This window comes from Oncorhynchus masou, chromosome 15 (genome assembly GCF_036934945.1).
Source record: "Oncorhynchus masou masou isolate Uvic2021 chromosome 15, UVic_Omas_1.1, whole genome shotgun sequence".
In the NCBI taxonomy this organism is placed as follows: Eukaryota; Metazoa; Chordata; class Actinopteri; order Salmoniformes; family Salmonidae; genus Oncorhynchus; species Oncorhynchus masou.
The window spans coordinates 30188760-30323441 of record NC_088226.1 but is presented as its reverse complement, the minus strand read 5'-3'; the positions used below and the strand labels follow the sequence as shown (position 1 = coordinate 30323441).

Sequence of the window (134682 nt, the reverse complement as noted above, 5' to 3'; positions counted from 1 at the left end):
GGTCAGCGCTCCATACTTGTCCTGAGGGTGCGTGTTGGTCGGCTGGTGAAGATGGTGCCAGCCTCACGCACCAGGCCTCCTGTGCACCTCCCCTAGCCTTGCGTCCTATGCCAGCACTGCTCTCAAGATCTTCAGTACGCCTTCGCGGTCTGTGCCATCCTGTCCACCTCCTCACCCAGCCTCCGGTGGCAGCTCCCCGCACCAGGCTTCCTGTGCGTGTCCTTGGCCCAGTACCACCAGTGCCAGCACCACGCATCAGGCCTACAGTCGCCTCGCCTCCCAGCGCTGCCGGGCTTTCCTCCTCTCCTGCACTGCTGAAACTGAAGCGCGAACCACTGCTTTCAATCAGGGCAAGGTGTCTGGTAACATGACTGAATACAAACAGTGCAGCTATTCCCTCCATAAGGCTATCAAACAAGCTAAGCGTCAGTACAGAGACAAAGTAGAATCTCAATTCAACATGGCTCAGACACAAGAGGCATGTGGCAGGGTCTACAGTCAATCACGGACTACAGGAATAAATCCAGCCCAGTCACGGACAGGATGTCTTGCTCCCAGGCAGACTAAATAACTTTTGCCCGCTTTGAGGACAATACAGTGCCACTGACCCGGCCTGCAACGGAAACATGCAGTCTCTCCTTCACTGCAGCCGGGGTGAGTAAAACATTTAAGCGTGTTAACCCTCATAAGGCTGCAGGCCCAGACGGCATCCCCAGCCGCGCCCTCCAGAGCATGCGCAGACCAGCTGGCTGGTGTGTTTACGGACATATTCAATCAATCCCTATACCAGTCTGCTGTTCCCACATGCTTCAGAGGGCCACCATTGTTCCTGTTCCCAAGAAAGCTAAGGTAACTGAGATAAATGACTACCGCCCGTAGCACTCACTTCCGTCATCATGAAGTGCTTTGAGAGACTAGTCAAGGACCATATCACCTCCACCCTACCCTACACCCTAGACCCACTCCAATTTGCTTACCGCCCAAATAGGTCCACAGACGATGCAATCTCAATCACACTGCACACTAACCCATCTGGACAAGAGGAATACCTATGTGAGAATGCTGTTCATCGACTACAGCTCGGCATTCAACACCATAGTACCCTCCAAGCTCGTCATCAAGCTCGAGACCCTGGGTCTCGACCCCGCCCTGTGCAACTGGGTACTGGACTTCCTGACGGGCCGCCCCCAGGTGGTGAGGGTAGGTAACAACATCTCCTCCCCGCTGATCCTCAACACTGGGGCCCCACAAGGGTGCGTTCTGAGCCCTCTCCTGTACTCCCTGTTCACCCACGACTGCGTGGCCACGCACGCCTCCAACTCAATCATCAAGTTTGCGGACGACACAACAGTGGTAGGCTTGATTACCAACAACGACGAGACGGCCTACAGGGAGGAGGTGAGGGCCCTCGGAGTGTGGTGTCAGGAAAATAACCTCACACTCAACGTCAACAAAACTAAGGAGATGATTGTGGACTTCAGGAAACAGCAGAGGGAACACCCCTATCCACATCGATGGAACAGTAGTGGAGAGAGTAGCAAGTTTTAAGTTCCTCGGCATACACATCACAGACAAACTGAATTGGTCCACTCACACAGACAGCATCGTGAAGAAGGCGCAGCAGCGCCTCTTCAACCTCAGGAGGCTGAAGAAATTCGGCTTGTCACCAAAAGCACTCACAAACTTCTACAGATGCACAATCGAGAGCATCCTGGCGGGCTGTATCACCGCCTGGTACGGCAACTGCTCCGCCCTCAGCCGTAAGGCTCTCCAGAGGGTAGTGAGGTCTGCACAACGCATCATCGGGGGCAAACTACCTGCCCTCCAGGACACCTACACCACCCGATGTTACAGGAAGGCCATAAAGATCATCAAGGACATCAACCACCCGAGCCACTGCCTGTTCACCCCGCTATCATCCAGAAGGCGAGGTCAGTACAGGTGCATCAAAGCTGGGACCGAGAGACTGAAAAACAGCTTCTATCTCAAGGCCATCAGACTGTTAAACAGCCACCACTAACATTGAGTGGCTGCTGCCAACACACTGACACTGACTCCAACTCCAGCCACTTTAATAATGGGAATTGATGGGAAATGATGTAAATATATCACTAGCCACTTTAAACAATGCTACCTTATATAATGTTACTTACCCTACATTATTCATCTCATATGCATACGTATATACTGTACTCTATATCATCGACTGCATCCTTATGTAATACATGTATCACTAGCCACTTTAACTATGCCACTTTGTTTACATACTCATCTCATATGTATATACTGTACTCGATACCATCTACTGTATCTTGCCTATGCTGCTCTGTACCATCACTCATTCATATATCCTTATGTACATATTCTTTATCCCCTTACACTGTGTATAAGACAGTAGTTTAGGAATTGTTAGTTAGATTACTTGTTGGTTATTACTGCATTGTCGGAACTAGAAGCACAAGCATTTCGCTACACTCGCATTAACATCTGCTAACCATGTGTATGTGACAAATAAAATTTGATTTGATTTGATTTGCCGGAGTCTCCCGCCTGTTCAGCGCTGCCCGAGCCTTCCTCCTCTCCTCCGCTGCCGGAGTCTCCCGCCTGTTCAGTGCTGCCAGAGCCTTCCTCCTCTCCCTGCGCTGCTGGAGTCTCCCATACTGTTTAGCGCAGCCAGAGATGCCAGCCTGCATGGAGCAGCCAGAGCTGTCAGTCTGCATGGAGCAGCCAGAGCTGTCAGTCTGCATGGAGCAGCCAGAGATGTCAGTCTGCATGGAGCAGCCAGAGATGTCAGTCTGCATGGAGCAGCCAGAGCTGTCAGTCTGCATGGAGCAGCCAGAGCTGTCAGTCTGCATGGAGCAGCCAGAGCTGTCAGTCTGCATGGAGCAGCCAGAGCTGCCAGTCTGCATGGAGCAGCCAGAGCTGTCATTCTGCATGGAGCAGCCAGAGCTGTCAGTCTGCATGGAGCAGCCAGAGCTGCCAGTCTGCAAGGAGCTGCCAGTCTGCAAGGAGCTGCCAGAGCTCCCTGTCTGCATGGAGCAGCCAGTCTGCAAGAAGCAGCCAGTCTGCAAGAAGCCGCCAGGGCCACCAGTCTGCAAGCCGCCAGAGCCGCCAGTCTGCAAGAAGCAGCCAGAGCCGCCAGTCAGCATGGAGCAGCCAGAGCCGCCAGTCAGCATGGAGCAGCCAGAGCCGCCAGTCAGCATGGAGCAGCCAGAGCCGCCAGTCAGCATGGAGCAGCCAGAGCCGCCAGTCAGCATGGAGCAGCCAGAGCCGCCAGTCAGCATGGAGCAGCCAGAGCCGCCAGTCAGCATGGAGCAGCCAGAGCCGCCAGTCAGCATGGAGCAGCCAGAGCCGCCAGTCAGCATGGAGCAGCCAGAGCCGCCAAGCAGCATGGAGCAGCCAGAGCCGCCAGTCAGCATGGAGCAGCCAGAACCGTCAGTCTGCCAGGATCCGCCAGTCAGCCAGGATCTGCCAGGAACCGCCAGCCAGCCAGGATCTGCCGGATCCAACTACCTGCCTGAGCTTCCTCTCAGTCCCGAGCTTCCCCTCAGTCCCGAGCTTCCCCTCAGTCCCGAGCTTCCCTCAGTCCCAAGCTTCCTCAGTCCAGTGGGGTTCTGGGTGAGGACTACTAGGCCATGGTCGGCGGCGAGGGTGGACTATCCAAGGACGCGAGGAGGAGGGACTAAGACATTGATAGAGTGGGGTCCACGTCCCACGCCAGAGCCGGCACCATGGACAGACGCCCCACCCAGACCTCCCCTATTGTTTTGATGGACGTCCGGGAGTCCGCACCTTAGGAGGGGGGTTCTGTCACGCCTGGTCGAGATATATTGTGTTTGTCTGTATTTATTTGGTCAGGCCAGGGTGTGACATTGGTTTATTGTGGTGTGTTTTGTCTTGGGGTTTTGTTAGGTATTGGGTGTGTGGCTTAGTGGGGGTATCTAGCATAGTCTATGGTTGTCTGAGGGTTCTCAATCAGAGGCAGGTGTTTATCGTTGTCTCTGATTCACCAAATGGTTAAAGTTATATGATTTACTGAGAATTTAGCATGTTTAGTGAATGGAATGTCATCACAGGCATGATCAAAAAGTGGTGAACTGTGGCGCAGCTATGCGGCAGAACGTCAACTGACAAGCAAATCCTGTTTTTCTCTACATTCTACAGCAGTGAGTGAACACCCTAACATGGGAATAGGGCTGCGCGAGAACCCTATAAAAAGTGTATCAATTTAACCTTTTTTATTATTTATCTGTTATGAAAGATAACTTCCTAAACCTTATACTTCCTAAACAGTACCGCAAGCGATACATACTCATGTTCAGACAAAGCTTCAGAGATCTTAAGGGCTTGTAAGTAAGCATTTCACAGTAAGGTCTACACTTGTTGTATTCGGCGCATGTGACAAAAACGTTTGACTTGATTTGGAATTTCTGGAGGCAGTAGAAATGCAATTTGAGCTAGCCCATCAAGACCAGCCCAACCTGGGTTGACTTCAAAGTGTCAATGGAAACAGGGCTTAAAAGGCCACTCCAAAACATAAAGTTTAGTCACAAAACACAATGACACAGCTGTCTCAAGTTTTGAGAGACCGTGCAATTGGCATGCTGACTGCAGGAATGTCCACCAGAACTGTTGCCAGAGAATTTTATGTTAATTTCTCTACCATAAGCCACCTCCGAAGTTGTTTGAGAATTTGGCAGTACGTCCAACTGGCCTTATAACCACAAACCATATGTAACCACGCCAGCCAAGGACCTTCACATCCAGCATTTTCACCTGTGTGAGGTTTGCTGATGCCAACCTTGTGAACAGAGTACCCCATGGTGGAGGTGGGGTTATGGTATGGGCAAGCCAAAGCTACGGACATAAACACAAATGCATTTTATCAATGGCAATTTAAATGCACAGAGATACCGTGGCGAGATCCTGAGGCCTATTGTTGTGCCATTCATCCGCCGTCATCACCTCATGTTTCAGCATGATAATGCACGGCCCCATGTCGCAAGTATCTGTACACAATTTCTGGAAGCTGAACATTTCTGCTTACTCACCAGACATGTCACCCATTGAGCATGGATGGGATGCTCTGTATCGATGTGTGCGACAGTGTGTTCCAGTTCCCCCAACATCCAGCAACTTCGCACAGCCATTAAAGAGGAGTGGGGCACATTCCACAGGCCACAATCAACAGCCTGATCAACTCTATGCGAAGTAGATGTGTCACGCTGCATGAGGCAAATGGTGGTCACACCAGATACTGACTGGTTTTCTGATCCATGCCCCTACCTTTTTTAAAGGTACACTATATATACAAAAGTATGTGGACACCCCTTCAAATTAGTGGATATAACTATTTCAACCACATCCATTGCTGACAGGTGTATACAATCAAGCACACAGCCATACAATCTCTATAGACAAACATTGGCAGTAGAATGGCCTTTTCTGAAGAGCTCAGTGACTTTCAACATGGTACCGTAATAGGATGCACCTTTCCAACAAGTCAGTTTGTCAAATGTCTGTCCTGCTAGAGCTGCCCCGATCAACAGTAAGTGCTGTTATTGTGAAGTGGAAACTTGTAGGAGGAACAACGGCTCGAAGTGGTAGGGCAACATAAGCTCACAGAATGAGGCAGCCGAGTGCTGAAGCGCGTAGCACATTAAAATCCTTGGTCTTTGGTTGCAACATTCACTACAGAGTTCCAAACTGCCTCTGGAAGCAATGTCAGCACAAGAACTGTTCGTCGGGAGCTTCATGAAATAGGTTTCCATGGCCGAGCATCTGCACACAATCATAAGATCACCAATGCCAAGTGTCAGCTGGAGTGGTGTAAAGCTCACCGCCATTGGACTCTGGAGCAGTGGAAATGTGTTTTCTGGAGTGATGAGACTTCACCACCTGTCAGTCCGACGGACGAATCTGGGTTCGGCGGATGCCAGGAGAACGCTACCTGCCCGCCCCAATGCATAGTGACAACTGTAAAGTTTGGTGGAGGAGGAATAATGGTCTGGGGCTGTTATTCATGGTTCAGGCTAGGCTCCTTAGTTCCAGTGAAGGGAAATCTTAATCCTACAGCATACAATGACATTCTAGAGAATTCTGTGCTTACAACTTTGTAGTAACAGTTTGGGGGAAGGCCCTTTCCTCTTTCAGCATAACAATGCACCTGTTAGCAGTTGATGTTATTCTTTAATAACACAAAGCCCAAAGCAAATCAGGGGGAGGAAAATAGGTTTATTCAAAGAGGATAAATCATAGAATGTTATGCTGAGAGGTAAATGGTCTTTCCTTCCCTGTCCTCAGTGATTCTCTCCACAGAACAAAGAACAGCATGTCCTTTATAACCCAGCCCTAGCCTGTGGTTGACCAATTACAATTCCTTGCAATAAAACTGGGCCAATGGCCTAAATAACAAGTATCCTATTTCAGGCTCACTGTATAGACAAATTCCTCCCATACCTCTAACCCATTGCTCATTAATCCCCTATTACAGAAAAAACAACATCTACATTGATAAATAGTACTCTTGACTTTGTCCTCTTGACCTCTCATTTTTTTATTTCCCCTTTATTTAACCAGGTAAGCTAGTTGAGAACAAGTTCTCATTTGCAACTGCGACCTGGCCAAGATAAAGCATAGCAGTTCGACACATACAACAACACAGAGTTACACATGGAATGAACAAAACATACAGTCAATAATACAGTAGAAAAAAGAAAACAAAGTCTATATACAGTGAGTGCAAATTAGGTCAAATAAGGGAGTTAAGCCAATAAATAGGCCATGGTGGCGAAGTAATTATAATATGGCAATTAAACACTGGAATGGTAGATGTGCAAAAGATGGATGTGCAATTAGAGATACTGTGGTGCAAAAGGAGAAAAATAAATAAATACAGTATGGGGATGAGGTAGATAGATGGGCTATATACAGATGGGCTATGAACAGGTGCAGTGATCTGTGAGCTACTCTGACAGCTGGTTCTTAAAGCTAGTGAGGGAGATGGGAATCTCCAGCTTCAGTGATTTTTGCAGTTTGTTCCAGTCAGTGGCAGCAGAGAACTGGAAGGAAAGGCAACCAAAGGAGGAATTGGCTTTGGGGGTGACCTGGAGCGCGTGCTACGAGTGGGTGCTGCTATGGTGACCAGCAAGCTGTGATAGGGCGGGGCTTTACCTAGCAGAGACTTGTAGTTAACCTGTAGCCAGTGGGTTTGGCGAGGAGTATGAAGCGAGGGCCAGCCAACGAGAGCGTATAGGTCGCAGTGGTGAGTAGTGTATGGGGCTTTGGTGGCAAAACGGATGGCACTGTGAAAGAATACATCCAGTTTGCTGAGTAGAGTGTTTGGAGGCTATTTTAAAGATGACGTCGCCGAAGTCAAGGATCGGTAGGATGGTCAGTTTTACGAGGGTATGTTTGGCAGCATGAGTGAAGGAAGCTTTGTTGCGAAATAGGAAGCCGATTCTAGATTTAATTTTTGATTGGATGCTTAATGTGAGTCTGGAAGGAGAGTTTACACTCTAGCCAGACACCTAGGTATTTGTAGTTATCCACGTATTCTAAGTCAGAGCCGTCCAGAGTACTGATGCTGGATGGGCGGGCAATGATCGGTTGAATAGCATGCATTTAGTTTTATTTGCTTTTAAGAGCAGTTGGAGGCCACGGAAGGAGAGTTGTATGGCATTGAAGCTCATCTGGAGGTTAGTTAACACAGTGTTCAAAGAAGGGCCAGAAGTATACAGAATGATGTCGTCTACGTAGAGGTGGATCAGAGAATCACCAGCAGCAAGTGCGACATCATTGATGTATACAGAGAAGAGAGTTCGCCCGAGAATTGAACCCTGTGGCACACCCATAGAGACTGCCAGAGGTCCGGACAACAGACCCTTCAAATTTGACACACACGCTCTATCAGAGAAGTAGCTGGTGAACCAGGCGAGGCAATCATTTGAGAAACCAAGGCTGTTGAGTCTGCCAATAAGAATGTGGTGATTGACAGAGTCGAAAGCCTTGGCCAGGTCGATGAATACAGCTGCACAGTAATGTCTCTTATCGATGGCGGTTATGAAATCGTTAAGGACCTTGAGCATGGCTGAGGTGCACCCATGACCAGCTCGGAAACCAGATTGCGTAGCGGAGAAGGTACGATGTGATTCAAAATGGTCAGTAATCTGTTTGTTAACTTGGCTTTCGAAGACCTTAGAGATGCAGGGTAGGATAGATATAGGTCTGTAGCAGTTTGGGTCTAGAGTGTCTCCCCCTTTGAAGAGGGGGATGACCGCGGCAGCTTTCCAATCTTTGGGAATCTCAGACGACACGAAAGAGAGGTTGAACAGGCTACTAATAGGGGTTGCAACAATTTTGGCAGATCATTTTAGAAAGAGAGGGTCCAGATTGTCTTGCCCGGCTGATTTGTAGGGGTCCAGATTTTGCAGCTCTTTCAGAACATTAGCTATCTGGATATGGGTAAAGAAGAAATGGTGGGTGCACAGGCGGTTTGCTGTGGGTGTCCCGGGCAGTTGACCGGGGTAGGGGTAGCCAGGTGGAAAGCATGGCCAGCCGTAGAGAAATGCTTATTCAAATTCTCAATTATAGTGGATTTGTCAGTTGTAACAGTGTTTCCTAGCCTCAGAGCAGTGGGTAGCTGGGAGGAGGTGCTCTTATTCTCCATGGATTTTACAGTGTGCCAGAACATTGAGTTTGTACTGCAGGATGCACATTTCTTTAAAAAAAGCTAGCCTTAGCTTTCCTAACTGCCTCATACTCTGCATTGAGTATTAATCTTCAAAATATTCTTACTCCCCCAAGACCAGATTAAAAATAAATACCTTAAGTATATTTTTAGAAAACATGAAAAAAGACAGTATAAAAAACATTTAGCAGTAAGCATAAAATCATTCACATTAAACACCTTGCATTTCTATAAAACACAAAGGGCAGATTTAAAAAAACGTTAGAGAAAATAAATATTAACAGGTGTGATAATGATGTCCCTTACAATTCCTACCAAATCCTGTATTAGAGGAAACTCACAAAAAAAATAATTGTCTACTAGACAATAATATTCAATCATCCTATTGGCAAGGTCATCATTCACCAAGTCCTTTAAAAGTGACCAGCTCTTCCACACTGGTATCAATCCCACATAGATAACTATTAGAAATTATGTTCTGACAGTCTGCCGGTAGTGAGGAATTTTTATTCCGTCCTTGGGTCAAGGGAAATTGCTTCAGCTTCAGACTGTAGATTCTCATAACCTGCAACGAAGAAAACAAAAAAGTGAAAGTAACATGTCCTGATTTCAAGAGAAATTGACATTTCAGAAATATTTCCCTAAGTAAGCATGTCCAGATTTTGTTAACCATCATGTTCACATATATTCCATCCAATTTCCTATGTACACCAGCTGAGATGGGACGTAAAGAGGAGTTCTATTACTTTCCCCTCCACAGCATCCAGCTGCTGAGCCGGAGAGAACATTCTGCATCAGCATTGTATCGTTGGGGCTGGTCTCCTGTTTCAATTTTCCCTTAGACAGACCCTGCTTCTCCTGGCCATTCCTCATACGAACACGTTTTCTCATCCAACATTCTCATTGCCATTGACCAGAAATCCCGCAATAATGACATTCACCAGGTTTCTCTTGTGCTGAACGAACAATGTTGTGTTTCACTCAGAACCTGCACAACTCTGATAACAGCCGGTTAATTATGTTGATTGATGTCTCTGTCCGGTCGTGACAACCTGTTGATGATGTCGCCGTAGTTTTGTCTCTCCCAGTCATTACTGGTGAAAACAAACGTTTTTCGCAAATGTAATGGATTGCATCAGCTGATGAGTGATTGCCACATTTTTGCAGGAATTGAGTGCATCTTCATCTTCCGTGTCACGTTACATTTGCCACATCACCTTACCTTCAGAAATGTTCAACGTAGAGTCCCCTGGGGCGGCAGGGTAGTCTAGTGGTTAGAGCGTTGGACTAGTAACCAGAAGGTTGCAAGGTCAAACCCCCGAGCCGACAAGGTACAAATCTATCGTTCTGCCCCTGAACAGGCAGTTAACCCACTGTTCCTAGGCCGTCATTGAAAATAAGAATTTGTTCTTAACTGACTTGCCTAGTTAAATAAAGGTAAAATAAATAAAAGGTAACACACCTCTGCTCTAAACCTTTCTTCAAATTCAACAAACAGTTATTTCGGTTTTTGAACACATTTGGTTCTCTCTCCCAGTTGGTGGTTGCATTGGTCAAAACCTTAAGGAAAACATGTATGGCTCTCCATTCATCAGCCACATCTTGCGATACATCACCCACAAAGCTCTATAAACCTTTTCTTCAAGTACACCATGTTCACGGTTATTCAAAACAAAGGCTATTAACTTTAACCCATCATAAGGATGAAGATTGTAGAGTTTCTTATAATGCTTCAAATGGTCCCATGTTATCATACTCACATCTCGCGGATATTTTACTGTTTTTGACTATTCATCCAACTGTTTTGGAGATGCCGATTTGTGAGTGATTACTGTCAGAAGAGGTTTATCTTCACTACCTGTGCTCTGGTTGGCCTCAGACATCGTTCGCCACCGCATTCAGTATCTGTTGACTCAAAGTCAGGCAATGCTGACCAGATGCTTGAAAGCTGATCTGCCTTGCGCAAATCAGTGTGAGGATAGATTGTTCCCTCAAAGGGTCTACTTGTTGGAGCCAAGTCTGTTTTTATGACCCTTGTCTGAAATTGTTGAATTTATTCTTTCAATGTTTTAATCTGTTCACCAAGAGCTTTCAAACTATCATTACCTCTCTGCAATGTCCTGTCATGATTCTTCAGCTAAAACAGTTAAAGATCATTGTGTCTTTGTCAAGGAATTAGACATTCTGTATTTTTCTCCAAGCTTTTTGTACAGTAAAGGAATAACGTATTTGATCCCCTGCTGATTTTGTACATTTTCCCACTGACAAAGAAATTATCAGTCTGTAATTTTAATGGTAGGTTTATTTGAACAGTGAGCGACAGAACAACAAAAATATCCAGAAAAACGCATGTCAAAAATGTTATAAATTGATTTGCATTTTAAAGAGGGAAATAAGTATTTGACCCCGTCAATCAGAAAGATTTCTGGCTCCCAGGTGTCTTTTATACAGGTAACAAGCTGAGATTAAGAGCAGACTCTTAAGGGGAGTGCTCCTAATCTCAGTTTGTTACCTGTATAAACGACACCTGTCCACAGAAGCAATCAATCAGATTTCAAACTCTCCACCATGGCCAAGACCAAAGAGCTCTCCAAGGATGTCAGGAACAAGATAGTAGACCTACACAAGGCTGGAATGGGCTACAAGACCATCACCAAGCAGCTTGGTGAGAAGGTGACAACAGTTGGTGCGATTATTCGCAAATGGAAGAAACACAAAATAACTGTCAATCGCCTTCTGCCTAGGTCTCCATGCAAGATCTCACCTCGTGGAGTTGCAATGATCATGAGAACGGTGAGGAATCAGCCCAGAACTACACGGGAGGATCTTGTCAATGATCTCAAGGCAAGCTGGGACCATAGTCACCAAGAAAACAATTGGTAACACACTACGTCGTGAAGGACTGAAATCCTGCAGCACCCGCAAGGTCCTCCTGCTCAAGAACGCACATATAAATGCCCGTCTGAAGTTTGCCAATGAACATATGAATGACTCAGAGGACAACTGGGTGAAAGTGTTGTGGTCAGATGAGACCAAAATGGAGCTCTTTGGCATCAACTCAACTCGCCGTGTTTGGAGGAGGAATGCTGCCTAAGAACACCATCCCCACCGTCAAACATGGAGGTGGAAACATTATGCTTTGGGCGTGTTTCTCTGCTAAGGGGACAGGACAACTTCACTACATCAAAGGGACGATGGACGGGGCCATGTACCGTCAAATCTTGGGTGAGAACCTCCTTCCCTCAGACAGGGCATTGAAAATGGGTCGTGGATGGGTATTCCAGCATGACAATGACCCAAAACACAAGGCCAAGGCAACAAATGAGTGGCTCAAGAAGGAGCACATTAAGGTCCCGGAGTGGCCTAGCCAGTCTCCAGACCTTAATCCCATAGAAAATCTGTGGAGGGAGCTGAAGGTTCAAGTTGCCAATCAGTGACCTCTGATTGCCAACAAGGGTTTTGCCACCAAGTACTAAATCAAGTTTTGCAGAGGGGTCAAATACTTATTTCCCTCATTAAAATGCTAATTAATTTAACATTTTTGGACATATGTTTTTTGTTATTGTTATTCTGTCTCTCACTGTTCGAATAAACCTACCGTTAAAATTATAGACGGATCATTTCTTTGTCAGTGGGCAAACGTACAAAATCAGCAGGGGATCAAATAGTTTTTCCCCCTCACTGTATATCAGACAGATTCCATCTTTGTCAACAATGACAGAATATTTATTTATTATCTCTTGCCTACACTTCTCTACTTAGAAATGGTTCTTCATATCACTAGACAATGAATTTAAAATATCTTTCAGGAGCTGTTCCACCCTTTTCCAGAGTGGTTCTCACTTAAAAGTTGTATAATAGCTCTGTTTATATACTTATTTAAACACAAAATATATCCCCCTTTGAGGACTCAAACCTCTTCTAGAACACAAATCATTTCTGTAGAGCCTGGCTACCCATAAAACATGTTGAAGGCTTACATTAACCACACGTGTTAAAATTGCTACTCAATTAGCATCTCACTTCTTTGCAACAAGATGGTTTCACAAAAAGAAAAACAGAGGCCTTAAACCTTTTAATAGAGGTCTTGAACCCCTATAATAGAGATTTAACAAATCTGTAACAGAGGACTCAAACCTCTAACCGAGCAAACAAAGGACTAAACTCGGTAACAGAACAAAGGACTTGAACCCTTATACATAGCAGATAGTATCACTCATTGCATGCACTAATCTTAACCTGATCTGGTCTTTTAAAATGATATTAGTCTAGACTCACCCAGCAATTATGCCATCAGTCAGGAGATTAAGAGTTGACTCTCCCAAAGTGGGTTGCACTCAGCCTTCTCTCTTTCTTCTGGATCAACACACAGTTGATACGTTTTTCTTGTTGTTCAGACCAATTCATCCGGGTCACAGCACCAAATTTTAGCAGTTGATGTTATTCTTTAATAACACAGACCCCAAAACAAATCAGGGGGAGAAAAATAGGTTAATTCAAAGAGGATAAACCGTGCGGGGAGGTAGATGTTAATCTATACAGAAATGGTTTGTGGAGATTGGTGTGGAAGAACTTGACTGGCCTGCACAGAGCCTTGACCTCAACCCCATCGAACACCTGTGGGAAGAATTGGATAGCCGACTGCGAGCCAGGCCTAATTGCCCAACATCAGTGCCCGACCTCACTAAAGCTCATGGCTGAATGGAAGCAAGACCTCACAGCAATGTTTCAACATCTAGCGAAAAGCCTTCCCAGAAGAGTGTTGGCTGTTATTGCAGCAAAGAGGGGACCAACTCCATATTAATGCCCATGATTTTGGAATGAGATGTTCGACTAGCAGGTGTCCACATACAGCCTGGATGACCAAAAGTATCACATCCGGCCGTGATTGGGAGTCCCATTGGGCAGCGCACAATTGGCCCAGCGTCATCCGGATTTGGCCAGGGTAGGCCGTCATTGTAAATAAGAATTTTTCTTAACCGACTTGCCTAGTTAAAAAAAAGGTTAAATAAGAAATGTAGTGTATGTGACCAACAGATGCATATTGTTATTCCCAGTCATGTGAAATCCATAAATTAGGGCCTAATGAATGTATTTCAATTGACTGAAATTGTTGCATGTTGCCTTTATATATTTTTTGTTCAGTGTAGCTCAGTCCCCGAACACCTTCGTGTAACGGAAGAAGGCCGCCACAAACGTGTTGTCACTGAAAAATACTGTCGGCTGCAACGGTTAAACCGTTTTAAACAGCGTATAGTAAGTGTGTATTTTGCATTTGCAAAATTATTTTGATGTGACATGAAAAAAGGGATTTGTTTCTAGAACTGTACCACAATTGAGAGTCGATTCATGTTTAGATGGAGTATTTGGCTTCCAGAGTCAATTTTGACTTTTAAACATAACATGTTAGGTCATTGGACAATAGGTTCCTTAAGTCCTATATTGGGCTAGGTCTTTCTCCACACACTCTTTCACCTTGTCCAACCAAGGTGGTGGTATTAAAGTTATGTAAACTCTTACATCGGAATTATACCACCATCTTTCACCCATTCCAAGGAGGTAAAAATCCTTGAAATGCAATATTCTTGATTTGCAAGAAACAGGTTTACGTTTGACTGGAAAAAAGACAGCTTTTGCAACATGCTAACGTTTGCTTAGGCCAAGATGTACTCTTAAAAAGGAGCCTACCGTTACTCTTTATTTGTATAAACAGACTGTTACCATGGTTACAACATGATAGCAGTCTGAAAGAAGTCACTGTAAAAAAAGACAAATAGTCTCTAGAAGCCAAAATGTTGAATACAGTGATATTTAAACATACTTTATTGGTTATCCATGCTGTTGGTCCTTTTGGCGGTAGGAAGTGGAGATAGGTAAACAACACTTTCTCGCAGTGAACCTGACTTTTTGCAGAGCTTTTAGGTTCTGTTGCTTGTATTTTCCATCTCCTGGCGCATTTCACGTGATGCACAAACAAAAGCCAAATGTAACATGACTTTGTCAACCAAAGCGCGTTCCCTCGCGATCAGCTGGAAGTACTTGTAAAATATGCCAGCTGAATGTGTGGGACAGCGTTTTTGATCTGTGCTTAGCATAAACTCAGACATTGTCGGCATATTTTGCATAAGTCTTAAATTCTGTCAGTGTTGAAAATACAAAACAACATACAGACCAGCGTACTGAAATTCAGGTTAATTGCACTACTCTGTGGACATTTTGTCACAGATTACCTCCTACATAAAGGACAACATCAGCAGACAGCAGGTAAAGTATGTTCACATTAAGTTAAGTTTATTCAACAATCTTACTTATGATGGGACTGTTCACAAAAAGTGACCCTACATGTTAGAGACGAGGAGTCATCCACACTCGTAGTGGCTAGGTTTGTAGAGGCTAGGATCTTGTTATTTTCAGAGGTAGAATGGCTCTGGCAGCCAACAGCCAAATACTCCTTCAAGACGTGAATTAATTCTCAATTTGCGATACGGTTCTAGAAATATAAGCCCTTTACTTTCATGCCACATACATTTGTGAATTATTTTTAAAACAACACACAGTACATTTGTTTTAAAACTGCTTTACCACAGTTTCAGCCAACAGTATTTTTCAGTGACAACACATTTGACAGCCTTCTTCCTTTTCAAATGAAATAAATCAACACTGCAGAGCCTTCTCTGCATTTCTCCCTGTCCTCTGCCGTGCCTTGATTGTATTACTGTCGATGATATCTGGAAATGTGCATGTACACCCATCTACTTGTTGCTAGCCCCAATTCTGACTTGTGCTCCGATATCAGTTTCACTGATTTCTGCTCTCGTAAAAGCCTGGGTTTTCTGCACATTAACACTAGAAGCTTATTACCTAAAATGGATCAATTTGAAGTGTGGGTTCACAGCTCCAATGCAGATGTGTTGGTCATTACTGAGACGTGGTTAAGAAAGAGTATTTTGAATATTATTTTGAATACCTTTCTGGATATAACCTTTTTCTTTAGGGAAAGGCAGATCTTCCAAAAGCGGGGGAGTGGCAATCTTTACCAAGGATCCCCTTCAGTGCTCGGTTGTCTCCACCGAATCTGTCCCCCCAAAATTTGATTTGCTGGTTTTAAACATTCAAATTGCTCTTTGTTGGGGGTACAGCACTAGCATGTACCCTACCTGCCCTAAGCCCTCTCCTGGCCCCTTACACTAAGTCTGAATTCGTCCTACAAGGTGACCTAAACTGGGACATGCTTGAACCACCTGACCAAGTTCTAAAGCAATGGGACTCCCTAAATCTTTCTCAGATGATTACCAATCCCACAAGATGACTCCAAACACATAGAAAAGGCTACTCTCCTCGACATTTCTCACAAATAATCCTGATAGGTAGCAGTCGTGTTTTCTGTAATGACCTTCGTGATCACTGTTTTACAGCCTGTGTTCCTAATGCCTGCTCAGTGAAACAACCAGTCCTGATTTGTCATAGACACTTGCTAAAAAAAACTTTAATGAGCAAGCATTCCTTCATGACCTGGCCTCTTTAAATTGGTATAGAATCAGCTTGAGCCCCTCTGTCGAAGACGCTTGGTCCCCATTTTTAAATTATCTTGCAGTTACTCCACCTCAAGAATGGCATTTGGCGAAAGGCTCAAACCACGCATACTCAGGCTGACTGGCTCTCATTAAGGCAAATGACAAATAAGTGCACTCGGGCTATCCGGAAGGCCAAAGTTAGTTACTTTAAGGAGCAATTCTTAAAAGTTGTGGTTATTACTGACAAGAAGCACATGGCTGAGCTTTTCAATTAAGTCAGGATTTGTATTTCACTCAGTCAACCCTCCTTGCCTGTCCAACATATCCTCATCTCCCACTCCTTCTAATGCGACTAGCACCAATGCTCCTCCCTCTTTTTTCTCTGCCCCGCCATGCAGGCGGTTACTGAGTCCGAAGTGCTAAAGGAGTTCCTTAAACATGACCCTCAAAAAACATCTGGGACAGATGGTTTAGACACGTTCTTTAATGTTGCTGTCCCACCTCTCTGGCGAGGTTCCCATTGCTTGGAAAGCAGCCACGGTTCTTTGTTTATTTAAAAGGGGGAGATCAAGCTGATCCTAACTGTTATAGGCCTATTTCTATTTTGCCCTGTTTATCAAAAGTGTTGGAAAAACTTGTCAATAATCAACTGACTGGCTTTCTTGACGTCTATAGTATTCTCTCTGGTATGCAATCTGGTTTCCGCTCAGGTTATGGATGTGTCCCTTTCAACTTTAAAGGGCCTCAATGATGTCACCATTGCCCTTGATTGTAAGCAATGTTGTGCTGCTATTTTTATTGACTTGGCCTAAGCTTGATACAGTAGCCCATTCCATTCTTGTGGGCCGGCTAAGGAGTATTGGTGTCTCTGAAGGGACTTTGGCCTGGTTTGCTAACTACCTCTCTCAAAGAGTGCAGTGTATAAAGTCAGAACATCTGCTGTCTCAGCCACTGCCTGTACCCCAAGGCTTGATCCTAGGCCCCACGCTCTTCTCAGCTTCCCATTACAGTTCAGGCTTTATCTGTACTACGACGGTGGATATTGCTCATCAGCCTGCCGCTGACTCTAGCAGACTTGTAACTGCGTATGCAGGTCGCACATGGCTTGTCGAACACCGAACTCTTCATTGAGACAATTCTGAAACATCAATCCATGGGCAAGTCAGTGAGTCAAGTGATCCTTGACTAGTCTCTCAAAGCACTTCATGATGACAAAAGTGAGTGCTAAGGGGCGATAGTCATTCCGTTCAGTTACCTTTGACTTATTGGGAACAGGAACAATGGTGGCCATCTTGAAGCAAGTGGAGATAGGGAGAGATTGAATATGTCTGTAAACACACCAGTCAGCTGATCTACGCATGCTCTGAGGACATGGCTAGGTATGCCGTCTAGGCCGGCAACACATTTAAATGTATTATTCACGTTGACCACGGAGAAGGAGAGGGAGGGCCCGCTGCATTGGTGGCACCGTTCAATCCTCTAAGCGGGCAAAGGTGTCATTTAGTTTGTCTGGAAGCAAGATGTCGGTGTCCGTGATATGACCGATTTGTCTGCAGAGCCTGTCACAATACAGTGGCTTGTAAAAGTATTCACCCCCTTGGCATTTGTCCTATTTTTTTGCCTTACAACCTGGAATTAAAATAGATTTTTTTGGGGGGGTTTGATTCACACAATATGCCTCCAACTTTGAAGATGCAAAATATTGTGAAACAAAGAAATAATTCAAAAATACAGAAAACTTGAGCTTGAATAACTATTCACCCCCCCCCCCCCCCCCCCCCAAAGTCAATACTTTGTTGAGCCACCTTTTGCAGCAATTACAGCTGCAAGTCTCTTGGGGTATGTCTCTATAAGTTTGGCATATCTAGCCACTATTCAAGGCAAAACTGCCCCAGCTCCTTCAAGGTGAATGGGTTCCACTGGTGTACAGCAATCTTTAAGTCATACCACAGATTCTCAATTGGATTGAGGTCTGGGCTTTGACTAGGCCAATCCAAGACATTTAAATGTTTCCCCTTAAACCACTCAAGTGTTGCTTTAGCAGTATGCTTAAGCTCATTGTCCTGTTTGGAAGGTCCTATTGGAAGGTGAACCTCCGTCCCAGTCTCAAATCTCTGGAAGACAAACAGGTTTTCCTCAAGAATTTCCCTGTATTTAGCAGCATCCATAATTCCTTCACTTCTGACCAGTTTCCCAGTCCCTGCCGATGAAAACATCCCCACAGCATGAGGCTGCCACCCCCATGCTTCACTGTGGGGATGGTGTTCTCGGGGTGACGTGAGGTGTTGGATTTGTGCCAGACATAGTATTTTCCTTGGATGGTCAAAAAGCTCAATTTTAGTCTCATCTGACTCTTCTTCCATATGTTTGGAGAGTCTTCCACGTGCCTTTTGGCGAACACCAAACGTGTTTGGCCAGAAAAAAGCAATTAAAAGTAAAAAATAAGCACTCTTCTGTAAAGCCCAGCTCGGTGGATTGTACAGCCTAAAGTGGCCCTATGGACAGATATTCCAATCTCAGCTGTGAAGCTTTGCAGCTCCTTCAGGGTTATCTGTTTAATGCCCTCCTTGCTTGGCCCTCTCTTGGCAGGTTTGTTGTGGTGCCATATTCTTTCCATTTTTTAAATAATGGATTTAATGGTGCTCCGTGGGATGTTCAAAGATTGATATTTTTTTAATAACCCAACCCTGATCTGTACTTCTCCACAACTTTGTCCCTGACCTGTTTGGAGAGCTCCTTGGTCTTCATAGTAATTGATTGAACCAGAGTATATTTAGGAACTTCATAGCAAAGGGGGTGAATACATATTCACGCACCACTGTTATTTTGTAGAATTTTCTTAGTCATTTTTAAAATTTCACTTCACCAATTTGGACTATTTTGTGCATGTCCATTACATGAAATCCAAATAAAAATCAATTTACATTACAGGTTGTAATATGACAAAATAGGCAAAACGGCAAGGAGGTGAATACTTTTGCAAGGCACTGTACATCACTGTACATCTCGTGTTGAATTGGATCCACTTTGTCCCTATACGGACATTTCATTAGTTTGATTCCATTGCGGAGGGAATAACTTCACCGTTTGTATTCCGCCATATGCCTGGTCATCTTTCCATGGTTAAACGCAGCGTCTTGTGTTTTGCATGAATTCCACCATCTATCCACAGTTTCTGATTAGGGTAGGTTTTAATAGTCACAGTGGGTACAACATCTCCTATGCACTTCCTTATAAACTCACACACAGAATCAGCGTATAAATCAATATTATTCTCTGAGGCTACCCGGAACATGCCAGTCAGCGTGATCAAAACTATTTTTAGAAGCGTGGATTTCGATTGGTCAGACCCGCAATGAACTGTCTGGTCCTTGTCATGGGTACATCCTGTGAGTTTCTGCCTATAGGAAAGGAGAAGAAAAATGAAGTAGTGGTCAGATTTGCCGAACAAAGGGCGGGGGAGGGCCTTGTATGCATCAGAAGTTAGAGTAGCAGTGATCCAGTGTTTTGCCAGCCTGGTTCCTACAATCAAACACTAGTCCTCTGGCACCAAATGACCAATCTGCACAAACCTGATATATGGCATCTATGGACCAAGGTCTGTAAACACACTATACTCCAGGCTAGGAAGAGCAAACAATACGGTGACCAATAGCCATTCATGTGACGTGGTCTGTCACAAATGCATATAAAAATCAGTCAAGGATATTCATATTGTAACCAAATTTGGTACTCATGTTGTAAACAGTCATCACTCAACATATGCAAGCAGTTTCATGTCGACCACACGGTGGCGCTAAAGCGCACTATTATATCTTGAGCCATTTGTCTCAGTTATTCAATTTGGCACACAGCTAACCTATAAAGTATGGTTGAGTTTGGCCACATTGTGCAAGCTCTGAAACAATATGGCCTCTGCTTGTCTTGGAAAAAATAACATTTGAAGGTGTGTGTATATAGATGCTATATATCAAATTTGGTGCTGATCGGTCCAGCAGTTCTGGAAGACGTTTTAAAGTATTGAAGATCAGTGAAATTGATCCAATATACATCAAAAGCATATTTTATAGCACAATCAGTTTGATTTCAGTTCTGATATTTCGCAAGCGTGGTAAACAGTACAGAAGTAATTTTTCCAGATGGTGGCACAGTGGGCCCATAGCTGAACCACAGCATTGCGGCTTGCAGCTATATTTGTATATGAATTTCTACAATTTATAGATGGTTTGAGGTTAAGGTCATTGAAATTTAGAGCTATTGGAATTTTTACATATTGCCCCATTTACATTTTGTAATTTGCCAATGGTCCCTATAGCACCATAGGGATATCCAAAACGAACCCAAATTTACCACAGGCATTACGATTGGGTCACGTGCAGCGGCATGAATGATTACTTGTGTGCGGCCAGGATTGAAACAAACCCAACCTTCATTTAGGTGGTGACACAGTCACGACCACAAGTATCACAAACTCAAGTTTTGAACAAGACTGACTTAGACCAAAATGATCCTATTTACACTGTAGTCAACTTTGACAGTAGAATCAAATGTTTGACTCGTATCAATGCCACACAGGCTGTTCTCTAAATGATAAGTTGTTTTTTGGGGGATAATTGCTTTAAGAAAAGACCATGCCTAACATGCGATCAGATTGAATAACAGCCTGAGTATCATGGAATCACCCATAGGCTCATGTCAGAGAAACAGTTTTGTTACACTTCAAGTAACTTTACAAACCACCCCATCACCGCCCATAAGTTGATCATAAAATATCCTCACATGGGACACTGTTTGCTAAAGCAGTTAACATTAACAGAGATATCCAGTCACCAATATGCTGAGTTGACAAAGGTCACAGTGCCAAGGTCACAAGTAGTAGTACTTTCTTTACAGAATAAAACACAAAAGAATAAGGCCTTCGCTCCAGACGGCTATCCTACAAATCAGGTTTGAGGAGTTAGCGGGGTAACTTGTCAACTCCTAATAACTAGTTAGAAGAATGTGGCTCACCTTTCAGTCAGGTACATTTCTATGGCAACAAATCCTTCAAAACTAACTTGCTCCAGGGCAGGCAAACTCCATTTATTCTGAATGAAGTGTCTGAGCAGCGAGTTTAGGACCAGTGAAATCAAATTCCCTCCCACGCGCAAAGATTGCATCATCCCCTTCATATGCAAAAGACTGATTAAATATTTTATTAATCCATTTTTGTTAAAAATAGTAACATGTTAAAATACCCAAATTATTTTGTATTTACAGAATGCATTTGAAACTATACACAGTAAAAGTTTAGTATGATAAATAAAATTGATACAATTATTTTAGCAATAGGAGTGGGAAGGGAAAAAGGTGCTTATGCATTGATAAGCACACCAAAGACAGAATTAACAATACAATTAAGCCGGCACTTATAAAAGCCTTTTTCACACCATTGGGATTGAGGCTATAGCTTGCTGAATTTGCAAGAATACATGTTGGCACGGACGAAACCATGAATTGATGTTTCAGTGTCTCAATGAAGAGTTCGGCATTCGACTAGTTAGAAGCCTGCTCGAGTTAGTGCCAGGCGGACAAGCAATATCCACCATCCTAATACAGAAAAAGCCAGACCTGGAATGTGAAGCTAACGCAAGGCTGGTTAGCTTTAGAAAACCCTGAGTAGATCTAGCTTGTGTCATAGGATACCCCTCTGTTCGGTGTGGCTGGGCATCTGGGTTGTTGCATCCTCCTGATGCAACAACAGAGTAATCTCTCAAACATGAATTAAAACCAATGTAGAGAAAATGAATGCCCGAGTCATACAAGCTACATCATGGTGTTTGTATGAATGTATTCAGGAGTCAACTTAGAAAGGAAACTGTGCCACCGTTTAGGATGAGACGCATACATTGGGAACTTCCATTAACATGAAATTTTGAGGACAGTTTTCACATCTAGAGAAATCCCAATTTAACCCCTCTGGGTATCTATTTGTAAGTATAACCCTGTATTACATCAATAAATTGCAATACAATATTTTAGGTTCTACCACAGCAGCTTAAATCAAGAACAATATCAAATAAAAACCAGAAAGTCTCTCTCAACGAAGATTAAACAGATTTAACTCTAGTACAGAGAAAGCTGTGAACATGATCTCTAATGGTACCTAGTGTGCTGGAATGAAATGGATGACAGTATAGATGGATTCATTCAACATGTTCTACAGCAGCGTTTCCCCAACTACACCCAGTCTGTGGACCAGCTCAAGTGCTTGGTGGTCCTCCAATGAGAACCATAGCTTGCCAGCGCCTAAAACAAAAAAAGGCATTACTTCTTCCTCAGTACACTATGTCAAGATATGCTGTTCAAAAACAATAAGGTATACAGTATTTGACAGAAGTAGAAAGAGCAGTGTTTATGAAGCCATTTTCAGTGGAGTAGCATGGCCAATTGTAACTAAATATCTCCCACTAACTCCTGAAAGATCAATGTAATGGTGCAATGTAATTTCTGATTGAGCCGACACGTAATATTTACCGAATGTGGAAACATTGAAATGTAAAAAAGGCAGTCTCCCTATAGTTCGGATCTTCCACATTGAAACTAAGCTCAACTGTCTCAACTGCTGTTTGATGCGAAGGAGTTTCACAAGAACAAAGAGCGGAATTCAATCCCTAGCGGGAAAGATCTACGTTATAGCTCGATTTACATTTCAAGACAATGTTCCCGCGTTCGCAGAGACTGCATTCACATAAATGCTGCATGTCAGCGCAATTGGAAATTACTTTTAATTTGTAAAATGTGGATCGTCCGTGATACAGATTGAATCTAGCCCAAGAGAGCGGAAGTAGTAACAAAACAGTACATTCAATTAAAAGCTAGCCTTTGATGAGTCTTCTTGTTCTTTACCGCACTAGTCAGGCAGAGATTACATGATATAAAACAAGAACCTTCAAATTTCACCCAATGTCCCATATAATCTTCCATTTACATTTCAAGAACTGAAGTTAGGAAACGGTATCAGCACATATAGGTCCGTCACTGGCATCTAAAACCTTATAGCAGCAGCTTTAGCTCCAGACCCAGGTCAGTCAGTCAACAATGGAAACTTTGTGGACGTCAACTCCTAAAGGAATTCAAAGTCTCAGGTCCCTCCCTCCCGTTAAAGATGATTTTTTTAAAACGGGGCATTTAAAAAATAAAAAATACAATTATTGCAGAATATGCACCGCTGGCCCTCCTCTGAAGGAGAGAAAAGACTGTCACCAGTCAAATGTCGTGTCTCTACGGCATTTCCTTCAGTTTCTCCTTGGCTCCAGTAGTTTTTAAAAAGTGTTAAATGGCCCTTGTGCAATAACAGTTGTTAACCCACGGTTCACTGGAAAGGCAGGTGTACTTTCTCAGCTGTGGTCAGTCAGTTTACAGTCACAGAGCTCTTTGTAAATCCTCTTGCGGACTTTGGGCATGTCGTCCTGTGTGAACTGCAGCGGTTCTTTTAAAGCCAGGCACTTGCAGTACTGTGAGGAGCAGAGAAAAAAAATATTTAAAAAAAATCAATAAAAAAGCTCACCATAGTGTGCGTGTGGGGAATTTGCAGTATGAATGAAATTCCTCACTCACCTCCAATACAAAGACTCCACAGTCACTGTCGTTCTTCTGTTGAGGAATACCCTGAGGGTGAGAACCAGAGACAGTAGTCAAAAGAGCCAATTGGAAAATGTGAGAGAACATTCACATGGTACCATCTGAAACAATACCTTGTTTATAATCATCTTCCAGCCATTCTGATAGGTAGCTTGTTTCTTCTCCTTCGCCTCGGCCAGGATGTATCTCATGATGTTCTGTCGGGCCGATAACAAGAGGAAAACAAGGGTTTAGTTCACAAAAAAAAAGTTGAGTTACACACGGACTCCTTCGAGGTTCCCAAAATGTGGATTAGGTAGACCAGGGATGAGCAACTGATGGGGGCCACAAAAAAAAGGGAACTCATGAGGCCGCAGTGGCTGATGGGTCTGTACCCACAGCAATACAGCCCCCCCCACCACCTTCTGACCAAAACAATTTAGCAGCCAAGAGAAAAATAAATATGTTTTGTTAATTTCCTACAATTTTACACATTTTGCCATGGGGCAGAGAGAAAATGTGTAGTTTTACAGCAAATATTATGCAATTTTACACAAATGCCATTTTTTATGAACTCAGCAAAAAAAGTCCTCACTCTCAACTGCATTTATTTTCAGCAAACTTAACGTGTAAATATTTGTATGAACAAAAGATTCAACAACAGACAAACTGAACAAGTTCCACAGACATGTGACTAACAAAATCAAACATAAGTCAGTATCTAGTGTGGCCACCAGCTGCATTAAATACTGCAGTGCATCTCCTCATGGACTGCACCAGATTTGTCAGTTCTTGCTGTGAGACATTACCCCACTCTTCCACTGAGGTACCTGCAAGTTCCTGGACATTTCTAGGAGAGAATGCCCTAGCAATCTGATCCAACAGGTCCCAGGCGTGCTCAATGGGATTGAGATCCGGGTTCTTCGCTGGCCATGGCAGAACACTGACATTCCTGTCTTGCAGGGAATCATGCACAGAACGAGCAGTATGGCTGGTGGCATTGCCATGCTGGAGGGTCATGTCAGGATGAACCTGCAGGAAGGGTACCACATGAGGGAGGAGGATGTCTTCCCTGTAAAGCATAGCATTGAGATAGTCTGCAATGACAACAAGCTCAGTCCAATGATGCTGTGACACACCGCCCCACACCATGACGGACCCTCCACCTCCAAATAAACGCAAATCCGACCATCAACCCTGGTGAGACAAAACTGCGACTCCTCAGTGAAGAGCACTTTTAGCCAGTCCTGTCTGGTCCAGCGACGGTGGGTTAGTGCCCATAGGCAATGTTGTTGCCAGTGATGTCTGGTGAGGACATGCCTTACAACAGGCCTACAAGCCCTCAGTCCAGCCGCTCTCGGGCTATTGCGGACAGTCTGAGCACTGGAGGGAAGGATTGTGCATTCCTGGTGTAATTCAGGCAGTGGTTGTTGTCATCCTGTACCTGTCCCACAGATGTGATGTTTGGATGTCTGCCACTGCGAGGACTATCAGCTGTCCATCCTGTCTTAGGCGTCTCACGGTATGGACATTGCAATTTATTGCCCTGGCCACATCTGCACTCCTCATGCCATCTTGCAGCATGCCTAAGGCACAATCACGCAGATGAGCAGGGATCTTGGATGTCTTTCTTTTGGTGTCAGCAGAAAGGCCTCTTTAGTGTCCTAAGTTTCCATAACTGTGACCTTAATTGCCTACTGTCTGTAAGTGGTTAGTGTCTTAACGACCGTTCCACAGTTTCGTTGAACAAGCATGAGAAAGTGTTTAAACCCTTTACAAAGAAGATCTGTGTAGTTAATTGGATTTTTACAAATTATCTTTGAAAGACAGGGTCCTGAAAAAGGGACTCTTTTTGCTGAGTTTGTGTTAACTGATGATCAATTGGCCCTACCCTGGTTGTAATTCAACCATGCGTACTACAAGTTTATGTCACTGGCCACTAGACTAACTTACCAATCCCCCCCAAAACAATTGGCTGTCATGGGCTAATTGATTGACATTGATGCACAACCAAATGCCTAAATTGTACTCAACAGTAAGTTGAGACCCCAACTGAGCCCCCCCCCAAAAAAAGCAATCAGCGTTCCTATGTAGACCAATGTTAATATTTTCCATGCTTATCAAATCAATGTTCCTCAAGTCTAGGATGAAATTCAGAGAAGCAAGAGTTTCATTGAGCAGCAGAGGACTACAAAGTGTGTGTGATTGTACCTCTATGGTGTATTTGAAGACAATGCCCTGTGAGTCATAGTAGTGGATGTGGTGGTTGGCCATGTCTACTGTGATCAGGGACCAGTGGATCTCCAGGTGGATAGGAATCAGCAGCAGACTCTTGGAAAACAGATCCACCTGCCAAACAGAGAGAGAGACCCGAGTGGTATACTACGAAGCAAGCAAGATCTATGCAGGTTTTCTAAAAGAAGGCCAGTTTCAGTCAGCGTCACATTCTAGTTCAGGCTTTGTCCATACTGGATGGATACCATGGATATTGCTCCTCCGCCTGCCGCCAATTCTAGCAGGCTTGTAACTGTGCGTGCATGTCGCGTGTGGCTAGTCAAACTCTTCATTGCAACAATGCTGAAACAAATTAAATGAGCAGTCAGTGCCACTTTCATTTGTGATGAAAACAAAATTAAAGAAAAGTTATTGCTAATTCAGCATACTTATGTGAAATAGGCTTTTAGAAGTGCCATTTTCATTTTATTTATCGGCATTTCAGTCTTTGGTGTGCTTATCTGATTCAGAGGGGTTGGGTTAAATGCAGAAGACATTTCAGTTGTACTGCGACCCTGGTTTATAGATTTTTTAGTTTTTGTCATTTCGTGGTATCCAATTGTTTGTAATTACTATCTTGTCTCATCGCTACAACTCCCGTACGGGAGAGACGAAGGTCGAAAGTCATGCGTCCTCCGAAACACAATTAAGCCGCACTGCTTCTTAACTCAGCGCGCAGCCAACCTGGAAGCCAGCTACACCAATGTGTCGGCGGCAACACCGAGACCTTAGTTAGCGTGCACTGCGCCCGGCCCACCACAGGAGTCGCTAGTCCGATGAGACAAGGATATCTTTACCGGCCAAACCCTCCCTAAGCCGGACGACGCTAGGCCAATTGTGTGTAGACCCACGGACCTCCCGGTTGCAGCAGAGCCTGGGCCCGAACCCAGAGTCTCTGGTGGCACAGCTAGCGCTGCGATGCAGTGTCCAAGACCACTGTGCCACCAGGGAGGCCCTACGACCCTGGTTTATAAACTACATGGCTCAGATCAAAACACAATCACTTGTCTAACTTTCAGAGTATTCAGAGCTTTAATGCTTTTTGAAGTCAGTTCAGCTTCAGATAGATGTATTTTTTTAATCATGGTTTTCAGTTTCCATAATTATTTAAAAATTAAATGCATTATGAAATAATTACATAAAAATAGAGCTTTTTAATGGAAATTCTAAAGCCAAAAATAGTAAACGTTCAATTGCCGAAACATTGAAAATATACTAGTCTCCGTTAGGTATCAATAAAAACATGGGAAATTACTTAAGCAATAATACGAGGGGCCATGCATTTTGACATTTTTTATCATGGCTTTTGACAGCCATTGCAGAAAGCACTTCAATACAAACGAACTGGGCAGTGATGTAGCTAGGGTTCTTCATTTCACTCCTTTTCTATGTCCTCTATAGCAGCGCTAACATTACTGATTTCTTCTTGTCTAACGTTAATGCTAGGCTCAGGTTGCTGGTCCACTTGCTCTTCTTGTTGGCACCATTCACTAAACTTTAGTGGATAAAACAAATCAAAAAGTAACTTTAAAAGTCATCCATGACGAGTTACAGGTGTTAAGACTAGTGGTTGTAAAAGTAGTAGTGCGTTGCTAGGTAAAAACAAACAATGCCACTTTATATGAACTCTAACAATGAGGCTCTAACAATGGGAATTCCAAACCGTTGTATAATATGAAATATACACAACTGACATGTGTATATCCGTTTATATTTGAGTAAATGATTTCTCATTCCGTAAAGTCATCATCTCTGCCCAGGCAGTAGCAGCCAGCCAATCCAACGTTCTGTGCTCCCCATACTGTACTGACTTTAGTCAATCTATTCAGCTAGTCTAGCCTGCCTAAGTATGCTGCAGAGCAGTCTTCTTCAAATGCATACATTCCTCACACAGTCTGTATCTACCCTAACGCAGCAAGTGCAAAAAAAAAGTGCATCTCTCCAGAGAGGAATCAAAAAGTTTCTCGCGGCAAAATCTGTCCAAAATAAGCCCAATGCGTTTCTATGGGCTTATTTTGGACCTAAGCTTGTCGCCTGCCTTCCCACCTTGGGGGCAATGGCTCCCTTTGTTAGGGTGGAGACATGAGCATCGCTTCATTGCATAGACGGGTTGGTTGTTTAGCAACAAAACTGGAGTGTGTGCAACTATGGGGCAAAACAGACTGGGTTGGCTTAGATGGTTGACAACATGTAAACTAGATTTAGTCACCAATTTGATTGACAGCAAACATTTGCACACTAGTCTCAAATAATCCGTAACAGATGTTGGTTAGCAAGCGAGCAAAGTGTCGCCATAGAAAACACCTCAAAACAAGACATGGTATCAAGAACAAGATAAAACTAGCTGAAACGAGCCACCTATGATTTCTCACATGGCAGCTTCTTGTCATTGTTGCTAGACATCTGGCCATCCAGAATCACAACACAGAAGCGTGTGCACCGTTTGTGACGTTGTCAGTTAATTACTCTACAATATTATCGATCTCTGTCCGAGCTAGAAACAGGCACCACGGATTATGGTCATTGTACAGTTGTGGCCAAAATCTTGAGAATGACACAAATATTAATTTTCAAAGTTTGCTGCCTCAGTTTGTATGATGGCAATTTGCATATACTCCAGAATGTTATGAAGAGTGATCAGATGAATTGAAACCTCAAAAAATGGTCCCAAAAAAGGACCAGCTGACATCATGTCAGTGATTCTCTCGTTAACACAGGTGCGAGTGTTGACGAGGCTGGAGATCACCGTCATGCTGATTGAGTTTGAATAACATACTGGAAGCGTCAAAGGGATGGTGGTGCTTGGAATCATTGTTCTTCCTCTGTCAGCCATGGTTACCTACAAGGAAACACGTGCAGTCATTGTTTTGCACAAAAAGGCAAGGATAATGCAGGTAAGGATATTGCTGCCAGTAAGCTTGCACCTGAATCAACCATTTATCGGATCATCAAGAACTTCAAGGAGAGTGGTTCAGTTATTGTGAAGGCTTCAGGGCGTCCAAGAAAGTCCAGCAAGCGCCAGGACTGTCTCCTAAAGTTGATTCAGCTGCAGGATCAGGGCACCACCAGTACAGAGCTTGCTCAGGAATGGCAGCAGGCAGGTGTGAGTGCATCTGTACGCACAGTGAGGCAAAGAGTTTGAGGATGACCTGGAGTCAAGAAGGGCAGCAAAGAAGCCACTTCTCTCCAGTAAAAACATCAGGGACAGACTGATATTCTGCAATACGTACAGGGATTGGACTGCTAAGGACTGGGGTAAAGTCATTTTCTCTGATGAATCCCCTTTCCGATTGCTTGGGGCATCCGGAAATAAGCTTGTCTGGAGAAGACAAGGTGAGCACTACCATCATTCCTGTGTCAAGCCAATAATAAAGCATGCTGAGACATTCATGTGTGGGGTTGCTTCTCAGCCAAGGGAGTAGGCTCACTCACAATTTTGCCCAAGAACACAGCCATGAATAAAGAATGGTACCAACACATCCTCAGAGAGCAACTTCTCCCAACCAGTCAGGAACAGTGTGGTGACGAACAATGCCTTTTCCAGCATGATGGAGCACCTTGCCATAAGGCAAAAGTGATAACTAAGTGGCTCGGGAACAAAAGATCGATATTTTGGGTCCATAGCCAGGAACCTCCCCAGACATTAAAGCCCATTGAGAACTTGTGGTCAATCCTCAAGAGGCAGGAGGACAAACAAAAACCCACAAATTCTGACAAACTCCAAGCATTGATTATGCAAGAATGGGCTGCCATCAGTCAGGATGTGGCCCAGAAGTTAATTGACAGCATGCCAGGGCAGATTGCAGAGGTCTTAGGTCTTGAAAAGAAGGGTCAAGGCAAATATTGACTCTGCATCAACTTCATGGATTGTCAATAAAAGCCTTTGACACTTATGAAATGCTTGTAATTATACTTCAGTATTCCATAGTAACATCTGACAAAAATTTCTAAAGACACTGAAGCAGCAAACTTTGTGGAAATTAATGTGTCACTCAAAACCTTTGGCCACGACAGTACACTGAACAAAAATGAACACAACATGCAAAGTGTTTGTCCCATGTTTCGTGAGCTGAACTAAAAGATGCTCCAAACGCACAAAAAGCTTATTTCTCTCCAATTATACACACATTTGTTTACATTCATGTTAGTGAACATTTCTCCTTTGTCAAGATAATCCATCCACCTGACAGGTGTGGCATATAAATAAGCCGATTAAACAGAATGATCATTACACAGGTGCACTTTGTGCTGGCCAAAAGGCCACTAACATGTGGAGTTGTCACAATGCCACATATGTCATAAGTCTTGTAGGGAGCATTGTGAACGGAGTGCCCCATGGTGGCGTTGGGGTTATGGTATGGGCAGGCATAAGCTACAAACAACGAACACAATTGCATTTTATCAATGGCAATTTGAATGCACAAAAATACTGTGACAAGATCCTGAGGCCCATTTATTATTATTTTTTTAAGGCATCCGTGACCAACAGATGCATATCTGTATTCCCAGTCACGTGAAATCCATAGATTAGAGTTTTTCAATTGACTGATTTTCTGTAACGCAGTAAAATATTTATATTTTTGTTAATTGCCACCTCTGCAATGAACAAGGTTGAATATTTGCTTAATAAAACTAAAAAACTTGCTTCAGCCCAGAGTCCATTAGTTCTTGACTTAATAATTACATTTCTAGAGAAATGGAGTATTGGGCTCACAATTATAAACTAAATGAAAGTCAAGTAATTGATCTGACATCAGTCAATTAGTTGTTTAATAACCACAAAAATAAAACATAATTTTGGTTAATCACTCAGCACTACAGAGCTTATGATCTGATCTACAATCAGCTTACCTTTTTGGTCCATCTCTTAACCCCTTCATAGCCTTTGGCCACCAGCTGCCTGTGAAAGAAGCTGTTAAAGAAATGAACCTGCAGGAGAAAACAGAAGAAAATTCAGTAACCTTGGAAATGTAACATTAGACCGCCATCTTAACAACTCCCCTTTACCAATAACCCTTTGTTGAACATTCTGATCAAGGATCCAAAATGAATGCACTTAGGAATGTACTCCCACCTTGTGCTCTGTAGCCTCCATGATCAATTCGCCATACATGTTTATCACCTAGGCACACAAGACAAAGAAATAGGAAACATTTACTTAATCCTCTTCATTCTTGGTGGAACATAAAGCCTCTGCACTAAAGTTTTTAAATTTCAGGTTAGATAAAACAGTGAATCAGATTTATAAGCAGCAAGCACCATTTTCTATGGGCCATAGCTACCTGGTCGTTGACCCAGTTTTGATCGTCCAGTGTGGACAGGTCCTCCAGGGTCAGAGTGTGCTTGTTGTAGTCCACTTTAAAGCAGTTCATAGGGATGGAGGCTAGACCCGCTTTGTACTTCAAAACTTCTAAATGGATGTTTAGCTTCCTGGTACAGAGGGATGAGACAGATCAAACCAAGGGTCAAATGGAATAACAAGTAGACAAAAGAACAGATGCAATCAGCATAACAATGGAAATCAGTGGTGAAAGTTAAACTGGTTGGTGGGGTGTCTCATGATTCATACTTGTCAATGAAGTCCGTGTTACACTTGTTCTTCAGGTGCTCCAAGACATCAGTCTCACTGAGGGGGATGAAACTCCCGTACGTCACATAGAAGAGCTCCAGAAACTCTGAGGGAGAGACAGACACCTTAACTAAAAAGGTCATATCCAGTCAAATTTGAAATCATAGTTACAATAAAAGTCTAGTACCATGGATGAGGTCTCTGATTCCTTCATGGATGCCCTCTTCTGGTTTGGGTTGTTGTGGTGATGGCTGGGACTGCTGTGCTAGGTCTGTGGCACTTCCCTGCTCAGGTCTTTGAGCCCACACTCCTATCTTGCAGTAATCTCGGTGGTCCCACAGAGCAAATGTGTGTAGGGTGCTGCACAGAATAATGCCTGGGGAAACACAGGCTATGGCTGATGGTTCCACCTCCATAGGGGCGCTACAGTCTGTTGGTTCCTCTTCGGGGACAGCTGATGTACCGTTGGAAAGGAAGACAGCTGGGTCACCAGCCTGGGGCGGGGGCTGCTTTATGACCTCCATCTTAGGGTCTATAACTGGCTGTTTGACTGAACCAGGGGCCTTTTCCCCCTCACACACAGCCCCTTCACAGGCTCTCTCCTGCTCTATTATTGAATCAGCAAAATGCTCAACCACTGATGTCGTTACCGGTTGAACCACAGACTTATTCACCAGTTTAACCATAGTGTACGTTAACTTCTGACCCATAGAGTTCAATAAGGTTTGACCAACAGAGTTGGTTACAGGTGAAGCCAAAGGGTTTGTTACCTGCTCCACAGCAGAGTCTTTCTCCAGCTCCTCTCGGATGGCTGTTACCTGCTCCTCTGTCATTGGGGTCTTCTTATAAGATGGGCGACCACCCTTTCTCTTAGGGGTCTCCCCCAGTGCCTGGCCCTTGCCCTTCCCCGGCTGGGCCCTGCGTTGTCGGGACTTGCCACCCGGATTCCTCCCATGTGGGGCCTTCCCATCATGGAGCATAGAGTTGGGCCCGCAGCAGTCACAGGCCTTCGGTGTCCTCTTCCTCTCAGAAGAGCGGCCATTGGTGCCCACCTGTGCTGGCGGCGTGTGGGGGGCTGAGCCGTCATGAACCATGGCTCTGTCCTCAGCCCCTACCCCATCTCGCCACGGCTGCCTCTGGCCCTCAGTGCTGGTCCCAGCCCTTCAGGGGCCCTGTACCATGGAGCTCCCCAGTGGATGGACTCTCGAGATGAGTCACACCAGTCTCTCAGATGGTGGAGAACGTAGATTCTCAGGGATGAGGCCTTGCTGCTCCTCCTATGCTTCCCTAAGCAGTACTCCGGATTGGCGGGTTTGTGAACATACACCGTACCAACATGCGTTCAGTTCCGTGGGTGGTCTTCTTACAACCTGCTCCAACAACTCTTCTTAGGAGCCAAGGAAGAAGCTGCATTCAAGTAAAGAGCCGTGTTAGGCTAAATGTGTAAAATTAACAATTAGTGTGTGAAATGAACATACTACTCTGTGCAATTTGATGACAACAGTACTGTGTAGATAGGCATATTAGAAGAAAGCGGTATGACCTGTGTTGTCAAATGTTGCTCCATCACAGATAACTAATAATTTCCCAACTCAAGAATGTACTCTTAAGGAGTGTAGGAGAGCCTACAGTTACTTCTGAAGGTCCAAGGATATGGGTTATCTTCAGAGGTAGACTGCGTCTGGCAGCCAAAAACGCCATCTAAAACATGAATTGATTCTCAATTGAAAAACAGTTAGAAGCATAAAGCCCTTTACTTTCATATCACATCAAAATAATTTCACAAAATGGAAAATACACTTTCTGTACACGGTTTTAACCGGCTTCAGCGCTGCAGCCGATAGTGTGTTGTGTAGCGGCCTTCTTCCGCTACACAAGTGTTGAGCATACTACGTAGCTAGTTAGCACAGGTGCCGCCTCAGTCTTCCGTAAACGGCCGTGTGGGAACAGTAACACTAAAAAGGTGTGTAGTAATTTAAAAAGATGCACTATGCAGAAATCGCTCCACCATTTCTTGGTTGCTAAAAATCTAATAGATTGTGTAATTTTAGTTTGTGATCAAACAAGCAAGTTTAGTGTTCAATTATTCTCTACCATGTGAAATCTTTTCCATAAACAAAAATTTTGTATTTTCAGCTAGTGTTCAACACCTAATGTAAGATGCAAAAAAAATAAACTTAATGGGAAGCATAGAAATAGCACACACAGAACAGATCTACCACTTCTTAGGGCTTGCTTTCAATGACAGATCTATACACACACACACACACACACTTAGTTCAATTTGGGTCGGGTCACCCAAAAGTCACATATATTACAGCTTTAATATTATGTTCTGAAAATTATTTATTGCTAATATGAATAGGAACATATGTTTCCAAACCGTACCGCAAGTGATGCGTGTTCACGTTCAGAATGAGCGTCGGGGAAATTCTAAACAAAAGTCCCCCAGGAAAAAAGATTCTTCAATAGGCACTAGATATATGCTGACCACACCGGACTCATTGCATGCATATTACACATACATGTTATTCAATAATTTCAAGCGAGCGTCTATATCCAGCCACTAAAATATAACTTGGGCTGTATTTTGTTCTATTTTAGACACTTGACGCGCTGCAAGTCCTGCCTCTCTCTCATTATTGGTTTTTAGGAGAATATACCCATGTGGGTAATTGAAAGGTGAGAGGTTCAGACTCCAGTCAGTTGCAGTAATGCACCTTAAAGTTGGTTGCCAACCAGTAGTGGAGGCTGGTGGGAAGAGCTATAGGAGGACGGGCTCATTGTAACGGCTGGAATGGAATATCTTTAACTAGGCAAGTCAGTTAAGAACTAATTCTTATTTACAATGACAGCCTACGAAAAGGCCTCCACATCACGACAAGAGACAACATAAAGAGAGACCTAAGACAACATAGCATGGTAGCAGCACAACACATGGTACAAACAGCACAAGTGGCAAGCTGCAGAGAAGTGAAAAGATGAGTGACCCAGGGATATCTGTGCTTTGGGGACATTTAACAGAATGTGACTGGCAGAACAGGTGTTGCATGTGGAGGATGAGGCCTAAGACGGTTTTATAAATAATCAATCAGTGGCTCTTGCGACAGGTGTACAGAGATGGCCAGAAGAGTATAGAAGTGCAGTGATGTGTCCTAGAAGGAGCATTGGTGCAAAATATGATGGCCGAACGGTAAAGAACATCTAGCCGCTAGAGAGCACCCTTAACTGCTGATCTATAAATTATGTCCCCATAACCTAGCATGGGTAAGATGGTCATCTGAATCAGGGTTAGTTTGGCAGGTGGGGTGAAAGAGGAACGATTACGATAGAAGAAACCAAGTATAGATTTAACTTTAGCCTGCAGCTTTGGCATGTGCTGAGAGAAGGACAGTGTACCGCGAAGGACAGCCATACTCCCAAGTACTTGTATGAGGTGACTCAAGAGGTAGCAATCACACCTGTGGGGAGAGGGGCATTCTTCTTAACAAACCACATGACCTTTGTTTTGGAGGAGTTGAAAACAAGGTTAAGGGGAGAGAAATCTTGGACACTAAGAAAGAAATGGTGTAGAGCGTTTAACACAAAATCCAAGGAGGGGCCAGCTGAGTATAAGACTATCATCTGCAAATAAATGGATGAGAGAGCTTCCTACTGCCGGAGCTATTATGTTGATGTAAATTGAGAAGAGCGTGGGGCCTAGGATCAACCCTTGGAGTACACCCTTGGTGACAGGCAGTGGCTGAGACAGCAGATGTTCTCTTTATGCACTGCACTCAGAGAGGTAGTTAGAAAACCAGAGCAAAGACCCCTCAGAGACACCAATACTCCTTAGCCGGCCCACAAGAATGGAATGGTCTACCGTATCAAAAGCTTTGGCCAAGTCAATAAAAATAGCAGCACGACATTGCTTAGAATCAAGGGAAATGGTGACATCATTGAGGCCCTTTAAGGTTGAAAGGGACATCCATAACCTGAGCCAAACCAGAGAGAATAATAGACATCAAGGAAGCCAGTCGATTATTGACAAGTTTTTCCAACACTTTTGATAAACAGGGCAAAATAGAAATAGGCCTATAACAGTTAGAATCCATTTTCCCAGAACTTTGAGTTAGACCCACAGTGTGAACTGCTCCTTAAAGGAACTTTGGCCTTCCGGATAGCCTAAGTGCACTTATTTCTCATTTGCCTGAACAAGAGCCAATCAGCTTGAGTATGCGTGTGCAGAGCCTTTTGCCAAATGCAATTATTGGAGGTGGAGTAACTCTGCAAGATAACGGTCGAACCAAGGGCTTAAACTGTTTTAAATGCTAATTTCTCTTTATGGGGCTGTGTTTGTTAACAATATCACTAAAATTATCCAAAAATAAAAGGACTAAGCATCTTCAGAGGGGATCAAGCTAATTCTATACCAATTTTAAAAAAGGCCAGGTCATGAAGGTTTGCTCATTAACATTTTTTAGCAAGTGTCTATGACAAATCAGGACACGTCGTTTCACTGAGCAGCCATTAGGAACACAGACTGTAAAACAGTGATCACTAAGGTCATTACAGAAAACGTCAGACTGATACCTATTGGGATTATTTGATGTAAGCATGTCCCAGTTTAGGTCACCTGGCAGGACAAATTCAGACTTAGTGTAAGGGACCAGGAGAGAACTTAGGGCAGGTAGGGTACAGGCTGGTGTTGATGGAGGATGATAACACCCAGCAACAGTCAAAGAGCTATTTGAAAGTTTAATGCTTAAAATAAGCAAATCAAATTGTTTGGGGACAGACTTGGTGGAAACTGAGCACAGAAGGTGATTCTTGGTAAAGATTGCCACTCCAACTTTGGAAGATCTGTCTGGCCAAAAAAGGTTATAACCAAAAAGGGTTAACATTAGTATTCAAAACACGTCTCAGTAATGATCAACACCTGGATTGGAGCTGTGAACCCACACTTTCAATTGACCGATTTTAGGTAATAAGCTTCTAGTGTTAATGTGCAGAATACCCAGGCTTTTAAAAGAGTAGAAATCAGTGAAACAGATATCAGAGCACAAGAATTGGGGCTAGCAACAGTAGATAGGGTGTACATGCACATTTCCAGATATCATCAACAGTAATAAAATCAAGGCACGGTAGAGGACAGGGAGAGCTCTGCAGTGTTGATTTATTACATTTGAATGTGCATCAGATGGCAACAAGATCATATTACACAGCAATTTCATCCGGTAACATGAATACAAAGCCGGCGAGAGGTGGTTAGAATAGGATGGGAGGCCAAGAGTCCATGTAACCAATAGAGAGTCAGAGTCCCATGTGTGGGAACAAACAGTCTGTCCCACGGTTGGGTAAACAAGAAAGTTCAGTGAACAAAGCATGAAGGAATCATGAGACAAAAAGCAAAAATGCACAAGCAAAAAAATAACGACTTGGGACTAGCCATTAGAAGGTCAGAGTCACTCGCCCCAACAGTGCCTGTGAGCTGGAGGTGAGCGAAAGCTCGGGGGGGGGGGGGTGGTACCTGTACCAGGGGAGACAACCAGGACAGACGGTAAACAGATCGCCAGGTGGAATCCAAGCAGCAGTGCAGCAGGCAATGGAAGTAGGTGTCACACCCACTTAGAAGAAGCGTTTTTCTGGAGGCAGATCTATTGTAGAAAATGCCAGTAGATGGTCTCTGAACAGCAGGAGGGGGCTTCAAGGCCTCTGGATTTGGGTGGGGTAGCCTGCCATTTGTTGGGCTCAAAGGCTTTGACACCTCACACGTCAGTGCTAATTGAAGTTTTATCTGGTCTGTCTCAGTTCCAGGTTGGATAGTAGCATTAATCCTTCCAGGTCCTTTAGTCCAAAATTAGGTTGTAAGTTTGGATTTTTGATCTGGAGTGAAGGTTATGCTGTGGAGGGTAGCATCCTGTATATGTCTCGAATTTCCTGTCTGCAGGGAAAGAAATATATACAAAACCGAAGCATGGAGGACGAGAAAAATTGAAATTGACTCCATGTTTCTCATTCTTGATCCATGACACACATGCGGTAGTTAACAATCTATGGTTTTGTTTTATGAAAGGAGAGACGGAATCAGGGAGAGAGATGGAGGTTGGAAGGTAGGGTGAGGATACAGGGCGAGTCAGGCAGCTACATTGTTCTCAGCTCCAGCAGTGAAATACATGGAACAGAATAAAAAAAATGTTGTTTCCATGTGTAATATCGTTCCATTAATTCCATTCCAACGAGCCTGTCCTATAGCCCCCCCACAAGACTGAACTAGGAGAGATTACTAGAAACTATATAGGTTTCCCCTTTATCTGTGGACCCCTTGTCAGAGTAGAGAGAACACAATTTCATGTGACTAAAAATTGGTCGATATTCTACAAAGATCCATCAAAAAAGAGACCGTGTACATTTCAAGTAAAATAACAAACCAATGTTAATATCCCAGGACAAGTTGCTAGCAACAGCAAGCTGGCTAGATAAATGTTTCAAGCTGTCCCCAAATGAATATAGTTGGTTCAGAGTTCGTTTTGATATTTCAACCTGCTTGTCCTGATCATGTCTGGTGGGATAGACAAACTCAACATGCACACGTGCGGAGCCATTTTGGTCGTATGTCAGGTCTGTGGTAATCTTTTCTTTGCTTCCACCACAACTAGGATACTGATGTAACATTTATATTTATGATTCTGACATTTACTGTCTATCATTACATAAATAAAGACAATATCCAAATGTAAATTATTAATATTATTGGCATACTATTTATTAGGCTAATGCATTGCTAAAATAACATGTATTACAGCTAATAATGGTTATGTCTAACAAATAAAACATCTCCCTGGCAAGTTCAGTTGCTGTTGGACTAGTTACCAACCATGTGAAATTAGCCACAATAAGGATTAGCCACAACTGAAATTTGCTGGTGGCTTTCAAAATATAAAGCCACACCATTTAAAAGTGATGTAAACAGCTACAAATAGTGGAATCATGCCATATTTGGACAAAGTAATGCTAAACAAGGTTGGAGAGTTGTATATAAATTCAACAAAAGACAACAGGTAATTAGACAACAAAAAAAACAATTTGAAATCGCACTGTGGGTGTACTACACTTCAGACTTGGATTGGGGGCATACTTATATGCACTGTCCAGCCTTACCTTGGGTCCGGGACATGGGGTATATAGAGAGCAATAATAATGGCGTCTTTTTGTAGGCACTAACTCCGTCATGGTTCGTTGGACAAAGCTTTTCATGGACAATATCGTATACGTTTTGATCTAAGAGCTAACGTCACTTTGAATTGTTAAGCATTTATGTAATAAAAAAGTACATAAAGCACATATGGCTTAATAATTCACGATTATGTTAACTGACTTCTCATAGAACAAAACGTATACGTTCTCCTAAACCTGTGTAAATTTAAACCTCAGACCTTATTTTCGGCGTTCATCCCAAAACCGTATTATTTCCCCATATGAATGACAACCAGAGGTACCTAATTTCCGGTTTTTAGGACGACAAACTATTTTGTTTCTAGTTTCACATAAGTCTTTTTTTTGCAGACGGTCTTATCCAGAGCGACTACATGAGCAACTGGGGTTAAGTGACTTGCTTAAGGAAAGATTAGGCACATAGTCGGCTTGGGAATTCGAACTGGCGACCTTTCGGTTACCCAACGTTCTTAACCGCAAGGCTACCTGCCGCCCCAGTTACCTAGCTAATATGTGAAGGGAAAGAGGTGGGATATCTAGTCAGCTGTACAACTGAATGCATTCAACTGAAATGTGCATTTCGTATTTAACCGAGGTGCCATAATCGACATCCACGTCTTCGGCGCTCAGCCATGTATACAATATAACTTGGAACCACTTTTGCGTGTTGCAATAGCTGGTTGGATAAGGCAAGGATATTTATCTGTTTGCTGTCATGTGTGTGAATGTTACATCAAAACGCAGAAGAGCCACGATAACGTAGGAGGGGTGAACAAGCTTGCTAGCATAGCAAGCTGACTAGCTACCAACACAAATGGTTATTCCTGTTATTTCCATGTCTGGAAAAAAAAGCTATCGGTCTGCACAGAAACTAATTTTTCCAGTAACGATAACTCGCCAATAGAAACACATAAAAGCACATACATTACCACATTTCTGCAATAGTGAAACAAGTTGCACGGCTACTACAATTATATCAAACGAATCACTTGTCAAACAATCGGTCTCATTAGTTTGCTGTCGTTTACTGATTGCGTCACATTTAAGCGCAAACACTATACCATAGAGAAATATAGAGGACTGGAGTGGCCAAAAGGTCGTCTTATCGTGGGAAGCACAATTGAGAGCGTCCATTTACTCTAGTGTCAAAAGTGACTACAAAGTGTAAATATAATAATTTTTGTCTGTCTCCTTTAAAACAGTTTGGAACTTCAGTGCTTCACAACAAGTGAAGTTTTGGTTTGGATTGAATTCTACAGACGAAGAACCATATATGTGACAATTTTTCCATTTTAAGATAATCAGTTATTTTTATATTATTAATTGTGTGTACCACATTAGGTGTTTTATGGTTGACAAATGATTTACCATACCCATATCTTCCAACAACTATTGATATTTGTTTTGTTATTTCAAAAACTGCTTTTTTTATTGCTATTTTAATTTTTAGAATGTGGAAGAACAGTATCTCTCCAGTGATGATTTCAGTTTGTGGAAGAACAGTATATGTGACATTTTGACTCTTGTCAGATGTCCTTTTTTAACACCTGATGTGTTTTAAGTACTTTCAAGTACAGATGCCCTTCATGTAAATAACTTGAATGCAATATGTAGTTAATTAATTTGTATGGAGGTTCATTTAAAGGTGGTCTATCAACTTTAGCACTGATAACTTTTCTTAAAAGTTGAGTCATGAAATCTTAGTCTCATTTAAAATTAAGCCCTCAATGTGAACATACCATAGAATAACTACAAAAATAGAATACTATTAAATTAATTCAATCAAAACCAGCACAACTTGTACATATCAAATATGGATCAATGTGATGTGCCAATATGCATATCCATTATGCAGGGCACTAAGGTCAATATTACAAAATGTTCAGAAAACCATTCTCTTTGCGTTTAACACTATGATCAGCAATTAAGTTTTGAATTGCGTTAAACCCATGTTAAAGGCAAGAAATGTCCTTCTGTACTGAGGTGACAGCAGTAAATAAGTATTAACTGCTTAGAGTTAATGCTAAATGTGGTGACAGAGAGACGCACTGTATATTGTAATTCTTTTTTTTTTAAAGGAATCAAGATCAAATGAATACTCATATACTGTTTGTGATGATTTATTTGTTTTTAATTCATTCAGATTAAAAAAGGTTCAAATGATCACACACAAAATAATTCTCAACAGAACACATTGTACATACATTTACATTTTCTACACTAGGAACATCTTAAAATTAAATTAATTCAATATATTGTGCTGGTTCAAATCATACACAAATTGATTCACATAGAAAACACCTACTATACATTTAATTTCCTAATAGGGGTGACATGTCTTCTGGTTCAGGGGATCATAAACTCACAGAAAAAAACAGTTAATTATGTAGATTGGTTTAACAACAAATTATTCACTCTGCAGTGATTTATAAAAAGAGCGTGCAGCAGCTGGAAAGTAGTTGAGCATGGTCATCAGATCTTGGTACTTGTTTTTTTGTTGATGGGCAGAGGACTCTCATATGTTCTAGGGTAGTGGCTTGCAAAATAGGGCGGTTGAGGTGTAGCTCCTTGTTGTGGTTTGGAGATCAGCCACGATTTCCATCCCTCAAATAGACTGTGGCTCTGTCTGGCGTACAGATTCCAAGGATCCTCAACTGAAATTAGAACAGTAACATTTTAAGCTCCTGACATCAATAAATAACTTTCACAGTCAAGCATTAGGATATTTTATTGTTGGAACAACATGTTGCATGTTGATGGGATGTTAGTAAACTATTCTCTGTGCAATACCTGTGACTTTTAACCACCTCACTGAGGTGATCTGTAGTCCAGCTGGTCGCTTGAGGACAGAATCTGGGAGGTGTCTGAAGTCTTCAAATTGCATCCTCATCACCTTGAATGGTTTTGCTGGTTGTGCTTCAAGTATCATCTTTGAAACATCATCAGGTGTATGAAGGACTGACAACTTGCGCCTCTTCTCGATGGTGGCAAAAGATCAATCACAAGGAAGAAAAGAATGACCAGAGAAAAAGCAGCTAGCTATGTTTCTTCTCTAATCTAGCAATAACATTTGTAACGATAATGTACAAGTTAGTAGCCAACAAACTTTAGCTAATAGGTTCTCTCTATAGTTACAAATTAGACAACCCAGAACATACATGTTAGTTACTGTACTCTATAGCTAGCTTGATTATTTGATATACGGTTCCTCCACATACCTATTTTGAACAGCTTTTCCCAGTTTTATCTTGACCCTTACGATTTGTATAGGGTTTTCCAGCATCCCGTAAGATCTTCCTCTGCCTGTCTTTCCATTCTATTAGATTTACGTTTCTTTCCCACATTTGGGTGATTTTCATCAGCAACAGAAAAGTTGTGTGCTTGTCCGTCCATTCTGAGTGGTGCACATTTTTCAATTTTTTATTTTAATTTTACCTTTATTTTACGTGACGTAAGAACAAATTCTTATTTTCAATGACGGCCTAGGAACAGTGGGTTAACTGACTGTTCAGGGTCAGAACAACAGATTTGTACCTTGTCAGCTCGGGGATTCGAACTTGCAACCTTTCGGTTACTAGTCCAACGCTCTAACCACTAGGCTGCCCTGCCGTCCCAAAAATGGTTATCCCACGAGAGTCTATCTTTAAATTTAAAATTATTGTTAAATAGCGTGTGAAAAGCTTGTGAAATCGGTTCACTATAGAAAAAGGGTGTCCAATAATGATTTTTCATGTATATCTCTTTTTTTTATGTCACATATATGGTTCTTTATCTGTAGGATTCAATTATGTAAACAACTCAAATTTTGCCTAGCTCCACGTGAAAATCGACCAACCTCCTACTTCGCTTCCCATCATAGAGGGGACTCGATGAATCTGGCATTTGTTTTGGAACCCCTCCTGCCTCCCGGGCGTAAACCAGGTGCCCTGTTCATAGTCAATGGCGAAATCGTTTTGTTTTTTAAAGCGACCTAATTAGAACTTGGAGTAATGAGCAGGATTCTGTGTTTCCTATGGAACACCGTTTGGTTCCTAAAGCACGTGGTCAAAACGCAATATTTAAGCAGGTGCAAGCACTAAATTAACATCTTCACTCGCTAAATGAACACCTACACTCATCAAAAAAGCGTGTGCAAATGTGCTAAATAAACGTCTGCAAGCGGTCCTGCACACGTCAAATTAACGCCTAATAGCTGCCTAATAAACACCTACACACGCTAACTTAACGTGTTCTTTAATATGCTAATTTTACTAGCCAATTTCCCTAGCTCCTCCTTCATTAAATCAGTTTGATGCAACAACACCACAATTGAAGATGGGGAGAAGGAACTTCCATATCCGCTGCAAACAGACCCTAAATAGCTGCACTTGGCTTCTGCTCTCCGATAATCCTGGACCACGTTAACAAAGTTGATTCTTTTTAAATACTATTATTACTTAATCATAAAGTTGATCTGCTAGCTAACACAGAGGACGGATCTGTGTATGGCTATGCAGTTATGTTGGAGGCTAAGAGACTGAGACAGCAGTGCAAGTAACTTAGGCCTATGTGTCACTAATATTGTTAGTCTGATTAGACCAAGGGAGTATTTTATATTTAGCTAGTATATGTAGAACATTTATATACACTGCTCAAAAAATAAAGGGAACACTTAAACAACACAATGTAACTCCAAGTCAATCACACTTCTGTGAAATCAAACTGTCCACTTAGGAAGCAACACTAATTGACAATGAATTTCACATGCTGTTGTGCAAATGGAATAGACAACAGGTGTAAATTATAGGCAATTAGCAAGACACCCCCAATAAAGGAGTGGTTCTGCAGGTGATAACCACAGACCACATCTCAGTTCCTATGCTTCCTGGCTGATGTTTTGGTCACTTTTGAATGCTGGCGGTGCTTTCACTCTAGTGGTAGCATGAGTTGGAGTCTACAACCCACACAAGTGGCTCAGGTAGTGCAGCTCATCCAGGATGGCACACCAATGCGAGCTGTGGCAAGAAGGTTTGCTGTGTCTGTCAGCGTAGTGTCCAGAGCATGGAGGCACTACCAGGAGACAGGCCAGTACATCAGGAGATGTGGAGGAGACCGTAGGAGGGCAACAACCCAGCAGCAGGACCGCTACCTCCGCCTTTGTGCAAGGAGGAGCAGGAGGAGCACTGCCAGAGCCCTGCAAAATGACCTCCAGCAGGCCACAAATGTGCATGTGTCTGCTCAAACGGTCAGAAACAGACTCCATGAGGGTGGTATGAGGGCCCGACGTCCACAGGTGGGGGTTGTGCTTACTACAGCCCAACACCGTGCAGGACGTTTGGCATTTGCCAGAGAACACCAAGATTGGCAAATTCGCCTCTGGCGCCCTGTGCTCTTCACAGATGAAAGCAGGTTCACACTGAGCACATGTGACAGTCTGGAGACGCCGTGGAGAACGTTCTGCTGCCTGCAACATCCTCCAGCATGACCGGTTTGGCAGTGGGTCAGTCATGGTGTGGGGTGGCATTTCTTTGGGGGGCCGCACAGCTTTCCATGTGCTCGCCAGAGGTAGCTTGACTGCCATTAGGTACCGAGATGAGATCCTCAGACCCCTTGTGAGACCATATGCTGGTGCGGTTGGCCCTGGGTTCCTCCTAATGCAAGACAATGCTAGACCTCATGTGGCTGGAGTGTGTCAGCAGTTCCTGCAAGAGGAAGGCATTGATGCTATGGACTGGCCCACTCGTTCCCCAGACCTGAATCCAATTGAGCACATCATGTCTCCATCCACCAACGCCACGTTGCACCACAGACTCTCCAGGAGTTGGCGGATGCTTTAGTCCAGGTCTGGGAGAAGATCCCTCAGAAGACCATCCGCCACCTCATCAGGAGCAAGACCAGGCATTGTAGAGAGGTAATACAGGCACGTGGAGGCCACACACACTACTGAGCCTCATTTTGACTTGTTTTAAGGACATTACATCAAAGTTGGATCAGCCTGTAGTGTGGTTTTCCAATTTAATTTTGAGTGTGACTCCAAATCCAGACCTCCATGGGTTGATCGATTTGATTTCCATTGATTATTTTTGTGTGATTTTGTTGTCAGCACATTCAACTATGTAAAGAAAAAAGTATTTAATAAGAATATTTCATTCATTCAGATCTAGGATGTGTTATTTTAGTGTTCTCTTTATTTTTGTGAGCAGTGTATTTTGTTGTAATGAATGCTGGTATTTAAATGGCTGGATTGCTAAATTAGTTACTAGTTCGCTTGATAACGTTCCTTAGCCGCACACCCCGGCCATAGTCACAATGAACGGCGCCGTCTTGTAATATTTTCACAGCCCTGCTAGTTACATAAAGCTGACTTATCAAGGAGTACTGACGTAAACATGTTTTGGTATTTTTAGGCAAAACAACAACTGAAGGTATAAAGCTTCAGGCAGGCTGGCTGGCTATAATTTCAATGCTACCTAGCCCTAGCAGTGCTAGCTCGCGATTAGCATGAAAACATTTACAAAGCTCACAAAGCTCATTTGACCGAAGACAACCCTGTAAAAATGTTGCTAATATCTACAACATATCAGCTTTCCAACAGCACAGATATTACTTTTGAATACCCTTTGAAATATGAATATTTCATCTCAGCCTACGATGTAGGAAGTAACAACTTCAGACATAAACCATGAACGTTAACGTTAGTACTATGGCACTGTTTGAACAGGAATCGCAGTCCCATCTATGGTCTCTATTCTCTTGCAGAATGGAAACCATGCAGAGGAGCCTTGAGTGTGCTAGGGGGGGGGGGGCTGATAAATGTTGGGTGTGGTTGGGTTTACTGTTGTTTTTTGTGTTTTTTTCACTCTTCGTTCTCCTGCTGCCCATTCTATTCGTTCTTGGTCAATATTTATATTTATGTCTTGGCTTTAATATCCACTATTATAAAAACATTACTTGGCCACAATTTGTGACAGTTACTATAATTTAAGTGTTTTTGGAATGAGGGGGGTGGGCTGTCACAATACATTATGTAGCCTAAACACAGTGTATTACTGTTACAGACAGTTCCAGTTACCGGGCTCCTCGGACTTGGAGAGGAGCACCTTGTTATGCCATCACTCAAGAGCAACTGAGGTGTCTGATGTCCTGTGCTTTCAGTGTGTCTCAGATGGCAGATCTTCTACATGTGTCTCGATTGACAGTCAAACGTCATCTAAGTTCAGTTGTTCTTGGGAGTAATGCTATAAACAGCAGACTTTAGATGCATGGTTTCCAGTTTCTTACCAATCAAACAATTTAGAAGGACTACAATCAAGACAGCACTTTAAAATGACTATGATGATATGCATTACCTCATCCCTGCCCATTGTTACTCTTTTTTCCAGACACTTCGATCTGTCACATGCACCGTTATATTCTGACATGTCAGACTTGGCTCTGAATGAAAAGATTAAGGACTTGGTGGCTGGGAATGACAAACGTGGACCGGAGGCTGTTCAATCACAATTAAGGGCTCTGGGTGCAGAGACGCAGAGTGAGGGACAGCATGCTTCGTGTTAACCCGAGGGCGGATGCCCTCAGAGCCATGTCGCAGAGGTTGCATAGAAGGTCATACTGTGTTGCCGGACCAAACTCGTTAGGGCACCTTGATGGAAACCACAAACTGATAAGGTGGATGTATCTTTGTGATAGACACAATGATCTGTATCACTGGTGAGAAGTTGTACATTGTAACATCTCAAATTGTTCATCAACAACTTGTTCTTCAACAACTAACAGTTCAGTACGCAATGGCCCTTGATACCATATGTCACTCATGTGGATAAAAATTGTTGGTTTTCGTTGCTTTGTAATTGTTTTTGTTTCAATACAAATTTAACTAGATTGGGTCTGCTGTATGGTCGGGGTTTCTCCCCAAGGGTTAGCCCTCCAACTACCTGACCCCATAACTCTGAGTTGTGGTCACCAGTATGATAAGGGAGTATAAGCCAATTTGGAAATGGTGTTAACAGTGTGTTGGTATGCTCTTTGACATTTGTCTGAGGAATTTTGTAAAAAGAAAATTGGGAAGATAATATTTTGTCATACGGTAAATAGTTGTTTGGATTTTCTGAGTCATAAATGCATTAAACTGTTGTTTTGGTCTGTCCTCTCTCAAAGTTATGGCGATAGTGACTACCGATGGTATCTACATATATGCATGGAAAGAATAATATGACATGAATAGTGTGAGCTTCACCCCCCTAACCAACTGAAGTAATGGTGTTCACTACAGCCCTGTCCTGCACCACTTCTACTGAGGCCTGAGTCCGAGCCAGTAACCTGTGTACGAGCGGCAGGAGTGTTGCATGAGTCCTGACACCGTGCATGTGGAGTGAGCATGGTGAGAGATCACGTCAAAACTTCTCCCATGCTGCTGGTGCACTGGTGGAAAACTGGACCAGACAGAATGGACTGTACAGAATGGTGGTGGCGGTTCAGGTGAGAGATTCGTGTGCTTGGGAAAATTGGATTATTCCCCAGATATTCAAATCAGGACATTATCAAGGGCCATCAACTGTGACAGGCATGCCTTACATAAAATCAGCAACAAAAAAAAGAAATGTCCCCTTTTCAGGACCCTGTCTTTCAAAGATAATTTGTGAAAATCCAAATAACTCCATTGGAAAGGGTTTAAACACTGTTTCCCATGTTTGTTTAATGAACCATAAACGATTAACAGCTTACAGACGGTAGGCAATTAAAGTCACAGTTATGAAAACTTAGTAGAAAGGCCTCTTTGGTGTCCTGACTCTGAAAAACACCAAAAGAAAGATGCCCAGGGTCCTTGCTCATCTGCATGAACGTGCCTTAGGCATGCTGCAAGGAGGCATGAGGACTGCAGATGTGGCCAGGGCAATAAATTGCAATGTCCGTACTGTGAGATGCCTAAGACAGCGCTACAGGGAGACAGGAAGGACAGCTGATCGTCCACGCAGTGGCAGACCACGTGTAACAACACCTGCACAGGATTGGTACATCTGAACATCACACCTGCGGGACATGTGCAGGATGGCAACAACAACTGCCCAAGTTACACCAGGAACACACAATCCCTCCATCAGTGCTCAGACTGTCTACAATAGGCTGAGAGAGGTTGGACTGAGGGTTTGTAGGACTGTTGTAAGGAAGGTCCTCACCAGACATCACCGGCAACAATGTCGCCTATGAGCACAAACCCACCATCGCTGGACCAGACAGGACTGGCAAAAAGTGCTCTTCACTGACGAGTCAGGGTTTTGGTCTCAACAGGGGTGATGGTCGGATTTGCGTTTATCGTCGAAGGAATGAGCGTTACACCGAGGCCTGTACTCTGGAGTGGGATCGAGGTGGAGGGTCCGTCATGGTGTGGGGCGGTGTGTCACAGCATCATCGGACTGAGCTTTTTGTCATTGCAGACAATCTCAACTCTGTGCGTTACAGGGAAGACACCCTCCTCCCTCATGTGGTACCCTTCCTGCAGGCTCATCCAGACATGACCATCCAGCATGACAATGCCACCAGCCATACTGCTCGTTCTGTGCATGATTTTCTGCAAGACAGGAATGTCAGTGCTCTGCTATGGCCAGCGAAGAGCCCGGATCTCAATCCCATTGAGCACATCTGGGAACTATTGGATCAGAGGGTGAGTGCTAGGGCCATTCCTCCCAGAAATGTCCGGGAACTTGCACGTGCCTTGGTGGAAGATTGGGGTAACATCTCACAGCAAGAACTGGCTGGTGCAGTCTATGAAGAGGAGATGCACTGCAGTACTTAATGCAGCTGGTGGTCACACCAGATACTGACTGTTACTTTTGATTCTGACTGTTACTTGTGAATACTTATGCAAATTAGATATTTATGTATTTAATTTTCAATCAATTAGCAAAAATGTCTAAAAATATGTTTTCACTTTGTCATAATGTGGTATTATTTTTTTGTTGATGGGTGAGAAACAAATATTTAATCAATTTTGAATTCAGGCTGTAACACAACAAAATGTAGAATAAGTCAAGGGGTATGAATACTTTCTGTAGGCACTGTAGGATAGTACTGCTTTTATAGCCTAGAATAAGGCAACGCATTAACATGGCTACAGTATCTCGAATTGGGTTGGAGTGGTGCAAGCGTGTGCATGTTGACTCATTTTTTTTAAAACCATGACCAAGATACAAAGTTCAAGACACACAGTACTTTTCTGACAATGCTGGGTAAACGCTGCATCAGCTACTGCATGTGTATCTCCATAGACGCTATACTATAGGCCACCGTTTCCCAAACTCGGTCCTCGGGACTCTAAGGGCTGCACATTTTGGTTTTTGCCCTAACACAGCACAGCTGATTTCAAATTATCAAAGCTTGATGATTAATTGATTATTTGAATCAGCTGTGTAGTTCTAGGGCAAATATCTAAATGGTGCAGCCTTTTGTCCAGATGGGATAGGGCAGTGTGCAGTGTGATGGCGATTGCGTCATTTGTGGACCTGTTGGGGCATATGCAAACTGAAGTGGGTCTAGGGTGGAGGTGATATGATTCTCTCAAAGCTCTTCATGATGACAGAAGTGAGTGCTACGGGGCGGTAGTCACTTAGTGCAGTTATCTTTGCCACCTTGGGTACAGAAACAATGGTGGGGATGCATGTGGGGACAACAGACTGGGATAGGGAGCGATTGAATATATCCGTAAACACACCAGCCAGCTGGTCTGCGCATGCTCTGAGTAATTGACTCTGTCAGCCAGCAGACAGGGGTGAGGCTAATCAACTACTGTATTGAACTGTTCTTTTCTTCCTGTTTCAAGGTTATTGTTTTTTTCTAGTTATTTGGGTTCTTCGCTGATTGAGTGTCAGGGTCAATACAAGAGTTTTTATTTTCCTTTCTTTTGAGCACAAACTACAGAACAGATAGAGGAGAGTAAAGGTACAATAGTTGGATAATTTATGTTTTTACAAAGCACAACAGCATATCCTTTACTCTATCAGTAAAGGATTCTCTTGTGGAAATTCCCTCTCGTGCCCAAGAGAGGTAAGTTTTGAAGTGTTGAGAAATCCTCCACTACCAGCCTACAGTAAATACGTACATTAGTCAATTATGAGAGTAAAGTCTTCCTCATTTAAGTCAAGTGAACAGGCAAAGCTGTCAAATTGCTATTGCATGCATATTTGGCTTTCTACCCATTTACTGGACTACCTCCCTCCCTACCTCCACCTCTTGCCCCAGGAAGGAGAGATGATATTTAACCATAGATATGCTGGAGACAAAATGTCAAGTGATCAGCAGGAAGCCATGTAAGAAATGTGAAGTGAAGGATGTAGCTGACATACCAATAAGAAGTATAGCATGTAGGGGTCTCATAGACTAGACGTAATATAGTAAATAAAAATCCGGGACACTCAAATTAGTATCACAAATGTTATCTGTCACATGCAACAAATACAACAGGTGTCGTAGACTTTAGGTGTAGACAATAACAAGGCTTTATACAAGGGGTACCGTTACCGAGTCAATGTGTGGGGTTACAGGTTAGTCAAGGTAATTGCGGTAATATGTATGAGACCAGTCAAAAGTTTGGACACACTTACTCATTCAAGGGTTTTTGCTTGGCTGCTTTTTCTTCACTCTGTGGCCCAACTCATCCCAAACCATCTCAATTGGGTTGAGGTTGGGTGATTGCGGAGGCCAGATCATCTGATGCAGCACTCCATCACTCTCCTTCTCGGTCAAATAGCCCTTACACAGCCTGGAGGTGTCATTGTCCTGTTGAAAAACAAATTACAGTCCCACTAAGCACAAACCGGATGGAATGACGTATCGCTGCAGAATGCTGTGGTAGCCATGCTGGTTAAGTGCGCCTTGAATTTGGAATAAATCACAGACAGTGTCACCAGCAAAGAACCCCCACACCATCGCACCTCCTCCTCCATGCTTCACGGTGGGAACCACACATGCAGAGATAATCTGTTCATCTCTTGGCCCAAGCACGTCTCTTCTTCTTATTGGTGTCCTTTAGTAGTGGTTTCTTTGCAGCAATTCAACCATGAAGGGCTGATTTATGCAGTCTCCTCTGAACACTTGATGTTGAGATGTGTCTGTTACTTGAACTCTGTGAAGCATTTATTTGGGGCTGCAATCTGATGTGCTGTTAACTTTTAATGAAGTTATCCTCTGCAGCAGTGGTAACTCTGGGTCTTCCTTTCCTGTGGCGTTCTGAATGAGAGCCAGTTTCATCAAAGCGCTTGATGGTCTTTGCAACTGCACTTGAAGAAACTTTCAAAGTTCTTGACATTTTCCAGATTGACTGACCTTCAGGTCTTAAAGCAATGATGGACTGTAATTTCTCTTTGCTTATTTGAGCTGTTCTTGCCATAATATGGACTTGGTCATTTACCAAATAGGGCTATCTTCTGTATACCACTCCTAGCTTGTCACAACACAACTGATTTGCTCAAAAACATAAATAAGGAAAGAAATTACCTGCCTACAGACAAAAACTTAAAAAAGAAGCTCCCACGCTGAGGTCTGTCCAATGCTGGTCCGACCAAGCTGACTCCACACTCCAAGACTGCTTCCATCACGTGGACTGGGACATGTTTCGTATTGTGTCAGATAACAACATTGACGAATACGCCGATTCGGTGTGCGAGTTCATTAGAACGTGCATTGAAAATGTTGTTCCCATAGAAATGATTAAAACATTCCCTAACCAGAAACCGTGGATTGATGGCAGCATTCGCGTGAAACTGAAAGCGCGAACCACTGCTTTCAATCAGGGCAAGGTGTCTGGTAACATGACTGAATACAAACAGTGCAGCTATTCCCTCCGTAAGGCTATCAAACAAGCTAAGCGTCAGTACAGAGACAAAGTAGAATCTCAATTCAACGGCTCAGACACAAGAGGCATGTGGCAGGGTCTACAGTCAATCACGGACTACAGGAAGAAATCCAGCCCAGTCACAGACCAGGATGTCTTGCTCCCAGGCAGACTAAATAACTTTTTTTGCCCACTTTGAGGACAGTACAGTGCCACTGACACGGCCTGCAACGGAAACATGCGGTCTCTCCTTCACTGCAGCCGAGGTGAGTAAAACATTTAAACGTGTTAACCCTCGCAAGGCTGCAGGCCCAGACGGCATCCCCAGCCGCGCCCCCAGAGCATGCGCAGACCAGCTGGCTGGTGTGTTTACGGACATATTCAATCAATCCCTATACCAGTCTGCTGTTCCCACATGCTTCAAGAGGGCCACCATTGTTCCTGTTCCCAAGAAAGCTAAAGTAACTGAGCTAAACGACTACCGCCCCGTAGCACTCACTTCCGTCATCATGAAGTGCTTTGAGAGACTAGTCAAGGACCATATCACCTCCACCCTACCTGACACCCTAGACCCACTCCAATTTGCTTACCGCCCAAATAGGTCCACAGACGATGCAATCTCAACCACACTGCACACTGCCCTAACCCATCTGGACAAGAGGAATACCTATGTGAGAGTGCTGTTCATCGACTACAGCTCGGCATTCAACACCATAGTACCCTCCAAGCTCGTCATCAAGCTCGAGACCCTGGGTCTCGACCCTGCCCTGTGCAACTGGGTACTGGACTTCCTGACGGGCCGCCCCCAGGTGGTGAGGGTAGGTAACAACATCTCCTCCCCGCTGATCCTCAACACTGGGGCCCCACAAGGGTGCATTCTGAGCCCTCTCCTGTACTCCCTGTTCACCCACGACTGCGTGGCCACGCACGCCTCCAACTCAATCATCAAGTTTGCGGACGACACAACAGTGGTAGGCTTGATTACCAACAACGACGAGACGGCCTACAGGGAGGAGGTGAGGGCCCTCGGAGTGTGGTGTCAGGAAAATAACCTCACACTCAACGTCAACAAAACTAAGGAGATGATTGTGGACTTCAGGAAACAGCAGAGGGAACACCACCCTATCCACATCGATGAAACAGTAGTGGAGAGAGTAGCAAGTTTTAAGTTCCTCGGCATACACATTACAGACAAACTGAATTGGTCCACTCACACAGACAGCATCGTGAAGAAGGCGCAGCAGCGCCTCTTCAACCTCAGGAGGCTGAAGAAATTCGGCTTGTCACCAAAAGCACTCACAAACTTCTACAGATGCACAATCGAGAGCATCCTGGCGGGCTGTATCACCGCCTGGTACGGCAACTGCTCCGCCCTCAACCGTAAGGCTCTCCAGAGGGTAGTGAGGTCTGCACAATGCATCACCGGGGCAAACTACCTGCCCTCCAGGACACCTACACCACCCAATGTTACAGGAAGGCCATAAAGATCATCAAGGACATCAACCACCCGAGCCACTGCCTGTTCATCCCGCTATCATCCAGAAGGCGAGGTCAGTACAGGTGCATCAAAGCTGGGACCGAGAGACTGAAAAACAGCTTCTATCTCAAGGCCATCAGACTGTTAAACAGCCACCACTAACATTGAGTGGCTGCTGCCAACACACTGACACTGACTCAACTCCAGCCACTTTAATAATGGGAATTGATGGGAAATGATGTAAATATATCACTAGCCACTTTAAACAATGCTACCTTATATAATGTTACTTACCCTACATTATTCATCTCATATGCATACGTATATACTGTACTCTATATCATCGACTGCATCCTTATGTAATACATGTATCACTAGCCACTTTAACTATGCCACTTTGTTTACATACTCATCTCATATGTATATACTGTACTCGATACCATCTACTGTATCTTGCCTATGCTGCTCTGTACCATCACTCATTCATATATCCTTATGTACATATTCTTTATCCCCTTACACTGTGTATAAGACAGTAGTTTAGGAATTGTTAGTTAGATTACTTGTTGGTTATTACTGCATTGTCGGAACTAGAAGCACAAGCATTTCGCTACACTCGCATTAACATCTGCTAACCATGTGTATGTGACAAATAAAATTTGATTTGATTTGAAAAAAAGATTGCCAAGAGTGTGAAAAGCTGTAATCAAGACAAAGGGTGGCTACTTGAAGAATCTCAAATATAAAATGCATTTGGATTTGTTTAACACTTTTTTTGGTTACTACATGATTCCATATGTGTCATTTCATAGTTCTGATGTCTTCACTATTATTCTACAATGTAGAAAATAGTAAAAATAAAGAAAAACCTTCAGTAGGTGTGTCCAAACTTTTGACTGGTACTGTACATCTTGGTAGGGGTAAAGTGACTATGCATAGATAATAAACAGCGAGTAGCAGCATCGTAAAAAGAAAGTGTGTGGGGGGGGCAATGCAAATAGTCCGGGTAGCCATTTGATTAGCTGTTGAGCAGTCTTATGGCTTGGGGGTAGAAGCTGTTAAGAAGCCTTTTGGATCTAGACTTGTAGAACTTTTTGAGGATATTCTCAGTCTCCTGAGGGTGAATAGGTGTTGTGGTGCCCTCTTCACGACTGTATTGGTGTGTTTGGACCATGATAGTATGTTGGTGATGTGGACACCAAGGAACTTGAAGCTCTCAACCTGCTCCACTACAGCCCCGTTGATGAGAATGGGGGCATGCTCACCCTCCTTTTCCTATAGTCCACGGTCATCTCCTTTGTCTTGTTCATGTTGATGGAGAAGTTGTTGTCCTGGCACCACACTGCCAGGTCTCTGACCTCCCGTGTCATTGGCAAACGTAATAATGGTGCTGGGGTCGTGCTTACCCATGCAGTAATTGGTGAACAGGGCTGAACAGGAGGGGACTAAACACGCACCCCTGATGAGCCCAAGGGTTGAGGATCCTCGTGGCAGATGGGTTTTGTCCTACCCTTACGACCTGGGGGCGGCCCATCAGGAAGACCAGGATCCAGTTGCAGAGGGAAGTGTTTAGTTCCAGGGTCAGCTTAGTGATGAGCTCTGAGGGCACTATGGTTTTGAACGCTGAGCTGTAGCCAACGAACAGCATTCTGACGTAGGTGTTCCTTTTTTCCAGGTGGGAAAGGGCAGTGTGGAGTGCAATAGAGATTGTGTTATCTGTGGATCTGTTGGGGTGGTATGCGAATTGGAGAGGATCAAAGGTTTCTGGGATGATGCTGTTGATGTGAGCCATGACCAAACTTTCAAAGCACTTCATGGCTACAGACGCGAGTGCTACGTGTCGGTAGTAATTTAGGTAGGTTACCTTTGTGTTCTTGGGCACAGGGACTATGGTGTTCTGCTTGAAACATGTTGGTATTACAGACTCAGTCAGGGACAGGTTGAAAATGTCAGTGAAGACACTTGCCAGTTGTCAGCGCATGCTCAGAGTACACATCTTGGTAATCCGTCTGGCCCTTCGGCCTGTTTAAAGGTCTATAGAGAGCGTGATCACACAGTCGTCGGGAACAGCTGGTGCTCTCATGCATGCTTCAGTGTTTGCCTCGAAGCGAGCATATAAGTAATTTAGCTCATCTGGTATGCTCATGTCACTAGGCAGCTCACGGCTGGGCTTCCCTTTGTAGTCCATAATAGTTTGCAAGACCTGCCACATCCGACGAGCGTTGGAGCCAGTGTAGAGGATTCAATCTTAGTCCGGTATTGTCGCTTTGCCTGTTCTGATATGCAGAAGTTATTTTCGGTCATAAGAGACGGTGGCAGAAACATTATATACAAAATAAGTTACAAACAACGCGAAAAAACACACAAAATAGCACAACTGGTTAGGAGCGAGTAAAACGGCAGCCATCTCCTCCAACCCATATGTTATGTTTGGTATGGTTAGATAGAGGTTACTTAAGGCTAAAACAAAAGGAGCGTGGTTGGTCGGGCGAACATCTAGCAACACAAAGGTTGCGTGTTGGAGTCTCATCACGGACAACTTTAGCAACTACTTACTACTTTTTAGTTACTTAGCATGTTAGCTAACCCTTCCCCTAACCCTTGAACCTAACCTTGACTGTAACCTTGACCGTAACCTTAAGCTGAACCCTTAGGCTAGCTAACTTTAGACACCTAGCTAACGTTAAGCACCTAACGCTAGCCACAGCAAATGTAATTCGTAACCTATCATACAAAATGGATGACGGACATTTGCAAATTAAGAAATAGCATATCAAATGTAACATATTTGAGTGTCCCGGCTTTTTCATTCACTATGTTACGTCTACCCCGGAGTCCAGGTTGGCTTACAGGGTGTAGGGAGTATGATTTTTGAATGAAACTCTCTTACCACTAAACAGGTGTATGGGCAGTGTATGGCATCTATCTACTGTACGTTGGGAAAAGTGTGGAACTCCGCAGCAATAAAATGTACCATCCAACAAGGTAGTCTGGCTAGTAGGGTTTCGTTCTTCCTGGTCAGGTCAATATGTCAGGAAAAATATACCGTATGTACTGTAACCACAAAACCCCTTCAGCTGAATGACCTACTGGTGTATTGTTGCTTTAGTTTGACTAACCTGTAGTAATGACCTATAGTAATGAGCCCATACCTTGTGTCCAGTGCTTGCCACGGTCATCGTCGACACATGTCCAGACTGTCCAACAGTAGGGTGCCTGGATGACCCCATCATAGCGGAGACGGCCAATCTGTCCCTCCAGACATACAACAGAGAGTCGCCTTACCAACTACTACACTCTCCTCAACCTAACAGGAGCCAGCATGCAGGTTGGTGAGTTCATTCTATGTTGTATGGCAAATATGACAATTTTGCTATTGAAATAAAATGTTACTTTGCTATTGTCTTGGAGAGGAGTAGGAGGCACTTAACCAGCATGAGATGAGGTGCAACCAAAAATCATAAAAACATTTTAAGGAAATAGATGTGACTCTTGCTCACAAAACTTGATGTTGTGACAACTATTTCAAGTTAAAATCACTTTGCTGTCATCTTCACAGTGGGTTGAGTGTCCGTCCTACTTTGTGGAGTTCACCATTCAAGAGACGGTCTCTGCTAAGGACAATCCTGACATTGATCTGACCCAATGTAAAATGCTGGACTGTGAATTTTCAATGGAGTACTACACTACATCTACACACTGTCTATCACATTCTGAAACAGGTAAAATGGGAAAACCAACTGATCAAAATGATGATTTGTATGTGACAAGTGTTCAGTGGAGGAAGGTAGCCTACTGTAGACCCACATCAGCATCACACCATTCTCAGTGATTTCACTATGTCATCATATCCTGTTTTTCTGTTTGACCAATAATATTCTGTGTTCTGTTCCCTAGCACAAGGGCTTGGCACAGGCTCTCACACCACTCTGGATGATGGCATGTTTGAGATCAAACTTCCCATCGAGTTCAAGTGTGAAATATTTGAGTCAGAGGTTGGGAATTTCCACAACAGTGCCATCACTGCCATACCATGATGGAACCTCAGTAACATAGAGACAGCACAGCAGTAACCTCAGAAATTGGGCAGATGAGACCCCCACAATGCAGGAGTTTGTTCCAGTCCAGATCTGACTAAATTGTGATGTAAATTCAGGACCAAGACAAGGTCTAGGGGTAGGGGAAAGGAAGGGGTTGATCTTGGAGTGGGCATAATGTTCTGATTGACCCATTTCATAAGCACTTAAAGTTTTTATCATTTTTATGTCCATCTCTCAGGCTAGAGAAGAAGTGATGACGAGAACCATAAACATGCACACACACACTGCTTGCAGTGGGGTCGTGGTGGTCCTATCCCCCACCTCAAAGAGCCTCACCAGCAGCAAGCAACAGTCCAGGCAGGAGAAAAACCAACTTGGGACGGGACAGGTTTAAAATCTGATTGATAAACATCTTACTTAACACTTTTTTATGAGATACAAAGCTATTTGGTAACGAGGGCACTATGACTCCAATACTTCCCCTCTTTTGCCCTGGCTGGATGTTTCTTTTGCTATTTTGGATCACATATGTAAAGAATTCCACAACATTGTACTGTATGATAATATGAACTATGATGCGTGTATCAGAGCAATACATTAATGGTTTACAATGAATATATTTTCATGGTCATAATTTATTGTTCAACTGTATCCAATTCATATGGAGCGCTGGAGGTGACATTGACAGATGTTTTATACAATTAAACATGTTCTCATCTGACGTGAAGGGCAAAAGTGTGCGTCTCAAAACCATGATTAATGTCAAACAAATGACTCACAAATATTTCGCAATCTGGCACTGTGGTTTTACAGCAGATGGAGTTGTGGTGCACAATAGCAAATGAAAGTCGCAGCGCCTTAAATGACAGGGAAATCAACCAATCATCGCTGGAGATGGAGTTGTTGTTTCTGGTTTTCACTTTCACAATTAGCACCGCATGAATTCTTCAAACTGTGTTCCCTTTCAGATATAGTTAGCGTATACGTAGGATTTCTGTGTAGAAAAGAGTGGAGTAAACTTACCAGGGACTAGGTAAAAAAAACAACTAATTTTCAAGATAAACGAATTCTGCCTGCTCATCACAAGACGGTGGGGGCATGTGATATGATCAAGTTATCTAGCTAGCTAGCCTCTGGGTGTAGCTGGCTAACCTCGATATAGACAGTGAAAACCAAGCCCCGTATTATCCAGACAGAAGCGATGTATCTACCTTGATGTACACATCGTGTTTCTCGACGTAAATTACGGGGAAAAACAGTGAAGATGGTTCACGTATACAACTGCCATCCCTTCGCTTCCCAGCAAATAGTGCAAGCCGAACAGGAGCCTGGGTTGGTGTGTTGTGGCGGGGGTGTCTTGTTTGTGGAGTCCGCGGGAGGATGCAAGATCGAGGCATTTCAACTGGAAGCGGAGGGGTGTCCTCTTATCTGCCGCTTCGCCACCATGGGGACTGTGCAGAGCATCCTGCACAGCGAGATAGGTGTGTCACTTTCTTAATTCCACTTATCCTTTCTGTCTTTGCGCTGTTGTTTACTCACATTGTTTATAAACCCAGAGGCGCAGCAAACAGGTCGGGGTTAGGGGTGTGAGAAGTCAATGAGTGAAACATTCTTCCTTTGTTGTTAGTTTTCTCGAAATCTAAAGGCACGACCTCGATTCGAGCCAATGTCTTAAGTTGTTGAACATGTTATTACGCCCCCCCTCCCTCATTCTCGTCAAAAACAAGTTTTATATCGAAGGAGTGCCTTTGATTTGATGGCCTGCCCATGCGAAAAAACATTGCAGCAGGAGCACAACTTTGGTTTTAGAAGTGGGGGGGACATTATTATTATTTCTTGTTTTTATCCAGTTGGATAAATACTCAAAACAGCCTCCCAGGCTGCTCAGAAGCGTCCGCATGGTCCTAAAGCACAACGTCGCATCATTTATTATAAAACTGGTGGGGACAAAAATGCAATTTCAGAATGTGGGGAGGCCTCCCTGTCCCCAATGAAAGTTGCGCCCCACAAATGCAGTATAACTGCAATATAACTTTAGTTAGGGTGCAGTATAACTGCAGTATGCTGCAATTACTGCGTCCAAAATACCACAGTCCGATGCAGTTACTGCATTTTAATGCAGTTTGAAAACGTCAATCTTTTTTTTGTATGGGTGCAAATGCACTGTTCGGATCGAGACGACCGTTAGAACCATTGACGTGTTTCTACGCATAAGCTTTGCTAGCCAACTTTGCCATGACATCGCCTGAAAGTTTGTTCAGGGATTTCTATTGGAGAAGCAGTTTAAGCCTATTTTCATACAGTACTTTGGTAAACTGCTGAGGGAGTGTGGTGCATCAGCATGTGTGTATAGCTAGAGTTTGTAAATTCAGTCAAAGAAAAAAAAACAGTAGTCTAATTTGGATCCCTTGTTAAATTTTTTTTTTTTTTTTTTAAGTGTTTTACATTGAAAATTCATCCAGGCTAATTTCCTACAGAATATACACAGAATATAAATGAATGAATTTGGAATATAATAATTAATAACTCTCCACTCATGACGATGTCCTCATCCGTGTTCTCAATCCTCTCTCCTCTGTCCTCCCTTGTCTTGCCCTCCCACCCCAGGGGACTACCTGGTGACCATCGAGGAGAAGAACAATGTCACCTACCTCCGCACCTACACCAACTGGCGCTACCAGGTGGCCGAGAAGACACGTGTGGGTGTGCGTCTGCTGGGCCACTTCCTGCGTGGCTCATCCATGCGTGGGGCTCCCAAGGAGCAGATGGAGATCATTGAGATTCCGCTGTTTGAGCGCCCACTGTGTGTAGCGTGCTGTGGGGTGACAGGGGACCTGCTGGTGGGCTGTCCTAAGAGCCTGGTGCTGTTCAGTCTCAAGAGACAGGCCCTCAATGATAAGCTCTCCATCCTGGACTTTGAGCGTTGTCTGATCCTCCACCTCCCAGGACTGTCGCCCCAACAGGTAGGGGTTGGGATTTCGGTAATCTCATCTACCAGCCAGTTCTTTCTGTGGAGCCTGTTATATTTGGTAGCATTTATCCTGGAACTGAAAGGACGAGGTTCGGATGTTTGGGAAGGATTTTTGAGGCTCTGTTTTCCATTGTCTCCTTATATGGCTGTGAATGCAAGGAGTAAGTCTGCTTTGCATACAAAATATTCTTTAAATTGGTGCCAAAAGTCTAAGTATTTTTCCACAGAATTCAGAGCAATCCCGTATCAATGAAGAGATATGTGTAATCAAACAACGTAGCCTCAATTATGGAGTTAATCGCACGTTGTAGGTGACTGAATTAACTATTCATGAAAAAAACTCGCAAATGAAATGAAAATGAAATATATTCACTCACAAGCTTAGCCTTTTGTTAACAACACTGTCATCTCAGATTTTCAAAATATGCTTTTCAATCCATCCGGGATGGGGAGTTTCAACAGGTTAACCTCTAGCATTTGTAATCATAGCCTCAAGGAAAATCGCAAATGAAATGAAAGAAATATATTCACTCACTAGCTTAGCCTTTTGTTAACAACACTGTCATCTCAGATTTTCAAAATATGCTTTTCAACCATCGCTACACAAGCAGTTTCGGTAGCCAAATGTGATGTACAAAACGGAACGATTTCTATTTCAGGAAAAACTGCTGTTTGAGTATTTGAGAGGTCTCCTCAGAAATCGATTTTAACCTAAAAATGTTGCATCTCAAAATGCTAAGCTAGCTTAGCATACTCTTACACAAATTAGTCAATTGCTATGGTTCAAAAGTATATTTTGAAAAATCTGATCTTGAGAGCAGGCGCATTATTTTCATTTTATTTGCGATCAGAAATCGGATGGAGCCTGAGTTTCATATCCGGGAGCGTAATCATTAGCCTTAGCCTTTTGTTAACAACACTGTCATCAAGCATTTGTGTAAGAGGTATTGATAGCTAGCATAGCATTAGCCTAGCATTCAGCAGGCAACATTTTCACAAAACCAAGAAAAGCATTCAAATAAAATCATTTACCTTTGAAGAACTTCGGATGTTTTCAATGAGGAGACTCTCAGTTAGATAGCAAATGTTCAGTTTTTCCAGAAAGATTATTTGTGTAGGAGAAATCGCTCCGTTTTGTTCATCACATTTGGCTAAGAAAAAACCCCGAAAATTCAGTCATTACAACGCCAAACTTTTTTCCAAATTAACTCCATAATATCGACAGAAACATGGCAAACGTTGTTTAGAATCAATCCTCAAGGTGTTTTTCACATATCTATTCGATGATAAATCATTCGTGGCGGTTGTGTTTCTCCTCTGAAGAAAAGGAAAGAGATTAGAGATTACACAATAATTTCGACGGAGGACACCAAGCGGGCACCTGGTAAATGTAGTCTCTTATGGTCAATCTTCCAATGATATGCCTACAAATACGTCGCAATGCTGCAGTCAGCTTGGGGAAACGACAGAAAGTGTAGGCTCATTCCTGGCGCATTCACAGCCATATAAGGAGACATTGGAACACAGCGCCTTCAGAATCTGGGCCATTTCCTGTTTGAAATTTTATCTTGGTTTCACCTGTTAGCATAAGTTCTGTGGCACTCACAGATAATATCTTTGCAGTTTTGGAAACGTCAGTGTTTTCTTTCCAAATCTGTCAATTATATGCATAGTCGAGCATCTTTTCGTGACAAAATATCTTGTTTAAAACGGGAACGTTTTTTTATCCAAAAATTAAAAGAGCGCCCCCTATATCGAAGAAGTTAACCTCTCTGGGCAACCCGACGCGCTAGCGTCCCACCTTGCCAACAATAAATGCAAATGCGCTACGCCAAATGCTAATAGCACTCGTTAAAACTCAAACGTTCATTCAAATACACATGCAGGGTACTCAATTCAAGCTACACTCGTTGTGAATCTAGCTAACAAGTCAGATTTTTAAAATGATTTTCGGTCGAAAGCATGAGAAGCTATTATCTGATAGCATGCAACACCCCGAAATACCTGAAGGGGACGTAAACAAAAAAATTAGCGTAGCCGGCGCTACACAAAACGCAGAAATAAAATATAAAACATTCATTACCTTTGACGAGCTTCTTTGTTGGCACTCCTATATGTCCCATAAACATCACAATTGGTTCTTTTTTTCGATTAAATCGGTCCTTGTATACCCAAAATGTCCATTTATGAAGACTGTGTGATCCAGGAAAAACACCGTTTCTAAACGCAACGTTTATTTTTTTAAATTAAAAATGTTGGCTATAAACTTTGACAAAACACTTCAAACTACTTTTGTAATCCAACTTTAGGTATTAGTAAACGTTAATACGCGATCGAATTCATCACGGGGCGATCTGTATTCAATAGCATTAAGTCTTGAGACGATGGTCTATTCTCTCTACCAAAACTTCCTTTGTGATGCAGTGATGACAGGAAGTGCCTCTTCTTCGTTGAACCAAGGAATAACGTCACACCAATTGCCAAGACTGGAGACATCGTGTGGAAGCTGTAGGAATTGTCAAATGGGAGCCATCTATTTTCTCTTCCCATAGACAATATAGGCAACTGGCGCATTGATATTTTTTTTCTTTTGGGTGATCAGTTTTCCTTGGGATTTTCCCGAGACACACGTTCTGTTATAGTCACAGCCGTGGTTTAACCAGTTTTAGAAACTTCAGAGTGTTTTCTATCCACACATACTAATCATATGCATATACTATATTCCTGGCATGAGTAGCAGGACGTTGAAATGTTGCGCGATTTTTAACAAAATGTTGAAAAAAGTAGCCCTAGCTCTAACAGGTTTTAATAGAGTATTTATTAACGTTGCCATCCCTGCCTGCAGGTGGCGATCTGTGCGGGGTACATTGCCCTGCAGGCAGAGCTCGAAGTGCTGGTGGTCAAGCTGGAGAGACTTCCTCGCTCTGCCCCTACCCAGAAGTCAGCTGACAAGAAGTCCCAGGACCACTGTCTAGTCCCCAAGGATATGATCACTGGAGCAGAACACAACAATGAGATAGGTAACATGACTAGCTCTAGACAGTGTGTTTCATGATTAACTACTCACGGTGTGATGTGGTAATGTACAGGAACTCAAGTCCTTTTGTTCACCCGACCTAGAATACCTCACAATCAAATGCCTACGGCATTACCTCCTGAGAGAATTCTCTTCGGTTATCGTCACAGCCGTGTATATTCCCCATCAAGTCGATACTGACGGCTCTCAAGGAACTACACTGGACTTTGTGTAAATTGGAAACCGCATATCCTGAGGCTGCATTTATTGTAGCTGGGGACTTTAATAAGGCAACTCTAAAGAAGACATTACCAATGTTTTATTGACACATTTCCTGCACCACTTGTGCTTAAAAAACTCTCAACCATTACTAATCTCCCTTCCGGGACGGCAACAAGGCCCTCCCCCGCCCTCCCTTCAGCAAATCAGATCATGCCTCCATCCTGTCCTCCCTTCTGAAAGGCAGAAACTCAAACAGGAAGTACACGTGGTAAGGGCCGTTCAACACTGGTCTGACCAATCGGAATCCATTCTTCAAGATTGTTTTGATCACGCTGACAGGGATATGATGGGTTGCCTCTGAGAATAACATTGACGTACGTATACACTAGAGGTTGACCAATTTATGATTTTTCAAAATCATAATACCAATTATTGGAGGACTAAAAAAGCAGATACCGATTAATCGTCCAATTAATTAATTAATTAATTATATATATATATATATGTAATTCAGACAATTACAACAAAACAGAATGAACAATGAACACGTATTTTAACTTAATATAATACGTAAATAAAATCTATTTAGTCTCAAATAAGTAATGAAACATGCTCAATTTGGTTAAAATGCAAAAACACAGTGTTGCAGAAGAAAGTAAAAGTGCAATATGTGCCATCTAAAAAAGCTAACTTATAAGTTCCTTTCTCACAACATATGAAAGCTGGTGGTTCAATATTCCAAGTTCATCAATATTCACAGTTAAGAAGTTTTAGGTTGTTGTTATTATAGGAAATATGACGCGTCAACTATTTCTCTCTCTACCATTTGTATTTCATTTACCTTTGACTATTGGATGTTCTAATAGGCACTTTAGTATTGCCAGCCTAATCTCAGGAGTTGAGAACCTGATGAAGACAGCTTGGCTGTCAAAACGTTGGTAATTCCATTTTTGCATCTGAGCTCCAAGAGTGTGCGGCTCTCTTTTATTTTCAAGGCTTCAAGTCATAAACAGCGCTGTGGTTCAAGCATTGCTAAGAGCTGCTGTCAAACGCAGTAAAGTTTGAATGAATGCTTACGAGCCTGCTGCTGCCTACCATCACTCAGTCAGACTGCTCTATCAAATCATAGACTTAATTATAATATAATAAACACAGAAATACAAGCCTTTGGCCATTAATATGGTCAAATCCGGAAACTATCATTTTGAAAAAAAAATGTTTATTCTTTCAGTGAAATACGGAACCGTTCCGTATTTTATCAAACGGGTGGCAACCCTAAGTCTAAATATTGCAGCTACATTGCACAACCTTCAATGTTATGTCATAATTATGTAAAATTCTGGCAAATTAGTTCGCAACGAGCCAGGCGGCCCAAACTGTTGCATATACCCTGACTCTGCATGCAATGAAAGCAAGAGAGGTGACACAATTTCCTGAGTTGATGTTGCCTGCTAACATGAATTTCTTTCTTTGAACTAAATATGCAGTTTAAAAAAATATATACTTCTGTGTATTGATTTTAAGAAAGGCATTGACGTTTATGGTTTGGTACATTCGTGCAACGATTGTGCTTTTTTCGCGAATACCTTATTTACATAAGTATTCAGACCCTTTGTTATGAGATTCAAAATTGAGTTCAGGTGCATCCTGTTTCCATTGTTCATCCTTGGAATGTTTCTACAACTTGATTGGAGTCGACTTGTGGTAAATTCTATTGATTGGACATGATTTGGAAAGGCACACACCTGTCTATATAAGGTCCCACAGTTGACAGTGAATGTCAGAGCAAAAACCAAGCCATGAAGTCGAAGGAATTGTCCGGAGAGGTCAGAGACAGGATTGTGTCGAGGCACAGATCTGTGAAGGGTACCAAAACATTTCTGCATTATTGAAGGTCCACAAGAACACATTGGCCTAAGATGTTTGGAACCACCAAGACTCTTCCTAGAGCTGACCGCCCTGCCAAACTAAGCAATCGGGGGAGAAGGGCCTTGGTCAGGGAGGTGACCAAGAACCTGATGGTCACTCTGACAGAGCTCTAGAGTTCCTCTGTGGAGATGGTTGTCTTTCTGGAAGGTTCTCCCATCTCTGCATCACTCCACCAATCAGGCCTTTATGGTAAAGTGGCCAGACGGAAGCCACTCCTCAGTAAAAGGCACATGATAGACTGCTTGGAGTTTGCCAAAAGGCACCTAAAGACTCTCAGACCATGAGAAACAAGATTTTCTGGTCTATTGAAACCAAGATTGAACTCTTTGGCCTGAATGCCAAGCATCACATCTGGAGGAAACCTGGCACCATCCCTACGGTGGTAGAATAATAATATAATATAATAATAATAATATATCCCATTTAGCAGACGCTTTTGTCCAAAGCGACTTACAAGTCGGCTGGGGCCACTACTTTTACATATGGGTGGTCCCAGCGGGAATCGAACCCACGACGCTTGGCGTTGCAAGCGCCATGCTCTACCGACTGAGCCACACAGGACCCTGTAACGTATCACACAGGACCCCTGTAACGTATCAAAATGTGGGAAAAGTAAAGGGGTCTGAAAACACTGTACTACAAATTGCACCGTAAATGGTGTGGTTGTGTATTCTGTCTGATTGGGTTGTGTTTATATTGTCTTTGTATTCCCCAGAGGTGAGGAAAGAGGGTCTTGCTGGTCACCTTGATCAGGATGACTTCTTCATATTCCCTAAGCACCAGGAGCTGCTGGGGGACAGGGCTAAGGACTGTGGGGTCAAGGTCTCTCTGGAGTGGACAGGCATGGAGAGTGAGGCCAGGGGTATCCTCGCTATCACCTATATCTTATACAGGTGTGTACGTGTGGGAGCTGTTGTCATGTTTTTTTATTTTGTTTTTTTATTTAACTAGGCAAGTCCGTTAAGAACAAACTCTTATTTACAATGACTGCCTACCCTGACCAAACCCTGACGATGCTGGACCAATTGAGCGCCACCCTATGGAACTTTTAATCACAGCCGGATGTGATTCAGCCTGGATTCAAACCAGGGACTGAAATGACACCTCTTGCACTGAGATGCAGTGCCTTAGACCGTTGCGCCACTGGGAGCCCTTGTCTGTCTGTCTGTCTGTTTCTGTCTGTCTGTCTACGTACGTACGTACTAGGGGTTGGTCTCATCCTATTGGGTCTCCCCTCCTTGCACTGAGATGCAGTGCCTTAGACCGTTGCGCCACTGGGAGCCCTTGTCTGTCTCTGTCTGTGTACTTACGTACTAGGGGTTGGTCTCATCCTATTGGGTCTCCCCTCCTTGCACTGAGATACAGTGCCTTAGACCGTTGCGCCACTAGGAGCCCATGTCTGTCTGTCTGTGTCTCTGTCTGTCTGTGTCTCTGTCTGTCTGTGTCTCTGTCTGTCTGTGTCTCTGTCTGTCTGTCTGTCTCTGTCTGTCTGTCTCTGTCTGTCTGTCTGTCTCTGTCTGTCTGTGTGCGTGCGTGCGTGCGTAGGGGTTGGTCTCATCCTATTGGGTCTCCCCTCCAGACGTTTTGCTCCAGACTTCTTCCAAGGCTGCAGTGTGGAGGATACCCGCCTGCACTCCCTGCAGTTCCACCCTGTATTCACCAGTGAGTCATACCTTCCTTACGCTGTCCCTGCCTATGGAACTAACATGTACTGTAAATCCATAGGTAGGTAGGAGGCACACATATTTTAAAGTAGGACCTATTTCTACATTCCCTCCTTCACTCCTCATCCCTTTCTTTTCTATTGGTCTTCTCTCCCTGACAACCAGGTAACCAGGAAGTGTGTGCTGAGGGGGGGAGAGGGGTGGAGCCGACGTGTGTGTTCTGTTTCTTCTCGCTGCCCAACACGGGCTACGTGTACAGCGTGAGGGGTGGAGTGGAGATGGTCTCAGTCTATCAGTATCCAGAGAAAGCCCAGCAGGCCGTCCTCACTGACCTCTTCCTCCACATCATCACCAAGTAAGGACAGGAGAAAGAATACGAGGTTCAGGAGACTGATATTACTGATTGATTGATTATTTGAGACTGGTCTCATCTACCTCTTCTAAACGTAATAGTACCTGTGTGTTTGGCAGGAATGCTCTCCAGTGTTTCTCAGTGAGGTGTTCTGCAGTGGCAGCCAGAGCTGAGGACCCTTATATCGATACCACCATGAAGGTGAGGATCACTCCACTGCACTTAGCTAATGGAAGACAGATCAATCCCACTTACGCCTACTGCTTACACCTACCTCTATGCATTAGACCTCCTCATTATTGATCTTTGACTGTGTCTTCCCTTGTGTGTGATTGGCTGTGCCTCGGTTGGCTGTGCTCTGATTGGCCCTACTACACAATGAGACAGGAAGCCATTAAAGTGGATAAGAGCTTCTGCAGAACTACAGATGGATGGCTGCTTGGCTCAAGATCAGTGTGTTAGATTCACAAAGATGGAGGAGCTGGAAAGGGGTCAAAATGTCAACCACTTACACAGTTGCAGTTTGTGTTTATACATGTGTGCGTGCCAAACAGTTACACAGTGGAATCAGAGCAGCACACTCGCATATGCGCCTAAGAAATTGATGTGTGCGAACTGAAAAAGTAATGTGTGAGTGCATGTGCATGTGCGAGTGTGAGCACATGTGCAAAGAATTGCTGCTGCAGCTATTTTCAAAGTATTTCTGACGTTTTGTATCATAGCTGGTAGCGAATCACACAAAGAACTACGAAGAGTCCCATATATCCTACAGTTTCGCTCAGCAACTGTGCCTGGGGTGCTGTGCCCGCCGTGAGTGAAGTGCTGAAAGATTCATTGTTGGAAGCGCACAGGCATAGAAGTTGATCGAATTTACCCGAAAGGCTACTAAAGTGTGACTTGGTGTTTCTTGACTATTTACCCTGCCCTGTGACCCATATTCAAACAAAACCATTTAAGCCACCTTCTGTTTCCAGTGTAAGACCATAACATCTGCAAGAAACGGTTGGCATGTAGCAACATTAATGTGATTATTTTAATGAATCCCAAAGATGCAAAAGTGGTAATTGCAATTTCACCGACTAAATGTAAACAACCACCAGGTAATAAGTCGCTTAAGTGTAACTGGCTGTTATGTTGTGCAGGCCTGTCCTCCCATCACCATGGAGGTGTGTGCTTTGCGGATCCAGCTGTTCATTGGTCTAAAGGCTCTGTGTCACGATCGCCACCACATCGTCCTGCTAACCGCTGCAGACGTGGAGACCAGGGAGGACACAGAGAGGGCAGCTCGCAGGAACCTGTAGGTCACACACACACAGTCAGAGACTGTTGTCATAGCTAGAGCTGCACTTGATTAGAAAGGAAATATACCTGTGCAATTGACTCAAACCAAACTAAATACTGCTTCAAAATCTGACGAATTCAAATGATGAGAATGTTATAGATCTATGGTAAGACATCTGATCTAGGGCTGGCCGATATCATATTTTAAGGTAAACCGGTATACATTTTTTCAATACCATCTAAACTCCGCAAAAAAGTAACGTCCTCTAACTGTCAACTGCGTTTATTTTCAGCAAGCTTAATATGTGTAAATATTTGTATTAACATAACATTCTACAACTGAGACACAAACTGAACAAGTTCCACAGACATGCGACTAACAGAAATGGAATAATGTGTCCCTGAATAAAAGGGGGGGGTCAAAAGTAACAATCAGTATCTGGTGTGGCCACCAGCTGCTTTAAGTACTGCAGTGCATCTCCTCCTCATGGACTGCACCAGATTTATCAGTTCTTGCTGTGAGATGTTTCCCCAGTCTTCCACCAAGGCACCTGCAAGTTCCCGGACATTTCTAGGGGAATGGCCCTAGCCCTCACCCGCCGATCCAACAGGTCCCAGACGTGCTCAATGAGATTGAGATGCGGGCTCTTCGCTGGCCATTGCAGAACACTGACATTCCTGTCTTGCAGGAAATCACGCACAGAACGAGCAGTATGGCTGGTGGCATTGTCATGCTGGAGGGTCATGTCAGGATGAGACTGCAGGAAGGGTACCACATGAAAGAAGAGGATGTCTTCCCTGTAATGCACAGCGTTGAGATTGCCTGCAATCACAAAAAGCTCAGTCCGATGATGCTGTGACACATCGCCCCAGACCATGACGATCAATCCCGCTCCAGAGTTCAGGCCTCGGTGTAACGCTCATTCCTTCGACGATAAACATGAATCCGACCATTACCACTGGTGAGACAAAAACGCGACTCGTCAGTGAAGAGCACATTTTGCCAGTCCTGTCTGGTTCAATGACGGTGGGTTAGTGCCCATAGGCAACGTTGTTGCCAGTGATGTCTGGTGAGAACCTGCCTTACAACAGGCCTACAAACCCTCAGTCCAGCCTCTCTCAGCCTATTGCGGTCAGTCTGAGCACTGATGAAGGGATTGTGCGTTCCTGGTGTAACTCGGGTAGTTGTTGCCATCTTGTACCTGTCCCGCAGGTGTGATGTTCGGATGTACCGATCTTGTGCAGGTGTTTTACACGTGGTCTGCCACTGCGAGGTCAATCAGCTGTCCATCTTGTCTCCCTGTAGCTGTCTTAGGGGTCTCACAGTACGGACATTGCAATTTATTGCCCTGGCCACATCCGTAGTCCTCATGCCTCCTTGCAGCATGGCTAAGGCACGTTCACGCAGATGAGCAGGGACCTTGGGCATCTTTCTTTTGGTGTTTTTCAGATTCAGTAGAAAGGCCTCTTTAGTGTCCAAAGCATTCATAACTGTGACCTTAATTGCCTACCGTCTGTAAGTTTTTAGTGTCTTAATGACCGTTCCACAGGTGCATGTTCATTAATTGTTTATTGAACAAGCATGGGAAACAGTGTTTCAACTCTTTACAAAATTTAGATTTTTACGAATGACATTTGAAAGACAGGGTCCTGAAAAGGGGACATTTTTTTTGTGCTGAGTTTATAATGGTATTTTGATACAGATAAATTAATTTAAAGTTAATTCACTGTCAGTTTTGACCTAGTTTGGTTGAGTATAAAACAATCCGTATGTAGAAAGCCTGTTAAAACCACTTAGAATTAATTTGTTGCCTTCCTAGGTGTCGTGCACTTTTCATAAAACAAATTTAGAGCTTATATTATTCAGAAACATAAAATACTGTCAAAAATGTAGAAATATTGGGATATATTTTGGCCAAATCACCCAGACAAAATCTGATCATACCCATATAACAACTTTCTGTGTAGCACAATTACAGAAACATTGTCACTACACACATTCATCATTTATGAAGCACTGAAACTACACTCTATTTCTTCACATTGGTATTCAAAACATTGCATTGTAAGGATATACAGAACCAGTCAAAAGTTTGCTATTTTCTACATTGTAGAATAATAGTGAAGACATCAAAAATGATGAAATAACACATATGGCATCATGTCGTAACCAAAACATATATTTGAGATTCAAAGTGGCCACCCTTTGCCTTGATGACAGCTTTGCACACTCTTGGCATTCTCTCAACCAGCTTCATTAGGTAGTCACTTGGAATGCATTTCAGTTAACAGGTGTGCCTTGTTAAAAGTTAATTTGTGGAATTTCTTTCCTCAGTGCATTTAAGCCAGTCAGTTGTGTTGTTACACGGTAGGGGTGGTATACAGAAGATAGCGCTGTTTGGTAAAAGGCCACGTCCATATTATGGCAAGAACAGCTCAAATAAGCAAAGAGAAATGACAGTCCATCATTACTTTAAGACAAAAAGGCCAGTCAATGCCTAGCAGGACACCTGTCGACAAGTTCCGGTGAAATTGGAGGTAGCACAATTCAAATAAATAATCATAAAAATTATGGATATTAAACATATGTACATACAAGTGTCCCATATCGGTCAAAAGCTTAAATTCTTGTTCATCTAACTGCATTGTCAGATTTACAATATGCTTTACAGCGATAGCATGCACTGCGATTGTTTGAGGACGGCGCCCCATATCAACATTTTTCCACCGGCACAGGCTTCATAAAATCACAAATAGTGAAATGCAGAAATGTTTTGTTACCCTTCCCCAGATCTGTGCCTCAACACAATTCTGTCTCAAAGCTTTACGGACAATTCCTTCTACCTCATGGCTTGGTTTTTGCACATGCACTGTGGGACCTTCTACAGACAGGGGTGTCCCTTTTCATGTACAATCAATAGAATTTACCACAGCTGGACTCCAATCAAGTTGTAGAAACATCTCAAGGATGATCAATGGAAACAGGATGCACCTGAGCTCAATTTCGAGTCTCATAGCAAAGGTTCTGAAAACCCATGTAAATAAGTTATTTCAATTTTTTATTTTTAATACATTTGCAAACATTTCTAAAAACCCGTTTCGCTTTGTCATTATGGGGTATTGTGTGTAGATTGATAAAAAAAAATACTCACCAATTTTAGAGTAAGACTAACAATTCAAAATATTTTCTGAATGCACTGTATGCATAAGCTCTAATATGCATGTGGGTGTTTTGATTTAATAATCCCCTTAGAAGGTGCTGTACATTTTGTTGTTAGGCTTTGAAACGACATCAACAATGACCGTGTTTTTACACTCAGTTTCAACCAGTTGTTGAACTTCTTTCTACAGATTGATCATCACAGTAAGATGAGCACAATACTATTTTGATGGTAAATGTTTCATGTGATTGTCGATTGCATTGATGTAAGAGTGGTTAGTGGGACAATAGAGCGCCGAGTACCAGGCCATTGGCGACCTGATGGTTGTTAATGAGTTGGGTACTGTCAACGCATGTCCAGAGTACGTAAGAGTAGATTACCGTGACTCAACGGTCACATGGATTTTACTGACCTCCTCAACAGCCCTAATCATACCCATAACATGATGCAGCAAATTAATAACTTCACAATGCTCAAAGGGATATTCAATGTCTGATTGTTTTTATTTTTACCCATTTACCAATTGGTGACCTTCTTTTCGAGGCATTGGAAAACCTCTCTGGTCTTTGTGGTTGAATCTGTGTTTGAAATTCACTGCTCGACTGAGGAACCTCAAATAATTGTGTGCAGGGGTGCAACTTTGGTTTTAGAAGTGGGGGGGACATAATATAATTGGTTATTTATATACAGTATATTAGTACAAGTCAAAAGTTTGGACACACCTACTCATTCAAAGTTTTTTTCTTTATTTTTACTATTTGTACATTGTAGAATAATAGTGAAGACATCAAAACTATGAAATAACACATGGAATCATGTAGTAAACAAAAAAAGTGTTCAACAAACAAAATTTAAAGAAAAACCCTGAGTAGGTGTTCTAAAACTTTTGATCAGTATATTTTCAAATAACTGCCCTTTTTCTATCCGCAAATTGGGCGAACAAATCTGTCTAAAAGAAATCTGTGCGGCCCTCTGTTGAATATTGAAATCCTGATGTGGCCATCAAGCCAAAAACTTTGCCCACCCTTGCTCTTGAGTCAGGCGCAGTAGGATTATTAAACGTTAATGTTCACTGTACATGATGTACATGATGTTCCATGTACAGTGCCTTCAGAAAGTATCTCCAACCCTTTACTTTTTCGCATTTTGTTGTGTTACAGCCTGAATTAAAAATGGATCAAATGTTGATTTTGTGTCACTGGCCTACAAACAATAACCCATAATGTCAAAGTAGAATTATGTTTTTAGACATTTTTACTAATTCATAAAAAAATGAAAAGCTGAAATGTCTTGAGTCAATAAGTATTCAACCCATTTCTTATGGCAACCCTAAATATGTTCAGGAGGAAAAATGTGCTTAACAAGTCACATAATAGATTTCAAGGTGTCACTGACTGTGTGCAGTAATAGTGTTTAACATAATTTCTGAATGACTACCTCATATCTGTACCCCACACATACAATCGGGCGCAAATTTCATTTTTGTCCCGCACCAGTCAAAAGTTTGGATACACCTACTCATTCAAGGGTTTTTCTTTATTTTTACTATTTTCTACATTGTAGAATAATGATGAAGACATAAACTATGTTCTAAAGCGTTTGACCTGTAGTGTAGGTCCATTATAATTTCTACATACTTTCTATCTAGTTCTAAAGGTTCAAGTTTACCCTGGAATGTCCCGCACGCTGTGGTTTGTCCACCCCTGCTCTAGAGAGCATGAAGGATCCAGAGGTCGGAAGAAACAACTATATCTGATATTTTCATGAGAACTTATTTCTCAACTTTATTTATGTGATCAAGCCATGTGCAACAGGCACCACATGACCACTAGAATTAAGAAGTGAGGCCAGGCATTCACAGAAGCGAAGTAAGGCAACAGTAAGGAAATTCCTATCCTCCACCAAGCTGACCCTTACTCCAAATCACACACAAATCACACACAGGGGGCCTTCATATTATATGAGAGTGCTTGGCACTGTAGCCGTAAGCTACTTAGGAAGGAGAAGTAGAGGCAGTGTTTAACTGGCTAATAGTGTCCGGTCCGTCATTAGCTGTAGCTGCTAGAGGCTATACAGGACATATAGCAGATAGAACACGCACGCACAATGGGTTCAGCACATGGTCTGTAGGCCTTGTGCGTTAACTTGTGGAGTCATGAAGAAAAACATGCAACATGTTTGATTCACATCAACTCCAGAAACACTGCCCTCAATAACTTCCACTGGTGATTGTTTTGGATTTGTAGGTAGTCATGCTCGCTAGTTCCTTAAACGAACCTCTCAGTTAAACTGAAACTAAATGTTTGGTGTTCTTTTACCGACTAGGTTTGTGCCATTCAAGTGAACTCAAATTGAGCTAGAGAGTTAGCGTTCTCCATGGTCCACACCAGGAGTTTACTGTAACCTCTTGTGTTTAATGTTATTGGAGCTGAGCTGTAGTTTCTGACCTAGAAGCTGTAATATCAGCCATCTGTGGCCCAGAATGACCGTTATTACAGAAGTGACTGGCGTTATGGAGATGAGCTGACTGTACTTCTTGCCTGACCTCTGATCCCAGGAACAGGAAGTCATCCTCCACCAAGCACCGGGATCCCATTGAGATGAGTCGCGGCTGGAATCTATACGTGGTCGACACCGTCCCCCCACTCCAACTCTACAATGAGATGGTACAGTACCTCAACACCAGAACAACATGTCAACCAAAGCCTTAATGTTTACGAGACATTACTCATTTTTACCATTCATTTTTCTTTGGCTCTGTTGTGCTGAATGATGTGTTTTTGCTGTTTAACCTGTTGTACTCAACAATGAACCTTTTCTCTGGGCTAGGTGGAGTATAGTAAGAAGTATGAGGAGACCAACCCTCTGTCTCAGAGCTGTCTGCACCTGCTCAGTGAGGCCCACCTCCTCCTGAGAGCCACGCTCCTGGACCCCCGGGTTGGAAATCCAGTGGAGCAGCCTCAGAGCAGTGACCAGAACCTAGCCCGGTCCCTGGGATATACAGCAACAGACAAAATAGGCAGCACCACTGACAGAACCACAGACAGACAGGAGCTACAGAAGGCCTTCCAGGAGAGCTGTGCCCATTTAGGAGACTGCTTCAGTAGGTCAGTTGGTTCGGGGTCACATTAAAATCAAGGTTGATTGATAGGTTATTTATTTATACGGTATGTTAGTTGATTAATATGCTAGTTTACTGATTTTATATGTTAGCTAATTGATTGATTGATTGATTTTTGTTGATTTGTTTTTGGACTGGTTTGCCCATTTGTCAACAACTATTTTTCAAATGTGTTACTGGACACTTAATGTGAAGCGTGACTATCTCTTCCACATACAGTGGGGCAAAAAAGTATTTAGTCAGCCACCAATTGTGCAAGTTATCCCACTTAAAAAGTTGAGAGAGGCCTGTAATTTTCATCATAGGTACATGACAGATGACAGACAAAATTTGAAAAAAAATCCAGAAAATCACATTGTAGGATTTTTAATGAATTTATTTGCAAATTATGGTGGAAAATAAGTATTTGGTCAATAACAAAAGTTTATCTCAATCCTGTTATATACCCTTTGTTGGCAATGACAGAGGTCAAACGTTTTCTGTAAGTCTTTTCACACACTTGCTGGTATTTTGGCCCATTCCTCCATGCAGATCTCCTCTAGAGCAGTGATGTTTTGGGGCTGTTGCTGGGCAACACAGACTTTCAACTCCCTCCAAAGATTTTGTATGGGGTTGAGATCTGGAGACTGGCTAGGCCACTCCAGGACATTGAAATGCTTCTTACGAAGCCACTCCTTCGTTGCCCGGGCGGTGTGTTTGGGATCATTGTCATGCTGAAAGACCCAGCCACGTTTCATCTTCAATGCCCTTGCTGATGGAAGGAGGTTTTCACTCAAAATCTCACGATACATGGCCCCATTCATTCTTTCCTTTACACGGATCAGTCGTCCTGATCCCTTTGCAGAAAAACAGCCCCAAAGCATGATGTTTCCATTCCCATGCTTCACAGTAGGTTTTTACCAAAAGGTTCTATTTTGGTTTCATCTGACCATACGACATTCTCCCAATCTTCTTCTGGATCATCCAAATGCTCTCGAGCAAACTTCAGACGGGCCTGGACATGTACTGGCTTAAGCAGGGGGACACGTCTGGCACTGCAGGATTTGAGTCCCTGGCGGCGTAGTGTGTTACTGATGGTAGACTTTGTTACTTTGGTCCCAGTTCTCTGCAGGTCATTCACTAGGTCCCCCCGTGTGGTTCTGGGATTTTTGCTCACCGTTCTTGTGATCATTTTGACCCCACGGGGTGAGATCTTGCGTGGAGTCCCAGATCGAGGTAGATTATCAGTGGTCTTGTATGTCTTCCATTTCCTAATAATTGCTCCCACAGTTGATTTCTTCAAATCAAGCTGCTTACCTATTGCAGATTCAGTCTTCCCAGCCTGGTGCAGGTCTACAATTTTGTTTCTGGTGCCCTTTGACAGCTCTTTTCGTCTTGGTCATAGTGGAGTTTGGAGTGTGACTGTTTGAGGTTGTGGATAGGTGTCTTTTATACTGATAACAAGTTCAAACTGGTGCCATTAATACAGGTAATGAGTGGAGGACAGAGGACCCTCTTAAAGAAGAAGTTACAGGTCTGTGAGAGCCAGAAATCTTGCTTGTTTGTAGGTGACCAAATACTTATTTTCCACCATAATTTGCAAATAAATTCATTAAAAATCCTACAATGTGATTTTCTGGATTCTTTTTCTCTAATTTTGTCTGTCATAGTTGAAGTGTAAATATGATGAAAATTACAGGCCTCTCATCTTTTTTAAGTGGGAGAACTTACACAATTGGTGGCTGACTAAATACTTTTTTGCCCCACTGTATGTGTAGGTTTGATAAGCATGACTGCCACCTGTCCCTGCCCTACTATAAGATGTCAGGCCTGTCTGTGACAGAGGTGATCTCCAGGAACAGGTGTCTGTCCAGTAGCCCCTGTGGCTATGGGAAGGGGTTCCTCTTCTTCCTCAAACACTCACTCTATGAGGAGACCATGGAGGAGCTCACTGAGGTAGCTACACCAGTCCTTGGAGACCTCCAGCCATTCCACATTTTTGTTAAATTCCAACACAAGCACATCTGATTCAATAGTGTTGAATGTTGATAGCCAAGGGTTCTTGCCTGTGTGTGTAATGTAGGAGACAGCCAACGAGGTGCTGGATATCTTCGGTGTGACCGAGCCGTCCCAGCTCCCCCATGTTATATCCAGCCCCTCCATGGTCAGAGCCAGCCCTGACAGTGGCCTGGCCCACCTAGAGCGCCTGGAGTCCATCGGAGCCCCCTCTGTACCCCTCAGTCTCTCCAAGGCTGCCCTGGCCCTCCGCATGGGAGACCTGCAGCTCTACAGACAACACATGGACAGACACACAGAGGTTTGTGTATATTGACTGCGTGTGTGTATTGAAATGTAGATTATATTGTACTGTGATGTTTCACTGTGGATCCAAATAAAGTGGTTTAGTATGTAGATGTGGTATACGTACTACTGCGTATTTCATGATGTGTGTAATTTAAAGGCGCAATAGGTAGAAATCGCTCCGCCATTTCCTGGTTGCTGAAATTCTAATAGTTGAAATCAAATTTTATTTGTCACATGCGCCGAATACAACGGTATAGAACATATAGTAGACCTTACAGTGAAATGCTTACTTACAAGCCATTAACCAACAATGCAGTTTAAAGAAAACAGGGGGAAAAAAGATAAGATAAGAATAACAAATAATGAAAGAGCAGCAGTACATAACAATAGTAAGGCTATATACAGGGGGTACCAGTACGAGTCAATATCAATGTGTGGTGGCACCAGTATTGAGGTTATATGTACATGTAGGTAGAGTTATTAAAGTGTCTATGCATAGATAATAACAGAGTAGCAACAGTGTAGAAGAGGGGGGGAGCAATGCAACTAGTGTGGGTAGCCATTTGATTAGCTGTTCAGGAGTCTTATGGCTTGGGGGTAGAAGCTAGGTAGGAGCCTCTTACCGTGCGGTAGCAGAGAGAACAGTCTATGACTAGGGTGGCTGGAGTCTTTGACTATTTTTAGGGCCTTCCTCTCACACTGGAATAGATGTCCTGGATGGCAGAAAGCTTGGCCCTGGTGATGTACTGGGACGTATGCACTACCCTCTGTAGTGCCTTGTTGTCGGAGGCAGAGCAGTTTCCTTAGATATTGTGCACCAGCTGTTGTTCACATATATGCATAGGCCCCTGCCCCTTGTCTTACCAGAGGCTGCCGTTCTGTCCTGCCAATGGAGTGGATAACCCGACAGCTGTATGTTCTTAATGTTGTCGTTCAGCCACAACTCAGTGAAACATAAGAAATAACCATTTTTAATGTCCCGTTGATAGGATATACATGCTTTCCGATCGTCCCATTTATTTTCCAGCAATTGAACATTAGCTAGCAGGAAGGAAGGCAAGGGCAGATTAGCCACTCGTCGCCTAATTCTCAGGCACCCTGATCTTTTTCCACAAAATATAAGTTTCCTTCTCCAGTGAATCACGGGGATCTGGGCATGGTCGGGTGTCTGTAGTAGTATATCCCTCCCGTCTGACTCATTGAAGGGCTCTTCATCCAGTTTGAGGTGAGCAATCACAGTTCTGATGTCCAGAAGCTCTTTTCGGTCATAAGACACAGTAGCAGCAACATTATGTACAAAACAAGTTACGAACAATGTGAAAAAAAAAAAAAAAAAAATAGCATGGTTGGTTAAGAGCCGATAACATGATTAATTATGTGACAAAACAAGCAGTCACTATGTAGAGAATCATTGTACCATCTAAACCACTGTGAAATATCTTTTCCATAATCAAAAAAAGTAAAAGATGCAAAAAAAATAACTTAAGAACGGGAAGCATAGAAATAGCACACACAAAACAGATCTACCACTTCTTAAACTTGCTTTCAATGAGAAGGACAGATCTATAACTCACATTTCTATGTAAATTTGGTCGGGTTGCCTAAAAAGTTACATATTGTAGCTTTAACTGTCTATGTACTATATACCTACCTAGATGCTGCAGGTATATGGGTTCATCGAGGAGCACAAACTGCTGCTGCATGGCAGAGGGCACACGGTGGTGCCCACCCCCCTGGCACGCCACCTCAGGGACAGCCAGGAAGGTCTGCTGGTAGCAGCCATGGTTGCGCTACACGAGAATAACAAGGTCAAACTGGACGAGGCTGACCTCTTCTTCCAGGTTAGGGTTACATTGTTTGTGTGTAAGTCATTCCTATAGGATTTCTGTAGGATTTCCTGATCCCAAGTATGATCTTTAAAATGTTCATGTGTCATTGTGAATGTATTGAAATGTGTATGTGTGTGTCCTGTAGAAGCTTTGTGGGAACCTGTCAGGGCCCCAGGGAGGCCCTCAGCTGCTGGTGGACTTCTGGGAGGCCCTGCTGATGGCCTCATCACAGGAAGCTGTCATCCAGGAGCTGCTGTTCCGCCTCACCTCTGTCTACATTGACCGCGTCACGCGCCGAGACAGCCACAGCACAAAACCACTCAAGACCGCAGACGACCTGGTTTGTTTCTGTCTCTGTAGTTTGTGTTCTTGTCACTATGGCATGATGTTCCCCAGGGTTATAGCCTAGCTAGGAGGTAGTAGAGAGGTAGTCCTACAGTAAAGCTGTCTACATATCGGTTGTGTATCTGTTGTGTAGATCAGAGGTTTTCAAACCTCTCCTCAGGAGACCCCCAGATGTTTTAACTATTTCGCAGCCAGCATACCTGATTCAAGTTGTCCACTAACCATCAAGCCATTTTATAGGTGCATCAGGTGGGCTAGTTCAGGACCACAACAACATTGTTTCTGTGTTGTAGATCAACTCATGTTCTCACTATGGTGTGCCGTATCCCTGGGTCAGCATCCTGACTCCAGCTCACTTCAGTATCATTCAAGATCACCAGGAGGACCTCCAGAAACTACAGGTCAATCTCTCTACATTGTCTATCAATTAACCAACCAATCAACATGTAAAATAAAGCTTTGTTAAGCCTTACTTGTAAATTCACCAATATGGTGAACAAACAATACACTCTCAATGTTCACTCCTCCCCAGTCCCTGCTGTGCGGTCCCACCCTGGATGTGTCGTCCATCCTGCCCCTGTTGGAGCAGCTGCCAGACGGGGACAACGCAGGGCTAAGTGTGCACTTGCTCTGTGCCACCAAGCTGGACCACCACGAGAGCTCCATCGAGAGGCTTCTAGACCGATGTCCTCAGGCAATCATCCCCTACGCTAACCACGAGCTGCAGAACAACAAAATGGTGGGTACTGCTATGCACTGTAACTCTCACCCTACTGTGAAACGCACTGCCCCAACTCCTCTGACCCTACTGCGGAACTCAATAGTATTTGCCCAACCTTAAATCCTCATAACCCCTTACCTTAATCCTAAAGTCTGAACTCTAACATTTGTATTATATTCATGTGATTTTGTTCAGACTCTGTGGTGGCAGAAACTGTTTCCTGAGCTGTGTGAGAGAACCAGAGCAGCAGGGGGAGAGAACACCATCTTACTGTCTGCACTCAAAGGTACACTTAGACTAGCCTGTGATTCAAGCATAGGGTTTAACTCCATAATGTCACCTCTTTTGCTGTAGTTAAAATGGGAAATCTGCAGTTTTGGTAAACAGCTGAGGGATGGGGCTGGAGAAATGTAACCAGTCCTAAATTAATAGACAGTGTTATGGATGCAAGAATTGACCATCCATGATATCAAACTTATAGTTTTAACTATGTTTTGAGGCTATAGAGGTTTTGTTTACAATTCCATTGTTTACACACAGAGGACTAAAACAATCGTATATTTTTGGTTTCTGATGGGGTACGACAGTTGAACTAAGATCATGAGGCATGTATAAGTTCTATTCCTCAAGAATCAAATCGGTATATCATTAATAAAAAAATATATATGCAGAACTCGCTGATTGTCCCTTTAATATTCAGAGAGTTTGGGCCGCAACATCTGTATTTTCCCCGACAACAGAAACGCTGGTGGTTGTTGCCATGGAGCTGAATCCACTGGAGTTTCTGGACCTGTTGCCTGATGACGGGACGGCACACTTCTTCCTGCCTCACCTGCTGGAGTGCAGCCAGAGAAATCTCATGACGTAAGAACCGTGTGGAACAGATGCACAGTTGCTCTAAAAAAAAAAAATGAAGAAAAAAAAACATTCCATGGTCCACCCAATTTCTAGGACAGCTTTTGAATAAGTAGAACACAAGTGTCCATTAAGCAAACATTCCAAATGATATGCTGGTTTGAATGGGAATTTCCCTAACGATTCTAATGCAATAGAGGGTCCTAAACCTGGACCGTACTGGACAATCAACCACTTAGTGTGGAGTGAGCCTCTCAAACACTACCGACTACTGTAGAGCCTAATGAAAATGGCCCACACACCAAAAACAACCATGTTTGTAGTTATTAGTTAAATGAGGTGCAGAGACACTGATTTTACGACCTCACTTTGTCTTTCTGTTCCCAAGTATGGATGCCGTGTTCCTAGTCATACCCCGCAGTGGTACTAGTCCTCTATGTAGACTCCCCTGATACACTGCGAGACCTTTTCTTTACGACAGAGTATTATGAACTTGATGTTAAGTTACACACTGGACTGTTCTGGCTTTTCTTCTGTTTATTGGGTGAAGAGAAAAGGTGGTTCAATAACATGGAATGAAGGAAGCTATGACCTCACTGTATAATCGTGATGTTTTGCTTGCGGCATTAATAAATGCTCTAAAAAAATAATTTGCATTCTTTTCCTTTCACCATGTGTATATATGCCAATGTTGGACAAACAAAAGGATGTTATATTTTCAAAACTGATTTCAGAGCATTGACATTTAGACAAGCATCAACATTTGAGTAATTTAGCAGACGTTCTTATCCAGAGCGACTTAATGCATTCATCTTCTAGGTGAGACAAAACAGGCATAGCTGCTGTTCCGCCTCACCTCTGTCTACATTGACCGCGTCACGCGCCGAGACAGCCACAGCACAAAACCACTCAAGACCGCAGACGACCTGGTTTGTTTCGGTCTCTGTAGTATGTTCTTGTCATTATGGCATGATGTTCCCCAGGGTTATAGCCTCACAGGTATAGTAAAGACACTTTTCCTCAAAGTATCTATCAGCAAAGTCAGAGCTAGAGGGGGATGTTTTAAAGACGCTCTTTAAAGAGGATACGATTTCAGGTGTTTTCGGAAGTGGGGGGGTGGAGTGCTTGGGTTGGGGTGTAGTGGACGCAAGCTTTGACGGTCATCTAGGGTCACGCCAAGATTCTTTGCACTCCAGGAAGGCGATATTGGAGTTGTCAACAGTGATGGAGAGACACACCAAAAGTGAGTGTATGTGGTGCACACGTCACCTGCCAGGAGTGGCCTGCCAATCCAAGAGTTTGCGGAGCCTGAGACACCCAGCCCTGAGAGGGTGGAGAGGATCTGATAGTTCACTGTGTTGAAGGGAGCGGCTAGATCTAGAAGGATGAGAACAGAGGAGAGAGAGTGAGCTTTGGCAGTGCGAAGAGTCTCTGACACAGAAGTGTAGTCTTGAAGCCTGACTGGTTAAGGTCAAGAGATGGTTCTGAGAGAGATGACGAGAGAGTTGAGCACAGACCGCACGCTCCAGTGTTTTGGAAATAAAAGGGATACAGGTCTATAGGTGACATCAGATGAGTGTTGGTTTCTTGAGGGGAGTGATTCGGGCCGTTTTGAAGTCAGAGGGGACACAGCCAGTGGTCAGGAATGAGTTGATGAGGGAAGTGAGGAATGGGAGAAGCTCTCCAGAGATGATCTGGAGGGGATGGGGTCAAGCGGGCAGGTTGTCGGTGGCCAGACCTCTCTAGTCGCAGGATTTCATCTGGAGAGCGAGGGGAGAAAGAGGTCAGGGCGTAAGGTAATTCTGCATGAGTGGGACTAGTGACTCAGTAGGCTGAGTGATTGAGGAGCAGATGTCGTCAACCTTTTCAAAGTGCTTGACAATGTCGTCCGCAGATGGGGGGGAGGGGAAGGTGGAAATGGAGTTCCCTCGGGTTAGAAGCAGAAGCTTGAAGTGTAGATTGATAGAAAGTGGCTTTAGCAGCGTATACAGAGGAAGAGAAGGTGGAGGGCGTGAAAGGATGACAGGTCCTCCGGCAGTTGAGTTTTTCTCCATTTGGCTCAGCCTCCTGCAGCCCCGTTCTGCAAGCTCGCAATGAGTCACTCAGCCACGGAGCAGGAGGTTAAGTCCAAGCCGGGCCAGGATGAAAGGGGACAGTGTGAATCATAGAGAAATGAGTGTGCTGCCACTGAGACAAACAGAAGCTCCTGGACTTTGAGAGAAAATATAGTCCGATGAGAGAACAGCAAGAGTAGCAGTGTTCTCTGGGTTGATCCACAGCTCTGTCAGGGCCAAAAAGTCAAGGGACTGAAGGACAGCATAGGCTGAGACGAACTCTGCGTTCTCTGCAGCAGATTGTCAGTTCCAAACGCTGCCAGAGACCCAGAATTCGACATGGGTTGTATGCGCAGGGTACATTCAATTAGAAGGGTTGCAGCCAAGGGGTGGGGAGTGTCTGTAAAGCCAACTGGGAGAGGAGTGAACAGATATAGAACACACACACATAGTTGACAAAGCTACAAAAGTGCAAAAAGAGAATCAGAAAATAACATGCTAAGATACTCAAGTGAGAGTGGTGTGGGGCCTTCTCTTTCCTCAGCAGAACTGTCTTTGTTTTCGGCGACGGTTTTAGCTTTGCTAACTAGAAACCAGGAGAGACTGAAGTAGTAACACAAATTGCGAATTGCCTATTAGAGGTGAAGAGCATACCTCTCTGTACTAATTGCTGATTGCCTAGGAGAGGAGCCGCCTACAATATCGCCACTGATTATCAAAACAAGTCACAAATTGCCCTGCCCTGTTAATCCTGGTTGATGTGTCAACAATCATCAGCAATTTATGTGCAGTCAGCAGTTCACACATCAAGTAGGGTACAGGGAAGACAGGCAGCACTTTAGTTTAACTGACAGCAGTTTTGCACTGTTTCACTATGACTTTAGTCATTAATCTAGCAAGAGGGCAATATTTTATCAATGCATTATTTTATATTATTTTGTTTTTGTCTGTATTATTTCTTACACTGCTACCCCAGGAAATCTTAAGTCTTATTATATACAGCCGGGAAGAACTATTGGCTATAAGAGCAACGTCAACTTACCAACATTATGACCAGGAATATGACTTTCCCGAAGCTGATCCTCTGTTTGGTCCCCCACCCAGGACAATTGATCGATCCCAGTAGGCGACCCAAAACAACGGCGGGGCAGATGGAGCGGTCTTCTGGTCAGGCTCCGTAGACGGGCACATCGCTCAACGCTCCTGAGTATACTACTCGCCAATGTCCAGTCTCTTAACAACAAGGTAGACGAAATTCGAGCAAGGGTTGCCTTCCAGAGAGACATCAGAGATTGTAACATCCTCTGTTTCAAGGAGAAATGGCTCACTCGGGATAAATTATCGGTATAATCGGTATCTGTATAATCGGTATAGCCACTGGGTTTCCTCACGCATCGCGCCAACAAAAACAAACATCTCTCTGGTAAGAAGAAGGGCGGGGGTGTATGCCTTATGATTAACGAATTGGGGTGTGATCATAACAACATACAGGAACTCAAGTCCTTTTGTTCACCTGACCTAGAATTCCTTACAATCAAATGCCAACCACATTATCTACCAAGAGTATTCTTTTTGATTATAATCACAGCCATGCATATCCCCCCCCAAGCAGACACCTCGACGGTCCTGAAATAACTTCTTTGGACTCTATGGAAACTGGAAGCCACATATCCTGAGGCTGCATTTATTGTAGCTGGGGATTTTAACAAGGCTAATCTGAAAACAAGGCTCCCTAAATTTTATCAGCATATCGAATGTGTGACCCGGGCAGGCAAAATTCTGGATCATTGCTACTCTAACTTCCGCGATGCATACAAAAGCCCTCCCTCGCCCTCCTTTCGGCAAATCTGACCACGACTCCATTTTGTTACTCCCAGCCTATAGACAGAAACTAAAACAGGAAACGCCCGTGCTCATGTCTGTTCTATGCTGGTCCGACCAATCTGATTCCACGCTTCAAGATTGCTTCAATCACGTGGACTGGGATATGTTCCGTAGAGCCTCAGACAACAACATTGATGTATATGCTGATTCGGTGGGCAAGTTTATTAGCAAGTGCATCAGTGATGTTGTACCCATGGTGACTTTTAAAACCCTCTCCAACCAGAAACCGTGGATCGATGTTAGCATTCGTGCACACCACTGCTTTTAATCATGGCAAGGCGACTGGAAATGTGACCGAATACAAACAGTGTAGCTAATCAAACAAGCTAAGCCTCAGTATAGAGACAAAGTAGCGTCACAATTCAACGGTTCAGACACGAGACGTATGTGGCAGGGTCTAGAGTCATCCACGGATTACAAAAAGAAAACCAGCCTCGTCGCTGACACTGATGTCTTGCTCCAAGACAAACTAAACAACTTCTCTGCTCACTTTGAGGACAATACAGTGCCACTGACACGGCCCTCTACCAAAACCGGTGGGCTCTCCTTCACCGCAGCCAATGTGAGTAAAACATTTAAACGTGTTAACCCTCGCAAGGCTGCCGGCCCAGACAGCATCCCTAGCCGCGTCCTCAGAGCATGTGCAGACCAGCTGGCTGGTGTTTACAGACATAATCAATCAATCCCTATCCCAGTCTGCTGTTCCCACATGCTTCAAGAGGGCCACCATTGTTCCTCTTCCCAAGAAAGCTAAGGGAACTGAGCTAAATGACTATCGCCCCGTAGCACTCACTTCCGTCATCATGAAGTGCTTTGAGAGACTAGTCAAGGATCATATCACCTCCACCCTACCTAACACCCTAGACCCACTCCAATTTGCTTACCGCCCCAATAGGTCCACAGACGATGCAATCTCAACCACACTGCACACTGCCCTAACCCATCTGGACAAGAAGAATACCTATGTAAGAATGCTGTTCATCAATTACAGCTCAGCATTTAACACCATAGTACCCTCCAAACTCGTCATCGACCCCTCCAAACTCAGGGTCTCGACCCCAGCCTGTGCAACTGGGTCCTGGACTTTCTGATGGGCCGCCCCCTGTTGGTGAGGGTAGGAAACAACCTTTCCACCCCGCTGATCCTCAACACTGGGACCCCACAAAGGTGCGTTCTCAGCCCTTTCCTGTACTCCATGTTCACCCATGACTGCGTGGCCATGCATTTCTCCAACTCAATCATCAAGTTTGCAGACGACACTACAGTGGTAGGCTTGATTACCAACAACGACGAGACGGCCTACAGGGAGGAGGTGAGGGCCCTCGGGAGTGTGGTGTCAGGAAAATAACCTCACACTCAACGTCAACAAAACAAAGGAGATTATCCTGGACTTCAGGAAACAGCAGAGGGAGCGTTCCCCTATCCACATTGATGGGACAGCAGCGGAGAAGGTGGAAAGTCCTAAGTTTCTCGGTGTACACATCATAGACAAACTGAAATGGTCCACCCACACAGACAGCGTGGTGAAGATGGCGCAATAGCACCTCAGAAGAAATTTGGCTTGTCACCAAAGACATTCACAAACTTTTACAGGTGCACAATTGAGAGCATCCTGTCGGGCTGTATCACCGCCTGATACGGAAACTGCTCCGTCCACAACTGTAAGGCTCTCCAGAGGGTTGTGAGGTCTGCACAATGCATCACCGGGGGCAAACTACCAGGACACCTACACCACCCGATGTCACAGGAAGGCCAAAAAGATCATCATCAAAGACAACAACCACCCTAGCCACTGCCTGTTCACCCCGCTATCATCCAGAAGGCAAGGTGCATCAAAGCTGGCCATCAGACTGTTAAACAGCCATCACCGATATTGAGTGGCTGCTGCGAACATACTGACTCAAATCTCTAGCCAAATTAATAATTAAAAATTTGATGTAATAAATGTATCACTAGTCACTTTAAACTATGCTTACAAACCCTACATTACTCATCTCATATGTATATACTGTACTCTATACCATCTACTGCATCTTGCCATCGCTCATCCATATATTTCTATGTACATATTCGTATACATTCCTTTACACTTGTGTGTGTGTATATAAGTTAGTTGTTTAATTGTTAGATTACTTGTTAGATATTACTGCACGGTCGGAACTAGAAGCACAAGCATATCGCTACACTCGCATTAACATCTGCTAACCATGTGTATGTGATTGAGATTCTTTACATGGTGCTAAAACAGTTTGGATGGCTGTCTTCTTATAAAATGGTGTGAAATAAATAAAATAAGTAAAGTAAACATACACTTAAAACAAAAAAAGTTATTCTACTGCTTGATTTATCGGGGACTTTCAGCTTAAGAGGTTTAAAGTAGATGGCCCTAGCTATTAAAAAGACTACTAGACAACAGATAATGACAAAAAATTATACTTATCACTCCTGTATTAAATCCGTTTAGTGCATTAATGTGTTCAGTTTGTGGTCAGTAGTCACTGTGCTCCTTGTGTGGAATACGAGGTCATTATGTAATTACTGAAGAGATGTAAATAGCTTTATTAGCTGTTTCTGTGTTTTAATGACGTTTTGCGCCGCATTCATCCAAAAAATAAACTTTATACTGAATACACAAAAACACACAGAGAGGTTAGTTGTATGAGCATTCACAAGTAGGAGTAACAGCAAAATGATTAAATAAACAGTAAGGTCCTATATGTGACCCTAAGTTAAAAAATATATATATATTTAAAAAAAAAAACAGGTAAGTAACCAGCTTGAAGAAAACATATATAAGGCATATCATGCATATTTCAGGAAAGGTTTACCTCACCTAATTTTTATTTAACTTCTCACATATAGGACCTTACCTTTTTATTAATTGAGACCGTATAGAAATCAGAAGAGGATACAGGCAGGTGGGAGAAACTGACTGCAGAGATTGAACCCTGGTCTCCAGTGGGGAGATTTGTATGCGACAAGTGCCGGGAGTGTTACCACTTAATTACTGCTCTGCACAGGACTTTACCTTATGGTCAATGCAGCCATGGAAGTGGGCAGTGTGGATGTCCACCTCATTGCCCATCCCCTTCAGGTACCAGTACACCCTGTCCCCCACCACCATGTTCAGAACCTGCAGGTTCCCAAACAGCTGTCCGCTGATGCCTGCAGCAGAGACAGAGACTGTATCTGACCCCACAGCTCCCGAGATCAGGATCGTCATACAAGGCTATAATGAAGCCTTCATAAACACTTTATAAGGCCTCAGTGGTGTAAAGTTCTAAAGAAGTACTTTAAAGTATTTTTACTTAAGTTGTTTTTTTGGATATCTGTACATTACTATTTATATTTTTGACAACTTACTTTTGCTATACTCCATTCCTAAAGAAAATAATGTACTTTTTACTCCATGAATTTTACCCAACACCAAAAAGTACTCGTTACATTTTAAATGCTTAGCAGGACAGGAAAATTGTTGAATTTGTGCACTTATCAAGAGAACATCCCTGGTTATCCCTACTGCCTCTGATCTGGTGGGCTCCCTAGTGTCGCTCGCTACCCGTAAATAAAATAAAACCAAGAAAATGGCCCAATATAAGGAATTTTAAATGTATACTTTTACTTTTGATACTTAAGTATATTTGAGCAATTACATTTACTTTTGATACTTAAGTAAATTTAAAATCAATCACTTTTAGACTTTTACTCAATTACTATTTTACTGAGTGACTCACTTTTACTTGAAAAATTTTCTATTGAGGTATCTTTACTTTTTCGCAAGTATGACAATTGGATACTTTTTCAACCACTTTAAGGCCTATATAAACTCAGCAAAAAAAGAAACGTCCCTTTTTCAGGACCCTGTCTTTCAAAGATAATTCACAGATCTTCATGCTAAAGGGTTTAAACACTGTTTCTCATGCTTGTTCAATGAACCATAAACAATTAATGAACATGCACCTGTGGAACGGTCGTTAAGATACTAACAGCTCTCAGACGGTAGGCAATTAAGGTCACAGTCATGGAAACTTAGGACACTAAAGAGGCCTCTCTACTCACTCTGAAAAACACAAGAAAAGATGCCCAAGGTCCCTGCTCATCTTCGTGAACATGCCTTAGGCATACTGCAAAGAGGCATGAGGACTGCAGATGTGGCCAGGGCAATGAATTGCAATGTCCGTTACTGTTAGACGCCTAAGACACCGCTACAGGGAGACAGGCCAGACAGCTGATCGTCCTCGCAGTGGCAGACCATGTAACAACACCTGCACAGGATTGGTACATCTGAACATCACACCTGCGGGACAGGTACAGGATGGCAACAACAACTGCCCGAGTTACACCAGGAATGCACAATCCCTCCATCAGTGCTCAGACTGTCCGCAATAGGCTGAGAGAGGCTGGACTGAAGGCTTGTAGGCCTGTTGGAAGGCAGGTCCTCACCAGACATCACCGGCAACAACGTTGCCTATGGGCACAAACCCACCGTTGCTGGACCAGACAGGACTGGCACAAAGTGCTCTTCACTGACGAGTTGCGTTTTTGTCTCACCAGGGGTGATGGTTGGATTTGCCTTTATCGTCGAAGGAATGAGCGTTACACTGAGGCCTGTACTCTGGAGCGGATCGATTTGGAGGTGAAGGTTCCGCCATGGTCTGGGGTGGTGTGTCACAGCATCATCGGACTGAGCTTGTTGTCATTGCAAGCAATCCCAATGCTATGCGTTACAGGGAAGACATCCTCCTCCCTCATGCGGCACACTTCCTGCAGGCTCATCCTGACATGACCCTCCAGCATGACAATGCCACCAGCCATACTGCTCGTTCTGTGCATGATTTCCTGCAAGACAGGAATGTCAGTGTTCTGCCATGGCCAGCGAAGAGCCCATATCTCAATCCCATTGAGCACGTCTGGGACCTGTTGGATTGGAGGGTGAGGGCTAGGGACATTCCCCCCCAGAAATGTCTGGGAACTTGCAGGTGCCTTGGTGGAAGAGTGGCCAATCTTGTGCAGTCCATGAGGAGGAGATGCACTGCAGTACTTAATGCAGATGGTGGCCACACCAGAAACTGACTGTTACTTTTGATTTTGCCCCCCCTTCCCTTGTTCAGGGACACATTATTCAATTTCTGTTAGTCACATGTCTGTGGAACTTGTTCAGTTTATGTCTCAGTTGTAGAATCTTGTTATTTTCATACAAATATTTACACATGTTAAATAAATGCAGTTGACAGTGAGAGAACCTTTATTTTTTTGCTGAGTTTAGATGCTTAAACATGTACAGTACCAGTCAAAAGTTTGGATGCACCACTCATTCAATGTTTTTTCCTTATTTTTACTAATTGCTACATTGTAGAATAATAGTGAAGACATCAGCACTATGAAATAACACATATGGAGTCATGTAGTAACCAAAAAAGTGTTAAACAAATCAAAATATATTTTACATTTGAGATTCCACACTTTGCAGCCACACATTGCCTTGATGACAGCTTTGCACACTCTTGACATTCTCACGACCAGCTTCATGAGTACCATGCAATAATCTGAGACGGCGCTCAGAAGTACACAACATTTCTCCACCATGTTGGAGTCAATAGAAATACGAAATTACATCATAAATATTCCCTTACCTTTGATGATCTTTCATCAGAATGCAGTGCCAGGAATCCTAGTTTCGCAATAAATCGTTGTTTTGTTCGATAATGTCCATTACTAGTGTCCAATTAGCTCCTTTTGCTAGCACGTTTAGTTCACATGTCCAAACGCTGGTGCCAGTCCAGGCGAACTCGGACGAAAACTTTAAAAAGTTATATTCCAGGTCGAATAAACTGGTCAAATTAAGTCTTCAGGATTAACATCTTCAGGATGTTGTTATCATATATATCCAATAACGTTTCAACCGGAGCATTCGTTTTTGTCTACAGAGTAATGGAATGCATGGCGATATCATGAGGAATGATCCTGACCATGAACTGGCATTCTGCAAGACCACTGACTCAAATAGCTGCCATCCGGCCCCACATCACACCAGAGGCTTCATTCCACGTTCTACTGACTGTTGACATCTAGTGGAAGGTGTAGAACGTGCGAACAGATCCATATCTTACTGGGATGTGAATAGGCAATGAGTTAAAAATCAACCAGCCCCAGAATTTCCACTTCCAAGTTTGGAGGTTTGCCTGCCATATGAGTATACTCACAGACATAATTCAAACAGTTTTAGAAACTTCAGAGTGTTTTCTATCCAATAGTAATAATAATATGCATATATTAGCATCTGGGACAGAGTAGGAGGCAGTTCACTATGAGCACGCAATTCATCCAAAGGGAAAATGCTGCCCCCTATCCCTAAAAGGTTTTAAGGAACCGGGGCAGGTTCTGTGGAATGGCATGTTTCCTTGAACCTGAGCCAGAACAGCTACTACCCTCCCTGTCATCCCTGTCTGCACCGGACACTGTTAAAAAACAAGGGCACCTGAGACATGCAGACATCCTCACTGGCATGGCGCTGTTGGTGGATCAGCAGGAGGCTATACTGCATGTCGCCGAGACGTGGCCATAAGCAAAGAATACAATTCTCACCTAGAAGTGGCGTTCCTAGTGGCCGGGGACTTTAATGCAGGCAAACCTAAATCAGTTTTACCAAATTTTTACCAGCATGTCACAATGTGTGACCAGGGAAAAAAAATCCTAGACCACCTTTACTCCACACACAGAGATGCATACAAAGCTCTCCACCGCCCTTCATTTGGCAAATATTTGACCATATTTCTATCCTCCTGATTCCTGCTTACAAGCAAAGATTAAAACAGGAAGTACCAGTGACTTGCTCAATACGGAAGTGGTCAGATGACATGGATGCTACACTACAGAACTGTTTTGCTAGCACAGACTGGAATGTGTTCCAGGATTCATGCAATGGCATTGAGGAAGCCCCCTCCTGTATTCTCTGTTCACCCACGACTGCGTGGCCAAACACGACTCGAACACCATCATTAAGTTTGCTGATGACACAAGGGCCTATAGGGAGAAGGTCAGAGAACTGGCAGGGTGGTGCCAGGACAACAATCTCTCCCTCAATGTGAGCAAGACAAAGGAGCTGATTGTGGACTACATGGAAAGGCGGGCCGAACAGGCCCCCATTAACATTGACGGGGCTGTAGTGGAGCGGGTCGAGAGTTTCCACATCACCAACAAACTATCATGGTCCAAACATACCAAGACAGTCGTGAAGAGGGCACGACAAAATATTTTCCCCCTCAGGAGACTGAAAAGATTTGGCATGGGTCCCCAGAACCTCAAAAGGTTCTACAGCTGCACCATCGAGAGCATCCTGACCGGTTGCATCACCGCCTGGTATGACAACTACTCGACATCTGACCGTAAGGCACTACAGAGGGTAGTGCGAACCGCCCAATACATCACTGGGGCCAAGCTTCCTGCTATCCAGGACCTATATAATAGGCGGTGTCAAAGGAAAGCCCATAAAATTGTCAGAGAATCCAGTCCAGTCACTCAAGACTGTTTTCTCTGCTACCGCACGGCAAGCGGTACCGGAGCGCCAAGTCTAGGACCAAAAGGCTCCTCAACAGCTTCTACCCACAAGCCAATTCATAAAAATCGCCACCGGACAATTTACATTGACACCCCCCCTCCCCACTCTTTTGTACACTGCTGCTACTCACTGTTTTGTTTTTTACATATGCATAGTCACTTCGCCCCCACCTACATGTACAGATTACCTCAACTAGCCTGTATCCTCGCACACTGACTCGGTACCGGTGCCCCCTGTATATAGCCTCGTTATTATTATTGTGTTACTTTTTATTATTGCTTTTTATTTTAGCCTACTTGGTAAGTATTTTCTTCTTCTTGAACTGCACTGTTGGTTAAGGGCTTGTAATTAAGCATTTCACGGTGAAGTCTACACTTGTTGTATTCGGCGCATGTGTCAAATAAAGTTTGATTTGATTTTGATTTGATGAGGAGAGGGAGGTTGACGGCCAGTTACTCCGTCGTTACTAAAATGGTCCTCAAATCACAGTCGTTGGATCGGGTGTTGTCTGTAAAGTGGGGCACATAACTAAGCAGAGGGCATCAAGGCATTCAACTGGCTACAGGGATAGATGTGCAGGAGTCAGGGCTTTGGGTCAGGGATCCTGGGTGACATACTGGATGGTCTGGGGTGCACTACAGCAGTGGTGGAGGTCAAGTGTCCCTATGGTGCAAGGGATCTTACCATTGAAGAGGCAGTGAAGTCGAAGGATTTCTATATCAAGGAGGGAGGGTCTTACAGCCTCCGTGAAGACCATCCTCACACACAAACAATAGGCTCCTAGAATAGATTCTATTCCATTCAAGTTTTGCTCAAAGCAGCCAACAAAAGTAATGTAGTTAACGTAAGTTCAATCACAAAAGCTGGCCTGAGTGCATCTCCTCAGTTTCATTAACACAATTCACATTGCATTTTGTCATGGGCACAGTGGGAATTTATATCTGTAATGTTTAAGTGATGTCTTACCCCCAGAGTGAGAGTGTGAGAAAGCAGATCTCCTTGCTGAGGGTGGTGTTGATCATGCACTGCTTCTCGTGGGGTGCGCCTGATGTTCCGCATGTCACGCCTCATGTCTAAAACATAGGTAAAAGGGGACATAAAGTCTACATTTTGATGTATCTACAAATCCTATGTTTTACACCATATTGTATCATATTTGATGAGTTACTGACCTGTCCATCCACAAGCTCGATGTGCTGTAGCCTCCACAACTGAACGCTCGCGCTCTGTTCACACTGGCACAGGATGTCAATGCCCCAAATGGTCTGAGGGATGCACTTCTGTTGGACTGGAAAACAAAGAGGCATTTAGTCAGTGGTAGTTCTTTTTCAAAGCTGTAATACCATTTTACCTGAACAGAAAACATATTGTTTATCAGAACACAAACACACCTTGGACAATGTAACAAGTGGTCCCTCAACACCCAATCTTAAGTCATGAGAACCATACGCAAACATGACGAACATAATGCGCAGATAAATCTACAAATTCATTGCTGTATCACATTTCAAAAGTTACTGACTTGTCCATCCACAGGGTCCCGTCCCCCACCACCCGCCAACCCCTCTTTTACGCTTCCGCTACTCTCTGTTCATCATATCTGCATAGTCACTTTAACCATATCTACATGTACATACTACCTCAATCAGACCAACTAACCGGTGTCTGCATGTAGCCTCGCTACTGTTATTTTTCACTGTCTTTTTACTGTTGTTTTTATTTCTTTACTTATTGTTCACCTAATACCTTTTTTGCACTATTGGTTGGAGCCTGTAAGTAAGCATTTCACTGTAAGGTCTACTACACCTGTTGTATTCGGTGCACGTGACAAATAAACTTTGATTTGATTTGGTTGGCTAACGCTAACTAGCATGTCACCACATGAAAAAGTAGCTGACTAGCTCACTGAACTTGTCAATAAAAAGGTCACAACAGTCATTATGCTAACCTATGCTGGTTTTCTTTTTACTTGTAAGGAAGGTAACGTGTGTTGTATACTTAACTACAGTTGGTGGTTATCTAACAAATTTTCATAAGCACCTCGCTAACCACAGACCTTTGACCTAATCAAAATGGCCTCTGTAAGCCTCTCGGAAAACAATAAAATGCATAGCACAGAACCTTCCCTGCTTCTGATCCACGGAGAGACCTGAGGTTAGCTAATTCTCTACAATGGTCAAGGGGTAATAAAAAAAATGCTAGGTCATTTGAAAAATGCTAAACAAGAATACACACGAGAAATACACAATATCAATTATTTACACAAACTAAAAAGACTATAACATCTACTTGCTATGTTACTTGCTACTGATGAGTTTGCATGTAGAAATGTGCATTGAGGGATGACGTCAAAGCTTGTGACAAGATGTGTAGTTCTGTATAATAGCCACATTAACGACTAATTAAAATGTCATTTTTGGAGGGTGATTGCAGGCGAATGTGGTTATCAAAACATCACGCCAGGGTAAGCCTACACTGATACAGTTCTAAAATCCCTGATGCAAAAATGAATAGTGAAAAAACAATTGAAACCATTTCTGTGTTTTACCGTTAGATTTGATGGGTATTATGACTCATACTGTTGCACTCAGTTGTTGTCAATATTATCTGTGGGGTTAAGTTAATTGGTAGATAACAAAACAAAACAAATTTTGATATTGTTTGTAATTATTTTACCCTATTTTCTTCTAACATGAAATCCAAATCTGGTTGACTGACATGCTTCCCAGCCTCCAATAGTTAAAATGCTCCTAGTAGCTAGTGTTAGCGTTAATTATTTATCTATCTGCTGGACTACACGGGCAATAATGTGTTCAGCTAATTCCTTACACATTCATGTTATAAATTCCCAAAACATGACAGGTAAATTAGAGCCGTACTTAATTACTCACTCATCTTCCTTCAGCGTTTTGATGAGGATTGTTTTCCCCAGCTGGACCATAATCCCCTTAATTCCAATGAAATATTCCTGTGTGATACAGGACACAGTAGTGGCACACCCCAGTAGAAGGAACTGGATCGCTGGAGAGCTCCCATTTTGGCACAGTCAGTCAGGAAACTTTTGGACAGACACGCAGCCTATAGATACCGTCACCATGAGGCACACTGTTCAAAACGTTATTAGCAAACCACTTAACGCCAAACACGCAGTTTGCCAACTGCCCGGTACAGTTGGAACCAGGATTCATCTGTGAAGAGCAATTCTCAAACGTGCCAGTGGCCATCGAAGGTGAGCATTTGCCCACTGAAGTTGGTTACAACACCAAACTGCAGTCAGGTCAAGACCCTGGAGAGGACGACGAGGAAGCAGAAGAGCTTCCGTGAGACGTTTCTGACAGTTTGTGCAAAGTTTTTTGGGTTGTGCAAACCCATAGTTTCATCAGCTGTCTGGGTGGCTGGTCTTAGCCAATCCCGCAGGTGAAGAAGCCGGATGTGGAGGTCTTGGACTTACTGTCAAATTCTCTAAAACGATGTTGAATTAACATTCAGTTCTCTGGCAACAGCTCTGGTGGACTTTTCTGCAGTCAGCATGCCAATTGCACTCTCCCTAAAACATTGAGACATCTCTGGCATTGTGTTGTGTAACAAAACTGCACAATTTAGAGTGGCATTTTATTGTCCCAAGCACAAGGTGCACCTGTGTAATGATCGGGCTGTTTAATTATCTTCTTGATGTGCCACACGTGTCCGGTGGATGGATTGTCTTGGGAAAGGAGAAATGCTGATTAACATGGATGAAAACAAATTTGTGCACAAAATCTGAGATAAATAAGCTTTTTGTGCATATGGAACATTTCTGGGATCTTTTATTTCAGCTCATGAAACACTTTACATGTTGCGTTTTTATTTTTGTTCAGTATATTTAGATTTTCAATAAACATTAGAGACATAATATAATTGACATGTTTTCAACAATCTAAGCCAACCCTGTTTGTTTTGCCCCGTAGTTGCGCACGTGTCAGTTTTGTTGCTCACCAACCAACCCGTCTATCCTTACTCAAATAAGTATCAAAGTATACAGCGTTGACAAATGTATCATGTTTACCAAAAATTAGAATCAGAACAATTCAAATGGAAAATACGTATTTATTTAAGGCAGCACAAACACTAAAATGTATGACAAATGCACTAAATATATAAAATGGCCTTAACAATTTAGCATCTGCGAGACAACAATTTTCAGAAAATGAAAACAGTAATACAAAAGACAAAACTTTCATACAAAAAAATATATACTTTTGTGCTTTAGTAAAATGTAGACTTAAGACATCAAACATATAAAAATACTACAGTTCTGGTCTGTATTATACACACATTCATTCAGTGTATTTCTAATACAGTGCTTTGAAATTAATCCTATAAATTAACTGAACATTCAGACAGGTATCTCTCCCTCATACAGGGATGAGACAGCATTCGCTTATTAATCACACTTTCTGATTAGAAACTGGCCCAGGGACTATGTAGGATACGAGGAGAGGAAGTTGGACTATTAAGATGCACCCCCAGGAGTGTTTGGAAAGCAATGTTAAACAGATGGCATTGTACACGCTCCTTGCGTGTATCGTATGTGTGTGCATATGTCATATCATGTGTATGCACATCAATCTTATGTTATATGCATGTGTGTGTGTGTGTGTGTGTGTGTGTGTGTGTGTGTGTGTGTGTGTGTGTGTGTGTGTGTGTGTGTGTGTGTGTGTGTGTGTGTGTGTCATCTATGTGTGTGTTTAGGCATTGAGGGTGTAGTCCTGCTTGTAGCAGCAGGGTCTGCAGACAGCTGTCACCAGCCCATTGATGACCTGCAGGACACATATGATGAACTCCAGCCCACTGAGGCCCAGTAGGATGGACATCAGGGTCACGTTCCACTCTACAATGCTGACAGGCTGCAGGCACTTAGACCACGTGTCCTTCTCCATTAGGTACCTGTGGACAGACACAGAAATTAAAGTTGTGTATATTACAGTCTGTATTGCAGTTTGATATTAATTTGAGTTAAGAATCTGTGACTCACTCGACAGGATGTCATTGCATAACACAGACACACAATAGGAAGTGGACACAACAGAAAATTAACTCCAAATCAAAAACAGAACAACACAGACACACACACTCACAGAGGATTTGTTTCCAATGCATTTTGGCACCTAAAAGAAACCTACATAGCTAGAATATTTCCAGAATAATTCACATTTCCTGTGTGAAGAGGGTAAAACTAACCTTCCTCCCTCATTGGCGAAGGGATAAGACCATCCCAGAGCAGTGAAGCACTGAGGTCCCTCCAACATGGCCATGGCTGAGATGATGAAACAGTATCCCGAGCCGGCCAGACCCACTAGAGCTGCCATTACTGACCCACACATCTATATAGTACACAAACTGTACATTAGTATATAAATATATATACACACACACACACGGTTCAAGCCTACCTGTTAATCCCAGATCAACTGCATAACAATCCCCTTGGGAGTAGTGTGTGGTTGTGTGAGGAGAAATGTTGGTTTATCACTGTTACAAACCAGTTTATACACAGATAAGGTTCAGCTCCTCTCCCTGGCCCAGACGCTTTGTACTCCCTGATGGTGAAGCCTCCTTCACATATCCTTCACATAGTGTACCCCCTAATAGTGTTTACAATGGCCCCTTTGTATGATTAGCTAGGCATGTGAAGGACCTTTCATGAGCCTAATAGCATTAGCTTAGCATAGTCCCTCACAGTGTTAGAATAGTCCTTTGTACCATCTGTACTTTTATTAATAGGATCAAAGCCTTGTGTAACAAACCAAATAACATCCACTAACCTACTTTGACGGTTTACAAAAAAACAACAAAAACCTGAGCTGAAGAACACATCAAGGCTGACCTGTCACCTTTGCTTTTTGCACAGTAATAGAATCACTGGCTGAAATCACAATAAGTAACCAACGCATCAGTCCTCACCATGAAGCTTTCATTCCAACAGCAGCCTGTACACTTCCCCAGGCTGATGAACACTCCAGCAGGCAAAAACATCTACAGAGACACACAATTCGGGAGACCTCAGGGTCTGTCACAGTATGATATTTCAGTGTATACCCTCTATATAAAACAATATCCTCAAGACGGCTATGTGTTGATTTGAATTACATTGAGTGCATCTAAAGAGTCGGTCTTGTCCAGTATCTCACTGCAAAATGTGGACCACAATGTAAATAAGCCTACAGGCTTTATTGTGTTTTTATCTTCAATAATTGTTTTGTGAATGCAATGTTGTCTCTGGCTGGAGCAGCCTGCAACATCTAATAATCTTATAAATTCAATCAATCAACAGCTCTGTGGTTGGAGCACTGTACTGTACAACCATCCCTAATCACAAGCATATGGTCTATAGAACAGTTTTATAAAATGGTGGCTAATTCCTAGAATGGGTTTCTGGACAAATCCTCCAAATAATAAAATACAACTCCTGGGGTAGCTTGTCGGAGGAAGAACTGACAACCGTTTTCCTTTGTCTCCTGTAGTATCTCCACAGTAAGGAAAACAGCCATGAGGCAAGTCCCCATTGTCAGAAAGGTAAACACACACATACAGGATACAGATTAGCCACACACTCAAACTGCCCTCCTACAACAACAGCACAAGATAAATTAATTGTGTCAGATTACCACCTGATATTATCAGAAAGGAAATTACAAGACCAAAGTAATATACAGTGGGGCAAAAAAGTATTTAGTCAGCCACCAATTGTGCAAGTTCTCCCACTTAAAAAGATGAGAGAGGCCTGTAATTTTCATCATAGGTACACTTCAACTATGATGGACAAAATGAGGAAAAGAAAACAGAAAATCACATGACTGGATGACCTGCAGAGAGCTGGGACCAAAGTAACAAAGCCTACCATCAGTAACACACTACGCCGCCAGGGACTCAAATCCTGCAGTGCCAGATGTGTCCCCCTGCTTAAGGCAGTACATGTCCAGGCCCGTCTGAATTTTGCTAGAAAGCATTTAGATGATCCAGAAGAAGATTGGGAGAATGTCATATGGTCAGATGAAACCAAAATATAACTTTTTGGTAAAATCTCAACTCGTGGTGTTTGGAGGACAAAGAATGCTGAGTTGCATCCAAAGAACACCATACCTACTGTGAAGCATGGGGGTGGAAACATCATGCTTTGGGGCTGTTTTTTGCAAAGGGACCAGGACGACTGATCCGTGTAAAGCAAAGAATGAATGGGGCCATGTATCGTGAGATTTTGAGTGAAAACCTCCTTCCATCAGCAAGGGCATTGAAGATGAAACGTGGCTGGGTCTTTTAGCATGACAATGATCCCAAACACACCACCCGGGCAACGAATGAGTGGCTTCGTAAGAAGCATTTTAAGGTCCTGGAGTGGCCATGCCAGTCTCCAGATCTCAACCCCATAGAAAATATTTGGAGGGAGTTGAAAGTCTGTGTTGCCCAGCAACAGCCCCAAAACATCACTGCTCTAGAGGAGATATGCATGGAGGAATGGGCCAAAATACCAGCAACAGTGTGTGAAAACCTTGTGAAGACTTACTGAAAACGTTTGACCTCTGTCATTGCCAACAAAGGGTATATAACAAAGTATTGATAAACTTTTGTTATTGAGCAAATACTTATTTTCCACCATAATTTGCAAATAAATTCATAAAAAATCCTACAATGTGATTAATTTTTTCTCATTTTGTCTGTCATAGCTGAAGTGTGCCTATGATGAAAATTACAGGCCTCTCTCATCTTTTTAAGTGGGAGAACTTGCACAATTGGTGGCTGACTAAATACTTTTTTGCCCCACTGTATATACACAAGACCAACTGTTTTGACCGTGAAAGTTATCTTTATATTTATGTTTGAATCTACCATTCATTCCCTGAACAGCCTGTAAATCTGACCCATAAAAACTGTCAACTCAATAATACTACTGTAGCCTGTGTAGTAACAATAGAGTAACACTCACCAACACACCCCCCCCTCCGATTCCCATCATGAACCAGATCAGCCTGGACAGTCGCTCCTGTTGGACATATTGGATCTCTCCTCCGGGGAAGAACAGCAGGATGTTGGCCATGATACAGCACACAGCCAGGGGCAGAAGGGCAAAGCCCAGGGACCGTGCAAAACCCATGGAGCACATCTGCCCTACCACCCAGGATGAGGAGGAATGGAGAGAGAGAAGTGGAGGTGTGGAGCACCAGAGAGGAGTGCAGCGGTATCACCAGAGAGAGAGGAATGGACAGTGACAATGGAGAGAGAGAGAGAGAGATATGAAGGTCTGGGGTCTGTTCACAGCTGTAATCAAGGAAGGAAACTGAATGGTTTACCTAGTGTGTAGGGTTTTAGCTGAACTCTCCACCTCCTGCCAGTCACACTGAGGCTGATCACGCAACCAGTTCCGTTTTACGGCGAGGGGCTGAGTGGAGGGGTTACCACAGGAAGAGTGAGAGGTGAGTGTCTTGAGCCCTAACCAATCCCTCAGGGCATGCAAGTGATTCAGCCAGAAAAACGGTGACAAATCCCTCAGGGACTGGGAGGGGAGGGGTGATGAGAGAGAGGGGGAGGGGGGAGAAAGAGAGGGGGAGGGACAGAAAGAGAGGGGGCGAGTAAGAAAGACAGACACATACACATAGTGATAGAGAGTATGTGTGTCTATTTTCCACACCCACCCCAATCTGAGAGGCAGAGGTAGTTGTGCTGGGTAGCTGGGCCCCAGACTGCATTCAAAACCTGCTACTTCAGAGAGAAAAGAGTCTCTCCATGTTTTGTGAAAAATCCGCACAAAAATGTTCTGGATTATGCTGCACTCAACATCCACCCTTCCTTATGAGCCTACTCTCCTATGGCAGGGGCAGCAAACAACCTGGCAACATTAACCAACAAGTCAACTGACCATCACAAAGAATGTACAATGCATTTGGAAAGTATTCATACCACTTTACCACATTTTGTTACGTTACAGCCTTATTCTAAAATGTCTAAAATAAAAATCATTAGAATTGTGATACAGTGAATTATAAGTGAAATAATCAGTCTGTAAACAATTGTTGGAAAAATGACTTGTGGCATACACAAAGTAGATGTCCTGAATGACTTGCCAAAACTATAGTTTGTTTAACAAGACATTTATGGAGTGGTTGAAAAACAAGTTTTAATGACTCCATCCTAAGTGTATGAAAACTTCCGACTTCAACTGTACGTGAAGATGCTACTAATTGACTACAGCTCAGCGTTCAACACCATAGTGCCCTCAAAGCTCACCACTAAGCTAAGGACCCTGGAACTAAACACCTCCCTCCGCAACTGTACCCTGGACTTCCTGACGGGCCGTCCCCAGGTGGTAAGGGTCGGTAACAACATATTGGCCACGCTGATCCTCAACACAGTGGCCCCTCAGGGGTGCGTGCTCAGTCCCCTCCTGTACTCCCTGTTCACCAATGACTGCATGGCCAGGCACAACTCCAACACCATCATTAAGTTTGCAGACAACACAACAGTGGAAGGCCTGATCACAGACAACGATGAGAAAGCCTATAGGGAGTAAGTCAGAGACCTAGCCGGGTGGTGCCAGAACAACAACCTATCCCTCAACGTGATCAAGACAAAGGGGATGATTGTGGACTACAGGAAAAGGATGACCGAGCACGCCCCCATTCTCATCAACAGGACTGTAGTGGAGCAGGTTGAGAGCTTCAAGTTCCTTTGAGTCCACATCACTAACAAACTATCATGGTCCAAACACACCAAGAGAGTCGTGAAGAGGGCTCGACAAAGCCTTTTCCCCCTCAAAAGATTTGGCATGGGTCCCCAGATCCGTAAAAAGTTATACAGCTGCACCATCGAGAGCATCCAGAAGGTTGCATCATTGCCTGGTATGGCAACTGCTTGACCTCCGACCGCAAGGCAGTACAGAGATTAGTGTGTACGGCCCAGTACACCACTGGGTCCAAGCTTCCTGCCATCCAGGACCCCTATACCAGGCGGTGTCAGAGGAAAGCCCTAAAAATTGTCAAAGACTCCAGCCACCCTATTCATAGACTGTTCTCTCTGCTACCGCACGTCAAGCGGTACCGGAGCACCAAGTCTAGGTCCAAAAGGCTTCTTAACAGCTTCTAACCCCAAGCCATAAGACTCCTGAACAGCTAATTAAAAGGCTGCCCAGACTACTCCCCCCCCACCCCCTCTTTTACACTGCTGCTACGCTCTGTTTATTATCTATGCATGGTCAATTTAACTCTACCTACACACACACATATATATATATATATATATATATATATATATATATATATATATATATATATATATATATATATATATATACACATATTACATAGTACCCCCTGTATATAGCCTCGCTACTGTTATGTTACTGCTGCTCTTTAATTATGTTTTATTTTTAGGTCTACACCTTGTGTAAAATTAGATTTGATAATAACCCATACCCAATTTTAAGTTCACTGGGTCTTAAGAGTAACCATGTTATGTGTTTACTAGCTAGGGACTGTACAATAGGCCTTCTACACGCATGTTGTAATGAGCGAGGCAGGAATGCGTTAGAATGGAAAGAACATGAAAAAGTGTTATGTAGTCTAGTGATCCTGGATTAACCCCAACCAGCCCTAATCTGACATAACACATATTAGCTGGACTCGCTAACGAGCCACAAATGTAATTAGTGAAAACAGTGTTTGGTTTGCATGCTTTTCTCCCACAGGAATACAGTGTTTCATTCTTTAATTAGCTGACTAACATATTATAGGGGATTTGTACCAGGGGAAGTCTGTTGTAAAACAATAAAACAGAGGACAAAATCCAATCCACTGACTGAGGGCCACAGGCTTGAGATTTTGGGCTGTTGTTGATGTGGTGAAAACCAAATGATAATCAATTAAACTAGTCTTGTACTGTCTCTACACAATAATGACATAGTGTGTTTGCGTGTGTGTGTTTAATAAACCACAGAGTTAAACAGAGGTAGCATTTCACACATAAACGTGGCATTTGTTCCTATTTTCTGTGGTTCGGATAATATTGACGCGTGTACCCGTCTCTAAAAATAGACAGAGATAAAACACACAGGGTTGTTCCAGGCCCACAGTACTTCTGTATAGTCTGCCTGCTGAATGAGTTTGTTACTCTATCTTGTTATGATACTTCCCTCACAGAATTATTGGGTCACTGACATTTCTATTAAATCAATTCAGGAAAGGAAAAGAAATTCTAACTCAAGTATGAGAAAAAATCCTCATTTTGATTTGAAATGGAATTGGCCCCCAACCCTGGGCTATAATAACAGCCCAAGCCTGAGCCTTCAGTAGCGAGTGCAAGGAGTATGGAGCCCCTTGTGGTTTTGACTGTGGGGAATCGTACAATAATCCCAATCACACAATCATACAATAATAGAAATACCTGTGGTGTTGTCCTTGTTAATGCAGACAGAGAAGAGCTCCAACTTCTTAATCATATCCTCAACTTTGTCCCGCACATTGAATATAGTTGCAGAGAGTCCCTGTAATCCTAGATTCAGATCATTCAGGCAAGAAAAAACATCCCCAAGATAGACCAGTCTCCCTGTCATGGCTTTTGCGCCATCAGTAAAGATACCAACATGAGCAGCAGCTTCGTTTGGCTACATATGGACCACTTGTGGAATTCCCGTGAGAGAGTAATGGTTCATGTGAATGGATGTTAAGTATTTGACAAGGCTACCTGTATTTGACATTGTGTTGTTATTTTGCTGAACATTTTTGGCAGCGAAAAAAACCTCACCCAAATGTAGTTTTGGAAAAATGTAAAATATAAGTGGACTATTTGAAAATGTGAAGAAAAAAAATGTGTCTAGTGTCTAGTTTGAGTGGCAGCTACATTAAATAGTACCCGCAAAACACCAGTCTCAATGTCAACAGTGAAGAGTTGACTCCGGGATGCTGGTCTTCTAGGCAGAGTTGCAAAGATAAAGCAATATCTCAGACTGGCTAATAAAAATAAAAGATTAAGATGGGCAAAAGAACACGGAAACTGGACAGAGGAACTGTTTTGCGGGTACTATTTAATGAAGCTGCCAGTTGAGGACTTGGAGGCATCTGTTTCTCAGGCTAGACACTAATGTACTTGTCCTCTTGCTCAGTTGTACACCGGGGCCTCCAACTCCTCATTTTATTCTGATTAGCGCTGTTCTGTGAAGGGAGTAGTGTACAGCGTTGTAAGAGATCTTCAGTTTCTTTTGAATATCTTGCATGGAAAATCCATCATTTCCCAGAACAAGAAGAGACTGACGAGTTTCAGAAGAAAGGACTTTGTTTCTGGACATTTTGGCCTGTAATCGAACCCACAAATGCCGATGCTCCAGATACTCAACTAGTATAAAGAAGGCCAGTTTTATTGCTTCTTTAATCAGAACAACAGTTTTCAGCTGTGCTAACATAAATGCAAAAGGGTTTTCTAATGATCAATTAGCCTTGGGTGGTGTAGTTGTCCTGGAGAACAGGTAGTTTGCCCCCGGTGATGCGTTGTGCAGACCTCACGACCCTCTGGAGAGCCTTACGGTTGTGGGCGGAGCAGTTACCGTACCAGACGGTGATACAGCCTTCCTGTTTGGCCCTGTCCGGGGGTGTCCTCGGATGGGGCCACAGTGTCTGCTGACCCCTCCGGTCTCAGCCTCCAGTATATATGCAGCAGTAGTTTATGTGTCGGGGGGCTAGGGTCAGTTTGTTATATCTGGAGTACTTCTCCTGTCCTATTCGGTGTCCTGTGTGAATCTAAGTGTGCGTTCACTAATTCTCTCATTCTCTCTTTCTTTCTCTCTCTCGGAGGACCTGAGCCCTAGGACCATGCCCCAGGACTACCTGATATGATGACCCTTGCTGTCCTTGATGATATTTTAATGGACAAAAAAATTGCTTTTCATTCAAAAACAGGGGAACTTCACTCAGAAGTTAGTCAGAACGATAGTGTATATGAACTCAGCAAAAAACAGAAACGTCCTCTCACTGTCAACGGCGTTTATTTTCAGCAAACTTAACATGTGAAAATATTTGTATGAACATAAGATTCAACAACTGAGACATAAACTGAACAAGTTCCACAGACATGTGTCTAACATAAATGGAATAATGTGTCCCTGAACAAAGGGGGGGGGGGTTAAAATCAAAAGTAACAGTCAGTATCTAGTGTGGCCACCAGCTGCATTAAGTACTGCAGTGCATCTCCTCCTCATGGACTGCAACAGATTTGCCCGTTCTTGCTGTGAGATGTTACCCCACTCCTCCACCAAGGCACCTGCAAGTTCCCAGATGTGCTCAATGTGATTGAGATCCGGGCTCTTTGCTGGCCATGGCAGAACACTGACATTCCTGTCTTGCAGGAAATCACATACAGAACGAGCAGTATGGCTGGTGGCATTGTCATGCTGAATGTCAGGATGAGCCCGCAGGGAAGGGTATCACATAGGGGAGGAGGATGTCTTCCCTGTAATGCACATCATTGAGATTGCCTGCAATGACAACAAGCTCAGTCCGATGATGCTGTGACACACTGCCCCAGACCATGACGGACCCTCCACCTCCAAATCGATCCCGCTCCAGAGTATAGGCCTCAGTGTAACGCTCATTCCTTTGACGATAAACTTGAATCCTACCATCACCCCTGGTGAGACAAAAGGCGTTTCACAGTATGTACATTGCAATTTATTGCTCTGGCCACATCTGCAGTCCTCATGCCTCCTTGCAGCATGCCTAAGGCACATTCACGCAGATGATCAAGGACCGTGGGCATCTTTCTTTTGGTGTTTTTCCAGAGTCAGTAGAAAGGCCTCTTTAGTGTCCTAAGTTTTCATAATTTTGACCTTAATTGCCTACCGTCTGTAAGCTGTTAGTGTCATAACAACCGTTCCACACGTGCATGTTCATTAATTGTTTATGTTTCATTGAACAAGCATGGGAAACAGTGTTTAAACTATAAAATGAAGATCTGTTTTTACGAATTATCTTTGAAAGACAGGGTCCTGAAAAAAGGACGTTTCTTTTTTTGCTGAGTTTCTCTATATATATTTTTTTAAGCATGGGAAACAGTGTTTAAACTCTATAAAATGAAGATCTGTTTTTACGAATTATCTTTGAAAGACAGGGTCCTGAAAAAAGGACGTTTCTTTTTTTGCTGAGTTTCTCTATATATATATTTTTAAATGTAAATCACATTTTTTGGGGGCGTACACCCGACGGCATTGCACGTACCCAGTTTGGGAATACCTGGTCTAAGCTGTTTATCCCGCTGAAAACACAGTTGACAAATAAAACAATACTATAAGCACACATTTACCCGTAGAAATAACATTTTTTTTATTTGTCTTTTCATTTACATAAGCAAATTCATACTTTCTCATATTTTGGTTGCTAAAGATGCAACCCAGTCATTCGTTCAATTAGTTCAATATTTATGGACACCACCTTGTCGTTCGTTCTTTATGTTCTGTTGGTATGCTCGCTGGCAAAATTAATTTCCCTTGCTTTCTAACTAGCCAGCAAGCTACGGCTAAAACAGTCACGACATCTGGGCCAGAATAACAGCAACGTAGCTGTTTTCTATTGACATTAATTCAGATACATCCATAACAATGAGCTGATGATGCCTGAATTTGCCTGGCATAGCTAGAAAAGTTTGCCATCTCATCAGGTCATTCGACACTGTTCATTACGAGGAGACCGCACTGCATATCAAAAACTAGGCTAGAAGCTATCTAAATGTTTTGTCTCCCAGCAAACCTGCCAATATGACAACCAAATAAAAAAATATGAGTTGCTGAAAATAGCTAGTCAAACTAGAAACATGGGAGGATTTTTGACAGCATAGCGTCACTTGTGTCATGACTGCAACTGTAGGGACCAGAGAAATTCATGTTCATCACTCACCACGTTAGGTCATCAGACGCTCAAAAAAACACAAATCAATGCTAGCTTGCTAGCTAAGTTTTTCCTCGACCTGTGTTTACAATGTATCCAATTTCGTTTTGTGTGGTTGTTGGTTTAGCTTTCTGTAACTTTGTAGCAAGTACGGTCTGCATATGTAAATTAGAAATGAGGTCTGCAGTTGTAAATGAGAACTTGTTCTCAACTGGCCTACCTGGTTAAATAAAGGTGAAATAAAAAAAATGTAGGCGCTTATTGCGTCATGATTGTCCCAATATCTTTTCCAACTGTCTCGATATCTTTTTCAACGGTGCCTTTATCTGGTTTTAATGTCCATCCTAGAATGCCCTTCTAGCCAATCAGAAATTAGTATTCAACAACGCTGTGGTATAATATAACATTAACTCCTGCAGAATTATGCATTTCTTGAAGTGAAATTACACAACAAATGTTAATTTTGTCTCAGGAACAGGAGTTGAGAAATATGATTTCTTTCTTTCAGCATCTCTTTAGAAATGTGAATGCGCGTGTAATGTGTTATCTTTGACACTGTTATGTAAGCAGACAGTATTTCAATCACACCTAAGATGAACTGAAGTCTTATCAGAAACATATTTTGTCATTTTCTCAGCTTTTAATTTTCTTAAAACCGGTCAAACTGATGACATTTGGACATTTTGCACAGACCACTGTTTTGGAGTTATTGTGTTTTCTCCACGGTCCTTACACGAAGCAGACAACTTTACTGGTGCTAACTAGACTACTAATACATTCTATCGATTTAAAACATTATTCTGGTGAGCACTACTGTATTTAGTCTTCTGGGGCAACAAATAATGACAGAAGAGAAGCTGCATGCATCAAACTATAGGTGATAAACAAATAGCCTACCAAATGTTGGAAATGATAATAAGGCCTACCAAATGTCAGAAATTATAAGCAAAAACAGGCATCTTATCCGGGTTTCTCATAATGTTTATATGATGTTTACATGCATCAACTCAAAAACAGAATACTGAATAATAATGGGATATTGCTGTTCATGTAAACATGGTCAGTGAGTGGACAAGTGTGGTGCACTGTCATACTGTAAAGATTCTGTAAGCTCTCTAGCTCCCCCTAGGGAGGGGAGAGGGTCACTAGTACTCTCAGAAAAAAAGGTTCTATCTAGAACCTAAAAGGGTCTCCTGCTGTCCCCATAGGAGAACACGTTGAATTATGGTTCAAAGTAGAACCCTTTTGGATCCAAGTAGAACCCTTTCCACAGAGGGTTCTACATGGAACACAAAATGGAACCAAAAATGGTTTTACCTGGAACCAAAAAGGGTTCTCCTATGGGGACAGTCGAAGAACCCTTTTGGAATCGTTTTTTCGAAGAATGTAAGAGCTGTACGATTATTCAAATTCATATCAAAATCGCAATATCGACATGTGCAATATCCATATTGCGAGAGATTCATATTGGGTGCAATATTTTGAACCGCCACTAAGCTGCGTGTAACATCTGTTTTTATTATTATTATTATTATTATTATTATTATCTGTTTCCTAATATAAATCATTCTATTTCACTGATTCCAAAAGTGCACCCAAATGTTTTGATCTATATTGCAAGCCAAAATCGCAATTGCAATATTTGGTAAAAAAATCACAATTATATTTTTTTGCCGATATTGTGCAGCCCTAGTCACTAGTACCCCTGGGCACAACCATCAGCTCTGGGGTCTGATCCTGCCCACAACACCCTAACATTGGGCTCTGCATCCTGGGTAGACAGGTTCCACCAATCCCCTACTGAGATGACCTGGCCTCGCCCAAACTGACTCCGGTCATGGCCAGTGATAGGCCAGCAAACCACATGGCTACGCTTTTCCAGGTCTTCAGCAACACCCTCGTCGACACCCACCTCCAAATTGACACGCCACTGCTGGGCTGTGAGAGGAGAGGATACAGATAAAGCAGGATTTCCGGTAGGTCATGTGGAGTTTTTATTATGACAAATAAATATAGCATTTTCACACACTTTCCTATCTCTATGCATTACTAACAACATGTGCGTGCACGTTTCTTAGACTAAATTATGATAGTATTTTTTTTCCTGATGCAGGCAAATTATTATAGTGTAGTTTACTAAACATGTAAACATAGCCCGTCAGGCAGAAGGTCTGGGCATCGAGGAGGGGGGTTAGGGTTACTCTACCTGATCTACAGTACAGTAAGCGGATTTCTACTGTGGGTAGGCTGATTAACATCAGAGAGAGAGAGAGGAGGGTCATGTGGCCTGGCCTCTCGCCTGGTTCACAGAGAGCTTACCAGCCTTGTCATGCTGCACATACATGCGAGGGGCATCTAGCGCCTCTTGGGGGTTCATCCCAAACTCCAGCATGTTCAGCAACACCTGGATGGAGAGGAGAGAGAGAACACAGGCCACTAAACTAAAGCACCAGGAAAGTGAGAGAGAGAGAGAGTGTGTGAGTGTGAGTGTGTGTGTGTGTGTGTGTGTGTGTGTGTGTGTGTGTGTGTGTGTGTGTGTGTGTGTGTGTGTGTGTGTGTACCTGTATGTGGCCCTGCGGCTGCATAAAGGCTCCCATGACCCCGAGGGAGCAGAGTAGGCGTCCAGAGGCGGGGTCGGTCAGCAGGGCCGGGATGATGGTGTGGTACGGTCTCTTCCCCGGCCCTACACAGTTACTATGGCTACACTCCAGAGAGAAGTGAGCACCTCGGTTCTGATGGACCACAGAGTTCAGATGGAACCAGGAGGAAACAATGAAAGCAATTCAATAGATATTTCAGTTCCAAACTGTATTCCTACGATAAATATTTTGGGCGACCTGATCAAATTCACAGAAATGTGATTTATAGATTGATCTATCATTCTACTTGAAAGCAAGTCTAAGAAGCGGTGGATCTGTTCTATGTGCGCTATTTCTATGCTTCCCATTCTTAAGTTTTGTTTTTGCGTATTTTACTTTCAACTTTGTACACCAGCTTCAAACAGCTAAAACAACAATATTTTTGGTTATGTAAAATATACTTCACAGCGGTTTAGATGGTACAATGATTCTCTACACTATACTAACTTATTTTGTCACATAAACTGAAATTAGGCTAACTGTTCAGTTTTAGAAAACAGGAAATGGCGGAGCGATTTCTGCATAGTGCAAATTTAACTGTTTGTGGCAGGACTAGAATAAACTTGAAGCCTAAATATTGACAATAAAAAGTTTCCTTTCTATTCCCATAGTTTTAAAACTTGGGCCAAGACTCAATCTGTATCGCAGAAGATCCGCCGTATAGCGTGATAGAAATTCAAAGGCAATGTTCCTGAGTAAGCGGAGACTGCATTCACGGGAAAAGCTGCATATTTCGGTTCAATTGGAAATAACCTTTACATTTTAATCAAGGTACGGATTGAATTTAGCCCCTGGTTCCTCAACGACCGAGACAGGCTGCCACTCACTTGCAGGGAGAAGCCACAGCTCTGAGGCACCAGACCAGTTCCGAAGCCCATGTAGTTACTGTTGATGAATGAGCAGGCATTGCCCTGGCCGTCCACCACCGTGAAATACACCGTGTCACTTCCTGTGGGCACATCACGATCCGCCATGACGCTGGCCCTGAGGAATGGGAGAGAGAGAAAGTGAGGAATATGAGAGAGAGAGAGAGAGAGAGAGAGAAGGGAAAGATAGAGCACTCCGGGGGATTTATTTAATTCCTGTAAATAAACAGGAATTAGACTTTCTCATACACATGCAGACACACATAATACAAATCGAGGTGAGGGGGATGGAAATGCTTTTGGCGGTTGATCTGCTTCTGTTCTGTGGGTGGCACTGTGTGCTCTTTTTAAAGGATGGGTCCCGGTCTCTCCTAGGCTATGGGATCCGGGGAGTCGGGTGCGGTCTGCTGGTCATTGGGATGACAACCCAACTCAGGATGAGGAGGGGTTTTAGAGGGTGGAATAGTGGGGACAAATTGGAGATTTACGTAGTAGCAATGCAAATATCATGGTAAAGCTATATAGACACTCAATCATCATGTTACTTTTTAATGGTACGTTTACAAACATATATTATGATTAATAGAATTTAAACTTGTCTCATTACGGTAATTGGTGAAATAAGTATAGCCAGTTATAATTGTAATGGAGATAATAAGAAAGACGATCAGTATTTACCTGGCTAAAAGAGAACGAATATAATACCTATTGTTCACAGGAAACTCAGTCAACAATTTTAGATTAAGTTTTGTGGAAAAAGGACTGGGGGGAGAAATATATTTCTACCACGGGCAAAGAAATTCAAAAGGGGTGGTGATATTAATTAAGTCATTTTTATTTTTATTATTAACCTATACGGTCCAAATAATTATGATCCATGCTTCTTTGAAAATATAAAAATGTATCAAGCAACACAAAACTCTATAATTATGGTGGGAGATTATAATACGGTTTTAAATACCTCTATGGATCGTAAAGGAAATCACCCATTTTATGCTGCCATTCTAAACCTCCAGAAAAACGTGGATGAACAAAAATACATCATTACGAGGCTTATTGAAACAAATCATCAAGGAACCCACCAGGTACAACCCTAAATCTGTAAACAAGGGCACCCTCATAGACGTCATGCTGACCAACTGGCCCTCCAAATACACCTCCGCTGTCTTCAACCAGGATCTCAGAGATCACTGCCTCATTGCCTGTATCTGCTACGGATCCGCAGTCATCACTGTCAAACGCTCCCTAAAACACTTCTGCGAGCAGGCCTTTCTAATCGACCTGGCCCGGGTATCCTGGAAGGATATTGACCTCATCCCGTCAGTTGAGGATGCCTGGTCATTCTTTAAAATTAACTTCCTCACCATTTTAGATAAGCATGCTCCGTTCAAAAAATGCAGAACTAAGAACAGATATAGCCCTTGGTTCACTCCAGACCTGCCCTCGACCAGCACAAAAATATCCTGTGGCGGACTGCAATAGCATCGAATAGTCCCCGCGATATGCAACTGTTCAGGGAAGTCAGGAACCAATACACTCAGTCAGTCAGGAAAGCAAAGGCCAGCTTCTTCGGGCAGAAATTTGCATCCTGTACCTCTAACTCCAAAAAGTTCTGGGACACTGTAAAGTCCATGGAGAACAAGAGCACGTCCTCCGAGCTGCCCACTGGACTGAGGCTAGGTAACACTGTCACCACCGATAAATCAATGATTATCAAAAGCTTCAACAATCATTTCTCAACGGCTGGCCATGCCTTCCTCCCCCCGCAGCTACTCGCCCAAGCCTCTCCAGGTTCTCCTTTACCCAAAGCCAGATAGCAGATGTTCTGAAAGAGCTGTAAAACCTGGACCCATACAAATCAGCTAGGCTGGACAATCTGGACCCTATATTTCTGGAACTATCCGCCGCCATTGTCGCAACCCCTATTACCAACCTGTTCAACCTCTCATATTGTCTGAGATCCCCAAGGATTGGAAAGCTGCCGCAGTCATCCCCCTCTTCAAAGGGGGAGACACCCTGGACCCAAACTGTTACAGACCGATATCCATTCTGCCCTGCCTATCTAAGGTCTTCGAAAGCCAAGTCAACAAACAGGTCACTGACCATCTCGAATCCCACCATACCTTCTCCGCTGTGCAATCTGTTTTCCGAGCCGGTCACGGGTGCACCTCAGCCACGCTCAAGGTACTAAACGATATCATAACCGCCATCGATAAAAGACAGTACTGTGCAGCTGTCTTCATCGACCTGGTCAAGGCTTTCGACTCTGTCAATCACCAAAGTTCCTTAACTATAGGGACAAAGATAAAGTTCTTCAACTGGCCATCCATGCCAAAAAGTCGGGAGTCGGACCTTTGATGTATGAGGGCCATCGGATCTACATCAACTTTGACATGAGCAGAGACCTCTACATGAAACGCAGAGAATTCAACCCCGCACAACTATTGACAAATGGAAGGAAAGAGACATCACACTGAAATCAGCAAAAGAAGCTACCCAATTCTTGGGAAACTTGGACAAGGAGAACGGTGGAAATGGCAATGAATTAAATGTATAGGCTACAGGACAGCCTCCCAACAGACGATGTACAACAGATGTCACGTCCTGACCATAGAGAGCCCTTGGATTCTCTATAGTGGTTTAGGTCAGGGTGTGACTAGGGGGGTGTTCTAGAATGTGTATTTCTATGTTGGTTGTTTTATATGGTTCCCAATTATAGGCAACTGGTAATCGTTACCTCTAATTGGGATCATATTTAGTTAGTCCTTTTTCTTCCCTGCATTTGTGGGATATTGTTTGTGCTTGTTGCACCAACTTCCAGGTTGGATGCGCGCTGTGTTAAGAAACAGTGCGGCTTGGTTGGGTTGTGTATCGGAGGACGCATGACTTTCAACCTTCGTCTCTCTCGAGCCCATACGGGGGTTGTAGCGATGAGACAAGATAGTAGCTACTACAACAATTGGATACCATGAAATTGGGGAGAAAAAGGGGGTAAAAAAATTAAAAAATTAAAAAAGAACAAGTCAGTTAAGAACAAATAATTATTTCAATGACGGCCTAGGAACAGTGGGTTAACTGCCTGTTCAGGGGTAGAACAACAGATCTGTACCTTGTCAGCTCGGGGATTCGAACTTGCAACCTTTCGGTTACTAGTCCAACGCTCTAACCACTAGGCTACCCTGCCACCCCAACATCATTTGAGTCAATTGGACGTGCACCTGTGGATGTATTTCAAGGCCTACCTTCAAACTCAGTGACACCTTGCTTGACATCATGGGAAATCAAAAGAAATCAGTCAAGATCTCAGAAAAAAAATTGTAGACCTCCGCAAGTCTCATCCTTGGGAGCCAATTCCAAACGGCTGAATGTACCACGTTCATCTGTACACACAATAGTACGCAAGTATAAACACCATGGGACCATGCAGTCGTCATACAGCTCAGGAAGGAGATGCGCTCTGTCTCCTAGAGATGAACGTACTTTGGAAAAAGGGGGAGGCTTGCAAGCTGAAGAACATCATCCCAACCGTGAAGCACGGGGGTGGCAGGATCATGTTGTGGGGGTGTTTTGCTGCAGGAGGGACTGGTGCATTTCACAAAATAAATGGTGTCATGAGGAAGGAAGATTATGTGGATATATAGAAGTAACATCTCAAGACATCAGTCAGGAAGTTAAAGCTTGGTCGCAAATGGGTCTTCCAAATTGTAATTGTAATTTTGCACGCCCAATTCTTCAGTGTTTGATTTGTTAAAAAAGTTTGAAATATCCAATAAATGTCGTTCCACTTCATGATTGTGTCCTACTTGTTGTTGATTCTTCACAAAAAAATACAGTTTTATATCTTTATGTTTGAAGCCTGAAATGTGGCAAAAGGTCGCAAAGTTCAAGGGGGCCGAATACTTTCGCAAGGCACTGTATATAGTTAGCTAGCTAACTATTGCTATTGAAACAGATTATGTCTTTTTGCTATGTTTTTCGGGAAGAACATTGTTTGCTTCCATGAGCTAGGTAGCTTTTTTTATGACCAGCAGTGTAGATGCACGAGACAACATTACCAGCATCATAGCACACGTATCGATGAATCGTTGTGACATATGAAATACGAGTGATAGTTTAATAAATGTGCAAAAAAATTTATAGACTGTCATATCGGTGCATCACTAGTAAAGACCCATCTCAACATCACGTGTTGTGGATAATACTTAATATATGAATACAATAACATGTGTGACATGGAATGTCAATGGAATTATGCAGCCAACCAAAATAAGGTATTTTCTTACTTGAAAAATAATAACGGCAACGTCTGTTTTTTTACAAGAAACTCACCTATCAGGAATTGAAAATGAAAGGTTTGGGCGAGCTTGGGATGGGTTGGCATTCTCCTCCACCTACTTCTCAAGATCCAGATGAGTGGGGGGTGGGGGATGGGGGATGGGGTAATTGTGGACGGGATGCAACTCTAGACAAGTCATCAACTAAACTAACCCACAACTACTAAACTATTAAACCACAACATGCAAGAGATGTGTCTATCTGAACTGTAGAGATAAAAACATCTATTACAATTACTCTCACATCCATATTCACGAATTGACTTATTTACTGTGAACCTTTCTTTAATTGATTGTTTCTGAATGTAAATAGTTTCATAGAATAATTACGGACCATAGCCTTCACGTTAATGCTCAAACCTCCTATACCAATAATAAATGTTCTTAAAATTCAACACAGTTTACTTCATTACTCAACACACAGATATACAGTGGGGCAAAAAAGTATTTAGTCAGCCACCAATTGTGCAAGTTCTCCCACTTAAAAAGATGAGAGAGGCCTGTAATTTTCATCATAGGTACACTTCAACTATGACAGACAAAATGAGAAAAAAAATCCAGAAAATCACATTGTAGGATTTTTTATGAATTTATTTGCAAATTATGGTGGAAAATTAGTATTTGGTCAATAACAAAAGTTTATCTCAATACTTTGTTATATACCCTTTGTTGGCAATGACAGAGGTCAAATGTTTTCTGTAAGTCTTCACAAGGTTTTTCACACACTGTTGCTGCTATTTTGGCCCATTCCTCCATGCAGATCTCTTCTAGAGCAGTGATGTTTTGGGGCTGTTGCTGGGAAACACGGACTTTCAACTCCCTCCAAAGATTTTCTATGGGGTTGAGATCTGGAGACTGGCGAGGCCACTCCAGGACCTTGAAATGCTTCTTACGAAGCCACTCCTTCGTTGCCCGGGCAGTGTGTTTGGGATCATTGTCATGCTGAAAGACCCAGCCACGTTTCATCTTCAATGCCCTTGCTGATGGAAGGAGGTTTTCACTCAAAATCTTACGATACATGGCCCCATTCATTCTTTACTTTACACGGATCAGTCGTCCTGGTCCCTTTGCAGAAAAAAAGCCCCAAAACATGATGTTTCCACCCTCATGCTTCACAGTAGGTGTGGTGTTCTTTGGATGCAACTCAGCATTCTTTGTCCTCCAAACACCACGAGTTGAGGTTTTACCAAAAAGTTATATTTTGGTTTCATCTGACCATATGACATTCTCCCAATCTTCTTCTGGATCATCCAAATGCTCTCTAGCAAACTTCAGACGGGCCTGGACATGTACTGGCTTAAGCAGGGGGACACGTCTGGCACTGCAGGATTTGAGTCCCTGGCGGCGTAGTGTGTTACTGATGGTAGGCTTTGTTACTTTGGTCCCAGCTCTCTGCAGGTCATTCACTAAGTCCCCCCGTGTGGTTCTGGGATTTTTACTCACCGTTCTTGTGATCATTTTAACCCCCACGGGGTGAGATCTTGCGTGGTACCCCAGATCGAGGGAGATTATCAGTGGTCTTGTATGTCTTCCATTTCCTAATAATTGCTCCCACAGTTGATTTCTTCAAACCAAGCTGCTTACCTATTGCAGATTCAGTCTTCCCAGCCTAGTACAGGTCTACAATTTTGTTTCTGGTGTCCTTTGACAGCTCTTTGGTCTTGGTCATAGTGGAGTTTGGAGTGTGACTGTTTGAGGTTGTGGATAGGTGTCTTTTATACTGATAACAAGTTCAAACAGGTGCCATTAATACAGGTAACGAGTGGAGGACAGAGGAGCCTCTTTAAAGAAGAAGTTGCAGGTCTGTGAGAGAACCAGATATCTTGCTTGTTTGTAGGTGACCAAATACTTATTGTCCACCATAATTTGCAAATAAATTCATTAAAAATCCTACAATGTGATTTTCTGGATTTTTCTTTCTCATTTTGTCTGTCATATGATGAAAATTACAGGCCTCTCTCATCTTTTTAAGGGGGAGAACTTGCACAATTGGTGGCTGACTAAATACTTTTTTGCCCCACTGTACATGTCTTTGGAAATAAATGTAGATAGTGAAGTATGCCCAACTGTTGTCTGGGAGGGTATTAACGTTTATATGAGAGGTTGTATCATGTCTTACTCTTCAAATTAGAAAAACAAGACCCATTAAGAATTTGAAAATCCACAGCTTAAAAAGAAAACACAGTTTAGATAGAAATGCTTCAAAAGTTCAACACTTTTAAGCTTGAATATAACACAATAAACATCCAATCTTCAGAGATTGCTGCCATGATATCCAAGCAACAATGTGTTGAGCAAGGTGAAAGTACTGGAAAAATGCTTGCGGGGAAAAGGAACATACCACCCATAGCATTCAAACCCCTAATAGATCCTTCTGAAATAGACCCAGTCTTTAAAACCTGTTAAGGCTCGGGACAATACTGCCCCCTTTGGATGAATTGCGTGCCCATAGTAAACTGGAAAAAAATCTGTCCAAAATTGCTAATATATGCATATAATAATAATTATTGAATAGAAAACACTCTAAAGCTTCTAAACCCGTTTGAATTATGTCTGTATGTATAGAAGAACTCACAGGGCAGCCAATCTCCCAAACTATTTATCTCATCAGGAAATTTGGGCCAACTTTGATGTCATCGCCCCCACCCTTCCCAACCAGCTATGGATCTGGGATCAGTTTCTATGTCTTCCGCGAGATGTCTTCTATCAGTAGAGAGTTTAATTGTGCAAATCCCGTGGGCTTTGACCCTTTGGCAGGCAAAATACTGGGTGTCGCGAGAAAATACATGCACTTTCAGGCGCGCGTTGTGCACAGAGCGCCCTTTGTTCCATCTTGCACGAGAAGAGTACAGTTTGTCCGGTCGATTTGAGAATTGTTTTGTAAGTTAATAACATCCTAAAGCTTGATTTCCTTAAGGCCATTTTACCAATTATAAGTGAACCACAGAAAATGAATATGAATATATGAAGGTGAATTGTTGGAGGCCATTAGTAATCTACAAAATGGGAAATCTCCTGGTGATTTTACAGACACTTTCATAATGAATTAATTAATAGGCAGACACTAACTTTAACTACAGAATATCTCACCATAGTGCATTTCCATCTCCTCCTCTTCCCTTCATTCCTTTCTCAAGCACACAGAGAGAGGCTGTCAACAGTTAATTGAAATATGTTTTGTTGTGAAACATATTACTATCGATGTTCCCCTGCCCCTGCCATTCTCATTCTAAATCGAAACTAATTTTTGTCAGGAGAATTTTATACTCCTGTTCATTTACCAATTCAATTAAACTACCTGTTAGTCTGTTATATCAGGATTTGTAAGATACTGATAGAAAAGGAAACAGACAGAGGCCCAGTCTACCAAAGTTAAATGTTTATTCACAAGAACGTTCTGAAGTCAAGAATACAAATAAATTCATTTTATACTGACTTCTCACGCCCACACATACACACGCACACACATACACACAAACATACGCACACACATACACACACACACAAACATACGCACACACATACACACACACACATGTCCTGCTACGCACACACTGTCTGTCTCACTTCCCAGCCGACATAGATAGTGACCTTGTCCTTGAGACGCACTCCCCGTTCTCTCCCAAATCTCTAGTCAGGTCGGCACGAAGCTCAGACAGTCTGTGTTTAGAATACCATAAAGGCATATTGTTTCACCCTAATTCTGGCTAGGACTACACATTTATTGATTATGATTTCATACATTTTAATCAATTCCATACAATTATATGTTTCATGGCAGAATATTCTAATCATTCAATTAACAGACAATTCTCACCTATCAATTTTACATATTAGTAAAGACAAGACTAAATAGAGAATAGTCTAATGGGTGAAAATATGATCCCTTGATGAAAGAACAGCATGTGCAGCCTGAGAAGGACCTTTCTCAAATCATCAGTAGCCTATAGCTGCATCATGCAGCCCATATACATTTTGATTTATAAGACATTCTAAGGTTTGTATCATTCACAACTAAAGTTGCCAAATAACTTTAAATCTAGCGTAGGCTATAGGGCCTGTTTCAAATTACCACTTTTACACTCAACATAGCCACTTGCTCTAAAATTAGAAAAATATCCTTTAAGTTCAATTATACTCTTCTTACTAAAAAAATAATATATACTGAACAAAAGTATAAAGATTTTACAGGATTGCAGTTAATATAAGGAACTCAGTCAATTTAGGGGGCACAGCAATGGGTGGGCCTGTGAGGGTATAGGCCCACCCACCGGGGAGCCAAGCCCAGCAAATCATAATGAGTTTTTCCCCCAGGAAATGGCTTTGTTACTGACAGAAATACTCCTCAGTTTCATCAGCTGTCTGGGTGACTGGTCTCAGACGATACCGCAGGTGAAGAAGCCAGATGTGGAGATCCTGGGCTGGCGTGGTTACACGGTAGTGCGTACAGCCCAGTACTTTACTGGGGCAAAGCTGCCTGCCATCCAGTCACCCAGACAGACTTCGTCAACCATTTTGAAAAGAAGGTCGACGACATCCGATCCTCGTTTGCTAAGTCAAATGACACCGCTGGTTCTGCTCACACTGCCCTACCCTGTGCTCTGACCTCTTTCTCCCCTCTCTCTCCAGATGAAATCTCGCTTCTTGTGACGGCCGGCCGCCCAACAACCTGCCCGCTTGACCCTATCCCCTCCTCTATTCTCCAGACCATTTCCGGAGACCTTCTCCCACCTCACCTCGCTCATCAACTCATCCCTGACCGCTGGCTACGTCCCTTCCGTCTTCAAGAGAGCGAGAGTTGCACCCTTCTGAAAAAAACCTACACTCGATCCCTCCGATGTCAACAACTACAGACCAGTATCCTTCTTCTTTTCTCTCCAAAACTCTTGAACGTGCCGTCCTTGGCAGCTCTCCCGCTATCTCTCTCAGAATGACCTTCTTGATCCAAATCAGTCAGGTTTCAAGACTAGTCATTCAACTGAGACTGCTCTTCTCTGTATCACGGAGGCGCCGCACTGCTAAAGCCAACTCTCTCCTCTGCTCTCATCCTTCTAGACCTATCGGCTGCCTTCGATACTGTGAACCATCAGATCCTCCTCTCCACCCTCTCCGAGTTGGGCATCTCCGGCGCGGCCCACGCTTGATTGCGTCCTACCTGACAGGTCGCTCCTACCAGGTGGCGTGGCGAGAATCTGTCTCCTCGCCACGCGCTCTCACCACTGGGGTCCCCCAGGGCTCTGTTCTAGGCCCTCTCCTATTCTCGCTATACACCAAGTCACTTGGCTCTGTCATAACCTCACATGGTCTCTCCTATCATTGCTATGCAGACGACACACAATTAATCTTCTCCTTTCCCCTTCTGATGACCAGGTGGCGAATCGCATCTCTGCATGTCTGGCAGACATATCAGTGTGGATGACGGATCACCACCTCAAGCCGAACCTCGACAAGACGGAGCTGCTCCTCCTCCCGGGGAAGGACTGCCCGTTCCATGATCTCGCCATCACGGTTGACAACTCCATTGTGTCCTCCTCCCAGAGCGCTAAGAACCTTGGCGTGATCCTGGACAACACCCTGTCGTTCTCAACTAACATCATGGCGGTGGCCCGTTCCTGTAGGTTCATGCTCTACAACATCCGAAGAGTACGACCCTGCCTCACACAGGAAGCGGGCGCAGGTCCTAATCCAGGCACTTGTCATCTCCCGTCTGGATTACTGCAACTCGCTGTTGGCTGGGCTCCTGCCTGTGCCATTAAACCCCTACAACTCATCCAGAACGCCGCAGCCCGTCTGGTGTTCAACCTTCCCAAGTTCTCTCACGTCACCCCGCTCCTCCGCTCTCTCCACTGGCTTCCAGTTGAAGCTCGCATCCGCTACAAGACCATGGTGCTTGCCTACGGAGCTGTGAGGGGAACGGCACCCCAGTACCTCCAGGCTCTGATCAGGCCCTACACCCAAACAAGGGCACTGCGTTCATCCACCTCTGGCCTGCTCGCCTCCCTACCACTGAGGAAGTACAGTTCCCGCTCAGCCCAGTCAAAACTGTTCGCTGCTCTGGCCCCCCAATGGTGGAACAATCTCCCTCACGACGCCAGGACAGCGGAGTCAATCACCACCTTCCGGAGACACCTGAAACCCCACCTCTTCAAGGAATACCTAGGATAGGATAAAGTAATCCTTCTCACCCCCCCCCCTTAAATGATTTAGATGCACTATTGTAAAGTGGCTGTTCCACTGGATGTCAGAAGGTGAATTCACCAATTTGTAAGTCGCTCTGGATAAGAGCGTCTGCTAAATGACTTAAATGTAATGTAAATGTAATCCAGGACCTCTACACTAGGCGGTGTCAGAGGAAGGCCCTGAAAGTTGTAAAAGACCCCAGCCACCCCAGTCATAGACTGTTCTCTCTACTACCGCATGGCAAGCGGTACCGGAGTGCCAAGTGTAGGACAAAAAGGCTTCTCAACCGTTTTTACTCCCAAGCCATAAGACTCCTGAACAGGTAATCAAATGGCTACCCGGACTATTTGCATTGTGTTCCCCAACCCCTTCTTTTTACGCTGCTGCTACTCTCTGTTTATCATATACGCAGTCACTTTAACTATACATTCATGCACATACTACCTCAATCAACCTGACTAACCAGTGTCTGTATGTAGCCTCTCTACTTTTATAGCCTCGCTACTGTATCGAGCCTGTCTTTTTATTTCCTACCTATTGTTCACCTAATACCTTTTTTGCACTATTGGTTAGAGCCTGTGAGTAAGCATTTCACTGTAAGGTCTACACCTGTTGTATTCGGCACACGTGACAAATAAACTTTGATTTGATTTGACGATCACATTCCTCAGTAACATGTGAGTCAACCAAACTTCTCCAAGGAAACAAGATCCTGGAGTTTCAAGTTAGTCTGGAGAGAATTCCAAGAACATGGAGCTGAGTAACTAAAACACTATAAAAATATATTGTATAGATCAATAATCTATTAAAATACCTATTGTTTTTACTAGTATAATGTCTGTCCCTCAGTTTTATGTCATTGTTGTTACACACAATTATTAGCTAATCACGCCCTTTTAGTATGTCATAATTTTGAGGATTCCATTAATAATTTGGTGTCAGTCCGGTGTCACTTGGTGTTACTCAATTTAAATGAAGGGAAATAACATTGTGAGCAAAATTAATAATCGTATCACTGCAGTAAAAAAAAATTAAAGGGTTAATGACCTAAGATTTGAGCATCTGTGGCCTCCATTTAAGAAAATTTTCAATAACCTAAAATGTCTCATTAGTGTTACGATCATCGGTGTTACTACTCCTACTGGTGCACAATGTTATCCTAGTGGTAAAAAGTATTTAAAGTCATTAAGCTGCCATATTATTTGATTTAGAATGGGATGATGTACCCAAATATATTTAAATAAATAAAAATAGAGTACATTTTTTTCCTAAATTCCACCGCAATTCAAGAACGACCCAGCAAAGTGAGAACATTTCTCTCTGGTCCTTGAAAACAAAAAGGTGTCATTCACTCAAAGCCCTGATCCTGTCATGGGTCGAGACATTCTCTATCTCTCTCTTGCACTTACTCTCTCCCTCAAATTATTTTTCTCTCACTTGCTCACTCATAACAAAGACACACACACACACCTTTGTGGTCTTACCTGTCCATTTGTATGGTGTGTGAGAGCTGCAGGCTGTAGTCTTTAGACAGTAGACTCTCCAGAGGGACTTTAACGTGATCTGGGTCAGCACAGTAATGGACTGTATCAGCCAGGCTCAGCTTCAGGGCCTCAGCCAACACATGGAGGTAACTTGCACTGTTATGACCCATCTCTGCAGAGCACAGATACACACAAAGTGAATCAGTCAGTGGGTTGCATTGAACAGGCCAGTGTTTGTCAACTCTGATTCTGGAGCAGACCCAGGGTTGGAGGGTCTTTGTGGAAAGTCAACAAAATATCCTCACTGTGAATAACAGGTGGCTAAGCCTTTCATATCAAGCCTGATTCATATCAAAGCAACAATTGAAAAATGTTAAACACACAAAAATTAAACACACAAAGTACAGTTACATGCACAAATCAAATACACAGCTGGAACTCCGATTGAGTTGTTAGTCAGAATAATAGTCAGATTAATAGAATAGTTAGATTAAAACGTTTGCATGCTTTGCAAGAATAACTATTTCCCTAATAATCCTGTTTCCATGGACACATCTGAAATCAGGTGACCTGATAGGACTCTGATAAATGCAGAAAATTGCCAATGGAAATAAACCTTCTACCATGTCATTTTTGGGAAGCCTATTTTATTCGGACATATAAAGTTTGTATGTGAAAACTACTTCTAAGATGCATACTCTCAGTTGTTCCGAACTCACTTCACTCGCGCTAAAAACAGGGAGGCTCGCACGGCTGGTGCTAACACATGCGCAGATCAAATACACTGCTGGAACGACGATTTAAGGTGTTTACATGTCCTAATAATTCAAAAGATTGCTCAGAAAACAAGGGGTTTTAATTGGCGTATAGTTACTTCAACTAAGATAAGCAGAGTAAGGTGTTTATATGACTAATGCCATACTCTGCCTGCTACCATAATCTGTTTAACATCGAATTATTAGTGTTCATGTAAATGTACTCACTGTCTCAGTGGAGTTTATATATCTATGCTCTTCCCCACAATTAATACATAGCTGGGGTTGTCCTTCGTTGGGGAGACTGAGGTTAAGATGTAGCTACCTTTGATGGGGAAGTTCTCCAGTATATTGAGGGCCATGAGTGCTGCCATGCCTTGACTGTTAGGAGGGACTTCCCATAGCCTCACGCCCTGAGAGAGACAGAGGGAGATAAAGAGAAAGAGAAAAGAAAGAGAGACACACAGAGAGAGAGAGAGAGACAGAGAGAGAGAGAGAGGGAGAGACCACAGTAAGGGATTGATAGTAACATGAACTTTGTGTCACTGTGATCCACCCTACAGTAGCAAATCCCTGTTTAGTTGGTTGTGGTGTGTTCTGTGTCCTTGAACCTACCCTGTAGTCAGTGTGGATGGGTTTGATCTCCTCGCTGTCATGGTTACGTAGATCATCCAGACTCATCACTCCTCCATTCCGGATGATGACATCAACAATCAACTTCGCCACTCTGCCTTCATAGAACCCTACTTTACCATGCTGGCCCAGCTCCTGGTCGGAGATGTCAGTCAATCAATTAATCAATCAATGACTGGGAAATATTTAAATGGATATTTGGGAGTGACACTATAACAAAACTACTCATCTGATATTCCAGTGAGCGCAATATGAGTCAGAAAGGAGTTTCTGTGTACATGTGACATGTCAGCCCACTTGGGCTAGGGGCTCCTTTGTGTACAGGATTGATAACAGACGCCATCCCTAATAGGTGGTGTGTTGCCACGCCAACAGGGAATGTGTCACCACAAACAGTTTGATATTGAACACACGCCATTCCTGTGGAAGGAGTTGTGGGTCAGATGATATGAACTGAAAATAATCAATGAACTGAATGTGATTATGAATGGATGATGGCCTGATGGTATCCATGTTATCCATGGCATCACTCAGTAATAAATACAAATAATAATAATGTATTCAACTTCTATGGCGCTTTTCATAACAGAAATACATTTCATGTGCTTCAAAAGCAAAAAACAAACAGGCAATATAATCAAAGATGTACTATATAGAAAAGATGGTTGACTGGTCGCTCTAACAATAGATGTGCATATCCTCAAAGGCGATAGGCAGGCGGGAGAAGGCGAGATCTGTTGGGAACATTCTAGCCAATGAGAGGGCAGATACGCCTGTGAACAACAGGCACAACTCCCGATATAAAATTGTTTGTCTCAACGTTGCCGGAATGTCACGTGCATTACACTTATATCAGTACATTCGTAACAACTTAAGTCCTAAGCATTATGAAACTTCTATTAGATCAAATAAGCCTTGACACGCTTTCATTGCCCCCCATACAAAAACTCCTCACTTGGTTTGCTTAACGCTTATTTTCGCGTACAGATTTTGGGGCAGAGTCTACCCTCTTACTCAAGTAAAACCAGACTAGTGACTCAGGGACTCACAGGTGAAAGGAACAAACCTGTCAGGCATGACATCAGAGATCGATACAATACACAGTAGAGTTGAGCCTGCCCCGGTAGTGAGAAATGCACACACAGACACTCCTCTCTGGGTAATGTTGAGCATCACTGATTCTCCCCTCAGTCAAGGACAGGGTTACCTGGAAAGTTTGGGCCAGATGAGGGTTGGAGAACACCTGTCCATGTTTGGGCGCATCGTTCTTAATCAGGAAGTCTCTTCCTAGCTCCCTCCCAGCAGCCCTCATGGTACGGACCCACTTGGCCCAGTGGTGCGCGGTCACCTGGGCAACGGGGAATCCACACAGGGCGAGGTCAGAGGCGGGCCTCAGGACATCCTGGAGAGAGAGCTTGTAGACACATAGGAACAGGAAACACACAGTTAAGGAGTTAGGGTTTCCACTAGTTACCACAGCCACAAAGAATAAATGGTCTATATCTTAGCAATTCATGATAATTGTTTTTGCTTTTTGGTCGTAATTTAAGGTTAGGGTTAGGCATAAGGTTAGCACTGTGGTTGAGGCTGGGGTTAGGTTTAAAAAAACCTAAGGTCGATGTTCACACCCCACAGGAATCTATTTAGCATCATATAAAAACATCACCATAAAAATGTCAGTTTAAATCAAATCAAAGTTTATTTGTCACATGCGCCGAATACAAACTTACAGTGTCATGCTTACCTACAGGCTATGACCAATGGTGCCGAAAAAGAAGAAAAAAAGTATGTGTGTGTGTGTAAGTAAAGAAATAAAACAACAGTTGAAAGACATTTGAAAAAAGAGTAGCAAGGCTATATACAGACACCTGTTAGTCAGGCTTATTGAGGTAGTATGTACATGTAGGTATTGTTAAAGTGACTATGAATATATGATGAACAGGGAGTAGCAGAAGCGTAAAAAGAGGGGTTGGCGAGTGGTGGGACACAATGGAGATAGCCCGGTTAGCCAATGTGCGGGAGCACTGGTTGGTCGGGCCATTTAGGTAGTATGTACATGAATGTATAGTTAAAGTGACTATGCATATAAAATAAACAGAGTAGCATCAGCGTAAAAGAGGGGTTGTGGGGGTGTTACACAATGCAAATAGTCCGGGTAACCATTTGGCTACCTGTTCAGGAGTCTTATGGCTTGGGGGTATAGACTGTTGAGAAGTCTTTTTGTCCTCGACCTGGCACTCCGGTCCCCCTTGCCATGCGGTAGTAGAGAGAATAGTCTATGACTGGGGTGGCTGGTGTCTTTGACAACTTTTAGGGCCTTCCTCTGACACCGCCTGGTGTAGAGGTCCTGGATGGCAGGCAGCTTTGCCCCAGTGATGTACTGGGCCGTACGCACTACCCTCTGAAGTGCCTTGCGGTCGGAGGCCGAGCAATTGCCATTACAGGCAGTGACGCAACCGGTCAGGATGCTCTCGATGTTGCAGCTGTAGAACCTTTTGAGGATCTCAGGACCCATGCCAAATCTTTTTAGTTTCCTGAGGGGGAATAGGCTTTGTCGTACCCTCTTCACAACTGTCTTGGTGTATTTGGACCATTCTAGTTTGTTATTGATGTGGACACCAAGGAATTTGAAGCTCTCAACCTGCTCCACTACAGCCCCGTCGATGAAAATGGGGACGTGCTCTGTGCTCCTTTTCCTATAGTCCACAATCATCTCCTTGGTCTTGGTTACGTTCAGGTATAGGTTGTTATTCTGGCACCACCCGGCCAGGTCTCTGACCTCCTCCCTATAGGTTGTCTCGTCGTTGTTGGTAATTAGGCCTACCACTGTTGTGTCGTCAGCAAACTTAATGATGGTGCTGGAGTCGTGCCTGGCCATGTAGTCGTGGGTGAACAGGGACTACAGGAGAGAACGGAGCATGCACCCCTGGGGAGCTCCAGTGTTGAGGATCAGCGTGGCAGATGTGTTGCTACCTACCTTTACCACCTGGGGGCGGCCTGTCAGGAAGTCCAGGATCCAGTTTCAGAGGGAGGTGTTTAGTCCCAGGATCCTTAGCTTGGTGATGAGCTTTCAGGGTACTATGGTGTCGAACGCTGAGCTGTAGTCAATGAACAGCATTCTCACATAGGTGTTCCTTTTGTTCAAGTGGGAAAGGGCCGTGTGGAGTGCAATAGAGATTGCATCATCTGTGGATCTGTTTGGGTGGTATGCAAATTGGAGTGGGTCTAGGGTTTCTGGGATAATGGTGTTGATGTGAGCCATTACCAGCCTTTCAAAGCACATCATGGCTACGGACGTGAGTGAAACAGGTCTGTAGTCATTTAGGCAGGTTGCCTTTGTTCTTGGGCACAGGGACTATGGTGGTCTGCTTGAAGTATGTTGGTATTAGACTCAATCAGGGACATGTAGAAAATGTCAGTGAAGACACCTGCCAGTTGGTGAGCACATGCCCGAAGCACACGTCTGGTAATCCGTCTGGCCCCGCAGCCTTGTGTATGTTGACCTGTTTAAAGGTCTTACTCACGTCAGCTACGGAGAGCGTGATCACACAGTCGCCCGGAACAGCTGATGCTCTCATGCATGCCTCAGTGTTGCTAAGATAGATATATTCGTTTTTTTGCAGTCTCAATCCAACGCATCCGCCTATGTAACACTTCCACATCTGCTGTGAAAGGTGACAGAGCTAGAGGGGTGTTTGTCAGACCATGAGATATCCAAAAATCGTCTGTAGCGGCCGGTTTAAACTACAAACTATTATGACCCATCTATGGAAAGATGAGACTTTCACGAACACGATGGTGTTCTCCGTTTTACTCTACGATCCCCACCAGCGTCTTGGGACTCATCTGAGTTCGGTACAGCCGATCTGCCAACTTCTTTCTGTAGCATCTGAACAGTTTGGGCTGCACACTATGACCCCTCTGTGGAAAGGTGAGAATCTCAAGAACACGTACATGTAGGTTGTTTTTTCTCTAGGATGTACACAGGCCTCACAAGACTCGTCTGAAGGTCCGCTGGTACCAGTTGAACAAATTAATGGAAGCGTACAGTTGAAGTCGGAAGTTAACAAGAAATTTGTGGAGTGGTTTAAAACGAGTTTTAATGACTACAACATATGTGTATGTTAACAAACTATAGTTTTGGCAAATTGGTTAGGACATCTACTTTGTGCATGACACAAGTAATTTTTACAAAAATTGTTTACAGATTATTTCACTTATAAATCACCATATCATAATTCCAGTGGGTCAGAAGTTTACATACACTAACATTTACATTTACATTTAAGTCATTTAGCAGACGCTCTTATCCAGAGCGACTTACAAATTGGTGAATTCACCTTCTGACATCCAGTGGAACAGCCACTTTACAATAGTGCATCTAAATCATTAAGGGGGGGGGGAGGGGTGAGAAGGATTACTTATCCTATCCTAGGTATTCCTTGAAGAGGTGGGGTTTCAGGTGTCTCCGGAAGGTGGTGATTGACTCCGCTGTCCTGGCGTCGTGAGGAGTTTGTTCCACCATTGGGGGGCCAGAGCAGCGAACAGTTTTGACTGGGCTGAGCGGGAACTGTACTTCCTCAGTGGTAGGGAGGCGAGCAGGCCAGAGGTGGATGAACGCAGTGCCCTTGTTTGGGTGTAGGGCCTGATCAGAGCCTGGAGGTACTGCGGTGCCGTTCCCCTCACAGCTCCGTAGGCAAGCACCATGGTCTTGTAGCGGATGCGAGCTTCAACTGGAAGCCAGTGGAGAGAGCGGAGGAGCGGGGTGACGTGAGAGAACTTGGGAAGGTTGAACACCAGACGGGCTGCGGCGTTCTGGATGAGTTGTAGGGGTTTAATGGCACAGGCAGGGAGCTCAGCCAACAGCGAGTTGCAGTAATCCAGACGGGAGATGACAAGTGCCTGGATTAGGACCTGCGTCGCTTCCTGTGTGAGGCAGGGTCGTACTCTGCGGATGTTGTAGAGCATGAACCTACAGGAACGGGCCACCGCCATGATGTTGGTTGAGAACGACAGGGTGTTGTCCAGGATCACGCCAAGGTTCTTAGCGCTCTGGGAGGAGGACACAATGGAGTTGTCAACCGTGATGGCGAGATCATGGAACGGGCAGTCCTTCCCCGGGAGGAAGAGCAGCTCCGTCTTGCCGAGGTTCAGCTTGAGGTGGTGATCCGTCATCCACACTGATATGTCTGCCAGACATGCAGAGATGCGATTCGCCACCTGGTCATCAGAAGGGGGAAAGGAGAAGATTAATTGTGTGTCGTCTGCATAGCAATGATAGGAGAGACCATGTGAGGTTATGACAGAGCCAAGTGACTTGGTGTATAGCGAGAATAGGAGAGGGCCTAGAACAGAGCCCTGGGGGACACCAGTGGTGAGAGCGCGTGGCGAGGAGACAGATTCTCGCCACGCCACCTGGTAGGAGCGACCTGTCAGGTAGGACGCAATCAAGCGTGGGCCGCGCTGGAGATGCCCAACTCGGAGAGGGTGGAGAGGAGGATCTGATGGTTCACAGTATCGAAGGCAGCCGATAGGTCTAGAAGGATGAGAGCAGAGGAGAGAGAGTTAGCTTTAGCAGTGCGGAGCGCCTCCGTGATACAGAGAAGAGCAGTCTCAGTTGAATGACTAGTCTTGAAACCTGACTGATTTGGATCAAGAAGGTCATTCTGAGAGAGATAGCGGGAGAGCTGGCCAAGGACGGCACGTTCAAGAGTTTTGGAGAGAAAAGAAAGAAGGGATACTGGTCTGTAGTTGTTGACATCGGAGGGATCGAGTGTAGGTTTTTTCAGAAGGGGTGCAACTCTCGCTCTCTTGAAGACGGAAGGGACGTGGCCAGCGGTCAGGGATGAGTTGATGAGCATGGATTCTAAGTTTGTAGTGCTCCTTGCTCGCACACGCTTTTTCAGTTCTGCCCACAAGTTTTCTATAGGATTGAGATCAGGGCTTTCTGATGTTCACTCCAATTCATTGAATTTGTTGTCCTTAAGCCATTTTGCCACAACTTTGGAAGTATACTTGGGGTCATTGTCCATTTGGAAGACCCATTTGCGACCAAGCTTTAACTTCCTGACTGATCTCTTAAGATGTTGTTTCAATATATCCACATAATTTTCCTTTCTCATGATGCCATCTATTTTGTGAAGTGCACCAGGCCCTTCTGAGGCAAATCACCCCCACAACATGCTGCTGCCACCCCCATGCTTCACAGGTTGGGATGGTGTTCTACAATGTTACTGTTATCAGGCCTGTTACAGCATTTTGCATAACATCATCATTCGTACAAAGGCTGGGCATATCATAAGCCCCAATTCAATTGTTGTACAAAAGGGCACGTAACTAGCCTGCTAATGATGAGTTCATTATCATAAAACGCAACAGAATTCAGCCTGTCTAACTATTCTCTGAGGAACTCGTTTTGGTCTCCACAGTAGATATGATGCCATTTTTACAGGTAAACCACCTCAAGTGTCAGTTTAGCATTAATCTCCAATCTAGACGTATATTTTTATTATTATAATTAATTGAGAAACAGGCTTTAAATTTATAGTGAAAACTAAACTTAGATTAGAAGAAGGATTTAATTTATCTAGGATTAATTTAAAACTAGGTTTAAAATTTGGTGCCCCAAGATTAATAGATAAACCTTTATTTAACCCAGTTTAAGAGTTAATCCATGTTGGTGCAACCCACCCTATGTGTACAAAACACTAAAGACACCTGCTCATTCCATGACATAGACTGACCAGGTTGAATGAAGGTGAAAGCTATGATCCCTTATGGATGTCACTTATTAAATCCACTTCAATCAGTGTAGACGAAGAGGAGGAGGCGAGTTAAAGAAGGATTTTTAAGCTTTGACACAATTGAGACATGGATTGTGTATGTGTGCCATTAAGAGGGTGGATGTGCAAGACAAAATATGAAAGTGCCTTTGAACGGATATGGTAGTAGGTGCCTGGCACACTGGTTTATGTCAAGAAGGGTCCACCACCCAAAGGACACCCAGCCAACTTGACACAACTGTGAAAAGCATCGGAGTCCACACGGGCCAGCATCCCAGTGGAAAGCTTTTGACACCTTGTAGAATCCATGCCCAGACGAATTGCGGCAAATTTGTTTATCAATGTTTACATATCATTCTGTTTGCAACTACAGCTATAAATACAGCTGCCCAAATAGCCAACAGCAGGTTGCCATGGAGAGAAAGTATGAAGTATGAGTATGACGTCTCAATATAACACAATGTACTATACAGATCAACAAAGCAACAGCTCCTTTGAGGAAGCCATGGAAACAGAGTAGAACTGCCTGCTAGGGATGAACAGCTGGACCCAGACCAAATACAGGTCAAGAATGAACAAATTAGATCTAAAAATAACAAGAGGACAGACAGTGTGTGGGACTGGGGGCATGTTTTTAATGCTTATTGAAGGACGGACACACTCAGAGTGCAGAGTCGTTCAGTTGTTGCCATGGATAAGCTACAAACAAAAAAACAAGTGGACAGAAAGGAGCCGTTTGTTGATGTTTTAGATCTAATGTATTTTTTTTAAGATGGATGTACACTATGGATGCACTGCTTCACAACATGAGCGGTCTCACTGCATTAGAAACAGAATATAATAGCGTAGAAATTCTATAAAATACTAAAGAATAAAACATTATTGTCCATCTGGAGCTATAATAAAATAACCATACATCATACTTTACCTTCTGACTGCCAAACAGGCGGACGGTGTCACACCAGCAGGCCGCGGCCCCCGGCACGGTGGCGTTCAGGGCGTGGAAGGATGGGATCGGGTTAGACTCACTGTATCCATACCTCTCCAGGAGATCCACTGTCTGTGCCCTGGGAGCCCGGCCACTGGAACAAGACACACGCACACAGTCAAACGGGGATCAACAGAAGCTAAATGTGTTGGTCTAGTAAGTAACACACAAATAATTTAGTATGACTGAGACCGAAAATTTCTAAGGCAGGCAAGCCACACTGGCTACCAACACACCCAAATGGGCCAGTGATTAGCTCAAGGTCACTGATCCAGAACTGGATGGTCAAATACGTTCAAGGCTGCCACCCAATCAGTAAGAAACCAGTCTAGTATAATCAGTCATTGCAACACACTAGGGTTAAATAGAAAGTATAACACAATAGTGGCTAGAAAAAACACAACGCCAAGATGAATAACACTGGTTATTCCAGAGTCAACTGGAACTGCCCACACACACACACACACACACACACACACACACACACACACACACACACACACACACACACACACACACACATTACTTGGTAATAACACACTCACACACTCATAAAGAAACAGAGGGAAAGGAATTATTCACTGAGTAACTGATTGTTGGAGTATTTTTGATGTATGTTTACTAAACCAACGAGGGGGGGGGAGAATATATTAGATCATATTGCCAGCCTAACCATTCATGATACAATAACCCTTTGCTGAAAATGCTGACTGTTAGCCTACCACATGTTTTTTTATCTGGCTGTAAAGTGTGTGGTTAAAAACAACAATGAAATATGACAAAACATGAGCTACTGGGTCTTGGCAGTGCAGTGCCACCCCCTCACCTGCCGTTCAGGCCGCGCACCTGGCCTGTGCTTGCGTCATAGAACAGACAGAAGCTGTCCCCACCGATCCCACAGCTGCAGGGTTCTGTCACGGCCAGGGCGGCAGCCACAGCCACAGCAGCATCAGCAGCATTCCCTCCTCTCTTCAAGATGTCTGTGAGGGGAGCAAGTCAAGATGGTATCTGAATATGTCAGGTCCAGCCAGGGTCTGGACTCGGATTGGAGAGTCATTTAAAGCATAAAGTGATGAAAAGTGATATCGCCTACAAACATGAAACAACGTGCAAATTAAGATACTATTTTTCACATAGGCCTTCATCAAAGGCGCACTAAAGCATTTGGACCAGAGCCACTCACCCAGACCAATGTTTGATGCCAAGGGTTGACTTGATGCCACACAGCCATGTAAACAAACAACAACTGACCGGCGCGAGGTGAAGGGGAGATCGGGCTGCATAGCCTCGGCTACTTCTCCTTTATCACACAAAAAAAACTATTTCCTTCAATACTTCCTCACGTGAAACGCACTGTGCACAGTTCAGTCATTTCTGTTAAGAGGCACTCTATTTGGACGGCGAAAATAACTTGCTCAATAACGTTTCCCTGTGACATTCACTCGACAATTATTATAATCCAAATGTCATATGAATAATCTGATATTGTTCCACACTATTTTGCTACATTGTGTCACTTTGCTTCCTGATCGATTAATCGGGGGTCGATTGATCCAGGAATGGTGGATGGATGACAGATCACATCCATGAACAATGCATTGCATTAAAATTACGTTTTTATTTGTATTGTGTGATGTCAAGTGGCAGTACATTGTAGTAGACTAGGCCTACACAACACAATATTCATGTTAGTTTATCAACAAAACAAAGAAGACCCGCGTGAATGTCTATTTACCAACATACTGTAATGAAACAGGCAGGGAGCAGGTCTCGTACCCTCGACCTTCTAGTCCGAGGTCCGTCGCGTTACCCAGGGTCGTTACAATACTCTATACGACCAATGTTCCCTCTAAACTGCGTGTATGTGCGTCCGTAGCCTAGGCTACCGCTCTTTTATCACGCAACATTTTTCCTCACATGAAACGCACTGTGCAAAGTTCATGCATTTCTGTTGAGAGGCGCTGTATTTGGACGGCAAAAATAACTTGCTCAATAACGTTTCCCTGTGGCATACCTTCACTCGACAATTATTCAAATCTAAATGTCAAATGAATAATCTGATATTATTCCACACAATTTTGTGTCACTTTGCTTTCTGCTCGATTAATCCGGGGTCGATTGAACCAGGAATGGTGGAGAGATTACATACCACATTCTTTGCAATATGTGATGTCAAGTGGCAGTACGTTGTAGTAAACTTAAACTAACATTAATCTTGTGTAGGTTATCAACAAAACAAATAAGACCAAAGTGAATGTCTACTCACCAACATACTGCATATGACAAATGTTCCAAACTGTGTGCATGTGCTGGTGCACAGCTCCCCCAGGACTGCTGTGCAGAAAAATATCTGCCTGTGCAGAGAAGCACTAGATTGAACTTCACTCAACTTTCTACAGTTTTCCCCCTTATTAGTTAACATGATCAACCTTTCCGTTTACTGTAGGAATTTTGATCGAATCAACGCAATATTAGCCACTTTCAACATATGGAAACAAAGGAACTATGCAAGACTTAAAGACAATGTATGCTTGATCTGAATATGTGTTTGGAGGGGCCATATGGATGGTGTGAAGCAATTGCGGAGCCTCCAAGAGGCATGCAGAGGCCAAATTGAGCTCTGTACAGCATCACCTTGCCTATCCAAATTTTGTAACAATGAAGAGGGCTCCGTATAGCATAAACACTAACTCACTTCCTTGACAACTTCC

At 43.3% G+C, this 134682-nt stretch overlaps 4 protein-coding genes and 1 pseudogene across 8 annotated transcripts; 2 read left to right on the top strand and 3 right to left on the bottom strand.

Annotated features, from left to right (window-relative positions):
• Positions 1 to 22013: 22013 nt before the first annotated feature.
• Positions 22014 to 39923, bottom strand: LOC135556137 (sentrin-specific protease 5-like). Of its 4 annotated transcripts, none has more exons than XM_064989072.1 (10): positions 33192 to 39923; positions 31836 to 33055; positions 31649 to 31754; positions 31362 to 31509; positions 31154 to 31201; positions 30931 to 31008; positions 26017 to 26154; positions 23940 to 24023; positions 23803 to 23853; positions 22014 to 23699 (listed from the first exon to the last, which is right to left on the bottom strand). In XM_064989072.1, the coding sequence occupies exons 2-10, from the start codon at positions 32740 to 32742 to the stop codon at positions 23583 to 23585; spliced, it is 1677 nt and encodes a 558-aa protein (XP_064845144.1). In that variant the 5' UTR covers positions 32743 to 33055; positions 33192 to 39923; the 3' UTR covers positions 22014 to 23582. The 4 variants fall into 4 exon arrangements, with proteins under 4 accessions (XP_064845144.1, XP_064845145.1, XP_064845146.1 ...); XM_064989073.1 differs by having other exon boundaries at positions 34037 to 39923; XM_064989074.1 differs by having other exon boundaries at positions 39767 to 39923.
• A 7275-nt stretch (positions 39924 to 47198) lies between these two features.
• LOC135555187 (fetuin-B-like) lies at positions 47199 to 57161 on the top strand (annotated as a pseudogene).
• An 881-nt stretch (positions 57162 to 58042) lies between these two features.
• On the top strand, positions 58043 to 81564 carry LOC135556136 (BLOC-2 complex member HPS3-like). The gene is made up of 18 exons (XM_064989071.1): positions 58043 to 58645; positions 59772 to 60127; positions 62981 to 63155; positions 66018 to 66195; positions 66882 to 66964; positions 67132 to 67321; positions 67438 to 67519; positions 68461 to 68615; positions 74318 to 74426; positions 74590 to 74867; positions 76639 to 76816; positions 76944 to 77177; positions 78820 to 79005; positions 79139 to 79333; positions 79632 to 79739; positions 79871 to 80077; positions 80255 to 80345; positions 80800 to 81564. Exons 1-18 carry the CDS (start codon positions 58429 to 58431, stop codon positions 80925 to 80927), a joined length of 3150 nt encoding a protein of 1049 aa, XP_064845143.1. The 5' UTR covers positions 58043 to 58428; the 3' UTR covers positions 80928 to 81564.
• A 14918-nt stretch (positions 81565 to 96482) lies between these two features.
• Positions 96483 to 100891, bottom strand: LOC135555078 (transmembrane 4 L6 family member 1-like). 2 transcript variants are annotated; one of them, XM_064987448.1, is made up of 5 exons: positions 100738 to 100891; positions 100374 to 100555; positions 98354 to 98425; positions 97631 to 97773; positions 96483 to 97336 (listed from the first exon to the last, which is right to left on the bottom strand). In XM_064987448.1, the coding sequence occupies exons 2-5, from the start codon at positions 100548 to 100550 to the stop codon at positions 97138 to 97140; spliced, it is 591 nt and encodes a 196-aa protein (XP_064843520.1). In that variant the 5' UTR covers positions 100551 to 100555; positions 100738 to 100891; the 3' UTR covers positions 96483 to 97137. The 2 variants fall into 2 exon arrangements, with proteins under 2 accessions (XP_064843520.1, XP_064843521.1); XM_064987449.1 differs by lacking the exons at positions 98354 to 98425; positions 100738 to 100891 and having other exon boundaries at positions 100374 to 100705.
• Positions 100892 to 106732: 5841 nt separating this feature from the next.
• Positions 106733 to 133523, bottom strand: LOC135556135 (glutathione hydrolase-like YwrD proenzyme). Its single transcript, XM_064989069.1, has 11 exons — positions 133155 to 133523; positions 132798 to 132951; positions 131912 to 132065; positions 125409 to 125615; positions 124184 to 124336; positions 123894 to 123981; positions 122814 to 122985; positions 110777 to 110933; positions 109872 to 110042; positions 109630 to 109714; positions 106733 to 109248 (listed from the first exon to the last, which is right to left on the bottom strand). Exons 1-11 carry the CDS (start codon positions 133252 to 133254, stop codon positions 109007 to 109009), a joined length of 1683 nt encoding a protein of 560 aa, XP_064845141.1. The 5' UTR covers positions 133255 to 133523; the 3' UTR covers positions 106733 to 109006.
• Between the last annotated feature and the right edge of the window lie 1159 nt (positions 133524 to 134682).

Bases quoted from the DNA above. Each gene is read 5' to 3' on its own strand.
- LOC135555078 (XM_064987448.1), bottom strand. From the start codon at position 100,550: ATGTGCTCCATGGGTTTTGCACGGTCCCTGGGCTTTGCCCTTCTGCCC. The intron at 98,426-100,373 runs GTGAGTGTTACT...GTGTCTCTGTAG, and splicing joins TCGGAGGGGGGGGTGTGTTG to ATGTTTTTGCCTGCTGGAGT. The intron at 97,774-98,353 runs GTGAGGACTGAT...TGTACTATATAG, and splicing joins GTTGGAATGAAAGCTTCATG to ATGTGTGGGTCAGTAATGGC.
- LOC135556137 (XM_064989072.1), bottom strand. From the start codon at position 32,742: ATGGTTCATGACGGCTCAGCCCCCCACACGCCGCCAGCACAGGTGGGC. The intron at 31,009-31,153 runs GTGGGAGTACAT...TTTCTCCTGCAG, and splicing joins TGGAGGCTACAGAGCACAAG to GTTCATTTCTTTAACAGCTT. The intron at 24,024-26,016 runs GTACAATCACAC...TCGGCCCGACAG, and splicing joins TCTTCAAATACACCATAGAG to AACATCATGAGATACATCCT.
- LOC135556136 (XM_064989071.1), top strand. From the start codon at position 58,429: ATGGTTCACGTATACAACTGCCATCCCTTCGCTTCCCAGCAAATAGTG. The intron at 68,616-74,317 runs GTAGGTCACACA...CTCTGATCCCAG, and splicing joins AGGGCAGCTCGCAGGAACCT to GAACAGGAAGTCATCCTCCA. The intron at 80,346-80,799 runs GTACACTTAGAC...CCCCGACAACAG, and splicing joins CTTACTGTCTGCACTCAAAG to AAACGCTGGTGGTTGTTGCC.
- LOC135556135 (XM_064989069.1), bottom strand. From the start codon at position 133,254: ATGCAGCCCGATCTCCCCTTCACCTCGCGCCGGTCAGTTGTTGTTTGT. The intron at 132,952-133,154 runs GTGAGTGGCTCT...CTCCCCTCACAG, and splicing joins GGCATCAAACATTGGTCTGG to ACATCTTGAAGAGAGGAGGG. The intron at 122,986-123,893 runs GTAGCTACATCT...TGTGCTCTGCAG, and splicing joins GGAGAACTTCCCCATCAAAG to AGATGGGTCATAACAGTGCA.